The sequence below is a fragment of the Tenrec ecaudatus genome, chromosome 16 (genome assembly GCF_050624435.1).
Source record: "Tenrec ecaudatus isolate mTenEca1 chromosome 16, mTenEca1.hap1, whole genome shotgun sequence".
In the NCBI taxonomy this organism is placed as follows: Eukaryota; Metazoa; Chordata; class Mammalia; order Afrosoricida; family Tenrecidae; genus Tenrec; species Tenrec ecaudatus.
The window spans coordinates 5,842,521-5,964,416 of NC_134545.1; the positions used below are offsets into that span (position 1 = coordinate 5,842,521).

Consider the following 121,896-nt stretch of genomic DNA (forward strand, 5'->3'; position numbering starts at 1 on the left):
CTACCAAATTCACGTCCATTCTCACGGATGGAGCAAGTACAATGTTGGGTCCTAAGGTGCTGTTCAGCTTGGAGGAGGGTGAGCAAGGCGCTAGGTAGTCAGCACCCCGTTTCTCACACACCTTTAAACTGCAGAGGCAGGGAGCAGAGGAAAACAACCGGATGAAAGGGGAATTTGGGATGGCCATGGGGGACATAGGGCACTCTGGTGGCATGGTCAGTTGCACACTGAAATGCTCTCTGCAAGGCCAGCAGTTCACACACACTAGCCACTCCACAGGGGAAGAGGAGGCTTCTGCTCCTGTAAAGATACACAGCTTTGGAAACACAGAGTAGCAGCTCTACTCTGCCCTCCAGGGGCGCCTGGGGCCCCCACTGCCGTGGTGGCAGTGAGTTTGAGTGATGGGTGGCCAGGGTGCCACCAGTGGCCAAAGGCGACATGTGAGGAGTCACCACCCATATCTCTCCGGGGTCCCCAGACAGCACCATTCACACATTTCAACACTCAGCCCTGCGTTCATGGCACGACCCTGAGCCTTGAGCTCCATCCCGGAGCCGATGCTCGGTGACGGGCTCTATCGAGTGACAGAGGAGTCACACAGACAATGTGGGAATGCAGCACAGGACCTGCTGCGACTTCCGGGATGAATTCATTGCCAACCTGCTGCCACCGGTGCTGGCGCTGGAGTTCGTGTTTGGGCTCCTTCCTGGCAAGGGCCTGGCTCTGTGGAGCTCCTGCTTCCATCTCAAGCCCTAGAAGCCCAGCTGAATTTTCCGGTTCAACTGGCCTTGGTTGGCTTTCTACTCCTCGTGCAGCGTCCAGTTGTAACTGTCAGGCATATGAACAAGCGCAGAAGGGTTTTTGGGAAAACCAACCTGCCACTTGTTGCGCTTCACGTTGCCCATGAGCCATCTCGGCTCACAGGAGGCAGGAGATGATGGCGGGCATCTGATTGGAGATCTTGTTGAGAGCGTGGTGGGGATGGACCAGCCGGAAATACCTGTCCACGGCCACCACCGTAGGGAGTTGACGCTGCCTGGGGACTCCACTGGCTCCTCCAGCTCCAGGACTCTAGTGTAGCTCATGTGTCTTGTCAGCAGGAATGTCTCGCAGGGAGTGAGCCCGTAGCTGGCCTCCCATTAGTTATTTCTGTTTGTGCTTCCCAAGTGAGGTCACCAATCTGGGACCTCAATGACAGGCTAGATTCTACCCCTTCGCAAGTTGAAAGATAATGTAGCTGCCACAGCAGACGAGGTGGTTTCTGATTGTTCACAACCTAACCAGTCACCTCTGTTCACTGGTCCATCCACTCAAAACCAGACTCTGCCACTGGGTTGATTCCAATTCACAGAGACCCTGTAGAACTGGGTAGAATGGCCCTTATGGGAATAGAAAGCCCCATCTTTCTCCCAGTGCATCCACTCAGGCCACGTAGTCGTTGCTAAGTTAGCTGCCATCCTGTTGATTCTGACTCATAGTGACCCTTTAGGGGAGAACTGCCCTTGTGGGTCTCCCCGGTGCTGTATCTTTACAAGAGTAGGCAGTCTATCTCATTCTTCGGTTATGGGCCTGGTGGGTCTGAACCTGTGACCTTGCGGAAAGCAGCCTAAAGCTTGCCCCACTGTTATCGGCCACCAGCATCTCTGTTGTGCTGAAGGGATAAGCTTTGAGCTGCGAACCACAACATCAATGGTTCACACCGACCGGTGGCATTCTACTGCAGTAAAGAAGACAGCTTTGGAAGCCCACTTAGGCAGTTCTACCCTGTAGGGGTGTTGGTATTCAGAATGGCCTTGGCAGCAGTGGGTTTGTGTGCCTGGGGAGAGACAGAGCAGGGAGGAAGGCACTTTGGTCGTCTCTTCTCAGCCAACTCACACTCGACGGGGGCCGGCAGATGGTAAACGCTCGCTGGACACAGGCGCTTTAGATTGAGGTGAGAGCTGTGGGTGGGATCCCAGCCAATGCACCACAGGGGTAGCCTCTGAGCCTATCTCACTGTTTCCTGTTAATCACTCATCTATTTCAACACTCCGAGAAGATATAAAGCGGCTTCACAGCCCCACGTTCACCACACAGACTCGCAGCTCCATCCGTGAGCCGTTGCTGGTGACGGGTTCCGTCCAGCTCGGCTGATCCACTCATGGACGGGAACGACCTGAAGAGACACTCATACTTTGTGCACACACAGCACAAGAACTGCTGCGTCTTCCGGGATGAATACATTGCCAACATGCTGACGCCAGTGCTGGGGCTGGAGTTCGTGTTGGGGCTCCTGGGCAATGGCCTGGCTCTCTGGATCTTCTGCTTCCACCTCAAGTCCTGGAAGTCCAGCTGGATTTTCCTGTTCAACTTGGCTTTGGCTGACTTTCTCCTCATCACGTGGCTGCCATTTTTAATGGTCAGGTATATGAACAAGTTGAAATGGACATTTGAGGAGGCCACCTGCCGGCTGATGCTCTTCATGCTGGCCATGAACCGCCAGGGCAGCATCATCTTCCTCACGGTGGTGGCCGTGGACAGGTATTTCCGGGTGGTCCATCCCCACCACACTCTCAACAAGATCTCCAATCGGATGGCCGCCATCATCTCCTGCCTCCTGTGGGGCATCACCATTGTCATGACCTGTCACCTCCTGACCACAGAGTTGTTGAAGATAAATGGTGAAGCCAAGGTATGCAGCAGTTTTATCACTTGTAATACCTTCAGGTGGCACGATGCCATGTTCTTCCTTCAGTTCTTCTTGCCCCTGGGCATCATCCTGTTCTGCACGGGCAGAATCATCTGGAGCCTGCGGCAGAGGGAAATGGACAAGCAGGCCAAGATCAAGAGAGCCATCCGCTTCCTCCTGGTGGTGGCCATCGTCTTCATCATCTGCTTCCTGCCCAGCGTGACCGTGAGGATTGGCATTTTCTGGCGTCTGCACACAGTGGGGATACAGGATTGCAGCCTCTATCAGTCCCTTGATGGGGCGTTTTTCATAACCCTGAACTTCACCTACATGAACAGCATGCTGGACCCCCTGGTGTACTACTTCTCCAGCCCCTCCTTCCCTAGCTTCTTCTCCACCACGCTGAGCCGCTGCTTCTGCAAGAAGTCACCAGATGAGCCAGATCGTTACCAGGAAGACATGAGCACCACCACGAGTGCCCCGCCAACTGTGCACAACTCTACTGAGTTTTGAAGACCCTTTTACGTGACCCCAGTCTCTCCCCAAGGAACCCCACAAGGAGCAAGTTTGCCACTAGGGACCAGGATCCTTGGACACACGGTTTTGTTCTTCTAGAGCCGAATAGCACTTGGGCTCTGCCTGAGGGTCGCTGGGACTTGCACATTAGGAATCAGATGTAGAAAACAGTCTGGGTGAGTGAGCCACTGGGGGTCAGGTTGTCATGTCTTGGATCATCCCTACCACTGGCACCATATCATCAATGATGGCCCTGCTTCCAGCACTTCTGCTGAACATAGAGCCACAGAGAAGCCCTGGCACCTGGTGGTCTCTTTGCTACACCTGCCTGAGCCTAGGAACGGTTCTCAGCTCCTGGGGCCCCAGTGGACCTATTTACGGACTCTGAGCGGGAGGAGAGCGGGTGGTTGGAGGGGAGCTGTGTTTCCCTTAGAGGGGTCCAGACATTATTGAGCAAAACCACAGGTCCACTGGGCTCCCCCAGTTGTTATCCCCCATGTGGTAGCAGGCAGACTAGGAAGACTTGTGAGCTTTGGCTACTATGGGGCCAGTGGTGGCCAGGAAGTGGCGAGCCCCAGACGGAACGCCCCAGCATGATGCAGGGAAAAGACAGTGAGTGGTGTTTGAGCTAGAGCCAGCAACTCGTCCAGCTTCCACTGTGCTCGCTTTTACCAAGAGGGGACGACACTGCTGCCTGCGAGTCCTGGGGGGGTTGGGGAGAGGGTTCTGCTGATGCCTTGCGCCCCAAGCCACCCCCTTGTTTCTGTAACACCACCTCATTAAAGTTGGATTTGAGACACAGTCTAGTGTGCTGTATATCTGGGTTCTAGAAGCAACTTCCTGCTCAAGTAGAGTTGATTATGGTTTTTCAGCTGGGTCACATTATAGAGAGGACTGGACCCAGTAAGGCAGGGAGAGAAAAATGATCTCCAGGTGGGGCCAGCGGGAGCAGTGTTGGGAACAAGGAGGAACGACGAATCTGAATGGTTTTCCTGGATAGGGAGAGTGTGACCACACTTTCCGTTCCTGTGGGGTTTAGGGAGCGTGGTCAGCAAGGAAAGTCACCCCTGCTACCCACAGAGTGGGATCTCCTTGCCGGAGAGGGAAGAGAGAGCTGCTCCCCGCAGTTTCCGTTTGGGGTTCCGGGATGGAAACAGGATGTGGAGTGGCTCCTTGTCTGACACTTGTGGGCCCTTCTTTTTCTTTTGTTGCAGCGGAATAGGGACTAGGAGTAACATCTTAGAGGGCAGCTCGTAAGCTTTAAAGACCCACCCTGCTGGCAGGTGATATGTAGAGAGTATGTTGCCCCCCTACCCCCAAGAAACCACTGTCGAGACAGGATGCTAAAGATGGAAAGAGGAAGGGATGGTTGAGTCCCCCTCCCAGGCACATGGGCGTTCCCCACGAGATAGGATGAGGTCAGCAGTGTCAGGCTGCGATGAGCCGACGGTCTAGGCAGACCAGGTGCTTCTGAGTTCACCAATGAACTCACCTGCGTTCACTGATGGATGCAATCCACCTGGCTTTCCACGGGGTACGTCTGGTGATCGAGACCTTGCGATGTAGTTAGTTACATATGGAGCTGCTAAACACAAGATGGGCCGGGACAGAGATGAGGCTGTCTGCTCCTACAAAGGGTTAAGGTTTTGGAAACCCACAGGGGCAGTTCTCCCACTGTGTTCTGGGGGCACTCAGAGTACAAATCTAGCTAGACCAGTGGATGTACACTGGTACAGATAGTAACTGGAAACACAGGGAATCCAGGACAGATGATCCCTTCAGGACCAGTGGTGAGAGTACCAATACCGGGAGGGTGGAGTAGAAAGAGGGAAACGATTACATATAACCTCCTCCCTGGGGTGTGGATATCAGAAAAGTGGGTGAAGGGAGATGTCGGTCAGTGTAAGATATGACAAAATAATAATTTATACATTATCAAGGGTTCATGAGAGAGTGGGAAGTGGGTGAGGGAGGGGACAAAATGAGGAACTGATGGCAAGGACTTCAGTGGAGAGCAAATGTTTTGAGAATGATGAGGGCAAAGAATGTACAAACCTTGATACAATTGATGTATGTATGGATTGTGGTAGGAGTTGTGTGAGTCCCCAATAAAATTATTTTTTAAAAAGAAAGAAAAAGTCAAGGACTGCTGCACATTTCTATAAGAACGAACATGCACATAAGAATTCTAGAAGGAAAAAAAAGAATTCTAGAAGGAGACTGTGTGAAAGCTAAAAGGCAAGTATTAAACAAATGCTCTTGTTGTCATGTACTCTTAAGTCAGCTTCAACTCCTAGTGAACCTCTTTGCAAAGAAAGAGCAGCCCAGCCCTGTGCCATCTTCAGAAGCAACCTTGTGCTTGTACCCATTATTGTGGTCTCTGGGTCAACCCAACAGATACTCCTTTTCTTCACTGGCTCTTTACTTACAAAAGGAGTCTGTGTAGCAATGTTGGGTAAGGGTTGGATGGTGAACCACAAGGTCAATGGTTCAAACTCACCAGCTTCTCCACAGGAGGAAGTTGAGACTCTCTGCTCCTATGAAGATCCACCGCCTTGGAAACTCAATGGGTATCTCTCTGTGTCAGAATCAACTTGATGGCAGTAGGTTTTCCAGTTTATCAAGCATGATGGCCTCCGGAGACTGGTCCCTTCAGATAACATGACCTAAGTCGGTGAGACAAATAATTGACAAAAATCTCCCTGAAGCTAACACATACACAAGCCTGCAGACTGAAGGGGATCGCTGAGCTCTAGACTGATCTGATGAGACAAGATTCCCAGGTAAACATGTCCTAGTAAAACTCCTGATCCTGACACATAAGGAAAAAAGATCTTACCAGAGCGAAACAGAAAGAACAAGATCGCAACAGAGGTAAACAAAACCAGACTGAATTCAGGCTTTTCCTCTCCGATACTGAACGATGACCGTAGAAGATGGCAGAGAAGTGAGAGAGGAGGACTACAAGCCAAGCCTCCTCCAACTAGTTGTCAAAATGTTTTTGATCTATTGAAACAGAATGAAGCCAGTCAATGATACTTAAGAATACAGAATAGAATGTGTAGTGTCCCATCTAAAGAAAGTACTTGAAAGAAAAAAAAAAAACCCTTAGTTCTCTATGCTGCTTCAACAAATACCTCATAAGTGGGTGGCTTCAATAGAAATGTATTCTCTCAAAAAATAATAATAATACTTTTTAAAAATGTATATTCTCTCACATTTTAGGAGGCTAGAAGTTCACCTTGATGGTGTCGCCTCTAGGGGAAGGTTTTTTTTTTTTTCTCTGCTTGCTCTGGGGAATGTTCTTGTCCCCTTTTCCCTTCTGCTTCCTAGTTCCTTGGTGGTCTTCATGAAGCATGGTGTCTCTCTTCCCATCTCTGTTGGTCTGCTGTTTGCTTAATCTGCTCCATCTCAAAGGAGATAGAGATTTAAGACACACTCTAGACCAGTGGTTCTCAACCTTCCTAACGCCGCGACCCTTTCACACAGTTCCTCATGTTGTGGTGACCCCCAACTATAAAATTATTTGCGTTGCTACTTCATCGCTGTCATTTTGCTACTATTGTGAATCACAATGTAAATATCTGATAGGCAGGATGTACTTTCATTGTTATAAACTGAACATAGTGAAAGCATAGGGATTCATCACAAAAACATTATGTAATACATTGTGAAATATTTATTTCTAATGACAAACCAATGAAATTTTGTCTTGGAGCATGGTGTGATATGGGTAACAGTCTTCACGCCGGGTACCTGTAGGTGGGCGTATCTGTGTGCGGGCGGACTCGCCTGGAGACGCATAGAGGAACGGTGTCTCGGTTCCTAAGACCATCAGAAATATGTGTTTTCCAAAGGTCTTAGAAAAACCCTGTGAAAGGGTCATTCGATCCCCAAAGGGGTTGCAACCCACAGGTTGAGACCTGCTGCCCTAGACAAATATTTCCCCATTGCTACAAGAAGCCCATTCCCAGGTGCCTTTATAAGAGCAGGTATAGTAGGATTTGTAATACATATTTGGAGGGGAAGGGGTACTATTGAATCCAGGAGTCTGACCAGACCACAGAAATATCAGCAAAGAAAACTAAGGGGGAAGGAAAAAAGGGGGGGGGGCGGTAAACAGTGCTAAGAACATATACGTACAACACGTCAAATCTAACTGGAGCAGGATAAACTAGGGTTTGCACAATTGAACTTCTAACCAACAGCGCTTGAAGCCAAAGGGGCATTCTGTAAGGGAAATTCTAAGAGATACCAGATCATCTGAGATAAACCTCAGAGATTGGGTAACAGGGTTGGGTATAGAAATGGTTCACAGGGCTTGTCAGGGGAGATGAGGGTTAAGAAAATAGAAGAGCAAGGTTGTGTAAGAGTTCTAAAGATCTCGCCTCATTGGGGTGAGATCTCATCTCAGTGAGGTGAGGGTAACGAAGGGGAAGACATAAACCAAGGAGTCATCAGGACAGTTGGTTCCCATGTAGGTAGACCATATGCCTCTGCTTCTAAGATCAAGGACTGTACGTCATCATGAATGAAATGGAGGGGACTTCTCACTCAAGCCTGGAAACTCAGCAGTTACAACAGAGAAGATATATTTAACTACATAAACATTACAAAGTTTCGTGTGACCAGGGAAGCTATAAATAAAGCCAATTCAAATGATGGAGCAGGAAAAATGTCTATAACCCAAATAACAGCCACTGACTTGCAGTCACTAGAGCTCTGTGTGCCAGGCACCCTTTTGCTTATTTCACAGGTAGAAGCATGTGTTTCTCTTTAGAAGAAATGCGATGAAGCTAAAGTTATCATTACAGTCCTGGTTATCTAAATGGGTAAAAATCAGTAGACTGAGGCATCGCAAGGGACACCACTGCCAAGATCACATGGCCAGCCAGGGGCAGAGTTAAGATGTTAGATGTTATCCTTGGCCATCTGCCCAAGAGTCAATAAATCGCAACTCAGAAAACCAATGACTAAATGGACACTATATAAAGAGCTCTTATAACTTGACCTGCACAAAGACAAACAACCAACACAGAAATGAACCGAGAATATAAATAAACTATTTATAGGAGAGTAAAACCAAATGGCCAGTGGACCTATTAAAAGGCCCTTGAGGACCCCAGAGGCACTCCACAGTGCAAATGAAAGAAGCCACAAGGCAGTCGCTGTGGACCCGTCAGAGGGACACAAAACCAGGAAGCGCACCCAACGCTGGCAGGAATGTGGGGGAAAGGGCACCCTCGTACATGTGAAGTTTCACAGTCTTTTGAGAAAGCAATCTGGTGACAGCTGTTAAAACGGAAACTGAACATACCCCTTGACCCAGCAATCCCACTCCTGGGAGTCTGTCCTGAAGAAATAAAACCACCCACTACTTAAGGACGAGGATGTTTACTGGAGTCTGCTTTTTCTGTGTGTGTGTGTGTGTGTGTGTGTGTGTGTGTGTGTGTGTGTGTGTGTGTGGTAGAATAAATAAACAATCCAAACTGACCACAGTCGAGGACCTCTCGAAAAAGGGAAAGGGGCACAAAAGAACAAGTGACTCTGTATGCCCCCCTCCCCGCCCCCCCGCCACCCCATGGGCTATTATATTGACATTAGAAAGAATGAGGCCGCCTGACTTGGAGCCCACAAGGCGGTGTTCAGTGTGAAAAGCCCAAAACAAAAGAAATGTGTCTATCCTCCCCATGCTCATAAAGCAACCCCCCTCCTTCTGCACAGGGTGCTGTACGAACCCTGGAAAAAACGAAAGCCTGCACACCAAGTCACGGCCACGTTGCCTTTTGGGGTGGGCTTGGGAGGGGGATGTGGGCTGAGGAAGGAGCTGGAGGAAGGAAGCCAAGTAGAAAAAGAGAAGCGTGTAGCAGGGGTTGGAACTCTGGCCAAACCAGCCTGCCGTCTGATTTTGCAACTCAAGTGTTTGTGGAGCATAGGTACCCGCAGGGCCAGAACTAGGGGGAGGCTGGACTCAGAAGGAAGAAAGGCCTCCTGGCTTATTTCTGGGAATTAGTCCACAAAAGCCCTGTGGGTCACAACAGAGGATGAATATAGCGCTCTAAGAAAATAAGGCCCCTAGGTTGAAAGGCACGTACACTACACGGAGGTGTTCCTTGCAAGTTCACTATGTGTCTGAACTGATGAGGCAGCAACTTCATGATACCTTTAGGCGTCATGACCTGTCCATGGTGACACCCAATCAGAGAACTTCCTCTCTTCCACATTCCCATAATGCCGTGCACTTCCCCCCCTTCACGGCCATCTACCATAATGTGGATTACATATTGATTTGCATAAGTATTTATTGAGCGCCAGTCTCCATCACCAGACTGTAAGCACCATGAGAGTAAGACCGACAGGTCTCTTGGGGATCATCACCGCCCAGCTGTCTTGCACCGTGCCAACACATAGCAGGCAGGCAATACACTTTGCCAGGGTAGATGAGTAACGGGGTCTGTGTGCCGGGGTTCAGGAGCCCCAGGCAAACCAGAACACGTACCAGGGGTACCCACAAACACCGGATTATTTTTTCAAAGCTATGTATTTAAATAAAATAAAACAACGTTAACACCTTCAAAGTACTCTCCATGACACTTAATACATTTGTCAGATCTGCGGTTCCATTCTTGGAAATATTTGTCAAACTCACCTGTTTGGATGGCTGACAGCACCTCCCTCATTTTTTCCTTCACTTCTCCTACATCCTCAAATCGCTGGCCTTGCATATCCCTCTTCATTCTCGGAAACCAAGAGAAGTCGCAGGGAGTGAGGTCACGTGGGTAAGGCACGTGGGGCAAGAGAGGCATGCTGGTTTGTTTTTGCCCCAAACTGGTGCACTGCGTGAGCAGGTGCATTTTTGTGGTGACAAAACCTGTCCCCCGTCTGCCACAAATCAGGCCTTTGTGTTGCACATGGTTCCACAATCTTTTCAGAACCGCGAAATAGAAATCTTGATTAACAGTCTGACCTGACGGAACGAACTTCAAATGCACTATCCCTCTCACATCAAAAAAACAACTGAGCATAAACCAAAGCGGAGAAGACAGGCACACGGCGGCTGTTTTAAACGCCTCTCTTGTGTGTTTAGGGCTCTGTGCGTGCAGCAAAGTGCTTGAAAGGCTGGAGGCCCAAATGCACCCAGAGGCTCCTCGGAAGCCAGGCCCGGCGATAGGCTTGTGAAAGGACACGGCCCGGAAAACCCCATGGCGCAGAATTTTACTGGGACACAAGTGGGGCTGTTGACTCACATGTAATGGGTCGGGCCCCGGGTTCCCCACTGTGTCTGCAGGAATGGGGCGAGGGAAAGCAGACCCTGAACTACCCAGGTTATTCCCAACAATGCCCGCCTCACTCAGCCCTGCTCCCCGACATGCTGCTTTTCATCACACGCAGATGAGCAGAGAGAGCTCCGCCAGTCCCCGTGGGAAAGGCTTCGTGGCAGCTCGAACAGATAACAAGTTCACACCCTCAGATGGAATACCGCTGGCTCTACTACCGAGAGGGGCGGCTGGCAGAGGACTTGTCTGCCGACCACGGTGCTCAGTGTTGCTGTCACTCAAAATTCAGTGCCATCCGTCAACTCTGACCCAGAGGAACCCGACATCAATCTTTATGGGAGCGGATGGTCTCCTTTCTCCCACGGGCGAGCGGTTTGAATCACTGACCTTGTGGTTGGCAGGGCAATGCTGCGCTGCCACCAGGGATCCTCTGCAGCTCCGGGCATGAATACGGATCAGTCCAGACCAACCACTGGGGCCTCATTCTCCTGGTCAGGACCTTGCTGGGGATGTGATCGGACCGTGGCCATCCAGGTAGAAGAGAAAGCTTTCAGACATATCCCTCATTCAAAAAATTGGCCTTTGTGTAGGTGGTTCCTCAGGAAGTTAGACATAGTTACCCTATGAGCAGGCAGGCTGCTCCTGGATATGTGTCCAGGAGTTCTAGATACTTCCAAGGGGGCTCCAGACATTTGTAGAAAAAGGAACAGGAAAGATGATGGGATTTTCCCACAAGCGTTTTAAAGCCCTCTGGTACGCCCACACAAAAACCTGTAAGCAGCATTGTTCATAATCGCCCAAAAGTACAAATGTTCATCGACGGATGAACAGATAATGTGATATAGCCTAAAATGGTTAATTATTCAGCCTTAAAATGAGTGCAGTGCTACTGACAGATGCTACGTGAATGAGCTGCAACCACGTTACACTCAGTGACAGGAGGCAGGCAGGAATGATCACCTATCGTATAACTCCATCATCACGAAACACCCAGGAAAGGCAGGCAGCACTGTACACACAGCAGATTAGTGGTTACCAGGCTGGGGACAGGGGCAATGACTGCTTAATGGTACAGGGTGTCCTTTTGGGGTGATGAAATGTGTTTGGGAACGAGATAGATGTGATGGTCACACGACATTGTGAATAGACCAAAAGTTGCCATTTACCAAAGTTTGAATGGCTGAGGGCAACGAATGTACAGATGTGCTTTACACAATTGATGTATGTATGGATTGTGATAGGAGTTGTATGAGCCCCTAATAATACGATTTTTTTAAAAGGTTTGAATGGTTAATTTTATGCAAATCTTACAATTTTTTTTCTTTCAAAAAGAGGACTTTGGAGGGTGGGGGCCAAGCAAGACAAAAAGGGACTTTTGGAAATCCTCGCACATACATGTAATCTTGGAGACGTCGATCCTTTCATATTGTGAGAAGATAAAGCAGAGGACAAAATTAGCACCTTCAAAGATGCTGGAACAGACGGATGGCGAGAACCCGGCCCTGTCGTTGACTCGTTCTGGAGACTCTCTGGCCTTGTCACTGAACAAGATGACAAATGCTCTTTTGCCCAAAGCCACTTCTAGGTTCCTGTTACTTGCAGCCCAACACACCCTAAGTAATACACAGGTCAAGGTTCTGGGGAAAAACAAACGAACAAGTCAAGGCATGCATTTTATTCGAGAATCTCAAGCCTAACAGCAGCACCTTCCCGGGCTATGAGTCTCTCCACGGAGATAAAAGGTGATCGAGTGGGAGGGAACAGGGGAGAGTGAAAAAATAGCTCACGCTGAATCACTCCCCCAGCACGGAATGCCCAGAGTTAGGCAAGGATCGTGTGTGCCTGTTTGCCACCAGCAAGATGAACTCAGGTCTCACACTCTGTTGTCTCTTGTCAGTCTCAGTGTTCCCAAAAAAAAACCAAGAAAACAAAACAAGATGGACTAGTTTTAAGTCCCGTGGTAGAAAAATTATGGTACTGTTAGCTCTGATCACTCCAGAGAAGATAGCCTTGCTGGCAGCACCACGGGCGCCTGCGTCGTGTCTCTCAGGGGATCTGAAGGCACAGCATGTAATATCGAAACACGACCAAACCTGTGCCTTCTCTGTGTGCAACATCAGCTTTATGTGAAGGCACCCGCCTCCTTCTCAAGGTCAGGCTGACTTCCGCATCAGATTTACGAGAAGGCACAGGCAAATCAATGGTTCCCTCTCCTCCCATTTTCAGGGAATCTGAAAACGCTGGCGCGGCACTCCCTACAGATTCCTGTTCTATTCCATACACAAAACGTATTCCACTAAAGCAGTGGTTCTCACCCTGTGGGTCACGACCCCTTTGGGGGTCAAATGACCCATTTATAGGGCTTGTCCGATTCATAACAGCAGAAAAATGGCAGTGATGAAAATCATGTTATGGTTGGGGGGTCACCACCACATGAGGAACTGTATGAAAGGGAGGCGGCGTGAGGAAGGTGGAGAACCGCTCCATTCAAGGATCGTGTAGCTGGATGGGTTTTTGATGTAGACGTTTCAAGGCTAGAGGAGATCCAGATGGTGGTCTTGATCAAGCACCTGACATCACCCCCAACAAACAGGCCAATCAGGTAACGATGACAACCATGGGTCTCTGGGCATCAAAGACGTGGCTGAAGAATCAGACTGAGTGCCAAGCCAAAGGAGAGACGTACAAAATCAGCAGACATTAAGAAGTCCAGCTCACTGGTGCCCAGCCTGCTGAACGTCTACCAAGTGGTCACAAAGCAAGTGAGACAAAGTCAGCAGCATCCCTAGCCAAAACCCCCACACTGGTGTCGTCAAGAAGCAGACCCTGTACCACTTCCAGAGCCAGGCAGGGATGCTTGCCACTTTGTCAGAGTGGAGTGGGCTCACCTCCTCCATTCCCGCCGCCCTCCCCCCCACCCATGGGTTTCTGTGGTTTGGAGGCGCCCACCACGGCTGCTGCTCTGTTCACTGAACTGAGCGCCCAGGGATCCGTCGTGCCTCCCTCTTTACTCAACAACACGGGCAGGGCTCCTCTCTCCCCACCTGGCCTCTGGGCAGCTCATGAGCCAGGGGTGCCTTGCTCCTAGATCCAGCCACCCATGCTGGGGGCCTGAGGACCGGTGGCACGCATGCACTGTGCCAATCTAGCAGGCAGGGGCATGCCCTCCTGGTGAACACTCATGTATTGGAAGCACACCCATGCCTTACTCCCTTGCCCCGCCCCATCCCCTAACTCCCACTCCAGCAACTGGAAACCTGTGTCTGCTCCAGTCCCTCCCATGCAGCCCTGTCCTTCCAGGACTGTCAGTTTCCAGGGGACGCATAGAGAAGGGGAAGGGATACATGATACGGGGAAGTCAGCAGAGCACGACCAAAGCCAAAGGAACAGAAGTATAGAAGGGCAGGCAAGTAATTACTGACATATAGGTAGTGTATTAACGAGCAATACTTTCTGAGTGGATACATAGGGGTAGGCTAAAGAAGAACTTAAGGGAGCATGCTCCCCTGCATATAGAGGTTTGGTTGTGGGTATGTCTTGCTTCCAGTATAACAGACAGTCAAGCCCACAAGGGGCTCAGGCATGGAAGCTTTTCAGACAGAACCAAACACCTCATGGGTCTCATTTCCTAGGCAGGGAGGTTAAGAACCACAGGCTAGACAGGGCATCAACATCGACTGGCACAACATCATTTATAAAGGCAGTATTCTGCACTCTACTTGGCTGAGAAGTGCCTGGGGTCTTAACAGCTGAGAAAGTGCCATCTAAGAACACAACTATCATTTGTCTCTTCCCACCCAGAGCAAAGAAAGTGTAGAAAACCAAAGGCTCTAGAGAACACTCCGTCCAAGGGACTAAGGGACCATAGGGAGGAACCATGCACAGCCTCTATGGCCCAGAGGCCAGAACTGGGAGGTGTCTGCCCACCACGACTATCTGCTGACTGGGATCACACTAGTGGGAGGAAAAGGCAGAACAAAAAAAAAATGTAAACTCACCCGGCCAAAGAGCAGACTTACTTGGTCTGCCAGAGCCTGGAGGCACCCTAGTTAGAGACTGGCTGCTCCTGGACCCCCTCTGATGAGAACTGAAGCCTGACTTGGAGGCCACGTTTCAGCCAAACAATAGCACCCGAGAGGAATGTAGTCCTTAGAACCATGATAGCCAAGCACAAAGGCAATTTTCCGCCAAAAACAAATCCAAGAAGGAAATAAAGGACAGGAGGGAATCTAGACAACAGGAACCTGGGAGTCCTGAGCAGAAGGGGGCTCTGAAACAACACACCGTGGGAACCGAAACCAGTATCCAGAATACCGTATCTATGTGCTACCAAATGGGAAACCAATTTGCTCCAAAAATGTTCACCTAAAGCACAACAAGAAATTAAATACACAAAAACTTTTTTTTTAAGATGCTTATAATAGTGGCGAGTGTTGTTGGATTTGATCTTGCCCTGGCTGTGTTCCCTGGCATTTAGTTCCAAGTCGTTGTGTGATGTGTAAACTTTGAAAAATCAATGACTTTAGTTGCCTACAGTAAAAAGCTGTTTCACGGCTGATGGGTTAAGGGAAGTAGGGCCCTCAGCCTCTGCTGACTCTGGTGCTCTCCTGGTACAAGGTGGCCGGAGACCAGCCACCATCAAAATGAACGTTGATGCAGCCCTCAGAATTTCTAGTAGGGTTACGGAATTCCAATCCTCTCTGTCTTCACTTATTAATTTTGGCCCACCCCAACCTCACTATCTGGGAATTCATATATTCAATGAGCCTTGTCTAGAAATAAGTGGGTTGTTTATCCAAGAAGTCTTGAATTGCCTGGAATGTGAGCTATTTCCAAAACAATGAGTAAATGTGCAAAAATAAAAGGACACAAAACAGAAAACCCCGCTGACCTTCAGAGGACTGCTGGGACGAGGGTGCGGAGCTGAATCTGAATGACCAGACTGCTGGGGGGCTGCGTGGGGTCTCCTGGGGAGCAGCTCGACTCCCTTGCAAAGAAAGGGAGAAGAAGAATAAATAACTGCATTAAATCCACAACCAATCTTCCCAGGTAGTCTTTCCCATTTTGAAACCCATTAATTCCTTAGCTCTTCTGTAGGCTCACTGGGATATTTAAAATGCTTGTGAGGTTGGCAAACATGGGCCATGTCCCGGGAACTGGACAAGAGGGCAAGGTTCTGGTTTAAAAACCTGGAAAAGGAACATCGGCAGGGCAACACTAAAGACAAAATCATTTGGTAATTACAATCAGGAGGCAAACAAGCATCGATTCAAAACTCATATAAACTCAAGGACCATGACCACCTTTCAGAGAATATGGTTCTGTAAAGCATACATTAAAAGATTATTATTTCTGAGAGCTAAGTACAGAGTTCACTATATTAAGGAGTGAAAGCTTTACTCAAAGGCAAAAGCTAGAATTTGAGGGAGGTTGTTGTGGGTTGTCACAGTGCATTTACGTTGGGCTGCTAGTCACCAGGTCAGCAGTTCAAAACCACCAGCTGCTACAAGGGAAAAAAATGAGGCCATTTGTTCCCATAAGGATCTATAGCCTTAGAAACTTACTGGGGAGTTCCACTGTCCTATAGCGTCGCCATGAGTCAGAATCGGCTCAGTGGCTGGGTGTTTGGTGTTAGGAGTGAGTTGAATAGGGTTCCCTCCCTCCCCCCCCCCAAAAAAAATTCCTGTGCACTTGGAACCTCAGAAAGAGACGTTAAATGGAAATTGGGTCTTTGCAGAAGTAATTAAGAACCCAGAGGAGAACATACTGGCTTCGGGTGGTTCCTAGATCCAATGATAAGCAGTCTTACGAAAGCTGGGAAAAGGCACAGGGAAACAGAAGACAGACCATGGAGAGATGGAGGAAGACATTGTGGTGATGCAATCACCAGCCAAGAAAGACCAGGGGCCATCAGGAGTTGAGAGAGGCACGAGAGGACCCACCCCCAAGGCTTTCCGAGGGACCATGGACCTGCTACTGTGTTGCCTTCAAACCTCCAGAACCCAGAGAATGAATTTCTGTTATTAGCTACTCCGCTTTGTGGTGAGATGTTACTGTAGCACTGGGGAACTGGAACAGAGGAACTTAGAGCAAACCACAGGGAGAGGAACAGAGTTTTCTCTCACCACCTTTTGAAAAGACCTAAGCCAGGTGGCCACACCTGGGGCTGTGATGGCCTCTTGTGGTCCATGGCAGTCACTCTGCCGGCCTCTCTTCCCTTCTCCTCTCTATCACCCTGAGTTTTCCCCTTCCATACAATCCTCACCACCCATGCTTTTTTTTCACCCCCCCTCAACTTATTTTTCCCTCTGAAAGCCCCCAAATTTCCTGATAGAAAAAGCCTACCAGTTATCTGAACAAAGTGTCAATTCCTGTGAAAAGACCACCCATGTAGACTGTGACCAACATTCATTTTACTTTATTTTTTTCCCCAATCGTTTCCTTTTTTCATTGCTGTTTTGACCAATGTGCAAAAGCAATTCAATGAAGAACCGATAGCCTCTAAAGAAGCAGTGCCAAGTCCCTAATAAAATGTAAAAGAAGAAAAGAGAAAAAAATGATTAGGGCAAAGACTGTACAGATATGCTTTATACAATTGATGTATGTATATGTATGAACTGTGAAAAGAATTGTATCAGCCCCAATAAATTGTTAAAAAAAAATTAAATTAAAAAAAAAAAAAGAAGAAGCAGTGCCAATGCAGCGGGACGTTCCCAGGCGAGAGGTTCAACCTCGCCCCAAGAGACAACAAAAATGCTCACAAGGGATCACATAAAATGAAAACATTATACTAGAGGGAAAAAAAAGGAGAAAATCTTTGGAATTTAGGGCTAGGCAATGCGTTCTCAACCCAACACCAACATCCTGGTCCATTAGAGAGAATGACCGATCAATCGTTCATTACAATGAACCACTTTTGCTGTGAAAAGATAAAACGTTATAAAGCGCAAAGATACATGCAGTTATGTATCTAACGAAGGGGGTTTCCTGGGGAAATAAGAACAGGGAAAGAGGTCTGAGTGGCCCGCCCAGGAAAGCTCAATAGTAAAAAAAATAAACAGTGTTGTACAACAGCGTTGTATGAGCTCCCAATAAAATTATTTTTAAGAATAAATAAAGGAAACAATCCAATTGGAAATTTTAATAGTGAAGAATATCAAAATGGCAAATATTTTCTTATACATATATTTACCACAATAAAAAAAGACAACCATTTATTAACCTTTTTGTGTTGGTTTATTTTTTAATGGACAGAGACACAGAGAGACATTTCATTAAACGATGCTCAACACCCCCAGCCCTTGCTGCTAAGTGGCGTTGAGTGGATTCTGACACAGAGTGATCTTTACAATCGAACAAAACATGGCGGGCCTGTTGGTGGTCCTCCCAGTTGTGGTCTGAGCCCGTTGCGGTCGCCCCTGCGCCCATCCCATCTCACGAGGGTCTGCTTCTTCCTGGACTTTCCACTTCCTTCACCAAGCATGATGTGATTTTCCAGGGAACAGTCTGACAACATGTCTGCAGCATGTGGATCACATCTCGCCGCTCTTACTCCTAACGACCGTTCTGAGTACAGGAACATGCGTTTGAAGAAGAGAGAAGGGCATGCACCAGCATAGAGTCATGTTGTTTGGTGACGAAACTTTCCCTAGACAGTCTGGTTCCAGGTGACCAAACATTAACAATTTCAGAGGAAAGAAGCGGAAGAAATTTGGTAACTGCCACTTCCTCTTTGGGGTATGAAATACAGCGTAAGGTCTGAGTAACACCTCCATTTAGGACTTAAAAAAATTAAATCTATATAAAGAACATCCATGAACCTATATAAAAATGAGCAATCATTTTATATTTTAGTATTTCCTCAAAGTCCCTTACATCCTCTCTTTGAGCACAAGGAATACCTTAATGCTTCCAATCTATATTTATATAAATGAGCCATTCTCCTAAGTTGCTCAATGACCTTACATGCTAAATGAACGTAATGGTATAAACAACTAGTAAGATCATTTTCTACATCCTACTTTGGTGTGTGGGGACACCACACCACATCAAAGATACAACCAGTGGTCTCTCCCTGTTTGGAACAAAGAAAACCAGAGATTGAAGACAACAACTAGCTCAAAGGGCTAAAGGAACACGTGACCCACTAGCCTGAGATCAGAAGAAGCCGATGGTCTGGCTACCACGACCATCTGCTTCAACCAGGATCACCATAGAACGTCCTAGATAGGAGGAAAATTTAGAACTTCAAAATGGTAAGAAAAACTAGACTTCCTGGTCTGAGGGAGCCTGGTGGAATCCCTGAGGTCCCTAAGACCGGAAAGTGAACCCACTCTTGGGCAACAGGTTTTAGTCAGCAGGTGGCCTGGTGATGCAGTGGGTTATGCACTGGGCTGCGTAACACCGAGTCAGCGGTTCAAAACCACCAGCTGCTCAGAGGGAGAAAACAATGAGGCTTTAGACTCCCATAAAGATTTAGTCTTGGAAACCCACAGGGCAGTGCTATGTTGTCCAGAACTGATCTGATGGTGATGTAGTTGTTACGTGAGAACTGCTTCCTCAGAACAATCAACCATCTGAGACCAGAAGAGCAGCTCTGGCTCACAGCTAGGTCAGCAGGCAGGAAGGGGCGGGACAGAAGGACTGCCACAAAGAAGGAACCCAGGGAGGGAATGGGAAGCGGGAAGCGTGCCACTGCATGGAGGGTATTGCAACGAGTGTTGCACACACACAAATGCATACACGGCCGACTGTGGAACTAATGTGTTCTGTAAACTTTCAGTCATCTCTCTCTCTCTCTCTCACACACACACACACACACACACACACACACACACACACACACAAATGCATACACGGCCGACTGTGGAACTAATGTGTTCTGTAAACTTTCAGCCATCACTCACACACACACACACACACACACACACACACAAATGCATACATGGCCGACTGTGGAACTAATGTGTTCTGTAAACTTTCAGCCATCTCACACACACACAGAGTTAGGCCAAAGAAAGGGGGTAGGGTGGTGGCAGGGAAGCAGAGGCCCGAAATAGCATGGAATGTGCAAGGAATTGTAACCAGGCCCAAGCCAGGAAGTGGAGAAAGCTGTAAGACACAGCAGCATTATTCATAATAGCCCAAAGGTGGAAACTGTCCAAATGTCCATCAGAATGAGACGGGCAAATAAAATATGGTATATACACACACCATCGAATACTACTCTACAAAGAAAAGAATGACTACTGGGCCATGTTGCAGCTGGCATGAAACTCGAACACATCATGGAGCAGGAAAAAGTTACTCATTGAAGCGCCAAGGTTGCAGGTGGAGTTTAGCATGGGCTCCTTCAAAAGGTCTGTCTTGAAGATGAACTTTTACAAGAGTTAGAGGAACTAAATAGTAACCAATGAATGACAAATTAAAGACATGCAAAATTCCTTACATAAAATTTATTAATATTGGGAGGAGTGAGGAGGGAGAATGAGGAGCTGATGTCAGGGGCTTACGTGGAGAGCAGATGTTTTGAGAATGATGAGGGTAGTGAATGTATAAATGTGCTTTATACAATTGGTATGTATGGATTGTGATGAGAATTGTCTGAGCGCCCAATGATTTTAAAATGTTATTAATATTAAAGTTTATAAAATAAAAACTTTTACAATGTAGAAATTTTTTTTTTAAAAACCCACCAACATTGTATGGGATCATTGTAGGATCCCTCTTACATATTGATAATAAGGAAACGCACAGACCAAAGCTGATTAGAGGCGACCAAGGGTTGGGGGAGAGGGAAGAGGCATTTAGCTGGAAAGGTACTGGGTGTTTGCTGTAGTGGTAGCGGTGGTAGGACACAGCACGACACACTACTCAGAAGAGCCAAAAGGTGGAACTGTCCAGTGTCCATCAACTTACGGGTGGATAATCAAAGCATGGCGTAGACGCACAACAGAATACAATTCCACCAATATGTGCTATTAGAAATGATCAAAATAGCAAACTTTCTTGTGATATGTATTTTTCCATGATAAAGCAAAACATCATGAATTATAGCCTGAAAATAATTTTTTAAAAAGGTTTGAGGGGGTGTTATCTCAAGTCTAGTCTATCGAGGCCACCAGTATCAACACAAAAGAACACACCGGTGACCCTAAGCACAGGAATATGGCTTTCTGGATGGATGTAACTACCGGATTGATTTAGATGGATTCTTAAATTACCTAAAGGAAATTGGCTATGTACCCAACAGGCTTGCATGGATCCCAAATCCCTGGGGCTCCGAAGAGCAGAAACAAGACGGACGATCGTAAACCCCACTAGGCCAGGCTTCGCATCCTCACTATGGAAATTCTGTTCCAAGTTCTCAGAGCAATCAAGATGTGGCTGCCCTCCTCAGAGCAACAGAGGAGATCGTGTGTGTGACTCGGGAGAGTTGAGGATGGCGGCTGTATGTGGTTATTGCTAACTTCCCCTTATCCACCGACATACAACAGGTGTGCCATGTTTTTCATTTCAAGGAAAGAATCTTACCCTAAAATTCCTGGAGTTCCAAAATATGAAGAATCTACTGAAGGCCAGGTATTTTTTTAGGGTGTAGGGGGGAAATGAAGAATGGAATATGCATGGTCTACCTTTGCACAGAATTCACCTTCTCGTGAGGCGGTCTATAAATAAATAGTGCGCAGGAAGTTAAAATATGGCAATGGGACAGGGTGAAATGATGGGGCTGGTGGTGGTTGAGGTGAACTGGCCTCTAGGTGAACTGGTTGGGGAGGGCGAGAAGGGAGGAGTAGCAGCTAGCTTTTGCCCTGGGAAGGTGGGCAGGGGCTAGGTCTTGCAATATGGATAAGCAGGGATCACTGACCTGTAACTGCCACCTGGATGGGATCCTCGTTTGAGAAGTTGACCTTGATCTACAGAGAAGAGGTCCTTGTCACCATTTATCATCTGGGAGATCCCTGTTCCTAAATTCTAGAAGTGGTGTCAGTGGATCTGAGAGAATTTGCTGTGACTTTACACGAGTGAGGACCCAGTGAAACACTGGAAGGACATGATCCAAACTAGTGCTGTAAGACTGTGAAGGAGCTTCAGAAAGTTCGTGGAAAAGTAGGATGATAAGACAATGGAGTTTTTCCATGAACATGCTGAAGCTCCCCTTGTACGATCAGGTATGGGACAAGAGTGAAATGATAAAGCAGCAGTCGGAGCTAATAAAACCACAGTTAAATACCGCATATACTCATGTACAAGCCGTTTTTCAACTTTTTAAATGCAGTTTTTGTGGTAAAATTAGGTCCCTCGGCTGATGTTCGGGTCAGCTTATACTCAAGTGTATAACAAGGCGAGCCCTGGCTAGCTGTGTATCTGAATTTATCTTAAAACAAGTTCAAATACATTTGTCAATCCCCCCTCTCTCTCCCCATGGGCTACTTCTCTGGCCCACAGAAAGCATCCCCTTTACCTAGCAGAAGAGTGAAGCCAAAGGTCAGCCTGGGAAACCACGTCCTCGTACCACAGCTCCTGAGCCAGTTCAGCAGGTTCATCTCCATTTGTGAAGTGCTAGTGCCACCACTTGACTTCACTCACGCTTTGCACTATGCTCAAGAACAGGGTTACAGATTCCTCTTGGGATTTCAGTCCGAGCCGGCTTTTTTCGAGTTCAGTCACTCATATGCCAAAATGTATCCCTAAGCAGTGAGGTACCATTTGCATCTAGCAAATGAGCAGACATGTCTGAGAAAGCTGAGACAGCTGTGCTGGGGAGGCCGCAGTGGAGGAGGCACTCAACATGTTGCTGGCTGGCTTGCACAGTATGGCCGACGACATTAGGTAGCGCTCGCTCTACTCTCTGTAACGGGAAACAGAGGACTACAAGACTGAACTGTATCTGCCCCTATTTCCAACAGACTCACGTTCAATTTTCACACACACACACACACACACACACACACACACACACACACACACAAAGCCAGGAGAATTTTATTAATCCTCAAAAAAAAAAGTTAATATAAAATAGTAGGGAAAAAAAAAAGAACCTGAACTTAAACCACAGCTAGAACAATCCGTAGTGGTGGCATCAGCAGAGATTTAATTTAGTTGATTTTCTGTGATTGTTGGTTATTCACTAGTTTCACGGTGATGGAAGCTGTTTCCAAAGGCTCTGAGAAGCTGCTGGAAGCTTGGTTTTCCCGGCAGCAGCCCGACGCAAACCAAGGATCTAGGGATCCTCGCACCGTCCCGAGATCCGAGCGGGATATACTTTTGAAGGATGTGCCATGTTCCATCCTAAGTGTGACAACAACTGACAAGCAGGGAGTCGTGCACTCAGGGAGAGTCGCATGTTTGTCTCCAGAGGCGTTTCACTTTGAAGCCCTGTGGTCCCCCTCTTCACTGGTCCCCCTGTTGGCGCTTGCTAGGGACCACACTGGGCTTGACTCCATTCAAAGCTTCTTTTATTCTCGTAAGAATTTCACGAACCCTTCTCACCAAGGGCACCCACACGGAATTTCCAGGGAGAGTTTCTTAATGCAATTTTCCCAGATGGAGCAGCGTACTGTATGGGACGAAGGAATTCTGCCTGTGGGTACTTATATACTCTGGATTCCCTAGAGTCGAGTAATCAGCCAGCCAGATCAAACCCTGGACATGTGACGAGTGAGACTGACCCAGCAGTGATGGACCAGTTCTCCGTGAAACATGGTGCTCCTGCAAAGGATGTCTGTCACGCGTGAGAGGAATTCGTGACCGGATACCAGGTTCTGTCATTGATGCTACACTGTTTAATCCCTGTGAGTATTCAATGAATGGAATGAAATCGGATGGAATTTACTGGAATATTCACATCACTCCAGAACCAGAATTTCCTTATGTTAGCTTTGAAACAAATGTAATTCAGACTTCCTTTGATGACTTGATCAGGGGAGTTGTGGAAGTCTTCAAGCCAGGCAAACTTGTGACCACCCTGTTTGCAAATCCGAGTTCTAAATGCCACACATGCTTTCGTCGCCCCAGAAGATGGAAGGTTTTGAATGTGATTGCCAGAGCGCTATGTTCAATGATGAAAACTTTGGTTTGACCAGTTTTGTTAAGAAGGAGCAACAGCAGCAGAGTTGATTAAGAAATACCCCCACTATCATGATCCAAATTCTACATTACAAATCCGGCTAGACCAGAGGATGTACATTGGCACAGATTGCAACTGGAAACACAGGGAATCCAGGACAGATGACTCCTTCAGGACCAGTGGTGAGAGTGGCGATGCCAGGAGGGTGGAGGGAATGTGGGGTGGAAAGGGGGAACTGATTACAGGAATCTACGTATAGCCTCCTCCCTGGGGGAGACAGCAGAGAAGAGGGCGGGGGAGACATCAGACAGTGTAACATGACAAAATAATAATTTATGAATGATGAAGTGTTCATGAGGTAGGGGGGAGTGGGGAGGGAGGGGGAAATGAGCAGCAGATATTAAGGGCTCAAGTAGAAGGCAAATGTTTTGAAAATGATGGCAACAAATGTACATATGTGCTTGGCACAATGGACGGATGTATGGATTGTGATGAGAACTATACGAGCCCCCAATAAAATGATTTTTTAAAAAGATGTATGAAGAATGCAAAAAGAAAACACACATAGAAGTGGTGGCTGCTTTCTGGAGACTGATCCCGTGGGCCGCGCTTTCCATCACCACCCCCTTGTAGTTGCAGAAAGCCCTACATGTCATCACTGTGAATTGCATGCAGTATTAGATCTTGCATGCATGCCCTCCCCTGTGTTTAGGTTTTCTATGCCACACTTGCTGTGAGATTGAAGTGCATGTAGAAAAAAACCTTTACAACACTTATGAACACAATTCAATTTGGTTGATGCACAGTACAATATTTCTCCAGGTATCACCCATAATTCCCCAGACAAGGCTTTCGTCATTAGGTGTTGGCCTCAGCCAAACCATGTGGGACTGTTCTATTCAACTGCTGCCAGAAGGGCACCTCCAGTGACCTCGTTTCTAGGACACACTCTCTGAATGTGACTGAAACCAATTTCTACTTCATACAGATTTTTTGGGGGGCAAAAAATAGGTTGCTGGTCGCAGATGATGGTGTGAGAGTTTCCTTGGCCTCCGGTGACCTTCTTTGCAACAGGAGAGGATGCCTGGGCCTGGGCTCATGACAACGGGTGTGTTTCAGTCCATTGCCGTGGCTGTTGTGTCAGCTCAGCTCACGGAGGGCTTCCCGCATTTTTGCTGACCCTCTATCAAGCGTCTAATGGTCTTTCCTGATAATGGGTCCAGAGGAAACGGGCTATTGACATCACTGATCTGTCTGTCCATTTACTTCCACCACACTGAGCTAACTCCTGAGCTGTCAGAAAATGCTACATGTAGCTGAGCCCATTCTCCCTCATGACTCCTGTTCTCCTGGCTCGTGCCGGCTTATTCTTATTTTTCTATGTGGACTACCTAAGATGCTTGTCTAAGGCCCAAGTTGATGATCGCTCTGAAAGGGATTGCCGTAGGAGGTCCTGAATCGAGTGAGAGAAGAGTGTGGAACTCAAAATTGCAAAGGTAAAAAAACAGACCAAAAAATGACGGGGCTTATTACTAGTCTGATAGAGATGGGTGGAACCCCCGAGGCTGGAGTCAATCTCACCCAGGACTGCACTTTCAGCCAGACGACAGGCAGGCCTGTAAAGTGACCAGCAGCACTAGGGAGGCATTCAGTCTTCAGGGCAGGCAAACATTAGAAACCAGAAGTCAGCACGTGCCCAGGGACCACGCTCCGAAGGCAGGAAGGGATGGAGGGGGGAAGGAGCAAGGGGGAAGAGGTGAGTTATAACGTGTGGATTCCAATCACAGTCACAAATCAGAATGTGCATGAATTAGAGAATGGAAAACCAATTTGCTCTATGAACTTACATCCAAATCGTAAGTTAAAAAAAAAAACCAAAACCCACAAGATCAATAATAACTCAGCAAAGCAGCTGTGGACCCAACAGCACCACCCAATGGCCCTGCAGCCAATGTGCCAGGAGCAGACTCCTCTCCCTCCAGCTTCCTCTCTCCTTTTTGATCCTGAGTCTTTTAAAAAAAAATAATTTTATTGGGGCTTTGTACAACTCTTATCACAAGCCATACATCTATCCATTGTGTCAAGCACATTTGTACACATTTTGCCATCATTGTTTTCAAAGCATTTTCTTTCTACGTGAGCACTTGGTATCAGCTCATTTTTCTCCTCCCTCATGAGCCCTTGATAATTTATAAATTATTTTTTCATGTCTTGCACTGTCTGATGTCTCCCTTTAACCCTTTGTCTGTTGTCCATCCCCCTGGGAGGGTGTTATAGTAGGTCACTATGATCAGTTTCCCCTTTCTCCCCCACCTTCCCTGTCCCCTCTCGTGGTATGGCTACTCTCAATGTTGGTCCCGAGGAGTTTATCCGTCCTGTATTCCCTGTGTTTCCAGCTCTTAGATCCTCAGTCTTTTTCACACCTCCATAAGCCATTCAGGACACTAAATCCTCCCGTGGGGGAAATGTTAAGAGTGCTCCCTATTTTCCTGACTGTGCGCGGAGGAGTTGCTTTGCTTGTGTGGGGAGCAAAGTCCTTTTGCATCTTCTTTCCTTCCTACACAGATGAGCATCTACACAACGTTCACAAGGGGTGGCGGCAACAGCACCAAACTAGCACCACACCGATGGATGAGTTCGGGGCATGAGTTGTTATGGGAAAAAATTATTTAATATAAAGCATCTGCGTTATTGCTCGGGGAGTGAAATAACACATAACAAATGGCCAGAGAGCTGCAGAACACAGAAGGTACACTTCGACGGGCTTAATAAATATGCTCAGTTAATGGCAGATTCCAAACTTCTTCTTGCCCTTGACAAAGGTTTGATGATCTATGATCCACTAAGAAACATCTAAATGGGAAGGAAAAAAACACAGAAGAGGTTTTAGGAGTGTCACTTTTTCTTTTTTTCAAAAGAGAGGAAATGGGCAAACAGGCAACAGAACGTAATACTTGGTGTACCGATAAAAAATCTATATGCATACACATTCGACACTTTAGGCAGATAGAGTGAGACATAAAGATACGTTTTAAGGGCTATAAAAAAATTTGTCTTCTAAGTCAGGGTTATCCCTTACTGAAAAAAGTGATTACTCACAGGCCTGGAGGACAACAGCCTGAGGGCAGCACAGGTAGCGATGGATGAAGTTAGCAGAATGTGAGCTAATTTTGGACAAATATCCTTATGATTCCACTTACGTGAAATCTTGAGAATCAGCCAGTAAATATCGACCCGGGTTTACTGGTGGTTACTAAGAGTGGGCAGGAGAAGGCAAGGGGCATTTACTGCCTAGAAAATTTACAGGCAGTGACGCTGGTTGCTAGAGATGATGAATGTAATGAATGTCAATGATTTGTACTAGGAAATGCTGAAATTACAACTGTTCTGTTACAGATATGTTTATCACACACACACACACACACACACACACACACACACACACACTAATGTAGGGTTATTTTAATTTCCCTAACTTTAACGAAGGAGAAAAAACAGGGATAATACTTAAGTTAATGAAAACTACCAAACCATGACCAGAGTAACAATTTTACCTTGTATTTTATACTAGAAATGGGAGTGTAAGTAATTTATGTGCTCATTCTGTAGAAGAAAAATTTGGGGAAATATCTACACCAATATGTTAATGGTGATTCTACCTCCGGATGGCGAGAGTCCAAGTAATCAGATTCACCCCCCCAACCCCCCAACTCTTCCACATTAGTTTTATCTATAGTAAACATTCAAAGGAATTTCAAAAAGTTCATGGAAGAATGCAGTGGAATCATAGTGTAATTTTTCCACACGCTTTTTAAAGCCTCCTCTTATATATGTCGGGTCATTCGAAAGGAGAATAGAAGCAATTCATACCCAAGCAAGCCATTATTTACTGCTTTTTTAAATTTAGCTTTTCATTGGCTTCAATGTTACACATGGCACCTTAATTTGGAATCCTAATGGTATAAAGCACTGGAGACCACGTGGTCTAGGCAGAAAGGGAAACCCCACATTGGTCATGTGATTGGCGTGGGGTCACACGGTCCACCCAAAGCCACACTGGCTGGTGCTTAAAAGCAGACCTGGTATCTGAACCATGGTCTTGATCTGGTCCAGGGCTCTCTTCCATAATAAGGGAAACATTTAAACATAGGCACCTACACCTTGAAAAACACACTCATCTGGAGCCTGTCGGAACAGGCGGGGCCCATTTCATGACTCTGGAAATACAAAGGGCGCCTGCTCAGAACCTTACAGAACAATCAGCCCGGTGGTACCTGCAGCATTTCACAGGGAGCAGCACAGGCAGGCACAGGTCTCCCACAATGCTTCGAATATTCCGCTATGAAGACGGAAGCTTCATCCGCACTACAAAGTCAAAGAGAAAGGAGGACACGTGGAAATGTGACAATGGCATGCGTTTTGCTTATCAACCTGTACACGGAACCATGTGCAACCTACTCCCCCTCTATCGTTGACACCTGGCTCCTCAATGACTAGCGGTAACAATGCTAGTTCATCGATGAAAGGCAGGAGGGAGACGTCCATGGCAGGGAACTCAGCACGGCAGGGATGGAGCCAGTACCTGCCAGTCCTCACAGGACTTCCCTTCTTCCTAGTTCAGCGTCGGTCATCTCTTCCTTCCTCTACCACTGTCCACACACCCTCAGCCCGGCCCACGAAGCCAACTGCTTCCAAACGTGGCAGAGAGGGGGCACGGGAAAGCCGGCTTAGCAAACACTGCTACGTCACCTGACGCCCTGGCTTCTCTGAGTGGGTGTCAAAGGAATAAAGCTGTCGGTTTGGGGCTCAGAGTATGGCTGGGAGGCGCTTATTTGGGGGTTCCAGCTGGCTTGTTTCGTTGCCTGTTTCTTGGGTCATGTTCCGAGAGCACAAATGTCACAAAACAAAGTAACGCCATAGCTTAGTCTTTGTAGAGACTTGAATTACAACCAAATTGCTTGGCATTTTCCCCAGAGTAAAGATAAATTTTTAGGACATTCTATAGCGGTATGTTTTTAATTATTTTTTTAAAATACATCAACTTACCTCAATTCTTTGGCCAAATAGTTTACTAGCTCAGTGACGTTGTTGGTATTCATTGTGTGCATTTTCAACACCTCAAAGTATTTCGTGTTTGCCAAAACCCCAAACTCTTTCCTATTTATGATGTCGTTCAGAACCAAACTTCGAACCTACGGAACGACACACATCATTACATTAAAATGGGTCGCATGCCGGGTCTCTTCAATATCAGCACACTGCTGACAGTCAGAAGTTACATTTCACCACCTTCTGACCAAGCTGCCTCTGCGAAGAGGGGCACAGAGTGGAAGGGCATTGGCCCAGTTCAGGAGAGAGTAAACAAACAAAAAAGTTGTTAAGCATTTTCAGCCCTTTTATGAAAAACAGAAAAACAGCAACAACCAGCTTATAAGCTGACAAATTTCCCACGAATGTAGCCCATTACTTCTGCCAGAGAAGCACTGGTGCCGCGGCAGTTTAAGCACTGGGCTGCTACTGAAAGGCCCCCTAGCCGCTCCCTGGGAGAGCGCAGTGGTCTGCTCCCATAAGGATCACAGGCTTTGATGGTCGATGGGGCTGTTCTACTCTGCCCTACAGGGTCACTGGTTTTTTCCGTCGTTTGCTCCGAGGATTTCGCTTTCGCTAAGAGCCAATGTGCAGACAGTAGAATGGCATCTTGGTGCTCGGGGGAGGGGCTGCTATTTCTGTTATTCATTTACAATTTTCTTACACTGTGACACTGTGAAAAGCATACTGAGGTTTTGAAAAACGGCTAATTTAGACATGAACACACGGCTAATAATACTAACTTTCAGCCAGGAACGTGAGACCGGCTTACTCTTGATTGGAGGAAAATTCTTACCCTCTCGCATAAAGATTTTCATAGAGAAAAGGAGATGAAATTGCCTCTTACTTGATGTGAGAATCCCGCCAACTGGCCAGTACTCATGTACTCATCCAACTGCTGCAGGGTGATATGCAGATCGCACGAGCCCAGGAAGTTCTAGAGAAAAGGCAGGACCTGCTTAATGGGGAAGCACTATCCCTGCTCATCTTTTCTACATCTGTAAGGTGCTCGCTTTAAAATTTAAAATACTTAATTTATTTAATAGAAGGAAAAAAAAACCCTATCAACAGGTATTACTGAAATCAGAAAAAAAGTATCTTACACTTATTCCAAGAGCAAAAGCCATTTACAGGCAGCACTTGGATGCTCTCAGGGCCAAAATGAATCTGACTCTTAGCAGCCCTGCAGAACACTGTACAATGGGCATGGGCCACAGGGGTTCCAGGGCTGGAAACCATTATGGTAGCAGACGGCTGGACCTTCTCCTGTCCCGGCCTTCTTGTTAGCAGCTGAGCATCGAACTACTGCGCTACCAAGGCTTCTAACTGAGGGCTTGTAAAAGCTCTGTCCTCAAAGGAGCCCTGGTGATGCAGTGGATTAAACACTGGGCTATTATCCAACCTACCAGCCCGCTGGGGGAAGAAAGCTAAGGCTGTCTGCTCTGTAAGGACAGACAATTGCAGAAACCCTGTGAGGCAGTGGCCACCACCCTCCTTAGACGCCCATCTCTCCAAGCCTCCATGCCTTGCGCCAGCCCTTGGTCTGTAGCCTGCGGAACAAAGCTCCTCTCCGTGTCCCCCTCTTGCCATCATTCCCCTCAGTTCCCCCAGGATTTGCTCTTCCTAAGATAGCACCTTGACCAGGTCACTTCACTCTTCCAAGAAAATCCATGGCGGCCCAGCGAGCAAGAAGAAAGTTCTCCCCTCTCTGAAGACATCTCTTGGTGCACTTGAACCTTTCTGCCTCCCTTGCCTCTCACTAAATGCCAACACCCCCTGCCCCGTCCCCCCCCCCCAGGTCCTCCTGTGTGGTGAAAGGAAAAGGCAGCCTCTTGGGCAGGGGACGCGCACATCGCAGGCCGTGCATCTCCTGGGCAGCCCCGGAGGAAGAGTTCGCAACCTACCTTGATTTGCTGGTGTCGCTTCTCCGAGTGGGGCATGAGCATGAGGCAGGCCAACGCGAAGGCTGGGAGCTCCAGCTGCACGTACTGCCGGGCAACGCCGAGCATGTCGAGGTCGCCCGAGACTGGACATCTACGAGAGAGGACCGGAGCTCAGGACAAACCCGCTAGGATCACTGGGTTGCGCTGCCTTTGACAGCAGGCCACAGCCAATCCCTTCCCAGCCTCTCAGGGGAGCAACTTGTTTCTGGCCTTCTTCACAGGCTAAGAGGCTGCCGACCACGGTGATGTCTGCAAGCCTAAGATTTTCAGCCATCAAGTCCGTTCCGACACGACAGAACTAAACACTACTGGTACCAAGCTATCCTCACCATCGTTACACATGGGAGCCCCCTGAGGCAGCCACGGTGCCGATGCATCTCATTGAGGGTCTCCTTCTTTTACACCTTTCGGTGACCTTCTCTACCAAACATGCGACCCTCCTCCAAGGACTGACCCTGATTACAAAGTCGCACCGTGCTCCACCTTGAGGAAAACTCTGGCTGCGCTGCCACTATCGATGGGCTTATTCTCCTGGCATTCTGTGCCATAGCCGAGACTCTGCCAGCACCAAATCCAAACCCACCCCAGGCTCTTAGGCTTTCTTTTCCATTGCCCCCTTTCCCACGCATGGGGGTGCCTGAACGGCGGCGCAGTGAAAGTCTGCGTGTGCCCAAAGATGAGTGCTCGAAAGGCTCCCTCTACTCAGCAACATTGCATGGGGAGGTCATCACAAAACATACCCTACATGTATGCTCAAATCTGGTTCTGATTTAGAGGACATTAAGGAAATACGATCCGTAGTGCTCTACACTTCAAAATAGGCATTGGAAACATCGTGCGTTGCATTATAAAAACCAGTGGATATTTAGCTTCCCAACGAAAGGAACTACCTATAAGAGATGTTCACCGCAAAGAATTTGTATAAGCGCATTTAGATCTAGCCCACAACACAGTGTGCAGTTTTTGCTTTTATGGAAAAACATATATTGTACTTACTCTAAGGCAGCAATGAGACTCTCGCAACAATCGGATAACTGATTCGGACTTAAAGGGCAGGAGGCTGAAGATTTAAAGAAAAACAAGGTGCAATGATATATACACACGTATACACACACAACTACAGAAGGATAGAGTTGGTGTTTCAGAGAGCAAAGGCAGGATACCTGAGAGCAATGGTATCTGGATCACACGCTGCCATGCTTTGCTGAAGTAGGGGACCTGCGGAGAGCAATGCATCCAGGAATTCACATCCGAGAGACAAAGAGTTCTCTTCACTCCCCAGGGACAGGACTATATACTGAAGACGCTATCACGGTGCAAATGTTTATCTCCCTGTCCCAGAGCACCAGGGTGCTGGGATCATTCCCTTTATAATGATGTATCTCAGTCTTATGACGAAATCCTGGCTGATCTCATTGGGGGTCCATTCTGAGAAGCCAGAATCAACACAAGCCTACTATGTGCCAGATACTGTGCTAGGGCGAAAAGATGGAAGAAGAGGACGAGAAAGAGTGTAAAGAGTGTGATTAACACAATCGTTGTAGTAAGTGTGTACAATTTTAAATCGTACCTACTTCAGACTATTAAATTGCAATTTTAAACTTATTCTTAGCCGAACAAATTAAGACAGTGTAAAAGTCTGAAGGCTGCTTTCCACGCCCACCTACCTGCCATAAAGAATGGATGCTGGAGATGACGGTCAACACTTTTCTTAGATAAGGAATCTGTGGGGGGAAACCCAGAGATATAAATCTCAACACTAAACAGCAGATCCAGGAGCTGCCCAGGAAGCTCTCAGCTACGTGCTGACAAATCAACAACTACCAAAAAGGACCAAGGGACCATCCTGTTGCTTTTAAAGGAACGTGCAGTATTTATTCTGAGTGTGCATGTTCTCTGACCGCGGATGGAGTTCTTTTGGGTTCGGCCTGGACCAACAAGAGGGAGTGCATTTTCAGCACACGTCCGTCCTGAAGCAGGCTGTGGTCGAGGGGGCCCCAGTCATCGCACTCACCATGTTGAAGGCCAGGAGCTTCTGCAGGAGCCCGTTCCAGAGCTGCAGGTCGTAGACCCTGTATTCTAAGCAGAGCTCGCTTACCAACCTCACCGCCTACAGCCAGAGAGAGACATCACCCGCATCAGACACCAGTCCCCAGCAAAGGACATGGCAGAAAGCAGGCTGACCACCTGGGTGTCTCTACTGCCTAGTTTAATGAAGGCCTACATCTTTCAAACAGGAGGGAAAAACAGGGGGAGAGGGGAGGGTTTTTCATTCGGTCTTCATGGACTCAAGCAACACCCCAGACTCGCCCCTTTTTCCCAGCAGAATTTAGCTTTGACCCCTCACCTCCTCCCTAGGATGGGCCACATGTCCACAGGCATGAAGGGGGAAGGGGACCACCACCCTCTCTGGTGAAGAACCACCACGACCAGTCTTGGTGGCAGCAAGTCGTGTGTGTGTGTGTGTGTCCGTCCGAGCTGCGCTGTGACCCATGAGGATTCTGGTGGCCAGTGTGTTGAAAGCTCATCGCCAGCCCTTTCTGCCCAGGCGCTTCCGGGTGGACTCAAATCTCCAACCTTTCAATGAGTGGCTAAGCATTGTTTGGACCACCAGGGACCCCTACTCAGGACAGCCAGTGTCTCTGTCTAGCCTGGGGAGGGAGTTGGCAGAGTGCTCTCTCGTTTCTGAGCGTGACTTTGGCCCTTAGGTTTTAGGGGACAGAGGTGTGAGGAGGCATTCAAGGTGCCTCATCCACTCGACAGGACGGGAAAGTAATGTGTTCAGGACCAAGGAGCCTCCCTGGTTGTATCTTCAGAAACCTAGCGTTGTAGCAAGCAGCTGAGTGACACCTGGAGTCGGTCAAGACAGAAGCCACAGTGGGGTTGCGTGGGGTACCTACCATGGGTTCATGGTTGTGGTTTTTCCATAGACCTTTAATCATCCCCTCTTTTGGGCTGTTGCAAAATAATTCATATGTGATGGGGATATTCAGAGTCTCAAATGATGCCAGGAAGGTTATGCACTTCAAATACGACCTGGAAAACAGGCATGTCCAAGAAGCATTCTTGTAGGTCATATTTACATCTACTAGAAAAGGGATCAGTAGAAAGAAGACGTTTTGAAAAGGATGATGGCAACATATGTACACATGTGCTTGATAAAATTGAAGTATGGATTGTTATAAGAGCTATATAAGAGCCCCCTCCCCACAAGATTTATTAAAAAATAATAGCTATCAAAAGGTTAGGCCAATCTGTTTTTCATAATTCACTTTGAATTTCTAAATATGGAATATTGTTAGAAGGAAACATTATTTCTAAGTTTTCCCAAGAAAGGACAGACATGAGACGTTCTCAGCAGCCGACTTTCCCTTTGCCAAAGTGTCAAGGATACTCAAGACCCAAATCTACCACCCTTCAGTCAGTTCTGACTGTGCATAGTACGATTCACACGTAGCAACTGAGGGGCTTCAAGGTTAAGGCTGCCCGCAAAGAGTCTACACTTCCTAGTTCCTAGGGCAGCGTTTTGGCATGCCTTCACCTACTTTCAGATTTAGTGTCCACCAATACCGCATAGCTATTGCGGGCATTTCACGTGGGTCTTCACAAATTTCCCAAATCCTACGTACTTCACGTCTTCCATCGGTTTCTTGAAGAGGGACTCCACCGTCTGCTTGTCGGCCAAGTACAGGAGGCACTGGAGAGCCCGCGTCCGGTGGGCAAACGTTAACTGGCGAGCCCCTAAAGTCTGTGGAGCCAGAGAGGTTGGGAGAATTGGGTGCCTTTCAGACACTGGGTGAATGAATTCCACCTGAACCACCTTTATCCGCATGAAATGTTAATGGAGACTTTCTTTGGAAAGAAAATTGAAGTCATTATTTGACCTAAAAAACCTCATGGTTCCTGTGTCCTTTTTTTTGGCGGGGGGTTGGGGGTTGTATCAAAATTATTTCCATTCTCATTAATAGTAAAATCAGCTATGCCCTCAAATTAATTCCGATTTATAGTAACACTCCATGGGGTCCAAGCAGAACTATGCTCCCGGGGGCTTTCAGGGACTGTTTTTAAGAAGCAGATCAAGCCTTTTTGCCCAAGGTGCCTCTAGGTGGACTCAGCTGAAGCCTTTGGGTTAGCACCTAAGCATGCCAACTGTGTGTACCTTCTAGAGCTGCTTCATAGTGATCCTGTGGCATGCTTGCCTTTTGCATGGTGTTATTATTTACTCTGAGAGTGCAAAAGCAATGGGCAACAGCTGCTGGCACCTCAGCAAGGCCACAGCCACACACTGCTGTATGGTCCCTGGTGCTTTTCACCAGGGTGCACACACAGTACCGGGGACAAAAGACAACCTTCACACTTACGAATGTTCTGGGTGAGAGAAAGAAGCCGGACTTCAGCTCTTGAAATGTATAGAATACTAATACAAACTCGTATTTTCATACACATTTCAATGCACTTCAATATTAAACCACTAAATGAGATGTATTATTAAGTAGCCCTGAGGTGGCAATCGGTAAGTGCTCAGCTGTGAAACAGAAGGTCAGGGGTTCAAATCCAACGACTTCTATTTCCTTAAAGAGTACAGCCTTTGAACCTGAATGGGATAGGTTTCCGCTGTCCTCCAGGGTCTCTGAGTCGAAATCATCTTGATGGCGGTGGGTGATCCCGATTATTATCCTGCCCCTGGTCTCAGCCCCGAGGCTGAGGAGTGACATATGTTTATTAATGTTCTGTGGGCACACAGGACATTAGACTGCAGAGCGGTGACTACCGCGGGAAAGCGTGCTTTGGGGATTTCTAGAGTTGGGAGCGGAACCAGCCGTTTTCCATTCCACTGGAAAGAATGACTGGCAGACACTGGTGGGCGGTGTAGACATTTTCTGGGAAATCAACACAGCGAGTTTATCAAACAGTAGGCAGAATTCACAGCCGATAACATTTGAGCTCTTAGGGGAATGGCGTCTTTGGAAGCCTGGAATGTCCACCGTGAACGGCACAGTGGTCTTCCTTCTTACAAACATGTCTGCCGAGCGGGGGGTGAGAGGAATGACAGTGCTTTTTGGATATTTTATACCGACGTGTGTCAACATTTGGGAGATCTGCCTGCATTATGAACCAGTACTTTCCCAAAGCAGGCAGGGTTAACAGATTCATTCACCTACAAGATAAACCTATAGATTACGGTTTCACAGATTACTAAGGATTCACTTACGTGGTTTTAGATCCATGGAAATGGCTTCCCCTCCTCCCCCTTTTTTAACGTAAAACTTTCATTCGCCAAGTCGTGGTGGAACATCAGAGAATGAACACAATGGTTTGAAAGGGGATTAAAATGTTCCTCCCGTGCCTGGCGCCCTGGTGGCGCCCTGGTTTAAGCGTGGGAGCCTAACCACAATGCTGGCAATTTCAACCATCAGTCAGTCACTCCAGGGAAGAAAGGTGAAGCGGCCACTCCTGCAAAGATTCCGTCTCGGATCCCCAAGGAGCAGTTCTCAGTGCTACAGGTCAGTGTGAGGCAGAATGGACTTCACAGCAGGGGGGATGCTCGTTTGCAAGGAAGTACAGAGTAAATATGAGGACACGGTACAGAGTACAGAGCAGATATGAGGACTTACTTGCTTCTGTGAGAAAGATACAAGAGACATTCGCCCAAATATAAAACAATGTCATTTTCTTATATCTTTTATTTTAGGAAGGTGGTTATTTCTCATTAAAATGTTAACACATAAGCTTTGTAAGAACCCCCCAATAAAATAATAAAGACAAACTATGTCACCACATAATGGGCTTGCTAGTTTTGGTTCCCAGCTGAGCACTTTAACCATTGTACCAACAGGACTCCTGAGGGCTTATGTTATTTTTAAATGGCCTCACAAATCGTTGTTTTTTTCCCCCTGAAATCTTAACACTGTATTCCAATATATAAAAAGCTGGTCAACAGAACCACCGTGAACCCACGGTCCTGGGGGTTTGCAGACCGGCTGGTTTAGTGGCAAGCACGGGGCTAGAGTTAAAAGGTGACACAGTCGATTGTGGGAAAGGGGGAAGCCTGGGCCCTGAGAGGGCTGAGGTGAGTGCACCACTGCGTGGCCACCAGGCCACCTATGGGAAGGGAGTGGAATCCAGGGCGAAGAGCAATGTGAGGGTCAGTGGTGGGGAGCAGGGAGAACCAAACTGCACCCAGTGCCCTAGAACGGAACAGAACCACCTCTCAGTGTTTCCGTGGCTGTAAGTCTTTATGGAAGCAGACTGCCACATCTTTCTTCCCTGCCAGGGCTGCTGGGCTCCAAACAACAACTTTTCGGTTAGTAGCTCAACACTTACCCCATAGTGCCACCAGAGTTTTCTCCTGGGAGGCAGGCGGGAGGGCACTGGTCAGACTAGCGTTCCAGGCAGGGTAAACAGTGCGTGTTGAAAGCCTGTAGAGCTAGTTTTGGTCTAGCCAGTTTACCGGGAGGGGAGAGTGGCGTGCGAACACTGCGCTGGGTCCCGGCTGTCAGGAATGTTGACTGACCTACTACCACGAAGCGCAGGGACCTGGGAATGCGATGCTGAGTGGGAACTGTCAACAGGTGGACCAGGCCCTGTGCGGGGCAGCCCGCCCGCAGCAGGGCAGTCCGGCCTAGGGCAGTGCTCGTTTGAGAAGGGAGGTGTGCTCGGAGGGAGTACGGGGTGGGGGCCGGCATCATGGCCCTCTGTTAGGACGCCGGCATGGAAGACAAGCGGAGCGAAGAACAAAAGCTGCGCGGCCCAGAGGAGCTGGGGCCAAGCGTCTAGAACTCACAGTTGTCGTGGACGTGGCAAACACAAACAGCATTCTTGAGCTGTAATCGAGCGGACGAGACAGGAGAAGGTACAGGATCCTGGAATTGAACAAACATAAAAACGACTTTTACAAACCTAGCACCTCTTCTCTGAAGGGGGATGAGAGGATTCGGAACTGTTCAGTGGTGGAAGTAGGGACTTCTTGCAGCCACTCAACTGCAAAATTGGGGAGGGCAGCACTTTCCACACCCAGAACCCGCGGGTTTCCGAGACCGAGATTCTCGTTAGGTTTTGAAGTTTATTAAAATAAAGTATTAGCAAACGATATGCAAAATCCGTGCTTTAAGAATGAAGGCTTTTCTGCGGGGCCTGTGTCAACCTGAAACTTCTTCTCTCCTTTATAAAAACTCGCTGGGATCACACGCACACTCACACAAAAAGAGCTATGGCTTTGAAATGCACAATATACAAAATGGATTTTTTTTTTCGTTTTGGGAAAACCAATACATTTTTATAAATATCAAAAAGATATCAGAATTTAAGCACGGTGCTAGTATTTCATTTTCTACAACGCAAACAGAGGCAGAGCAAATACAAATAAAGAGACAGCCACTCTTTATGGGAGTTGAAAGTCTTGTCTTTCTTCCTTGGAACTTCTGGAGGATTCGAACTGCTGACCTTGTGGGTCACAGCCCAGTGCCTACCCACCGTGCCACCAGGACTCCTTCCATAAAGGCTACAGATAAAGAAACCCTGCAGGGCAGTCTGATTCTGTCTCACGGGGCTGGTTCGAGTCAAAACAAAGCCTAATAACAACAACAATCTTTCTAAGGTTCCTTCACAGCTAAAACTCCAAAAGTAGCCCAACTCACTGCCATTGAATGGATGTCAACTCATAGCGACCCCCTAAGGCAGGGTGTGAGTTTCCAAGACCATAACTCCTTATGGGAGCACACAGCCTCAGCTTTCACCCTAGGAGTGGCTGGTAGTTCAAACTTATGTACTCGTGGCTAGCAGCCCAACTTACAACCACCATGACACCAGTGTCCAGCTTCACAGCTCAGTAGAATGCACGCGGGTCGCCGTCTCCTTAATCAAAGTCCGATTCCTTAGCTCTCTCTCTGGACTTCGGAAGTGAACGCACACCACTGCTGCAGAACACAGCGAACACTGCACACGGGGGCTCCTGTGTTTCCCTTTGGAGGGCCTCACAGTTACTGGGCACAACTCAACTTCCAGCCTCAGGGCTGACTGTCGGCCCCCAGAGGTGCACATGGGGCAGGCACACAGAGGCCTAGTGGCTGAGCCTTTCTTAAGGTTTTCCTCCCCCACCTCCCACCGCCCTCTTTGAATTGCTTCTAAGAATTTCTATGTGGCTTGTTCAGTTAAACCACAGGCCCCAACCTTACTTGGCGTTCCACCCTTTTCAGTAAAAAACCAAAAATATGACTTAGTGGCCCCTGGCAATGAAAACCTGTTGGACTATAGCCCAGGATGCAGGATAAAGTGTAGGCCTCTGCTGCCCTTGTAGCCCAACCCCATAGTTCCAGCTCCCTCTAGGGGCGGTATCCCAGTTTTGCAAACAGAGTTAGATACCCAAGGAACTCGCTCTTGCTTAGACAAAGGTGCTCTGAGATCTGGGATGGGGGTGGGGATGCTCTAGAGCAGTGGTTCTCAACCTTCCTAATGCCACGACCCTTTAATACAGTTCCACAGGTTGTGGTGACCCCTAACCATAACATTATTTTTGTTGCTACTTCATAACTGTAATTTTGCTGCTGCTATGAATCATCATGTAAATATCTGATATGCAGGATGTATTTTCATTGTTACAAATTGAACACAATTAAAGCATAGTGATTCATCACAAAAACAATATGTAATTCTGTACTGTGAAATATTTATTCCTGTTAAGAGTTTACAAATAAATTACAGGACCTACATAGTATCATAGATAGAAGTAGTATATGTTAATTAAATTGTGAGAAACTGAAATTTATCTACTTTAATTTCCAATAGCTTAAGTATTGTTTTGATCACATGCTAATTTTTTTAATATTTCAAAAGTAGTTTAATTATTGGTATTTTTCAGGAACATGGTACTTTATATTAACAATAAAGCAAGTGTCTTATGCAAAAAAAATTATTTCTAATTACAAATAAATGAAATTTTGTCTTGAAGCATGGTGTAGCACACCAGGTCCTCGTATGTGGGCGTTATCTGTGTGTGGGCAGACCCACCTGTATATGGATAGAGGGGTGGTGTCTCGGTTCCTAAGACCATCGGAAATATGTGTTTTCCAATGGTCTTAGGTGACCCTGTGAAACGGTGGTTCAGGTTGAGAACCGCTGCTCTCGAGGAAAGGAAGGTACGCAGAGCGTCACTCAGTCAACTGCTCTAAGCCAGGGAAAGGGATTTTCCTTGATCCATCCTCTCAAGACTCTTCTCATCACTGGATCTCCAAGGCCAAGAAAGGGGGTGGGGCCTCCCAGGCCACTTGACCAACTTTTGGTCTAGGCTGAAAATCGGTGGAAAGCTCCCGTGCATGCCCCCACTCCCTGTGCCCGTGCCAGGCATCATCAATAAAGCCCTACTACTTTCTCTTCAATTTGGGTCCAGATAAGAGTCTTATCAGTAGAGAAATTCCTAACCAATCGGACTTCGGCACATTAGCTAAAACCAACTTGCTCTTTTTGTTCTCGGTCTTAGGTTTAAAGGACAAACGGAATACTAATGGCCCCAGACATGAACCCTTCCAGGTCACCAGGTGAGGGACCATTTAGGGGCCTGGGGTCAAAGCTGTAGAGTTTTCCTTTGCTTCTAGTGTAGTATCTGCTAAAGGTACCCTTTAGAAGGGGTCGCTTATTGAGGGCTCAGAAATCCTGCATTCTTGGCTGTCTCTTATTTGTCCCATTGATGTTGCTTACACTAACAGCTATAGAATAATGACTGTGACTTCCGTTATAACATGAAAGTCTTCTAAAAACCAACCTCTGACAAACTAAGTATGAAGATTCCTGCTGAGCATCAAGCTAGAGCCAAACACAGGAAAGGGGAGAAAACAAGCAAGCAAACAAAAACGAGTACCTTCGCAGAGCATCGTCTTCTTGGAGTTCAAACAATTCCGAAGACGTCTTTGAAAGAGTGGAAAGGCAGAGTCAAAAACGGAAGAAAGTTTGAGTACACATGCTTATGAAAAGCTACTCGATGAAAAACCCACGTTACAAAACAGGTTTACATAGAAGTGACAACGTAAGTAACTGCTTTATGAAAAGATCCCTTTCTCACTTACTTTTAGCCTAAGATGGATTTATTCACATAACCGAGGGCGCAATTTGTTACTTATGGTGGATGCCGGCCCCAAATGCCTAATTTGAATCCCAGCAGGAGGTGGCCTCAGGCAAACCCAAGAGGTGGGGCAGTGGATTAAAGATCTGCCTGTGCTTTCAAAGCAGGAGATGCCCTGAAAGTCAGGGAAAGCTGACGAGCTGCTTCAGCCGAGAAGATATTAGGAAGACGGCAAACCAGTGCAGTAGTGAACGCTGCACCCTGAGGTGGAAGCGCATTATTGGGATAGGTGGCTAAAGAGCCAAGTCTTGACCGACTATTAAAACTCCTGATTTTGACACAGCATACTGTGGCTAAGTTAGAGGAAGCCCCTTGTTCAACAGCCACCAAACGTGAAAAGACCTTCATGATCATTAGCCGTTAGAGACCTGCAAACCAAATCGCAGTGAGATTCCACCCGAGGCCAGTACAGCTCTACAGGACGTGCATATGCACAGGGAGAGTGACATGGTTTACGCGTGGCCAACGCTATAGATCGGTGACTCTGGGTAAAGGGTATGTGCCTCTTGTAGCTTTTCAGGAAGCTGGCAGGAAGGGAAACAGAGGAGCTCATGAAGACTCATCAGTTAACAGGGGCACACCACACTTTCGAGAGCCGGAGCTGTGAATGCAGAGGGCACGCTTGCCCTGGGACACCCCCAGGCAGGGAGGACTTACTTCGCCAGGCTTCGTTGTTGGGCACAGCCATTTCTCCAGCAGCACGTCCCAGACCTTTTCCAAATTCAGTTCGTTGATTTCAGCTATTTCTTTGGCTGCGGCGTGAATGTCTGAGATATTCAAGGTAAGGAATTCACAAAAGACAAATGTCAGTCTACAAAGACAGTAAGGTCACTGGGACTAGCAGCGAGGCCCTCGGACAAACTGTACAGACTCTGTGCTCACCGGGGAAATGCCGGCCCGCTGAGCTCTGGATCCTCTGGCTTATGCTGGGGTGCTCGTACAGACTGACGATGAGGTGGGCAGGCTTCCCGATGGAGCGCAAGTACTCGGCGCTGTTCAGCTTGTGGGCGATGAGCACGGCTTCGGTGCCCGACCGCCGGTACTGGACGTGAAGCTTCTTCAGCAAAGCCTCCGCTTTGTCCCGCGTGTCGTCCTTTTTCAAAATTCCAAGTCAAAACATGTTAACAACCCGTGATGTCAATTGAAGATTCACCCCCCCCCACTTCCTGCTCCCCGTTGGGTCCTTGCAAAGGGCAATCACCGGGGGCAGGAAGACAAGGTGTGTGCAGCAGGCACAACACGAAGCCCCTCCCTCTTCTGGCCCAGACATACCTGAGATGGGATGTTCTGTAGCCACCTCTCGGCTAAGTAAAGGCAGAATTTCAAACTAGACATTTTGAAGGCCCCTACGGTCAACAGAGAAGATTCGTGAGCAAATCTCAATCCTTTCAACACGATGGCTTTTCGTCAGCTTCGCAGTTGTTTTAGAATCAGAAAAATACACACTTGGGATTGCAACGGAAGCATGAAATAAAACGCGTGTGGGCTGTTGAACGGAAAACTAATTGTTCTGCCACTGTTCAGCCATGCCTCCTTGAAATGGTCACAAAAATGAAAGAACGCGTCGTCCGCGGAGGAAGACACAAAAAGAACGGACGCGTTTCACTCCGTGGTTTTCACAGCTCCCTCCTGCAACACCACGCTTCAGAAAGGCAGGAGTCCCAGTGACCCCACATACAGCACAAGGGAGCACTGCCCACATCTGTCCCACCCCCAGCATTGCTGTCCTCGAGGCCACGGTTGCAGCCACTGTGTCCATCGCTCTTGCTGCAAGTCCTCCACCTTGCCCTCGGACTCACTTTACCAAGCATGATGTCCTCCTCCAAGCCCTGGTCGGTCCTGACAACCTGCCCGAGTCCACGGGTCAAGATCATCCGCCCTCACTTCGGAGGACCGTTCTGGCTGTGTTCTTTCCAAGAGAACACAGGTTGCTCCCCTAGTAGTCCATAGTGTTTAATACCTAATAATACTAAGGCTTATTTCATACTCTTTGCCAACACCCTAATTCACAGACAAGGATTCTTCTTCCACATTCTTTATTCACTGCGCAGCTTTTGCATGCACACCAGGCGATTGAAAAGACACTAGCTTGGGTCAAGTGCACCATAGTCTTCAAGGTGGCATCTTGGCTTTTTAAGAGCAGCAGTTCTCAACCTGTGGGTCATGACCCCGCTTGGGGTCAAACGACCCTTTCCCAAGGGTCATCCGATTCATCACAGTAGCAAAATGACAGTGATGAAGTAGCAACGACAATAATGTTATGGTCGGGGGGGTCACCACAGCAGGAGGAACTGTATGGAAGGGTCATGGCATGAGAGAGGTTGAGAACCGCTGTTTTGGAGAGACCTTTTTCAGCTGATTCATATTGTACGGTCAGACCTTGAACACCGTTGAGCATAAGCCACAGAAACAAAGGCAGTGCAGGTGCTGCCGAGCTGGGTTTAGAGTTCAATAGGAAGATAGGCAGTGGTGCTTCACTGAAAGACAGCGGCCAACCGCACCACCATGAACGTGGTGCTCTCCACTGAGAGCAGAGTGGTGGCTGTCATCTTGGAATGGGACACTGCTGCATGTTTCCCACTTGCATCAAAATCTGATATGCAGGTGATTTGGCTGCTTGCTCCCACCAGCCATGAGCAAACCATTTTAGGCTGACTGAAAGCCCTAGATGATGGGCACTTGGGATGTTTCCACCTTTGGGCTATTGTGAATGCCGAATGTACAAGCATCTGCCGGCTGAGTCCTTTCTCTCAGATCTTCTGGGCATGCAGCTGGGAGGAGAACTGCTGGGTCATATGCTAGCTTGGTGAGGAGCCGCCAAACTGGCAGGACGGCCAGGGCAATGTTTCCTTCTGTTGTGCAAAGGGGCGCCGCCGTAGGTCGTTATCACCGTGAGGGCACCTAACAGCAACAAGCGGTTTGGTGAACAATTTCACAACAGCTACACCATTGTGGCGTGGCTAGCCGTCCACAGTGGACAAGGTTCTGATTTCTCCGTAGCTTCAACAACACTTGTTATTTGGTGTTGTTTATTTTCTTTTAAAAATCACAGCCACCCTAGGGAATATGAACTGGCAATCTTGTGGTTTCAATTTTATGTATTTTACCCCAAACAGGATACTGTTATACTTCTTGTTCTAACTTTTGTTAGAAGCAAAAAAAAAAAAAAAAAATCGAAGCGACAAATGCACAGATTTGGGTGCCTTTTTGATGACATGAGAATATCTAAGGATTCATTATTCATAGTATCATGAATGGGTATTAGGAAACATCTATCCATTTGTACTCTCACCAATAGCCTGCATCTTTGGCACGGATGAAGGGCGCCTGCGATTTCACTTGAGCCTAAGTTACGTCCTACGTGAGCAGAGGGCAGATGCATCGCCGTACTGTTGGACTGCTCCTCCTTAAATAGACAGAAGCCTGCTGGCACTGCTTCTCGGCCTGCTGCCTACGATCAAGTGCAGCAGCCAGCTGGCATCGAGGTGATTCTGACTCGTGGACCCCACTTGTGTCAAGAGGAGAACTGGGCTCCTGGGGGCCCGTGATGGATTCTGGAAGTAGATCACAAGGCCTTTCTGCGGATGACTCTCTGGGCAGCCTTTTGGCAACCAGCTGAGAGCTGACCCGTTTGCATCACCCGGAAGCTCCAGTACACTGGTTCATCATGAAGTATAAACCCAACCACCACCCATTTGGAGCCCACTACAGAAAGGCCCCATACCTTCTGGAATGTCCTGGGCAATACTGATGGCTATGGCGACAGCCCACTCGGGATTAACTATAGACAACAAGTAGGACTCGATGGCTTGTGTGACCTTGGCCACCTCCTTGCTCATCAGAGTTGAGGATTGGGCTTGTGGTAACTTCAGGAGCTTTGGCTTCAGCTTTTTCTCAAAAACGTGTTTGGCGGTCGAGACATACAGCGTGTCCAAAGAGAACTTGAACAAGAAGGAAAAGTACATATATTCACCGTTATAGGCCTTACATAAAAGCAGCAAACAGATTTTCTACACGAGATCAGAAATAATTACGAGATGGAGAGAGGTCGTATCATGCTCTAGCCCTACGTGAGTTACCTTCATCAATTTAGAAATTAGGAGCAAGGTTGGGAAGGACTCCTCACTGAGTTCTGTAGCTGAAAAAGGAAAGGAGAACAAAATTCGCTTATGGACCAAAAAACTGGCTCTTCAAAAAAACACATTAAGAAGTTAATGAGGGCAATGAATGTATGGATTGTGGTAAGAGTTGTATGAGCCCCTAATAAAACGTTAAAAAAAATTTTTTTTTAAAGAAGAGAAGTTAATGAGCCTATCCCCTCGGGACCAATAATGAGAGTAGTGATACTAGGAGGGTCAGGGGAAGGTGGGAGGAGAACAGGGGAACCGATCATAATGATCTACATATAACCCCCTCCCTGGGGGACGAACAATAGAAAAATGGGTGAAGGGAGACATTGGTCAGTGTAGGACATGAAAAAATAACAATAATTTATAAATTAACAGGGTTCGTGAGGCAGGAAGGGTAAAAAAAATGAGGAGTTGATACCAAGGGGGCTCAAATAGAAAGAAAAGGTTTTGAAAATGATGAGGGCAACAAATGTACAAATGTGCTGGACACCTGTATGTATATATATATATATATATATATATATATATATATATACTGTGATAAGAGCTGTATGAGCCCCCAATAAAATGATTTTTTTAAAAAAGAAGTTAATGTATGTACAGAGAATTTTCCAAAAGTTCTGTGCGGTGCCAAAGAATATCAAGTGGAAAGGCAGTCTGTTCTGGGCGGCTGGTGGCAGTGTGATCACATGCTCCAACATGTACTGATACTCGAGGTCCACTGGAGGCGAGATTCTTCGGTAAGATGTCAAATGCTTCAGAAGACTCAATGCCTGCGTTGAAATAACAAGTATTCCCCTGTGAGATTCATACGCATCATGACTTCCAAAAACAGTCTAGTTCTCTACCATCACGGTGGCCTGCCATTCCCGAGACAGTCTGTTTTTGTTTTTTTTTATGAAAAGGGCCAGACCTTTTTAAGTTCCTCTTCGAACGTCCATCTACGGGACTGCCATTTACCCAGTCACGAAAGGAGTCAGAGGAGGAGCAGGCCGCCTGTGGGCCCCATCGTTGGTGGGATGGTTAAAGAGTCTGGTGGATTTCCATGCTTGCTTCTTACTGTTTAAGATCTACCTCAAGAAGACTGGATTTCATTTTAAACATGGAGGCAGATCGAAAATGATCTCTCTAGAGCCCTTCACTCCCTTGTGTTTCTGTTTGGGGCCTTGTCTAGCCTTTTGAGTCAATTGATTTTCTTCTAATAGTTTTTTCCCTTAAATATTTTGTCTTCTTCCTGGTAAAAGTTTATCAGTAGGTTAGGTTAGGCTCACACCTAATAATGACTATACATATTGTTCAGTGATTACCGGTTACATGTCGACATGCTATCAACAGTCTCATTATTTCCATTCTGATTGTTTGCTTTTCATCAATCAAGCTTCCCTACTCATAATCCCTGCCTTTCTCACCTCGGCTTCAGAAATAAACGTTGACCATTTAAGCTCAAATAGGTGATTTAAAAAAATTTATTTGTTTATTTTAAATAAGAGCACAGTACTCACGGGTGATATGCTTTAAGAGCAATTCTGTTCCTTTGCTACAAAGGTAACCTTCTCAAGAGGCTTCCATCAAAGTTGAAAGAAAATCCCTGGGTCCTGGTCTACTAGCTAGTCATGCGGGCCTTTTGCTACAAGGATTGGGGGTTTTGCTCCACAATTATTTCCCATTGTATCTGAGACCACCTACTGGGTCCCTTGTCAGACTAGGCAGCAGTGGCAGCTGGGCGCCAAATACTCTGGCCTCAGGATAAACAAGGCTGTGTTCCATGTACGTGACTCGTCCTGCAGACTAACTTCTCTTTATTTGTAGTTTCCTTTTTTCCCTTTTACTCCTCATGAGTAGAGACCAAGAGTTCTATCGTAGATGGCTGATGAGACACAAATTTTAAGTCTTATTTTAAGACCCCAATTACTGGTCATTAAACAAAGATGTATATAGACCATAAACTTAATGGGCTATGGTGTATCAACTGACTGAGTCATGCCATGCGTCTCTGGTCCTAAGGCTGCAAACTCATGAAGCCAATCCTGTAAAGTGTTTGGCTGTGTAGGGGGCTCTATGATATTAAAAGGGGCTTCAAAACGCTTATGGAAAAATGGAGTTAAAAGATGGAGTTTTTCTATAAAAAATATATATGCTGCACACAGGAATACATGTATACACATATATGCCTAAGGATTCAGCAATGCACGTATGTGTATACATAATGTGGATATTTTTGGCAATGACTGCTATTGTTTCGGCATTCTATGTGCCATAAAGCCTGTCTTTCTTGTGCCTCTTAAGAGTCATCCACAGCCCTGGTCAAATTGTGCACACTTCACCCATTTTGCGTCCATTTTTAAAGTACAACAAGGAAAGGACACACAAGCGACTCTGATTGAGAAGTGACTGCGTGTACTAGGATAAGACTGAGTGAGCCTGGACCAGCCTGTCAGTATAGGAGGGGCTTCAGAAAGTTCATGGGAAACGAGAAGACAAGGGGATTTTCCCAGACTTCATAGTCCTGCCTTAATTCCTCCGCACGAGCCCTTTAGTGATGTCATACAAATTTAGACCACTCCATGCATCCATGATTCCCATAAACGATAGAACGTGTTTTATCTTAAATGTCCATCCTTTTCAAAGAAGAAGGATCGACAATAAGGTGCGGTGTCCTGAAGGGAGCTCACAGGATATTAACCGAAAGGCATGGGATAACTGGGACGCTCATGATCCCAATAGGAGCAGAAAGAGGGCTCATTTACCTGGCTAATATTGATGTTGGTTATCTTCTCATCGGCTCTTTCTATGACTTTCAGGACAACTTCAATCATTTCATAGTCATAGGGATCCAACTGCACAGGAAAAACATATTTCAACACCGGAGAAGGCATTTAGTTCAGTTGGGTTCCTCGGTGCAGATCACACAGGTATGTCCCCCATGCCCTGTGATGGTACGTTCACTTATCTTTCTAAATGGAACGGAAATAGGCTCCCTTCTACGATACGCCCTATCAGGATAAACAGACGTCTGAGCCATTCCTCAGAGGGTATCAAAGGGCCTGCACAGGGAGGGCAGCGTTACTTTCACAGACAGATGCTCTCAAGGTACTGGCTGCCCGCTGTCCAGCAGCTCCTCGCTCACGGCTACCCTACAGGAGAGGGAAGAGCTGTGCCGGCATGCCCCCTGGGTGCCATCTTTATGGGAGCAGATTGCCAGGCCTTTCCTCCTGAGGGGCCACGGGTGGGTGTGAGCTGACCACCTTTAGGTTACCAGCCACGTACATAACCACGGAGCCACGACAAGGCCTTCTCCGGGTGTACACATGGGAATCATAACACGGCCAACACTTAATCACGTTATACCATCCTTATCATGCCATTTCTACCATGAACAATAGGCAAGTTACGAAAGGAGAACGGGACAGCTCAAACCATGGGCTCCTAAGCAAACAATCCCGGGGGTTTCCTCGCCCCTCTAACCGTGTGTTCTACGAGGAGGGGGGCTTCACAAAGCTCTTGGGAAAGCTTCATTTTCTTTTAGCGTCCTTTTCCCATGAGCTTTTACAGCCAAAGCCCTCGTACAACAATCAGTTGGGCGGCGTTTGTATAAGGTCACAAGGAGGAAAGGACACGATGCCTTTGTTTTCTAGGTCTGCCCACGCGTCCCTGCCTTGGCCCGCCGAAGCCACGTACACTTGCATGGATCAACTGGACAAAGCGGGCGGAGAGCCTGTAGGACCTAGGGGTTGGGAGCCCATGGGCGTGAGCTACTGCTGACTGACCAGCAAAAGCTAAAGCCGAGGTGCCTCTTCCAGTTTTACAATCTCATGTGTGATGGTAACCATTTGTGATATGTCAAAACTAGCGATGAGCGTCTCTCATTAAGAAGCTAGGGGAGTAGCTGATCCTCACAGAGGACTGTCACAGGTCGGTAAGCACGAGGAAGAGCTGCATGAACTAACCACGAAAGACATGTAGCCGGCTGGTCGTCTGCCCACCCTCACGATCCTTTATTCTAAAACTGGTGTCTCCCAAGTTCTCATACAGAAAACAACAACAACAACAGACAAGAGTGTCAGAATGTATGTACACAGAGGCTCACTCTAAAATCTAACGAGAAAGTGAAGCACAGGAGACTGGGGGCACGGAGCGAGATAAATGGGGGTCTGCAGAAAGGAGATGGGCGCGGGTGCATTGACGTGTGCCGAGAACCACAGAGCAGGAGCTCCCTGTGTCTGGGATCGACATTCCTCTCTCTGGGGAGTGGGATTACAGGGTGGTGAGTGAGGCAGGGGCATCGATGCACCAAAAATACAGAAAAATTAAAAAATAACGCCTTCAAAAGGAACATTCATAAAAATATCTAGGTCTAATGAGGCTTCCAGTCTGCTAGCACATACCGAGCACGCCTTTCATTCTCACTGCTAGAGAAGAAAGGCAGGAACAAGCAAGCGTGCCGCGAGCGAAACAAAAGCACAGAAACTGACTCGTGGGCTTTCAAGGTGAGGCTTTTGAAAGTTTAACTGTCTAATTTCGACCCCTTTCTCCTCCGAGGAGCCCACAAGGTCCGCAGTTTGAACCCACCATCCATTCCGCAAAAGGATAGGGCTGTCTGTTCCTGGAACGGTGGGAGTCTCGGAAACCCACGCAGCTCCGCTCCGTCCTGCAGCGTCGCGATGAGTCAGAATCGGCTTGATGACAACAGAGTGGTGCTGCTTGCTCCCCCCCCCCCCCCGCCCGCCCCCCGAGTGCTTTTACACAGTTGCAGAGCTTCCAGGTACGGAGACTCCACTGAACTTTGCCAATCACTGTCAGGGAGGCTAGACCCTTCCAGAAAGGACGGCCATGCCCCGGTGCTCTCGGGTCTGGTGGGCAGAGGGGCAGGGGCATTGACCCACCTTGTGCAGGATGCCACTAAGGCTGAGGACCAGATCTTTCGTGCTCGTCAGTAAAGGGACCATCTCGACGGCTTTGGCTAGGATGCTGGCGTGCTGCTGCTCCGTCCGCTCCGCAGGCGCGTCCCCCTGGCCCTGGCTGACGCTAGTTTGGTGCAGCAGCGTCTCGATGAACAGCTGGAGAGCTGCGTCGCAGTCCAACTGGAAGGTACTACAGGAAAGGGCTCATCAGGCATCGCTCCCCACAGGCAAGCATGCCTCCCTGAACGCCTCCCTCCGGAGACCTAGGCACGTCCCCCCAGCCCTGAAGCTCAGTGTCCCCCTGTCCACTTTCGTAGCTTGCCTGTCACATGGGCGACCTATCACCTTCTAAACGAAACGAAGGCTACCTAACACCTTCTGAAACCCTCATTAAGCACACCACGAGGGAGCTTTGAGAAGGTCTTCCCCTCCCTCTCCGTGCCGTCTTTCCCACGAATGCTTCCAAGCCCCCTTTGCCAGGAGGAAGCTGGTGATGAGACAGCAAGGATTTGTGCCCTGTGGTAGAGTGGTGCCACTTTCAGGACTTGCCACAAACGCCGACCACGGCAGTCTGAGGTCCACTGCAGCAGCCGCTTGCGGCTTAAAAACAAGCATGCAGGGCACACTGCCTTACGGCCGACCTCTGATAATCTCAGGGTCAGGAAAGCAAATTGCCAGGGAGGGTCCTGGGAATCTGCATTATGAATCCAGTGGGTCAGGCGGCGCGTATACTCAGGAACACGGTGAATCAGAGAGGCCGTGAGCAGAGCGTTGCGAGAGCTCGGGATGCACTCAGCTTGGGGTGAGTCAAAGGAGAGGCTTCCGAAGCCTAAGGGCCGCACACCATAATTGCCGGTCTGTCGATATGCTTGCTGTGAGGACGACGGGTTTGGGAAGCACCTGTGCCGTGTCAAGAACTACCTGCAGTATTCCAGAAGGAGGCGCGTGTCCATGTCGATGTTTTCCACCAGAGCTTTAATGAGGTCTTTCTTGGTGAGAAAATGTTGCCGGAAAGCTGGTTGAAAAGAAATCTAACAAGAGAAAGAGGAAGAGTGAACACATCATTTAAAAGGCCTACACGTAACCTGCTCAATCCGAATGTCTACAGACAGACACGCCACTGTGACTTGTCTACCTATTGCACAACGCTGGTGGGAGGTACCGGGTCCACTTACACATGGATTTTTTTTCTCTTCTGTTATTTTTTTTAACACACTGTTTGAAGCTAAGCATCTCCCTGTGAGCAATTTGCCTCTCCAGTAAATTTCGTATGTCGGTAAGTGACCTCTCAGGGTTGGTTGGTGTGGCTGTGTAAGCCCTGAAAAACACCACAAAAGCCACAGGCTGTCTCTGGTGATGCCGACCCACAGGCTGTCTCTGGTGATGCCGACCCACAGGCTGTCTCTGGTGATGCCGACCCACAGGCTGTCTCTGGTGATGCCGACCCACAGGCTGTCTCTGGTGATGCCGGCCCACAGGCTCTCTGGTGATGCCGGAAGAGCTCCCGAGAAGCAGAGGGCAGTCCCCGAACTGCCTGGAAAAGATGAACTGCTTGACCTGCAACGAGGGGCCGGGCTCCAGCTCAGGACCATGGTAAGAAAGGAAACCTGTCACCACAGCCCGCCCCCCAGGAGGCGTGAAAACTTGGCACTTTCTGTGAAATACCTAACCATCTCACATTGAGAATGCAGCTTAAAAGGAAGAAAGAAAGAATTTGAAGAAGAAAAATTAAAAAATTTTTAAAGGAAAACACAGCAATGCATGCAACACACAAAGTACGAGCTTATCAAAACTATTATTGGTGAGGTTTGGGCTGGCAGCAGGCTACTAAAAGTTAAGTTTTTAGACAGTCAAAAGTTGTAAGTTCGAAACTGTATGTGTGTGTGTGTGTGTGTGGGTGTGTGTGTGTGTGTGTCAGTGGGGGGGGTGGGTCAGGGGGTCATGCCTGTAACGACTGCATTATTCAACCTGTACTAGCCTTTACATATGCATACACAGAGGCAACATTTTTCTACAATGGACAAAAACAAACTCACGGCCACCGAGGCAATTCTGACTCAGAGTGACCCTATTGGACAGGGTAGAACTGCCCCTGTGAGTTCCCGAGACTGTAACTCTTGGCAGGGCTAGAAAGCCTCATCCTTCTCCCAAGGAGCGGCTGGTGGTGTTGAACTGCTGATTTTGCAGTTAGCAACCCAATATGTAAGTCACTAGACCACAAGGGGTCTTTTTACCCATCTTCAATCTTATCGTCCTATCCAACTTGATTACCATTCTGAGATTTAGGAAATGCTCAGCTCTGGGTCCAAAACTCTCTCTGAGTCACCCTTAGCGCTTGGCTCTGTCTCCTGTGAACCCTGGTGGTGAGAGTGGGTACCCCGTTCTACTCTCACGGAGGAATTGAGACATACGCTTTCTCCACAGTTACATTCCTGAGAAGTCGACCTTTACATTTATCATCTGAGATAACATAACAAAACAGAGGGGTTGTGTGTGTGTGTGTGTGTGTGTGTGTGCTGTGCATTTTTTCCCCCAAGAGCCACTTCCTTTTTCAAAATAGGACGTTTTAAAGCTTAGTATACTTGGCCTAACTGTTTCAATCTTTTTTTTTAAGCGAGGAACAGCTGCAGAAAACAAAAGAACGAGGGTAAAGGCCAGGCCTGCACTAACATCAACGTCAATATCAGTAGTCTCCATCCACTCACACACGTCAGTGTGTCACACTGTGGTAAGCTGGGTGTTGCCACAATGCTAGAAACCTCGCTGCCAGAATTTCAAATACCAGCAGGGGAACCCAGGGTGGGTCAAAAAACCAAAACGAATCAGAAACAACTCATTCAAACAGGCTTAGGCAGAGTGTCTCAATTAAGACTAGGAGAGAGGCCTGGTGACCTATGTCTACAAACTGAGCGATTTGCTGATGATGGCCTTGTGGCTCACAACAGGACACTGTCTGGTACCATGCTGGAAGACGAGGACTCTGAGTTGGAAAGCATTCTGAGGACACAGTGACCAGCCACAGTGGGCTCAAGGGCCCCATCAATCATAAAGATAATATAGAAATGGGCAACCTTTCTTTTTTTAAAATCATTTTATTGGGGGCTCGTAAAACTCTTTATCACAATCCATAGATCCAACCAGGTGTCAAGCACATTTGTACATTTGTTGCCACCATCATTTTCAAAACATTTTCTTTCCACTTGAGCCCTGGGTATCAGCTCCTCATCTTTTCCCCTTCCTCCCTCATGAACCCTTGATAATTTATAGATTATTATTTTTTCATATCTTACACTTACAAATGTCTCCCTTCAACCACTTTTCTGTTGTCCATCCCCCTGGGAGGGGGTTATAGGTAGGTCATTGTGATCGGTTCCCCCTACCTGCCCCCACCTTCTTCTTCCCCTCCTGGTATGGCTACTCTCAATATTGGTCCTGATGGGTTATCTGTCCCGGATTTCCTGTGTTTTCAGCTCTTGTCTGCATTCATGTACATGCTCTGGTCTAGCCAGAATTGTAAGGTAGAATTGGGGTCATGATAGTGGGGGGTTGGAAGCATTAAAGAACTAGAGGAAAGTTGTATGTTTCATCATTGCTATATTGTACCAAATAGCTCGTCTCCTCCCCATATCCCTTCTGTAAGGGGATGTCCAATTGGCTACTGATGGGTTTTGGATCTCTACTCTACACTCCCCCTTATTCACAATATGATTTTTGGCTCTGGGTCTTTGATGTTTGATACCCGATCCTATCCATGCCTTGTGATCACACAGGCTGGTGTGTTTTTTCCATGTGGGCTTCATTGGGCAACACTTCTGTTGAACCTGGGGTTGCTGTGAGCTGGCATTGACTCAGCTGCAACTAACAACTGTGTACGCGCATGTGTGTGTGAGAGAGAGAGAGTCAAGCAGATAAAAATATCAAGTCTTACAATGGATGGATGGATGGATGGATGGATGGGTTGTGATAAGAGTTGTACAAGCCCCCAATAAAATGATTTTTTTAAAATCAAATCTTTGGCTATGTAGTCCACCCTCCAGGGGAACAAATAACCAAAATGTGGGTGAACGGAGACAATGGACAGTGTAAGACATGATGAAACAACAACAATAATATATACTTGATCAAGGATTCACGAGGGTGGGAGGGTGGAGGAGGGAGGGGAAAAAAGAGGAGCTGGTACCAAAGGCTCAAGTAGAAAGAACATGTTTTGGAAATGTTGATGGCAACATATGTACAAGTATACTTAATGCAAGTAAATTATGGATTTTATAAGATTTTCAAGAGCTCCCATAAAATGATTAATTAAAAAAAATAATAATGAAAGTGCTCTAAGTATTTATATCAAACCTCCTTTCACCACTTTAAAAACAAAGGACAAGGGGAATGAGGCAAAGGTCCTTATTTATGAGAAAGCACCAGGTGTCTACTCATACTACAGCCAACGTCAACGAGTAAATCAATGGTTACAGGGAATATGAGATCTTTGTTTTAAACCTTCCAACTATGGGAAAGCTCACAGCAGCACCAAGAATACTCACCCCAAGCTTGCTGAGGCGGGCGCCCCACTGGGCATCGGTACAGAGCTCACGGAACTTCAGTTCCACTTCTCTCTGCTGGTAGAGTCCGGCCAGCTCCGAACCCACCTGAGCGATCGCCTGAAAACAGGAAAACAAATGCAACTGGGAGGAGTGAAAGCCAACAACAAAAACACCACCTTTGTTCGTGCGAGAAGCATGGGGGACTTTGCTGCCTGCACACCCATTCCTTTTTATACAACCCTTCGGGAAGCCAGCTTTTCTCATGACGCCCTAAGGACAACCCGGCTCGCCTTCACTAGAAGCAGCCCAGGTTAAATTATCCCACAGGCCACAAAAACTCTCACAAGAAGCAACATGTTTTTAGGGACCACACTCAAAAGGAGCTTTTCCTACAGAATCCCTTTAACTTGTCCTATAGGAACACAAAACAAAAACCGAGCTCGTGGGCCCAGGATCTCAAACACGAGTACATAAAGCAGGCTTTGTAGCCATGTGCAGATTTTGAAAGCCACACACCTCAGTCCTTCTTTGGTGTGAGCAGAGCTAATGGCAAGCACACAGTCACCAGAATGGAACTAACAAGGACCAAGCGGCAGAACTCATGGGAGTTAGCAAAGCCTTTTCTCCTGATCCTTGAAGACCTAGCTAGTGAAGCCGACTGCATTCCTTGCCCTACATCTTTCCTATTTTGTGCTCAAGAGCCGAAGCATGCTTCTTTCGGTCATACCAAAATTTTGTCGTAATTCTGCCATGCTTTGTCTGTGAGCTTCCAGAGGTGTTCAAACACTTCTTTCTGGGGTAGGAGGGTGCAGTAGCCCAATGCCAAGTCCAGGTCCACCAGGCGACAGTTGAATACCTGCAGGAGCAAAGCAGCAAAGTAAGCTAGTTCTTCACAGTCAAAACAGAGTTAAACACAAAGCACAAACCCCTCAAGTCCATTCCGTCTCACAGTGACCCTCTAGGGCAGAGACTCACAGTGACCCTCTAGGGCAGAGACCTGTTCCATCTTTACAGAAGCAGAACGCCTCATCTTTCACCCACAGAGCAGCTGACTTGTTCAGACCGTTGACCTTGCAGATGGCAGCCCGATGCATAACCAACTCTGCCAACAGGGCTCTTTATAAAACAGAGTCAGGGGTCCACAAGGTATTCAACAGTAAACTCCATTCCAGATCTCTCATGGACCCAAATGTGTTCCTCGGAAATGTATGCTGAAAATCATAAAGTCTTATCCCAGGGCCCGTAATCCCACGTAGGACAGGGCTTTCTTTATGTCAAGGAGACCGGCCCAGTATATACAGTGTGTCGGAAGCCAATCATCGTAGAGACGTAAACAGACCAGAGTAGGCACAGAGAAGAGAGCACCAACAGAGGGGACGACACATACTACATGAAGATCGCCAAGGAAACCGAGGAGCAGGAGCTCAAGGGGCAAGGACCTCCCCGAGTGGACGAGAGAGCGCTCTTTTCGTTAGAGCTGGTGCCCTGAGTTCTGACTTCTAACCCCTGTAGCTGAGAGCAAACAGGTTTCTGTTTATTAAAGCCACCCTGCCGTGTAGCTCCACGAGTGAACAAGTGTCAGCTGAGGTACTGCTTGTACCCCAGGTGTGACTTTTGTCATTTAAAAACCTTTCCATTATGCTCGTGATGCTGTTGAGGATGTAGGCAGAACACCGGCCAACGCACACGCTCCCACAGGCACCAGCAGCAGTGCCGGTCACTTACCTTCTTCAAGGTGTGTGGCCATTCTCATGCTCCTTTTGTGAGTCGTTTCTCCCCAGTGAACACAGACCCCCCCCCGCCCGCCTCGCCCCCAAGCTTCCCACCTAACTTCCAAGTTGCCGTGATCTGTTAACGAGCACACCGCGCACGGCAGACTATCTGCTAGTCACGCTGCTGTTTGGTTGGGAGGTGAGGTCGGGGAGTGTTTGGGGTTCACGATTTGCTGGTGTACCTTGAAGGTTTCTTTTTACCATATGTTGAAGGAAAGATGCTCGAAAAAGTCCCACAGCTCCGAACCCTTACCTTCTTCTCGTCCACATCACTATTTCACCCCCTTCTCTTCACATCTGCTACGCGCCCCTGGTCCTCACGCTCATTGCCTAAGGGCCTGATGTTTTGTATCACTGAGGACTTTTTTAGGCCACCAGAAAACAGCCTCTTCTTTTTCCCACCACCAAATCCACCGGCCAGCCAGGACCTGCACCAGGACATTCAGCCTTCCTTCCTGCCATTACCAACTGTCCACACAAGGCAGCCCCACTCCACCTGCCCACAGAATCCTATCCTCTTTCTTCTTCTCAAGAATTTTGCTCCTGTAAAGCCCCCCATTTCTTCCTCGACAACTTCTCCCCTTCCCTGTGGGTTCAGTAGGGCCACTGGGTGATGCACATGGCTTGTCCTCAACTACAAACAGAATCAATACTTTGAAGTATGGTGCTGATGGAGGATACCGAATAGACCAGGGAATGCCAGAATCCAGAAGGAACAGCTCTGTCTTGGAAGAAGGACAGCCGGAATGCTCCTCAGGATTAAGGCCGGCGAGACCATGTGCACTTTGGACATGTCATCAGGAAGGGTCAGTCCCTGGAGAAAGACCTCATGCTTGGTAAAGCAGAGGGTCAGCAAAAACAGAATAAAGCAAAACAAAAAGTCCAGGCCCTAAAATGCAATGGACACATTGGTTTCAACAAGGGGTTCAACTATAACAGTATTTTGAGCAGTGGTTGTCAACCTTCCCAATGTCACAACTGCAGTTCCTCAGGTGGTGGTGACCCCCCACCCATAAAATTATTTTCATTGCTACTTCATCTCTGTCATTTTGCTACTGTGATGAACCGGGTGACCCCTGAGAAAGGGTCGTTTGACCCCCACAGGGGTTGTGATCCACAGGTTGAGAACCGCTGGTTTTGAGGACGGTCAAGGACAAGGCAGTGGGTCCATTCTGCTCTACAGTCTCTATGAGTCAGCACCCACTCAGTGGCAGTTATCAACACAGCTAGTTGTCTAAACCCCCCGGCAGCACCACAGAAGAAATGCCTGGAAAACTGTTTCCATACAGATTCCGGCCATGTCAACTCTATGGACCTTAATCCAACTTCCTAACACATGTCCAGGCTGCCATGTGTTGGGACTGAACAGCAACAGGCTTGGGTTTGTGGCCTGGTTGGTTTCGTGGGGGTTGATTCACCACTACCGCCGCCTCCCACCTTGACAACCACGTCTCCGCACACCTCCTGCTACTAGCTGCTCTCTGTGCTCCTTCCTTCACAACAACCAACTGCACAAGATCCTTTCCCTCCAGCGTCCCTTGGACGCAGTCCGCAGAGCCCTTCCCTCCCACCACACCCACACTGTGCCTACGAAGCTCATGGACGGATCCTCGGCACACTGGAATCATCAAAGTGTTCTTGATACAGCTGACTGCTTCCTGCGTCCAATGCTCTGCCTTCCACCGCAGGGACACGACTCCCCGGGGTTCTCCTTCCAGCTCACTGGCTCTCGTGCTCACGCTCACGACCTGGCCAGTAAGAACTGTGACCCAAGGGTCGGGGTTCGCAGGCTCTTCCTTCAGTTAGGCCCAACCGTGTACAAAGATTGATCTTTTCATTTGTAACCCACACAAACAGCGACTCCATGGGGGCTCAACTCAGTACCACCCACGGATCCTTTCCACATGGACACCTCGACAGCAGAGACGGTGAGTGAGCCAGCTCACTGTGGATCACTCACTGCCTGAGACCTGGCACCTCCAGACTGGGATTCTGTCTTAATGTTCTCCACCAAGCCCATTTCTCTGCCAGCTGTTCCCCCCCACCCCTAAATAAGAGGGACCATTTGCCACTCAATTATTCAGGCTGAGATCCTAGTGGCTCGTGATATCTATCTATCTATCTATCTATCTATCTATCTATCTATCTATCTATATAGTTTTATTGGCACTGAGCCCATACATCACACCATTCAGTAGTTCAATCATATCAAGACGAGTTATACAATCATTACCACAAACAATTTTAGAACACTGCCTCCCCTCCCCAAACGCATGGTAAACTCACTTTTAAAATGAGTTGTGTAATCACCATCAGTTTTAATGCTCCCTGCCCCCTCATCTTAGATCTTTCCATTTCTTCTTCTTCCATCCCTGCTGTGGGCTGAATTGTGTCATTTCCCCCTCCTCCCCCAAAATATGGGTGGTAAATCTTAGCTCCTGCACCTGTGGTTACAGTACAACTGGGGAGTGGATTTTCTTTATGATGTGAATGAAGACGCATTAGGAGGCCTCGGAGCTGGTTCTGACTCTTGCTAGCCTCACAGGCAGCAGAAGGAAGTCCTGCCTGGCCCTGCACCATGCTCACCTTGCAATCACTCCTAGGTGCTGCCACTGTGTCACCCATCCCTCTGAGGGCCTTCTACTCCTGTTACAGTCTCAGGAGCCCACAGCAGCATCCCACCCTGTCCCAGAGTTGCAGTGAGCCGGCACCCACTCGAAGGCAGTGGGTTTTGTGGTTTGGTCGGGTGCCACAGGGTGCTCCTGTACCAGACAGACAATGAAGGGAACCACTTCTTGGAGCTGATGAACCTAATTTATGAATATCACACCCTTAAAATAAAGCCTGGCATTGTCAGCTCTACCAAGTGACAATGATTCTCATCAACATCATCATCACTGCACACGAGAGAGAAGGGGGACTCCGAGAGGTGAGATCGGCTGCTGGGCGGGGAGTCAGGATTTGAACTGCTGGAAAGCTGGTGCCAAACAGGGCCACAAGAACGGTTCCCACCATACGTTTGCTGGGGAGATTAAATGATCCCCGAGTGTTCAGCAGGTCTGTGCACAAGAGGTGCTCAGTAGATGCTCTCGCTGCCCTCCAGTTCACTCTGACTCACAGAGACCCTACAGGACAGTTTCGAACTGCCCCTGTGGGTTTCCAGGACTGTACCTCTGTCCGTGAGTAAGCAGCCTTTTCTTTCTCCTGCAGAATGGGCGGCGAATTCCAACTGTGTTACCTGGTGGTTAGTGGGTCAGGTGTAGCCCACATTCACTCCTCAATCGATGCTGGTTAATAATGAAAGGCTAAGGCCTTGAGTAAGGAGCCCTGGTGGTGCTGTGGGCTGCTAACTGCAAGGTCTGTAGTTCAAACTCACCAGTCACTCCTCAGGGAAAAGACGAGATTGTCTGCTCCTGTAAAGAGTTATGGCCTCAAAAGCCCTATTAAGCAACACTGATACATTGTACAAGCCACCCAAAAGGATGGTAACCCCCCTAAGGAATGCCCACGAACAACAATGCTCAGCTGCCGTGCGTGCTCAGCAGTCCCTGGGAAAGGGCCTCATGCTTGGTAAAGCAGAGAGCACGAAATGAAAGGAAGGCCCCCAACAAGACAGACTGACAAAGGCTGCAACCGTGGCGCAAACATGAGAACGACTGTGAGGACGGCCCAGGCCTGAGCAGTGGTCCCTTCTGTGGTCACGGGGTCACTGTGAGCTGCGCCGGCTCGACAACACGCTCTTGAAGCGTCTGAACAGACACGAGCGCCGGACTGGATCAGAACGCACAGTGGTCAGGAAGAAGGCAGAGAAAGTTCACCAGGGACAAATACTCACTTTGTTTAAGAGTGTTACAGCATTCCCCCTGATAAATTTAACGGCCCTTTCTTTCAGTTCCAGAACAATGTTCCTTGACTTAACCAACGTGGCTTCTCCAAACAACTTTGGGGAGGAAAAAAAAAACAGAAAGCACATTAAGAAATCTTCAGGTAGGTCCACTCTTGTGTGTCAATCTGCAAGCATCTCATCAATATTAAAGGGACTATTGAGGTTCATGCTATGAAAAAAAAGGGGCTGACATGATGTCTCTCGGGATAGAAGCTGACCGGGAGGGAGCCCAAAGGAGCTGTTATTGATGTCCTGACTGTGATGGTGAGAAGCGGGGTACACAGGGGTACCCATAAAGTGTGGGCACCCTTTATTGGGAAGTTACACCTCAATCAAGCCGCACTAAAAATAAATAGATAAATAGATCAAGGAGTTTTAGAAAGGAAGGCAATCCTCTTGCAGACTAGCTCCCTCGGCAAGTTATCAAAGGTAGTTTGTCTTCTAGAGTTTTGGGTTTGTAATTCAATTGTGCTACTGCTGAGACTACACAGCACAGCATCTCTCGGCCCAATCATTTCTGCACGTACCACTCGAGGGCAATTACGTTCTTTGAGCTGTGCAGACAATCTCACCCTGCTTTTCTTCCTTCTCCCTCATGAACATGAACTCACTGCCCCAAGAAGTCTCTCTCCTGGTTCCAGCTACTGCTGCAGTTCTTCAAAGAGCACCGTGCTCGAGGCAGGCGTTTCTGACTCCACTACTGTCTGGTTTTGTGACGACTCCAAGGGGCCTTACTTGTATTTACGTCGTGAGTAAATAATGCGGTCAACACAGAAAATGATAGTCCTTTGGGCTACAACACCAGCAAACACATCTACTTGACCTCTCTCGGCCTACTAGACACTGCGGTGTACTGGAGGGGCCAGAACTGGGCTGAGACTGCAGCTCCACACTGATGGCCTGAAACCTTCCGTCGGTGACTTGACGCCTCCTCCTTCATACATCACAGCGGGCGGGTGGTTGCACAGATGGGAGAGCGAAAACGTGTGCAAGCACTGTGCACCACATCGGAATCTCCATAGCTGCGCCACACATATTTGGGCAACCCGGCAAGCGGCTGGTTTTCAGCGTTGACGCCCAGCCAGAAAGTCGGACTCTAGCTTCCTGAGGGTGGCAGTTGTTTCATTATTTGTCTCCCCCCGGGAGCCCAAGTATTGGTTCCCGCAACTATACCTTCTCACTCAGGCTGTCGTCCATGAAGTTGGACATCATGTGCTGAAGGCACGTGCCAAACGAACTGGTGACAAATCGGAGCGCCAGCTCCCACTGGCTGGATTCCTGAAGGTTCTGAAGCAGGGCGGAGATGGAGCTGATAACTGGCAACACTAGGCAGTCTCCTGCGAGGGGATAAACGTATCCTGAGTAAAAGTACTTTAATAGTGAGAGTTTTCTGTTTAAACAAAGACAGATGGTACAGATGGGACATGTCCTTAGGGATGGTGTACTTCAGTGCTGGTAATTGTTGAAAAGAGAGCTGGTGGCAGAGGTGATGTGAGGCTTCATTTAAATCACAAAGTAGGTCTGTAGGGGAACAATAGGAGCCCTGGTAGCAAAGAGGGCTGGCTACCTATTGGGCTGCTAACGGCAAGGATGGCAGTTCGAAACCACCAGCCACTTGCTCTGAAGGCAAATGAAGAGGTTTTCTATTCCTGTGACAATTTTGTCTCAGAAACCATGCAGTACTAGAGTAGGTCGCTGTGAGTCAGAATCCATTGGATGGCGCTGAGTGTGGTTCTGTTTTATATGGGGAACAGTAGAGCCAGGGAGGCACCCACTCCTTAGACTGCTCCACCAGGGACTCCAAGGGGCAACAGCATTTACCCGAGGGCAAAACACAGAAGGGTGAGGCGTGGAGGAGGGACAGAGAGAGGAAGCATGGAGAGCAAGAGGGATCGGTGACGGTACATTGTGGGGACAATTAAAGAGATGTCACAAAATGTGTATGAACTGTTGAATGTCAAAGCGAGCGGCCACTCTGTCAACCTTCGCCCAATTCACAAGATAAGGTTGACAAACAGATCACAAAATTAGACCACTAGGTAATGCGATCTTTTCAGTGCTGGTGCCCATTTGAATCGAGTCTATGTCGGCCTGGAATTGGCTCTGAACCCCTGAGTGCAGCCCAGGGCTGCTCCAGACCTGTGATCTTATGGAAGCAGGGGCCTCGGAGTTGGTTTGAACTGCCAAATTCTGGGTAGCACTTGAGAACCTAACCATTTGTACCAACAAGGGACTCCATGGCGTCCAGGGATGAAGGCCATTGCTCCGTTACAACAGCCCCAACTCAGGTACAGGATCGTGGAGGAGTAAGTAACATCCATAGGCCAAATAGTCCAATCTTCTGACCCGCTGGAGCAGTGGTTCTCAACCTGTGGGTCGCGACCCCTTTGGGAGAGGCGAAAGACCTTTTCAGAGGGGCCGCCCGATTCATCACAGTAGCAAAGTGACCATGATGAAGTAGCAACGAAAATAATGTTATGGTTGCAGGGGGGTGTGTCACCACAGCAGGAGGAACTGTACTGAGGATGGCGGCGTCAGGAAGGTGGAGAACCACTTTGGTCTGGAGGAAACGACAAGGCCCGGACGATGACGATAAGGACGCGAAGTCAGGGTTGGTCAGTGGGATTCCAGGGAATTTCTGTATTTACAGAGTCTGAACACGGTGTCCTCCAGGTTTCAAGATGCCTACCTTGATTTGCCGAGCAGTATGGCAAACTGGCGGAATCCAAGGGATGTCGCGCACTGTCTACGAGAGAGAATGACAAACCGTGTGACATTAAGTAAACTGCCTCTCAGCAGGCACCTATGGGCCGAGCTAGATAAACACTGACACAGAGGCTGCCACAGGGGGCTCCCAAGTAGCTTGCATTGTGAGGGTGACGCCGGATAAGGCCATGTTTTGTTTGGTTGCACATTGGGTCACCAAGAGTCGCCATTGACTCCCCAGCAGTTAGCCACATTGAAACATTGTGCTATTATCAAATAATGTTCTCATGCAAACAGCTACTTCAAAAGAAAAAGAGTAAAAATGCTCCTTTCAGCTGCGGGCATTAGTCATTTGCAGCACCCAGGGATCCCCGCAAGAAAAAAATCGATTTACAAAAAAAATCAAAAGCATGGGAGATTTCCAAAAGCCAATGTATCCATGTAGCAGCATCTAGTTAAGGAGACAGAGTCTGTCCAGAGTCCCAGAAGCCCCTGTGGCCCCTTCTGGTCCTTACCTATGACCTATCTCCAAAGGCACCGGACCCAGCCTTTTACCAGTAAGGCATACTCTAGGCTGTTTTGAACTTTATGCAAATGGCATTAGCTAGTGTTCATTCTTTTTTTTTAAATCATTTTATTGGGGGCCTTGTACAATTCTTATCACAATCCATACATACATCCATTGTGTCAAGAACATATGTACATTTGTTGCCATCATTCTCAAAACATTTGCCTTCTACTTGAGCCCTTAATATCGACTGCTCATTTTCCACTTCCCTCCCCACTCCCTCCTACCTCATGAACCCTTCATCATTCATAAATTATTATTTTGTCATATATTACACTGTCCGAAGTCTCCCCCCACGCCTCTTTTCCTGCTGTCCATCCCCCAGGGAGAAGGCTACACATAGATTCTTTTTTTTTTTTTTTTACACATACATTCTTGTAATCGGTTCCCCCTTTCTACTCCTCATTCTCTCCACCATCCAGGCATCGGCACTCTCAGCACTGGTCCTGAAGGAGTCATCTGTCCTGGATTCCCTGTGTTTCCAGTTGCTATCTGTACCTATGTACATCCTCTGGTCTAGCCAGATTTGTAAGGTAGAATTGGGATCATGATAATGGGGGGGAGGAAGCCTTTAAGAACTAGAGGAAATTTATATGTTTCATCGTTGATACCCTGCACCCTGACTGGCTCATCTCCTCCCCACAACCCTTCAGTAAGGGTGTCCGGTTGGCTACCAATGGGCTTTGAGTCTCCACTCTGCACTCACCCACATTTACAATGATATGATTTTTTTTGTTCCTTGATGCTTGATACCTAATCCCTTCAACAGCTCGTGGTCACACAGGTTGGTGTGTTTCTTCCATGTGGGGTTTGTTGCTTCTGAACTATATGGCCACTTGTTTATCTTAGAGCCTTTAAGACCCCAGACGCTTTATCTTTTGATAGCCGGGCACCATCAGCTTTCTTCACATTTGCTATGCACATGTTTGTCTTCATTAAACGTATCAGGGAGGTGGGCACCCATTGATATTTTTAGTTCTTTGATGTCTGATAACTGGTCCCTTATATACCTTGTGGTCACACAGGCTGGTGCGCTTCTTCCATATGGGCTTTGATGCTTCTCAGCTAGATAGCTACTTGTTTATCTTCAAGCCTTTAACACCCCAGACACTATCTCTTTTGATAGCCAGGCACCGTCAGCTTTCTTCACCACATTTGCTTACGCACACATTTTTCTTCAGCAATCGTGTCGGGAAGGTGTGCAACCTGGAATGCCAATTTAATAGAACAAAGTGTTCTTGCATTGTGTGAGTGCTTGAGTGGACGCCCACTGTCCACCTGCTGTCTTACTGCTGGTGCTCATTCTTTTGCATCCGAGTTATTTTGGCCGGCATTAGGCCTGCTAGGCTCATCCATGTATGATTATGTGCAGCTCTAGCTCCCAGGTTCTACATTTCAAACGCCCGTACTACAGACAGACAAAATAGTAACCCAAAGGGCACTGACCAGTCAGGGGCACAAGGGAGGAAATCAGCTCATAAATGACAGGGAGCACCATCTGCTGCTCAAGGACAATGCCATCTTCGCTGAAAAAGTCACTGTAAGACCACTCTTCGTAAGGATCTTTGTGTGTTCCAAACGACGTCTAAAAACCAAAGCAGACAAGAAAAACATTGGTAAAGGCGGCACCAACCGGGGCCCACCTTCACCAAGCTGAACAAGAACCCGATGGATCCATGCTGAATGCAGTACAGAGGCACAGTGGCACAGGGGTTATGCTGGGTTACTAACTGCAAGGTTGGTGTTTGGATCTACCAGTTACTTGCTACAGGGGCGTAAAATGTGGCAGTCAGCTTCGGTGAAGATTACCGTTCCAATCTGTCCTACAGAACTGGAGTTGAGCCTGAAATGCAGGTGTTTGACTCTGGAGCATCACCACCAACCTACTTGCTCCGGGTCAAGGGAAGAAAGGGATGTTTTTATTTAGAAGGCACACCAGTGAGGAGGCCACACGAGTGCAAAACAGACTGTGGCTGTGCTGGATAGCGGGAGAATAGATATCTTTGGCTTTGGAATTTACACTTTGGGGAGACATGTCTAGATGTTTTACATTCACTCGGGTTTCGAGGTAACCTCGTGAAATAACTGTTGACCACGACAAGCCAAGAGAACACTGAAGTTCGTCAAGTCTCGGGCCAGTCTCAGGATGTTTTTGTTGACTGACTAGATAGCAGGGCCTCACTTTTTCTCACCAACAACAGGTAACTAGGAGAAGGCTCTTAGTATTATCTGACCTTGTAAGTGACAACTGCCTCCAACCTGTGTGCTTTTGAGCAACCCAGGGAGTGATAAAAATGCCGTAGAGACCACATTCGGTAAAATGCCTCAGGCTAACTGCATTTTTTATATCAATCACTTTATTGGGGGGGGGTGTTCTTACAAATCTTTTTTTAAAATCTTTTTATTGGGGCTCATAAGGCTCTTATCACAATCTGTACATACATCAATTGAGCAAAGCACCCTTATACATTCGTTGCACTCGTCATTCTCATAATTCACCTTCCACTTGGGTTCCTGGAATCAGCTCGGTTTCCCTTTTTTTCCCCCGTCCCCCTCCCTCCCCGATCCCACCCCTGGTCCCTTGATAGTTTATAAATAATTATTATGTCTTATCTTACACTCCCCGGCATCTCCCCTCACCCGCCTCCCCATTGCCCATCTCCCAGAGAGGAGGTTACACATAGATCTCCGAGATCTGTTCTCCCTTTCTACACCCCATTCCCTCCTGGTGTCGCCACTCCCACCACTGGTGTTGAGGGGTTCGTCTGTCCTAGATTCCCTGTGTTTCCAGATCCCTACTGCACCGCTGTGCATCCTCTGGTGTAACCAGGTCCGCAAGGTAGAATTGGGGTCATGATGATTGGGAGGGGAGGAAGCATTCAGGAACTAGAGGAAGGTTTTTAGTTTCATTGTTGCTACACAGAACCCTCAGTGACTCATCTCCCCACTACCCCTCTGGAAGGGATATCCAGCTGTCTACAGGGCTCTTACAAATCTTATAACAATCCATCATCCAATGGTATAAAGCACACTTGTACACATGTTGCCGTCATCATTCTCAAGACAATTTCTTTCTACTTGAGCCCTTGGTATCAGCCGCTCTTCTTTCCCCACCCTCGTGACTGACTGCATTGTCTAAGGGGATTTTTCTAACTCTGTGAAGTAAAAGAACTTGGGTTGCAAGCTGATGGCAACTGGCTGCAAGATTATCACAGCCCGAGTTACGTGATTACCGTCTGGGAAGCAGACTGGCTGCGTGAGGGCAACCAGAACAGAGATGGGGGGAAGGGTGCGGGGCCGGGCTCCGTCTGTTGTACGCGGGGCTGTGCGGAGTTGGAAGGGACGCTCCCACAACTAACAACCGGGTCACAGGTCAGGGCAGGAAGCCATTGCCGGAGGCTCAAGGTTGCACGAGAGAGTGCCTCTTGGCCATCATCCCTTTTCTAGACTGGAGTCAGAAATGACCCAAGCAGCAGCTTCAGGATCTCCCAAGACTTTGCCAGTAATTTTTAACTGGTGCCTAACGGGGTGGAGGAAAAGAAATCCCAGGGCGGCTTACTTTTGTAAGGATCCCACAGTCATCCATTTGGCACTGCCTGGAAAGTTCTACAGCTGTTAGCGTATATTTACAAAGTTCCAAGGCATCTAGTAAAAAATCTGAAAAAGAAATTAAATGCATTATGCTAACGTCACATAGATGCTGCTCACAAACTGTCCTATTTCACATCCTGAGAAAAGCCAAAAAGTAGACAGAAAGGTTTCTCAACACCTTTGACTGCTGTTCAGTCATTTCCTTCAGCTTAGCTTGAGAGGAAAATCAGATCTGAGGCAGCAAGGGAAGTCACCAGGCGATGAAGAGTGAGGCCCTGGGAAAGGACGTCACGCTGGGTCAAGGAGAGGGCCAGCAAACAGGAGGAAGCCCCGCTACAGAGGCACAGGGCCGGGCGGTGCTTCTTTCTGTTCTTTCTGGGGTCACTATGCGTCAGAGCCAGTTTGAGGGCACTTAAGAACAACGACAGCATGAACGTAAAAGCAGTTACCACCCAGCGGGGACAAGATCATTTCCCCAAAGAGCATCTTTCATAAAGGGGAGAGACAGGTGACCCTCAGTATTTGGAGTGGGAGAATGGTGGCAGGACACCCCCAGGTGCTGAAATCCACGGACGCTCCAGTCTTTGATATGAAAGGGTATAGAATTTACATAACCTGTGTACATCCTTCCTTGTACTTCAATCGCCTCTCGATGACTCAGAATCCCTGATACAAAGGCGACGCCCTCCGAGCCTTTGGCAGACTGCCATGACCACCAAGCTTCTTTTCAGGTGCCATGTTCTCATCCCCCCTCCGCCCCCTAAACACTCCCACTCGTGGAACCTGCAGATTCGGAGGCCTGACTGGATGGCCTGCTCTGCCGTTACCTGTTCAACTGCACAGAGGCTGGGATGAAATGCACAATTTAAAACTCGGCAGGAGAAAGCTGGTCACCTGGGCTGCAGATGGTGGCGGCTTGGCAGGCTAACATGTGGATCTCTGAAGGAAGATTCATTCCCTCGGGGACCACCATTGGGACGTCGTTCGCCAACATGTGACAAAGCTTCTGAACAGTCAAAAAGAGCAACTTCCCAGAGCTGGCGTTACAGTGGTACTTAAAGGCATCTCTGTGGAGGAAGCAGGTATTAGCAGGATAAAGCTAAAATAACTAATTGTCACTGAGTCCGTTCCAAATCATGGCGTCCCTGGAGGGCAGGGTAGAACTGCCCCTGTGGGGTTCTGAGGCTGTAACTCTGGGAGTAAAGAACCGCTGAGCGTTTTCCTGTGGAGTAGCTGGTGGCCTAACTGCCCAGCACATAACCCACCAGGCTACTCGGGCTCTGTGGCAGTTACATCATCTCCTGTCAACTTGCGAAGGGGTAGAGTCTAGCCTGTCAATCAGGCTGCAGCTTGATGACCTCATTTGGAGGCGGGACGCACAGAGACACTCTCTGCTTGTCTTCCTTCTGACAAGCCACATGGAGACCCCTGGAGCTAGAGGAGCCACATGGAGACCCACGCCAGCCCTGAGGTGCTCCCATTGCCACTGCACCCACAAGACTTTCCACCCACTGGCCTGGGATCTTCCTGCATTCTGCAGCATTGCATGTATCGCGTGAGTCTGAAGAAGAATTTATAAACTGGTATTGGACATATGGGTTAATATTGGACTTACGGACTTGATCGGGGATGTTTTCTTTTTTGGTGGGGGGGATGTTTTCTTTTGTTTAAAATGTTTTAGTAGGGGCTCATACAACTCTTATCACAATCCATACATACATCAATTGTGTAAAGCACACCTGTACATTCATTGCCCTCATCATTCTCAAAGCATTTGCTCTCCACTTAAGCCCTTGGCATCAGGTCCTCTTTTTCCCCTCCCTCCCCGTTCCCCCACCCTCATGAGCCCTTGGGATGTTTTCTTAACATACATTTACTCTTTGATATAAATCACTCTGTTATACACACACAATTGTCCCTGGGTTTGTTTCTCTTGTCAACACAGGCTCCTTGTAGTGAGAAGAGGCAAACACAGTTGCCTTTTTGGATCACCATGTATTCTACATCATCACCACCATCCCATGAGATGTCTGGAAGATGCTGCCGCCATGGCATAGAGCACTGGCTTCTTACTGGACACATGGGGTACCATGCAGTGTCAAAGGATGCAGGGGCGAAAATTCAAGGATCACCGCCCTGATTCACTTGTCTGCCTGAAAACATGGCTGCAGCCCTGGCCCTGGTGCCCCTAACTATGATCCTGCTGGGAAATAGGCATTTTCTTTTGTAATCAAGAGCATCCTAGAGACGGGTGGGTCCTAAGCCCAGACCCTTCAGAGGGCGGTCCTACTGAAACAAACAGAACAGCTGACACAGGGAGACAGACACACACAAACACGGAAGTGGACATCCTGTGAGGACCCAGCCATAAGGAAAGGGACACTGAGGGCCCACGAGGACACCAGAACTAGGAAAGAAGCTTGGGGGGAGGAGCTTGGGGGGGAGGAGCTGGCAGGGCTGAGACAGTGATTTACACTTCTAGCCCTAGAAGTGCCTGCTAGCGATGTGTCTGTTAGGACCGTGCCAAGACAACAATTGGCTCTGCCCTATCTGGGACATGCCAGCTCCTTGGCTACTTTCTGGTGCAGATGCTGAAAACAGGCTCTTAGGACAAGATGCCAACAGTCATTTCAGTGACAATGAATGCCTTCGCTGTGCCGCTCAGGGACAACCTGAGACACCAACCTGCATTTCTTTAGCGCGGTCTGGACTTGGCCATTGTTGAGGGCCCTCAGGGTCAGCTCAGCCTCCAGTTCTTGTTCAGACACTTGCAGCGCCAGTGCCTGCCTGGACAGCTTTGAATCTGGCCGCTGGCTCTGTGTCCCCGCTGCGGTGGGCCCAGGGGGCCTCCTGGGCGGCGGCAGCTGTGGCTGTGCCTGCTTTGCTTGGGCGGCTTCCTGAGCTCGGATGTGTTGCTCTTGGAGATCAGCCACCAGGGAACGGCTGCTGTAGTCTTCGAATCGAAGGAAGGCCCCGAAGTTCTCCTGTAGCCAGCAAGACAAGAGTCACAGGTCTCCTCTGTGGAGCCAATGTGTACAGTCACTGACAAGCTCTCCCTATTATAGGCTCCATCCGAGATCATCCCCCCACCCACCCCCGTAAAAGCAAGAGCCTCAGGCCTGCCTGTACAACTTAGGAGAGTCACTGTAACGATAAAGAGCTTGGAAACTTTTTAAAAAGCCACTTTAGCGCACGTTTTCCCACCTTCCTCACTGCTGACATTGGGCCCAGATGGGCCTGTCTTTAGTGAGGGGCGGGCAGGCCTGGGGCTGCACCCGATCGGGCACTTAATGGCATCAAGCCAATTGGCACACTGAGACCACGTTCTTGAGATTACATTTATTTACTTTTACCAGCATGCACATTTTCATACATGCACATTTTCATACATGTGTACTACCTGTTCTCCTTAACATTATGTGATTCCCCTTTGTCCCAGACCCTTCTACAGACTTCATGAATACAAATTTATGAGCTGAATAAGCACAATCGATGGGGGAGCCCTGGTGGAGGCCTCGAGTTGAGGTGCTAACTGAAAGGTCAGCAGTTTGAAGCCATCAGCTGCTCTAAGGAAGAAACATGAAGATTTACACCCTCGGAGATACACAGGGGCATTTTGCCCTGTCCTATGGGGTCACCATGAGTGAGAACCAAAGGTAGCGGGTAGTGGGGAGTCCGTATCTGTAAAATAGTATGAGGTCGAAGCAAGGGTTTCCAGCTAAAAATATGCATACTCTTTTGATGAAGAAGGTCCATCGTGTAGAAACACTACCACACAGAAACAAACATAAGAACTCATGACTGGTATCGACCACCGGAATGCCGGTGGCGAAGAGTCATGCTTGCTCATAGCGCCTTTTCTTTTTTTTTGGAGGTCAAGAATGGATTAATCCATTTTAAGTTATTTCTTTTTTTGGGGGGGGCATTTTAAAAAATCATTTTATTGGGGCTCTTACAATTCTTTTTTTTTTTTACATTTTATTAGAGGCCCATACAACTCTTATCACAATCCATACATATACATACATCAATTGTATAAAGCACATCTGTACATTCTTTGCCCTCATCATTTTCAAAGCATTTGCTCTCCACTTAAGCCCTTTGCATCAGGTCCTCTTTTTTTTCCCCCCTCCCTCCCTGCTCCCCCTCCCTCCTTAGCCCTTGATAATTTATAGATTGTTATTTGGTCACATAGCGCCTTTTCTATTAGAAGCCACAAAAAAGGTGTGCCTCACATGTCAATATTAAGGATAACTCGTTTGTCAGTTTTGTTATATGAATGATTCCCTCTTGAGCCCAAGCCTGGGAAACCTTGGAGTTAAAGTGAATTTCATAAGAGTAGGGGGAAAGGGGGGAGTGGAGGGGGGGAAAGGGGGAACTAATCACAATGATCAACACATAACCACATACACCCCCTCCATGGGGAAGAACAACAGAAACCATGGGGGGAGAAAGTGGTCGGTATGAGATATGAAATAATAATTTATAATCTATCAAGGGGTCACAAGTGGGGGTGAGGGGAAAAGAGGAGCTGATACCAAGGGCTCAATTAGAGAGAAAACGTTTTGGAAATGTTGATGGCAACATATGTACAAGTGCGCTTAATACAATTGAATGATGGATTGTTATAAGATTGGTAAGCGCCCCGCCTAATAAAATGCTTAATCGAAAAAAAGTTAAACCAACAAAAAAAGGAACACTGTAGACAAACAGACCTACAAGGTAAACAAGACCCCCAGGGAGGTATGCCCTCTGTAGAGTCACCAACCACACAAGCCCAAAGGGCGCCATGTGCCCAGCGAAAAGGCTCAGAAGCAGCAGCGGGCAGGGCAGAATGACAAGTAGAAAGAGAAAGCCCAGGGAGGAACTGGGAAGAATGAGTTGCATTGTGGGGGATTGCAACCAATGCCCGGAATCCAATGTGTATGGCTGCGGGGCTGAAAGACCCATTTGCTCCGCAAACTTTGGCCCAAATCAAGATAAAAGGGGTGCGGGTGTGTGTGTGGGGGGGGGAGTGTATTAGAAGGCCTAATGGCACAAGGGTTAAGCATTTGGCCGTTAACGGAAAGACGAGCAGTTCAAATCCAACCAGAGGCTGTGTGTGAGAAAGAACTGGCAAGATTACACAAAGCCCAGCACACCCTCTGGGGTGGCAGCTCTACTCCGTCATCTGGGGTTGCGAGGAGGTAAAACCCACTCCGTGCTCCCCACCGAGACCAACACGACGTTTGTGTGACAGACCAGACTGCCGAGAGCTGCATGTAGCTCAACAGCTTTACCTGCAGGCTAGCCACGCTTTTGAACCGGCTCCAGTCTTCTTCACATTCATCCTTCTTCGGCAGATTGTCTGTAAGTAACATGGTTGGGTGGTTGGTTTGACGTTCGGGCTGACATGCAAATGCCCACCTTAGCAGAGCTCTAACAGGCTGCCTCGTGAACCAGACTCGGTGCTCTGATCTGGAGGGTTCAGCAGCCCCGTTCGGACACTGAAATAAGAGAGTGGAAGCGCAGAAGGTGCCATTGTTCTTTCTGAGCAGAAACGGGAGGGTGTGGGCTCACGGGAACTGGCAATCACCCTGAAACACACGATGGATCCCCTCACCCAGCAGAGGCAGACTGGACTGTTGGGTTTTAGCTCAAGACTCGACGGGTTTTCATTCTTGGTCATAACCAACTGAAAGGTGAGGAAAATGGGCCAGGAGAACCAGGCATCCAGTAAATCTGGTTAAAGCATATGAATCAAGGTCGGGTTCAAAGAGATGCTTCTGTTCTTACAGTCGTGATCACAACAAGACAAAGAGGGCTTCTCCTGCAGGCTCAGTCCTGGGCTCTGCGAAGTCAGAGCCTGGAAAGCAGCGGAGGCCACAGGGAGCTGCCGTGGGGCTTCCTTCCAAAAGCAAGGAACAAAATCGAGGCACGGAGGGGGCAATTACCTTTCCGAATGTCACACAGCATTTTAAGAAGATCTGCCGAGGTCTTTGCTACACACGTTCTCCAGGCCTTGTCCTAAGACGAAAAATCCAAAACGAAATCTACTTCTCTTACTGGCTACTTCACATGGCAGTACACACCAAAACTAGGGAAACAATGCATGCCCAGTGCTGATAATTGAGGACTTGCTGGCTTGTGAGGTACCTGTTGACTATTGAGCGAAACTCTCACCTCTTCGGAACCATCTGGCTCTTCCTGCAATGCCAGACGTGACCATATGACCACGCGCTCTGCAGTTCTGTCAGCTTTCGCAGGAGGCAGCGACCTCAGGACCAGCAGGCAATCTTCACTCTGGATACAGTGATTAAAAAGCAACAACAGTGCTCATGCAAAGGGCCACTGAGGCCTGCCACGTTCCTATTTAAACGTGAACGGCCATCAATGGGAAGACGAGGCGATGGGCCAACGTTTTCACGAGTCTGAAAGCGTGTAAACGTGTCTTAAACCTGAGGTGTGCCTCTGGCTAGGCCAGAGCGACATAAAAGTAAAGGCGCTTGGGGATCACTGCGAAGGGTAGCAGTGAGCTTCTGTCTCCATGGTGATGGACTAATTTGGAATGGATCATTTGTACAAAGCCTAATAACCAGAATTAATGTCACTTAATTAAAGACAGCCACATCTCATTTCATGGTGCTTCATCCATATCGCCAGTCCTACCCGTGAAAGGCTTATGGCAATCCTGCGTCAAACCTATTGGCACTATGTTTCCAACAGCGTGTGTTCACTTGGTGGTCGTCTCTGTGTCACATTTTGGCCATTCTCACCATATTTCACACTTTTTCATATGCACTTAGTAGACTAGAGCCTAGTGTCAAGGTGACTTTCACTGGCACTGGGAAACCAAACAGTTCCTGTGTAGCTCACTTTACTGCAATGTTTGTTTTATTGTGGTCATCTGGATACAGACCCACAGCATCTTCAAGGTTGACCTACCTGCTAAACCTATTGCCTTGGGAAATGTTTTGTTCTGTAAATATCTGCCCTGCTTAATATATGTGTGTGTGTGTGTACTTATATAGACAGATACACACATACACACACACACATACAAGAAGACACTTATAATAAAAATTAAAAACATATCCTTTGCTGGAACCAAAGAGACATACAATACACATGTACCTATGTATACACATACATACAGGAGTACATGACCAAAACATGAAAACACATCAGCTGTGCACAGAGTACTTAAAAAGAATCAACCAGACATGAAAAAAAAACAAACATCAATCTAACCTTCAAGGTTTTCTTCTTGGTACAACTTCACCATGTTTGTATCTACTAGACAACGTGGTATGTTTTGAGCTAAGAATTTTGGAGAAAAAAAACACCACAAGAAAAAAACAATGTAAATCCACATGCCTGTCCTCTGTCAATCAGGTCGATCATTCGTAGAGAGTAAACTTCGTCATCAGGCAACATGTATGCCTGCGCCACCTTCAGAGCATCCTCGAGAGAAGAGGGTACATCCTGCTTGAGGATGTACCTGACCACCCTCTGAAAGAGAAGCGACAAAGACATTTTCTTGAGGGATGAAATCGCACAAGAGGACCCAGGGCTCGCTGGCTCACACGGGCAAAGGCTGCACTAGAGTTAAACTGATGCAATAAGAAGCCAATGTATGAAAAATGGATACTGATTTGTATCTTGAGCTTAATGACAATCCTGAATTCTTCCTCCGTGAGCTCAATTTATTGTTTGTGGTGCTTATTGCTCTGAAATGATAGTTGAATGCCCCATTAACGCACTACCCAACCAAAGAAAAGTTGGGAAGAACTTGGCTTTATTAATTGTTTAGAATGTAAAACCCTCACGACATTTGTCACCATGACACGGGAAGTGGGCAGAATCAGGAAGAGGCCCTTCACGTGTACCACTTACCATGATGTCCTTGTTTAAGATGTTCAGCTCCCTTATTCCATAGCCTCGCAAGAGTTTCTTCATCTCCATTAGTTTGTAGCTTTCTTGTAACAACTTGACTCTGAAAGAAGATTTACTGATAGTCACACGAACTATTCTTTTTATGAAATGCTATGGAACCAAGAGACTGATTTAACACAATAAAGGGTTGCCAACTCAAACACAGGGCTTCGCTCTCGGTCTCTCTCTCTCTCTCACACGCACACAAGCAAACACAAATTGTTTGGGAGATTCCCATCTTACTTGGGATGGTCCATTTGAAGATGCTGCTTCACCAGCTGCTCCACAGCCACACTCCAGGGGAGCACCGCGGCATACATTACCTTAAGGACCGCATCAAAGATGAGCTGCAGAGAGACAAACATCGACCATGAATAAAGGACCCAAATCTCACACCCACAATTAAAGAATGGCACCTTATCTACCACAGAGGTTTTGTTTGGAAATCTTCTACCTGCAAAGGCATACATCTTTCTCTGAATTTTCACTCATAAAAAGCAATGTCATGCGCATGTTACACTGTATGATGCTCGCTGCTATAAGCTCAGAGGTGTAGCTGTGTAACTTTCTTCCCTCTTCTAGAGTCTAAGCATTTAAAAATATTCCTCATGCCTTATTCATATTTCATAATGATGAAATTATGAATAGCAGTGTAGCCGTGTGAAGTCAAAACAATTGTATATTACAATATATTTTTTAAATGTCTCCAAGATTAAACCACCATAAAAAACCTGGAAAGACATGAGCCCAATTGCCCAGGTTAGTTCTGAGGCAGGGATGGGAGAAAGTCCACTTTTCACTTCCACAATTAAAGAAGACCGTGGGGAAAAATGAAAGAAAGAGAGAAGACCACGGGAAGTTTTAAATTTTTTCTTAGCAACTTTTATGAGAAAAATTTAACTGCTGAGGTTGCTTATGTATGACCAAATGCCTCATGGGATTTGGCTCCTTGGTTTGGAAGTTTAGGGGCATAGGGTCATGGGACATCCAGTTAATGGGCCTAATAAAATACAACATTTCTGTCATATCTCCTAATTCCTCGTGCAGTGCCTGGGATCTTAAAAGATTGCAACTGGCTGCCTAGATATCACCACTGCTCCCTCTGCATGAGCAGCCGGGACTGAGAGGAGAGTACAGAGAGTGTTGCAAGGGCCTCCATAAAGCACTGCCCCCTTCGCTATGCGACCAGAAGAAACTAGCTGGTGCCCAACATATGTCACTGAACACTGATAAGAGATTCCATCGGAGTCTTGACAAAAAGAGGACGGGTGCAGAACGGGATCTCAAACCCTAATCGACTCCACGCTTCCAACGTCATGAAGGCTGGATGACCTTCTGCCCTGAGAAAATCTGCAAACCTGGAACCAAACACACCCCCTGGTAAAGAATGGCTGTCTTGGAGACAGGGCTCTTTCACGAACGATCGAACTAACTATATGCGATCAATGTGACAAAGCAACGCCACTGGTTAAAGAAGCAGCTTCACAGACTTAATGTTGATGGGGGAGGAGACCCCGGGAAAAGAAGGTGAGACTGTCTGCCCTATATAATCAATACCATTGGATTAGACGGGTAGAAACTGTTGGATTTGTGGATGTTCTGCTGTCCATACTGCCCATCACCATAAAATAAAACGTCCTTAAAGCACTAAGTCCAAGCGCAAAAAAAAAGGAAACCCACATGGTCACAATCTACTCACATCTGTGTCAGATAAACATCCGATTACTGCCATGGCTTTGGCTTCCCATGCTGTTTCAAAGAGAGAGGTAGACTTTGAGCTACATCTCTCCACTAAATCCTAAAAAAGGGACAAACATATTTTAAATTTTATTGCTGATGTAAACCTAAAATAAACACTCACACACACACAGAGATAGATAGGCAAGTAGGCAGATAAGATAGCCTTAATGAATATGTACAACATAAAAAATTCTAATTGTCTTGAAGATGGAACAATGGTCAAAGAATACAAAACTGCCACAATGTCAGCCTCCAACTTTGTACAGTAAAGAAGAGTGAAGGAGAAATCACTCTTGCTTGGGCCATGTGCGGATCGGATTATGGCATCTTAATTATGTCAACGAAAAGGAGAGATGAGGCTTTCCAACTTTCAAAGGTTAATTGGCTGGCTCGAGGGCCCCAGTCAATTACTAAAATCACCCCACCTTCTCAGCACTCAGCGCTGCAATGGTACAGTGCACGAGCCCCAGGCCCAGACTGTTGTCTAGGGAAAGTTACCTCTATGTACATTAGGAGAAGCTCCTCCTCTTGCAGGTCATGCTCGCGCATGTAAACCCTTATGAACTTCTCTAAGGTGGAAGGAATGAGCTCCGGGGCCAAGACTTTATCAAACATTCGGAACACAATGGTGGTTGTGTTTTCCTGGGTGCCAAAAGAAAGGCTCTGTGAATGCAAGCTGGAGCCAGGACTGAAGAGTCATCAACGTGGCTCCTGGGAATCTAGGCATTTACCTTCTCGAAATCAGACAGGGCCAGTTTGCAGTTGTACTTCCTGTGTAACGTGAGCAGCTCTCGCAAGCTGTTTACCAAGGTTCTTAACTGGCACACTTCCTCTGTGTTTTGATAGTCCTTCTACAACGCAAGAGTTACAGTTATTTAGGACATTAGATCAAATGGTCAGCAACGACTTTAAAACGAAGAAGAGAAGGTAAGAGGGCAGGGAAACTAGATTCATGGAAATGAAACCACCAGAAAGGAAATAATGAGCATGCTCATGCAGCACCCAGAATGTAACCAACGCAGTGAATGACATTGTTGAATGGGAACCTAAACTGCTATGTAAAACATTCATTAAGACACACAATGAAATAGTACTTTGAAAAAGTAGACCTGAAATGTGCCCGACACAATGAATGTATGGTTTGTTGTGAGAGCTGTTAAGAGGGCCCAATAAAATGATAAGAAAAATAAAGCAGACCTGATTAATAGCCTCCAAAAACTCTCTTAACACACTGTCAAACCATATTCTTTTAGAGGCATTCTGAACACTGCTAACACAAAAGGTATCAGTCACTACTTTGATTGCTCAACAGAAAAACACAGTGTGGTCAGATAGAGTGAAGTTGGGAAGATTTATCAGAAATGAACAAATAATTTCCTTTTCATAGATATGAAAAGTACACAAGGAACCTAAAAGCAAAAACTTTCAGAAATGGATTTATTTCCAGAATTTTCCCTCTGTGTCCAAACACAAATGGAACATTTCATTGCTAAGAATGGATTCTCCATATCCTACCAAGGAAATCCAATGCCAGGAGGACACCAATCCCGTCTCTGCTGGCTTGTCTGCTGTAAAAAACACCTCTGCCAGTTGAAGTCCATTTTCCGGCCAGTTTGCCTTCAGAAAACAGGAGATGCCGTTAAGAACAATGCTTTATACTGCTGGGAGTATGGGGACTGCATTTTCAGTGCTCGTTATACTGATAGTACCTTATCAGTTAATTCTAGGTTCCTGGCTGCTTGCTCCAACCATTTTGCAAGAATTTTCTAAAAAAAAGAAAATATTCTGTAATCACTGAAAAAAAGTGGTACCCTCCATAATAATCTTTTTGAAGGGAAATAGGCTCCAAGTAGGTGTCGGAAAGGACAGATGGAAACAATCTACACAAGGAGGAAGTGGGGAGACTGCTGTGGCATGGTGGGGTTTGCAATCAATGTTACAAAGCAAAACGCGTATGAACTGTTGAATGGAAAGCCAATGTGGTCTGTAAGCTGTCACCCAAATTACCAAAAGTAGGCCCTTAAAATAAAATAAATAAATAATTAACTGTTCATGTGACTTAGTTTTCAAAAAGCGAATCTTAAAAAATAACATTGAATCATAACGAGTGGAAATACTCAAGGCCACTCACCTGCCCCTCCGGGACTGTCTTCTGCACAAATGGGATGACATCATTTTTGAGCCACGGACAAAGGTTTTGCAGAGACACTGGAGTAGAAATGGAGTTGAGCAAGTTCTCCAGCATTTTCACAGAAAACCTGCTTTCAAAGTTGGCCTAAATTATACAGGGTGAGAAAAATAAGACTTAACCAACAGAATCAAGCTAGATGATAGCCGCACAAAGGGAAAGATGAACACTAGGACGTAATTTCAGGAAATAGTTCAGGACTTCATAGTGAGAGGTCCAGCTGATTTACTCCGAGACAGGAGGTACAACCTATAATTAGCCACCATTCCCATAAGCTCATGCCAGCGTGCCTTGAAAAATAAACGGCACAGCAGAGGGGCTGGCAGGCAGAAATGCCATCTGAAGGGTATCTAATTGAGATGCTAGTATAAATCCTAACCCGCGTGGCACCCATTAATGGCATCCTACCAAGCTACCACTTTGGGTCTAAAACTACATGCCTAGCTCTGGCATGTTAGGGGATTTAGGTTCGCAATGTTAAAGGGCAATCGTGGACCGCAAGCCGAGATGCAACAGGAAAATCCTCCTGGCCTGTAACATACCGGACACCCTGGCCTGTAACATACCGGACACCCAACCGCATTTCACTTGATACAATGTTGCCTTTTGAGGGAAGCTAAGGAAGAGTTAAAATAAGGCACTTTCTCCGGGAGAGGTTTTATGTCATCAAGCAATCTCAATCAAGCCCATTCTCACTCACATTTGTCACCACCTCTGGCTCCCACCCCTTGAATCTATCATCTATTTCTGGAGCTAAGAAATCGTTACGGGAGGAATAAGCGGAACATATTACCCGATGTCTGAGCCAAAGGTATTGTGCGCAAACCAGGTTCCCTTCTCGCAGTTGGATAAAGATATCCTTAAGGTCATCTTCGTTTTTCAGAAATTCAACCCAAGAACTCCCGCTGTGAGGGTTAAGAGGAAAAGAGCAGGGTTTGTTTTTTTTTTTTTTTTGGTTTTCTTAAAAGTAAGGTTATGCCTTACATGGAATATCAAGGCGCCATTTAAGGTCTTTTTTCCTTAGAAAGTTACAAAGCAAAACAGTTCCATAGAAGAAAGACTAAAACGTACTGTCCCTTGTAACTCATAGAATTTATCTCTGGCCAATAAGGAGCCCTGAGGCCTGGTGGTTAACGCGCGGTAAACGGCAGTTTAACTGCGAGCAAAGAAAGGCACGCAGGTTTACACACCACAAACGGCAACCAGCACAGCGAGCCGCTGCTCACTCAGAGCAAAAGGCAATGCTTTCTGTCATTCAACACCCACCCCGCCGCCACCTCTCTCCCCAACACAAACTCATCGAGAGAAATCCTCCAAACTTTAATTCACCATCTAATTACTGAAAAGGCAAAACACGTCTCTTAAACCTGAATTTTTCTGGTCCAAACGCTCCATAAAAAGTCGTCAGTTTCGCATGAGCCTTGAGGACCTAAGAAAACACAACAGAAGCGTTACCGTCTGAATGCCCCAGGCAGTAAGGGTACATTAAAGACAGAGAAAAACCAGACGTTTTGCAGAAAATGTCATTTTATCTGCTTCTTGACTCATAAGCACAACAGTCTTTATTTGAATCGACACAAAATGTAACATAGAAGCTTGCAAGACTGAACGCATCCCCGTCACATTCAAAGCAATACAACAGAGAAAGGGAGGAAGGCATTTGCACCTTCGATGTCGGCACCCTTCAAAACCAAGATCAACTCCACTGATTTATAAGTGTCCTTCTGGTAAAGCTTAGCAAGACTACACCAAGCAATTACTGTTAGGGTTTTCATATAGAGATGTAAGCAAAATACACACACACACTCACATATTTCTGACACAAGCAAACTCAGCATCAGAGCTCACATTTCTTTGAAGCTAAACAGGTGCCAGGCACCACGCAAAATAGTCTTTTGGGGGGAGTTAATTTTTATTATAAGATGGCAACTTGTTCTTAAAAATGTTATATGGATTTATTATGAATGGGAAAAAAATAACAGGAAGCTGACCAAAAAACAAAGGCCACCGCTGCGGAGTAGCCTCCATGCCCTTCAAGAGAGGACAGAAGTACGCCTGCAGGGCTCCAAGGCTGGGAAGCCTTACTGAACCTCAGGTTTCTCCTCTGGAGCAAGTGATGGATTCAAACCACCAGCTTATCAGTCCACAGCCAAGCGCTTAACCTCTGCACCACCGGGACTCCTTTGGGAAGATACATTTCATCCCCCAAAGCAACCTCTAAATGTACTGTAATTACCTCTTTTAAGCCATCAGAATAGGCAGCGAAGCCATCTTCTTTCTTTAAAAGCTAAGGTAAGCAATAAAAACATAATTATTGTTTTGTAACAGGAGAAAGATGTTCTATTAAAAAGGAAATGCCCTTAAATTTGAAATTAAATTAGCGACGAAAGAAATCATTAACAGTTTTACAACATGCAGTTCATGAAAAGCTTATTACATTTGCCCAAATCTTGGTTCTAAGGACTAGAGTCAGCCAGAGCCCTCAGATAGCACCAAAGGGAACCCGTCCTAAGGGCTGGCGCACCGCGGCCTCCTAGGGGACTGGGGCACACATAATCTGTATATACATATTAAAACACGATCTATGACCAAAAAAATCCTTTTTGCAAATGATTGTTTTCAGAAGGTAAGCTAACACTTGCAAACTCAAAACTCACCCTGGTTTTGGCATAATTTAGCATCTCCTGAGTTGTTTGGTAGGTGATCCACTGGGCCTTCAGGCAGTAATTCACCACAAATTCATCGTCCTATTGGACAGAGGATCGACATGGGGAAGTGCTCCGCGGTTGGCCCCAGCTCTGGAGATCCGACTGCACCCTACCAAACACCTACCTGGATTTTATGGAGGTTTGCCTTGGCTTCCTCTACAAGCGTCTGCCATTCTGTCCACTCACCTGGATCCGCCGAACTCAAGGCTAGTTTCTCCAGAATATCATTGGACTTTACCTTGTAAACCAGCTGTGAATGAAGAACACCAAGTCAAGCAGCATAATACCTGAGGACGACTTCTTAGTTTTATGCTGAAAGCTGCGTGACAGAAACTATTACATCAAGGCAATGCGTTACCCAGTGGTCTAGGAACAAGCTTTTAACACTGTTACACCTGGATGAGCAGAAGACGGTTCAGCCCACTTCTCCCCAAGTCAAGAGTTAAGGCCAGGCCAGGCGCTAGACGGCTCTGAAGCTAGCGCTAACTCTGGGTGGCTAAAGTCAGAGAAACTGCAAGAGAAGTGGCTGACAAGGAGGGGTGGGGCTATGGATCCATGCTGCTCCAGCACCCAGTTAGTGACAAGGGTGGTGCTTGTTTACCTTGTCCCTTTCATAGTGCCCTTTGTAGCCCTGGCCACACAGGGTGCACTGACGGCCTGCCCCTGCTTCTCAACACCATCTCCTTCTGCTTCTTTGCCATAGAACCAACACTGTACTCCTAGCTTCTCCCTGCGAGGGCCTCCTATTCACGGTGTCCCTACGTCTAAAATTCTCTCCATCTCCGCCCACTACCTGCAACTCCTTCAAGGCCTGTCATCAAATTTCCTCCTTCGCAGAGCTTTTCCGTCTCATTCCTACGTATAAACACGACAGACTGTAAACACCGCTAACTGTATGCCTCCATACTGTGGTTCTCGAGTCCACACACTAAGTATGCACACAAGGACAGTATGCATTGCTGTCTTCCTCCTCAGTCTCCCAAACAGAACACAGAGTTTGCCCAGAGGGGGGAGGCCCACAGGGGCGATTACCTCGACATCCAGGCCAAACTGAATGGCGAAGTTCTCAGCTTCAGCAAATCTGTGTTTGTGGAGCAACCGGCTCAGTCTGACAGAAGTGGAAAAGGAATTTCAGTGACATAGCTGTGAATCAGGGAGCTGAGGCCTTCCGCTGAGGGGAGGCTTGGGAGAAACACAGACGTTACCTGTTTTCTGGCAAAGCTTCCGTGAGACATCGAAGTACTAAGACGGAGGCAGAATTTTCAGCTAATCTGAAAAAAAAATGTGTCACTGTCAATGGACTTGTCATTCAATAGCAATCTGTTCATTTTGACATAGTCAGTGCCCAACCCTTTATTTGGTGAAATCAAACTTGACTAGGTCTATCAGGGTAATCAACATTCAGGATCCCAAGGGAGCACCGGCCAGAGTTCAAGAGGGTTGGGAAGGAAGGAAAAATGGAACCAGGAAACGAGGAGGAAGTGGGATATTACATTGGGAAAATTGCAATGCATGAGGTAACAGAAAATGTATATGCATTCTTGAATGTAAAATGAATGATCTGTTCTGTGAGCCACCTAATTAAAAAAAAAGTGTTAATGACCTACCTGGGATCACTTGTGCAAATGCCTTCCAGGAAGTATATAGTATCCTACAACAATGACAAAAGCGTAATTGACATTGAAACATAAAAGCGCTGGAGTTGATCATTGTTAGAGTAACAATGTATCCAGGCAAGAAGTGATGGTCAACGGATCCTAACTACTGGGGGGAAAGCTTGCTGAGGGAAAGAATATTTCCTTAGACTGAAATACTACTGTAGAGATTATAGACTAATTAAAAGTGACAACATGCATTTGTGATGGAGAAATCTGGCTGGCCTGCCTTAACCAAGTGATCTAAAATCCCCAATGGCAGGACAAATGGCCAGCACCTCACAGTACTGCAGTCAGCAAAGCTTATCATGAGTCTAATCAGGATGAAAGCACTGGGCAAGACTGCAGATGGCTCAAACACTTCCAAAGCACCACTGTGTATACAGACCCCCACCCACTAGCCTAACGGCTCTAGGCTAATGCAGACTACAGTGACTCTCGGACCCCTGGTGATCCAATGGGGGGAAAGCTCCCCTGTTAAGTGAAAGGTAGACCCAACCAGTGGGTCTGAGGGGGAGTACAGGACCTAGCGATCTGCCCCTGGAAAAAATGACAACCTAGGAAACACCATCGGGCAGTTTTACTCCGTCTCACAGGGTTGATGGGACACAACAGTGACACAACCAACTAAATGCCGAGTAGCCCTTCAGTGGATCAGGACGCAATTGAATTGGCAGAAATGGGAAAGCTTGACGATGGGTGGTTTACTGATTGATTTGTTAACAGTTTTATTGACACCTCATTCAATGGTTTGAATAAGGATGGTATGTTGCCTAGCTGCTGTCAAAGCATGTCCTGTTCAAGAAAAGAGTCCTGAGGGCACAGCAAGTGAGCCCGGAATGAAAGGCTGGCCGGTTCGAGAGCACACAGTGGCTCTGCCTGTCAAGATGACAGCCTGTGAAACCTACGGGGGGGGGGGGCTGCTCACTCACCTCAACAGCACACCACAACAACATTCTGAAGGGCACCTGCTGCAGTGTTTTGGGGAGACATGTCACGATGTCTGCAAGTAATTTTTTTTTTCCTGAGAGAGTGAGTGAGTGAGTGAGTGAGTGAGAGAGTGAGTGAGAGAATGAGTGAGAATGAGAGTGAGTGAGTGAGTGAGTGAGTGAGTTAGTGAGTGAAAGAGTGAGTGAGTGAGTGAATTGTATGCAAGTAATTCTTTTTTTTTTTTTTGCAAGTAATTCTTAAAGAGACCAGAAATACACGTGTCTGCATGTATAACAAGAGACAAAGCAAATGGAGCAAAACTTTTTCTTTTTTTTTTTTTAAACTAAAGAGCAGAGTTCAAACATAAAATAAAGCAATGGCCTCCCGGTGAGATTTGTATCCACAGTTCCAGTAGAGACACAGGGAGTTGAAGAGGCAGCTGAGTGAGGCTTTCATCTCATTAATCTCCTTTACTTTTCTTTGTCTAATATGAAGACTGACCTTGGGCACATGTGTTTAAGGACCTTCTGGGAATGATCAAAACGGCAATGAACGTGACCTTTGTCCAGGCCGTCTACTAATTTCCACTCGTGCTTCATTAATGCTTCCCCATCACAACGTGCTTTCAAAGAATGCATACACTTACTGCGCTAATTCCGGTCTGGACCAGTGAGGACACACTAGATACTTCCAAAGAGTACAGTACTTCCATGGTAGGTAGTGTGTAAACGGCGAGATTTTTCATCTAGGAGAAACGGGAGAGCAGTTCACTGAACAGCCCTTCACGCTCGGGGGCACAGATTTGCCCCTGGGGCCAAACAAAGCACAAGCACTCGTCTGAGAACAAAAATCTGCTACTGTCTGACCTAAATTGTGAGTACGAGAATACGATCTTACCTTCCAAAATTGGCTGGATGGAAAAAGTATGCCCGAGGCCCATGGTATAATTTCTATTTAAGATGTTAATTCTCCAGCCCCAGAATCACACACACTCTGATTACCACCTTTTGATAGACGTTTTGGATTCTGGAAACGCTCGTCTGAAATGCGGAGCTGAGGATAGCCACCTAAGCGTGCTAGTGGCTTACAGGCGGGTGGGAGCGAGTAACTGGGTGGAGTAATGCTTCAGGGGTGCCGAGTTTCTTTTCACTCCAAACTCGCTGAACTGAGTTGATTCAGCTCACCCTTTAACAGTGATTTTTAAAAACTGGAAATAAATCGTACTGATGTTTCTAGAAGTAGCCCTGGTAGTGCAGCAGCTAAGCACTGGGCTCCTCACTGCAAAGGAGGCAATTTGAACTTACCATCTGCTCCATGTGGCAGCCACACTTCTATAAAGATTTATGACCTTCAAAACTCTGAAGGGCAGCTGAGTCCTGTCCTCTTAGGGGCGCTACGTTATCAGAAGCGACTAGACGGCAGTGGGTTTAGTTTGGGGTTTGCAAGTTTTCACCATACATGGAATGTCATTGGATTATACACTTAAAAATGGTTGAAACAGTAAATATTTGGTTATATATATTCTACTAAAATAAATCTAAAAAAATTAGTGCAGAGCCAAGATTTACAACTTTTTTTAATCTTTAAAGGGATGATTTCTCCTTTGTGAAACACCCACGTAAACGAGGTGTTAAGGTGCTATGAACACCATTTAATCTCCGCCTGAACTACTTAACGCCGCCGTTCTCAAAAACACGACAGAATGCATGCAACGTAAACTCTGCCAATACCTGCTTCGTGCCAGTCGCCGTCAGAGCGATAAGCTTGAGGTTTGCGATTCCTTGCCTGAGACAGAGAAGAAGCTCCAGGTAAATCAACTGTTATGCCACCTGTTAGGGTTCAACTGAGTCACTGTGACTTTCTTGCACGAAAGTTCAATTTGATTTCCACAGAAGACACTGAATTCCATTCCTGCCCACTCACGGCCCAGGCAGCCACCCTCTGTCTCTCACTCGATGGCTGGACTGTTCATCAGACCAAACTCTCCAAGATTCCAAGACATGACTGTCGGGTTAGGATGCCGCACGAGGAGCCGCTGGGACAACCTGATTGCATGAGAACCGGCCACTAGAGGAGTGAGTACGTACCACGTGACCGAGGAAGGCGACTCTGCTTCCGTGGTAAGGAGGAAGTCTTCGACATGGAGAGCGGGCCAGTTCCACACAGGGGTCAGAGAGTGAATGTCCCATAAGCTCAGCACATGCTATAAGAGAGCCGTGTATCTCATTCACAGAGCTTTCTAATGGTTACAAACACATCCTGCAGCGAAACCCACAGCTCACGATGACCATGCACCCACCCTCCCGCCACAGGCCGCCTCTTTGTAAGTGTCACTGTTTCCATTAGGAAACATGATGGTCAACTGAAAACATTCAGGGGGGCATTTCCACCACGTACTTGGGTATCAAGAATGAACAGCAGGTTGTCGATGAGCTGGAGCTTCTTAGCACCTACGAAAGAGGAAGCAAGCATTCAAGTTCAGTGTCCGACAGCACGAGCGAAAGGAGACATTTCCAGAAAGGCAGAGCTACAGCCGTGCAAAAAGGTCCTGCTCTTGTGGAGGGAGTATAGGGTGGAAAGCGGGAACCGATTACAGGGATCTACATATAACCTGCTCCCTGGGGGACGGACAACAGAAAAGTGGGTGAAGGGAGATGTCGGATAGGGCAAGACATGACAAAATAAGAACTTATAAAGTATCAAGGGTTCATGAGGGAGGGGGGAGTGGGAAGGGAGGGGAAAAATAAGGACTTGATGCCAGGGGCTTACGTGAAGAGCAAATGTTTTGAGAACGATGAGGGTAACAAATGTACAAATGTGCTTAACACAATTGATGTATGTATGGATTGTGATAAGAGTTGTATAGGCCCCCACTAAAATGATTTTTTTTAAAAAGGTCCTACTCTGAAGAGAAAAAAACAAGGCCACATTCTCATTTATTTCTACTTCTACTTTTTTAGGAGCCATGGTGGCACAGAGGTTAAGCGGTAAGCTGTGGTCCGCAAAGTCAGCAGCTTGAAACCACCAGCCACTCCAAGAGAGAAAGACTGAGCTCTCTACTCCTGTTAAGAGTTATAGCCTCGGAAACGGCCAAGGAAACAGGGCAGCCCTACCCTGTCCTGGAGGGTCACTACGAGTTGGCATCGACTCCAGGGGAGTGCTTTTGATTGTTTTTTAATATAATGCCCAACCCAACGTTACTGAGTGGATTGTGACACCCAGGATCTCCGTGGGGCAGATCACAACTGCTGCACAGGGCTTCCGAGGCTGCATCCGGACAGCTGCAGCCCCCGATGGAGGGGCTGAGGTCACCAAACCCCAGGTGCCCAAAATTATTTGGACTACTGCTCCCTTTTCAAGCAGAAAAAAAAAACAAAAAACAAAAAGGCATTACTCAGTGCCCCCCGGAAATTAAAATATTTTGTACTATAGCCCACAATCTAAGATAAAGTCTAAGTACCTGCTTTGGTAGCTCCTCTTCGGCTGCCCCAGTCCTCCACCCTACCACCTACAGAGTGGGATCTCTCACTTTGAGTATCATTGGTCTAACCCAGGCCAGGGGACTACATGCCAGGGGGCTACATGCGGCCCGCCGAGGACATTTATCCAGCCCACCAGGTGTGTTTTTGCCCTGTTTGGTTTTTCACTTCAAAATAAGATATGTGCAGTGTGCATAGGGATTTGTTCATAGTTTTTTTTTTAACTATAGTCCAGCCCTCCAACGGGTCTGAGGGACAATGAACTGGCCCCCTGTTTAAAAAGTTTGAGGACCCCTGAGCTAACCTATTGACTCTTCACTTGGCTTCCAGTAAATCAACTTTACTTGCTTTAACCACTGTGCCATCAGGGCTCCTACTAAGATGCCAAATCTCTCCAAATAAAGTGCAGCAATGGTAACATATCAACCCGGATGGCTGATGTGGGTAATTGATTGCTCTCCTAACCTGGCTGTTTAAGAGCCATACAGCGAAACAAGCTCATGGGGAAATTCCATTCTTCCAGGTCCGGTTTCCCGTGAACTTTCTGAAGTCCTCTCTGACTCAGTGGATCGACAGGAGTTAAAACTCACTAGTCATGATCCCAGCAGCCTCAGTAAATGTTCATCATATAAAGTTATGTCTGTTGCATGAAAATGTAATAAAGAAAAACTAATCTATCTGCTTACTTAGGGTGCTCTGGTGGGAGAGGGCTAGTCATTCCTGGGAGAGGTCAGCTGTCGGAACCCACCAGCCGCTCTGTGGGATACAGATGTGACAAGCAACTTCTGTACAAACTTACAGACTTAGAAATCCTACGCTCTCATGGAGGGTTGCTAAGAGTTGGAGCTGACCCCTGGCAATGGCTTCTATGTAACAGGTCATATATCCTCGCTGCCATCGAGTCAATTCTGACTCTAGAGACCCTACAGACCACGGTAGAACTGCCCCTGTGGGTTTCTGAGCCTGTACGGAAGTAGAAAACCTGTCTCTTTCCCTCAGAGTGGCTGTTGGTTTTGAACTGCTCACCTTGTTGTTAGCAGCCAAACCCGTGACCATTATGCCACTAGGGCTCCTGGTCATCTATAAGGAGATCTCAAAAAAAAAAAAAAAAAATTCATGGAAACATGGAATTAAAAGCTAATGGCATTTCCCCTGACCTTTTCGAAGCCCCCTCATAGATGTCCAACAAATCTTACATAAAATGAAGATGACTTTACCTTTAATAATCTCTGAATCAATAAGATTCTCAACCAATTCTTTCTTGGAAGGATCAAGTGCCCATCTTGTGAGCGCACAATTCCCAGTGCCCTGGAAAAGAACACACCATTTGTAAATGTGGGCCTTAGATCTGACCCTTGCCCCCAACAAAAACACCACAGTTGCACACGCTGACGACTTGGAAACGTCACTGTGTATCCGAGTCCAATCAGCAGCTGGAGGGCAGTTCCTCAGATGGTTTTCCACAGAAAACAGACAGAAAGCCCAACTGTTGTTGCTGCTTGTAACACGACGCTCTCGTTTATTTAGCAGTGATTGTGAACACACACGGGAAAACATGCTCCGTTTCGGCCATTCCTGAATGCACACTTTAATGACATTCTTCGCTTACACATTCTTCTCTCCCTCCTTTTCTGAACGGTTTCTCCTCAGGAATTCAAACTCACTGCCTTCTAAGGTTCCCATGTAACCTTCCGAGTTGCTGTCGCCAATGTGATCCCACACAGAGCGGGTCAAAGAGCATCATGATGCTCAAGGCAGACAGCATTAACTCAGGACGCTACACTATTGTTGCACTAAAGAGATTATTACGCCCCCTAAGTGGGCTGTCCCATGAAAAGCAGCCCCGGTGGCATTGTGGGTAAGTGCTGGATTTCTCAACTACAGAGTCAGCAGTTTAAATCTACCAGCCGCTCCACAAGAGAAAGATGAGGCTCTCTACTCCTCTAGAGCCCTGGAACCTCGAAGCAGTTCTTCTTTGCCCTACAGGATCACTATGAACAGAAATCAACTTGACAACAGTGAGGGAGGGGCCCATGACAAACCATGACTCGCAATCTTTACACCTCGGCTGCTAGCCTTTCTCATTTTCTGTCACTGCTATAATTCTCTTTCACACAACTTTGGTCAAATCAACCTTTTACAGAGTACAACTTATACAGCGGGTGGTCTCCCAAGCTTTGGAAACCTCTCTGGCAGCCGACAGCCTCATCTCTCCCACAGAGGATGGTGGGTTGGAACCACCAACCTTGAGGTTAGCAGCCCAACACTTACCTGGCTGTGCCACCGGGGGGGGGGGGGGTGCTCACCAGAAGTGGATAAGGGTTCTCACTGCCTCACTAACATCTTATTTTCTGGTTTGCTCTTCCACGCTAGGCCATCCCAGTGGTGGCACATGGGGTCTAACTGTGACTATGATTTATGTTTCCTCTGGTGGCTAATGACATAACATAGAGACTTAATGGCAGGCATCCTCACACTACTCACCCAAAAGATAGGTGGAGTAGACGCCAAACCTTTTCTGGGACTATGTTTTAAATGCAGTCTTCTTTAAACATGTTCATTAATACAACGGCAAGGATTTCAAAAGCATTTTCTAAGTATTAAGTATAAATTTACGTGAAACCCCAGTGAAATAATACGATGCATTTACTATGTGGAAATGTAAATACCCCTTGACAGATGTTCATTTGGAAAAGAAAAAACAGGCGGCATTTGCTCTAACGCTATTAAATCCCTGCTCTTCTGCACTGAGTATAATACTCGGTATCCCCTGCCCTCCAGATTCAAAGAAATTATGACACAGGCTTCAGAAGTTACATCTATTTGGTCAAAAGCTACTTTTCATTCATATATATCCTGAACATTATAGGGTCCTGATGAAGCTAGATTTAGTGTTCACCAGGGAAGCCAGGGCGGATGATCCTCTCAGGATCAGTGGTGTGAGTAGCGATACTAGGAGGGCATAGGGAGGGTGGGGTGGAAAAGGGGAACCTATTTCCAGGATCTACATGTGACCTCTTCCTGGGGGACAGACGACAGAAAGGGGGGGAAGGGAGACGTGGGACAGAGCAAGATATGACAAAATAATAATTTATAAATTATCAAGGGTTCTTTTCCTTTGATTTGCTGCTATTGTCTGTCAGTGATGTGAGCAGTTATACGCATGGGATAAAATATATGAGACCCTTGAAAATTGAGATGAAATAATCATTTTCTCTCTTCTGCATGGTCTGGGCATTGAAAAAATATTATCAAGGGTTCACGAGGGACGGGGAGTGGAGAGGGAGGGGCAAAAATGAGGACCTGATGTCAGGGGCTTGGGTGGAGAGCAAATGTTTTGAGAATGATGCGAGGAACGAATGTACAAATGTGCTTTACACAATTGATGTTTGTGTGGATTGTGATGAGAGTTGTATGAGCCCCTAATAAAATGATTAAAAAAAAAAAGATTTAGTGTTCAGTTGCTAACCAAGAGGTCGCCAGTTCAAACTCACCAGCAAAAGACCTGGCGATCTGCTCTCATAAGAATTACAGTCTGGGGGGAAGGGGGAGGAACTTATAAAAATGGTCGGTGTATAAACACCTCCGTCCCAGGGGGGTGAACAACAGAAATGTGTGTAAGATATGAAAAAATAATAATCTATAATTTATCAAGGGTTCCCAAGGTGGGAGGGTCGGGGAGGGAGAGAGAAGAGAGGAGCTGATAAGAAGGGCTCAAGTATAAAGAAAAAATTTTGAAAATGACGATGACAACATATGTACAAGTTTGCTTGATATAATCGATTTATGGATTGTTCTATCTGAAAGAGTCTCTAACAAAATGATTTTAAAAAAATACAGCCTAAGGAGATCTGAGACAAGAATGAAAAAAATTCTAAAATTGATTGTGGTGCTGACTGCACAACTCTTTTTTTAATAAGCCATTGAATTGTTCAGTATGTGAATTATGTCGATAAAACTTTTTAAAAAAAAACCCTATGGGCCAGTTCTTCTCTGTCACACAAGCTCACTCTCCATTGATTTCGACTTGAAGGCAGCCAACACCATCATCGTCACATTACAGAGAGTAAATGTTTCCAGGTGCCTTTCCGCTGACAGTGAAGTGTGCTTCTCTATATCCTTGCCCAGTTTTCTATGTCACTAACACACATAGCTGCAAGTAGTTTAATCAATCAAACTAGCCAAGCAAGAATGCAAAACATTTTACAGGCAGGGGTTAAGGAAAAGGCAATGGTTGGCAGGCTTATCCCCTAACCTAGAAGAACTCAACCTGATTTAGTTTTATTATTCAAGGGGTGGGGGAAAATTACAAACTAATCTCTATCTGAAATTTACCAGTTCTTTGAAGACAGGCCACAGAAACAAACCAAAAAGCCACAGTGGAATTAGCAGTACCAGTGACTTTATGATGACATACTATAATTTTAAGCTAGTGAGGAGCATAAACAGCATTTTAAGGCAACTGCAATAAACTCTTACTTTCAAGCTTGAAATTCCTATTGCTGGCAAAGCCACCCACTTCAAGTTGATTCCAACTTACAGTAAACCAACCTAGAGAAGTTTTCTGAGACTGGAAATCTTACGGGAGCAGATAACCTTATCTTTCTCCACGGAGACGGCTAACCCAGTGTTGCCAAGGCTGCCCAGCCACACCACAGCAACTGCTCATTGTGTTGTGGGTTTGTTTCCTTTCTTCCTCCCTTTCCCCCCAAAATAATAGAAACTAAGGTTGACTTATTGAATTAACTAACTTTACATATCTGAGCTTACTTTTAAAATTCCTCTGATTTTGTGACATGTTCCCAAGTAATTTGCAACTTAAGCCAAACTGTACTGCATCACTGAAGAAACACACTGGCTATAAAATGGAAAAACAAATGGGATAGAAAGTTACCCCAATGATCACAGGGACTTCACTTGTTACATCTCCAACCACAAGATTGAGACAACTGAGGGTGTGATAATTTTCCGTGGATATGAAACGGGGCTTGATTTGTCCTTGTAACTGCAAAATTGAAAAAGCAACAGTGTTATAGGATACAAATACTTGAGATGATAAAGATGACTTTATGTTCATCAGTTCCAGATCTAACTTCAAACAGAAATGTCACAAAAGTGTTACATTATAGCAATCCCCCAAATGTGCGCCAACAGTCAGACCATTGACATATGAATGTTTTTTTCAATTTGCATTGAAAGGGAGTTTGAAGATAGCAACATGGTTTTGTTTTCTTACCTTTTTTGCTGTATCGAAGTCTACATTTTCAATCGCTGTATTGAAGAAGAAGAAAAAAAAGCAGGCTAGTTTAGCGTATTCATCAATAAAGCATATACCAGTCAGCTGTTTGGCGGCAAGAAGGTAAGCATACAAGCCATCTAATGAAGAAAGCATTGGGTGGAATTGAACGCGGCAAGTGCTGACTGATCAGCTTGGCTCTGGGCCAAGGATACCGACTGTGACTATTTCTGAAGGTTCCAAGTGCCTCTCAGTCCCGACGCTCAGAACATTCCCTCCCGTTAAGAGGGTCTTCCATCATTGTTCGCCAGCTTCCTCAACTCAGATCCAAAATTACAACACGTACAATCTTCAGCACTCACCCCCCTCATTTTATTTTATTTTATTTATTTATTTTTTACCCCCCTCATTTTAAAGCAGCTCTTTGTTGTCAAGGAAAATAACTTTTTTTTAAACTGGGAATTAATACATACATCACATCATTCCAAAGTTCAATCACATTCCGCAGAATTGCCCATTTGCTACCACAGTCGGTCTTCAAATAGGGTGTTTATTTCTTTTCCACATGGACTCCTTGACATTGTCTCCCTTTTGCCCCGCCACCGACCACCACTGTCACCTCCTCCTCCTCCCCCCTAGTCCCTTATTCGACTTGCAATCTCTATAGGCTTTTCACTCCTGGGTTTCACATACCGACAAACCGAAAAACATGGAATACAACTTCAAGAGGGTTACCCCGCCCCCCGATGACTTAACTCCTCTGAGAAACCCCCCTAACAAGTACAAACAAAAATCGAACCAAATATACAGAAAATGTTGGAAACCAGATCAGGTCCAGCACGCATCATGGGGAGGGATCTGCTGACAAAGGTGCAACTGTTCAAGTCAAATGTATGTCTTTGATCTACTATATTCAATTCTGTGATGCACTGTTTAGTATCCACTTTCCTCCTAGCCCTCAATTGTGGATGGAGGGAGTTCACCCACAGCTTTTCCTATGCAGTTCCACAAATGGATCTCGGGCTTTCCCTGTCATCCACAGCCTTCTGCAAACCAGATTCCCACACGTTAGGCTGATACCAAGCTCTCCTTCAATTTCCGATTATATGCGTCACAATCTTTCAGTGACTGATGATGGTGTACTTCTTCCCTGTGGAACTAGTTAACATCCACTTAGATGGCTGCTTGGAGCCCAGCTTTCAAGACCCCAAACGTTATTTTATCTACCGTATACACTCAAGTATAAGCCGACCCGAATATCAGCCGAGGCTCCTAATTTTACCACAAAAACTGCATTAAAAATGTACTGAAAAACTCAAGCTTATACACGAGCACACACGGAAATAGCCGGGCACCATCTCATTTCTTCACCATGTTTTGCGATCGCACCTGTCTCTTGTTCCTTTCCTGAGGGTGAATATCGAGCAGGGCCATAATGTAAGAACTAATTGTTCTTAAGTTGGAGCTAGGATTTTGTGTGAGTCCCAGACCCATTCCTGGATCTATGTTTCATTGTTGTTGTTCTTTGTAGGTATTATTACTGGATGCTAACACAAACGTCCTGTCACTGCATTGTTCAATCACAGCAAGCAGAATTGTACCATCACCTCTATAAACAGTTTCCAAACACTATGTCTTCCTGGGTGCCTTGACATCATCTCCGTGTTACCACCCCACCCTCCTGCACCACCACCACTCCTAAAATAGCTGTCGCCAAAAAAAATTCAGTACCTGAATTCTGGAAACTGATACAGCTTAGAAGGAGCCCTAGCAGCAAGCAAAAGGCCGGTGGATTGAACCCATCAGACACGCCCTAGATAGGGTCACTCCAAGTCAGAATCCATTCAGTGGCAACACGTTTTATCTTATTTGTCTACTTATCTTTGACATAACTTGAAAGAGCTCCTGAGTGGCACCAATGGTGGCCCATGCTCAGTCACAGGTCCAGTCGACCCCCAGGTGCCTCAGAAGAAAGACCTATGGGTCTCCTTCCTGGAAATCACCAGCCACTGTCCTACTCACACCTGCACGTGGGTGCAGAAATCCGGTGCCCGCACTGCAGGTGGCTGGCTGTTGTTGGTTTTGCATGTCTCTTGATCTGGAACGTAGCGCCATCCATGCCACTTGCCCCACACATGGTGGAGATGACTGCTCAGCAGTAACCCTGAGACGGCCATTGCCATTTTCAGGTTCATTCATTCCGGCAAAAGCCAGTGGTTGCTATGCTGATGTATGTCATTTCCCCCACTGAGCTGAACCCCCTCTCTGAGGGTTAACCCCAATGCCACTGCCGCTGAATTAGTTCCAACACCTGGCAACACCAGGGGGCAAAGTGGAATCGCCTATCAGACTTCCAAAGCTGCCAGTCTTACAAAAGGAGACTGCCTCATCTTGCTCCTGTGGAGCGGCTGGTGGGCTCGGTGAACAGGAGAGCGCTTGCCACTGTGCTACCAGAGGTCCCTTGATGCCAAAAGGCAAGTTCTGTTTCTTCAGATCCTATTAAATCCCCAGCACTGGAGAGCCAGCACCCTCTAAGTAATTAAAAGTACACTCGGATCATAAAATACACTTAAACTAAAAGACTACTCCTAATGAGAGTATCTTAAGATTTACCTGGAAAAACAGTAAGAAACATCGCTGCAAATCAGTAATAAGAAAATGATGCATTGCTTACCTTGCTGGATTTTTGCAAGTTGAAGATTAGTAATATAAAAAAATCCAGTTTTGGTAAGCAACAGCATATAATAGGTACCTGTTAAAAATCAAATCAAAATCAGAGTCTCTAAAAAAGGAACATATATAAAAAATTTAAACACGTTTTCTTGAACTAGCTTCAAATATCTGTTCATTGAAATTCTAATCACCGGATAATTTTACAAATAAAGCTTTTGTACAAAGGAAATAGCAAGTTCTTTGTCAAAAATAATCTCAATTTCTTTGGAATTGATTAAAAAACTTTACCCCCCCCCCCAAAAAAAAAAACAACCACCTTAGATATCCTTAGCAAAGTAACGGAAGAAGGTTCTAATCAATATTTATTAAAATCAAAATATACTACAACTCCTATAAAACTATGTAATGCTTACCTGGCAATTTACATAATTTTCAAAACTGTAGAAATTGGTTTCAAATATTACATTTGAGATTATACACGTTTAATTTCCGGAACCACCCCAAGCCAAATCCAATGCCAGCGAGTCAATTCCAACTCGCTGTGACGCTACAGGTCAGGGTGGAACTGTTCCTTAGCATTTCTAAGCATGTGAGTCTTAATGGGAGCAGCTAGCCTCATCTTTCTCTCTGAGATCAACTGGTGGGTTTGAACTTGCAGCTACTCACTGCCACCAGGGCTTCAACGCACTGCTCCAAAAAACCAAGTTCACTGCCATCGAGTAGACAGATGCTGGTTTTTAGTGACCCTATAGGACAGTGTAGAACTGCCCTTGTGCGCTTCCAAGGCTGTAACTCTTTATGGGAGTAGAAAGCCCCGCCTTTCTCCTGCGGACTGGCTGGGTGGTTTCAAACTGCGGACCTTGCAAGTTAGGGGTCCAATGTGTAACAGGCTCCTGTTAATGCACCAATAGGGCTCCTTAAACTTTTCTGATAAGCATTGAAATGAAAATCTTGTTACACAAAAAAAGAAAATCTAGTTATATGCAAAATATTCCTTGTAAAAACAGAAAATTTCAGTGTCTACGGGTAGCAGATGTAGAAGAGACATGAGGCTTTCTGCAGCTCAGAATACTCACAGCCTCAGAAATACAACTACCCGTTCTACAGGGACACGAGACTTCGAAATCCATAACAGTGAATTTGGTTTGGGGTACACAGGGATTTTTGTACATAGTACCTAACAATAGTGCATAGTTACATAGTATAACAATACATAGTATTACAATACCTAGAAGGAGTATGATAGCAAAATAGCTCTTTTTTCTGGCTCGGAAATAGAAATTACTGTTTGAGTGAAACCAAAAGTCCAAGAAAACTTACCTTCGTTGGAACCATCCTTCTCAATAACCAGATTCCGGTAAGTACACTCACTGTCATCAACAGGCTTCTGAACAAAGGCCTAGTTGCAAATTAATTTCAATGCATAAGAATAAGCTCAGAAAATTACAATCAAGGTTTATAATTCTTTCAGCCCCAGGGTTATTGATTACCATTAGCATAATTCTGTTTCAATATCGAGCATGTGAGTTTGAAAATGGAAAAAATGTTTCATAAGTATTTGCCAAATATTCCCCAAGCTCATTAAAAGTTTTGTCACTTCAGCGTTCATCTAAGGAATGTTTCTGAGGTATCGTGTAAAATTTCCACGCTATCCTTTTAGACAGTAAATGGTATGCTAGACTTTTCACTGTCGGTGAGATTATTTAAAACGTAGGGAACGGAAATGAAAAGAAAACAAAGCCTTACATTCGTGAGCAGCGTTTGCTTTGATGTCACATGAATGAGGTGCAAGTTGCCGTTTCTCTCACCAACCAAGAGGAACTGTCCTTCTGGACAGAGGCCAACCACATCGACCTGGGTATCTGAAAAGTGCACGCCACAGTTACACCTCCTTCAAAACGGTCTATTGTCACGCCCCACAGAATCACGGTTTTTCATGACCTGCGAACCTGTCATGCTGCAGAATGTGTCAGAGCTGGGGTACAGTACACAGGGACGCCTCAAGGAGCGCTCTGCATTGCCAAGGGCTACTCCTGGCCTGATGCAGACATCGCAGAAGAGCCAGCTCCTTACCCTCAAGGGGCCCACCTCACATGGCAGAACAAGACAGAGGCCCAGTCCCACCACGAGTGAGTCCACTGCATGGCCTGTGGGAGGGGCATGCAAGGAAAAAGGAGAGAAGCAGAGCCAGGTACCAGAGACCAAAGGAGCTGCACGGGCTAGGTCTCACTGAGGTGAGAAGAGAGAAAAAACTTGACGGAAGTGAGGGTGTTGGGCAAGTGGAGACCAGAGGAAGGGCCAGCATCCCAATGCAGAGCACACCTGGCAGGTCTGCAGAAGAGTGAGAAGCCACTGGCCAGCAGCTTGAGTCTGACTCATGGTAACCCTGTGTTTTACCATCTGTCCCACCCAAGGACTCTGGCTAGAAGGCCAAGGGTGAAATGAAGGCAGAGCAGGGAAGAGTGGGAGGTAAAAGGGGCAGATGTGAACGGTTCATAAACAAAAAGTGTTTGACAGCAGTGTTCTGACACAAATTTGCACTAGTTAGCATGGCCCATCACTTTACTGGTGAGACAGTGAGTCTGTGGACCACTTATGCTAAATATACTATAAACACACACTGCCTTGGAGTCGATTCCAACTCTTAAGGACCGTCTCTAGGGGTTGAGGCTTTATAAACCTTCACGGTGGTGCAGGTAGCCTCATCTTTCTCTCTTGAGTGACGGGGTGGGTTTGAACTGCAGATCTTGCATTTAGTAGTCCAAAGCTTATCCAGTGGCACCACCAGGGCTCCTTAGATGCATTAATATTCTACAAAACACTGGTTTCTAGCCCCTCCTTTTTAAAAAAACTTTTATTATTTTAAGCTTAATTTATTCCCGAGCCATGAGTTTCTGCTTCTTCAGTTTCTTCTGGGAAATCTCTTTCTTCTGTGCAACCTCCTCTTTGGTTCCGGAACAATGTGTTCCTGCTCAGTCGGGGTCATCTCAGTGTCGCAGGGGAGCTCACGGATGGACTGATCCGACCATGAGCTCTGTTAAGTCCAGTGGCGTGTCTTGGGGGCTCTGTTTGCCTGGATGCGCTCTATGACCAGAGAATCCGCATCTAAACCCTAAAGTAAAAATGCATTGCTTTTTGCATTTTTAAGCATGTGAAGCAAAAATTCGGCACTCTTTTTGGGCCACCGACCCTGGGTCCAACCCCACTGTTTGGCCTTGGCACTGGGCACACCTACTAACGTCACCACTGTAACATTGTGACGCTTCTGCAGAGTGACATCTTTCAAGTATTCGGTGGTTTCCCGGATGTGCATGCCTTTGATGGCCTGGGCAGTTTCACGGGTGCTCTTGAAGTGGACCTGCAGATCCGACCCTCCTGATTTGCAGGATTTTGCACGGTTTTCTGGGTCAAGTAAGCGAACCATTTTGGCAGGTCCCCTCAGAGGAAGAGTGATGGATTCTGGGAGAATTCATGGTCACTCAACTTCTAGCCCTTAATTTTTAACCAAGAGTGTTCTCAAATATCTGCCTTCCTTTCTGGTTATCCCAATGTCTTACACAAAGATTTCCACTGTCTCCTCAAAATTTCTATTCAAGTTCCAAAAAGGGCTGTCATAGTCCCCATAGTCTAATATAGTCCCAGACTTATTTTTTTTAATTCACTGTGAAGTACACGTTTGCATAGACAAAATGTCCTTTACCTTGAAGAATGGATTCCCATGTATTTCAATGGCTGTTTATGATGGAATGCCGTTGGTGTTGGGTAACGTCGAGTTGCTTTCAATTCATAGTGACGCTCTGAGACGGAGCAGGCCTGTCCAGAGCTTTTGGCGCACAGTCATCTTTACAGGAGCAGATGACCATGTCTTTTTCCCAGCAGGTATCGGTGGGTCCGAACCACTGACCTTTCAGCTCCAACCTTGGCACTTAAGCCCCTCATTGTGCCCCCCACAAGCTCCTGTGTTCTTACTGGCACCTGCCCTCACGTTGATTTGGACTCACGGCGACCCCATGTGGGCAGAGCAGAACTGCTGTTCAGGGTTGTCAAAGCCATGACCTCTCAGGAGCGGGCCTCCTGGCCTATTTTCCAAGGTGTCTCTGGGCAGGTTCAAACCACCCATCTCACCATCAGCAAGCTAGTGCTTAACCTAAGGATGGTCTCTACCACTAGGTGGGTCCCAAACTGATTTAGCCTACCAGCCCCTTTCAGAAAAAAAGATTACTCAGTGCCCCACTGGCACTAAAAAACTTTTGTACTATCATCCATAATCCAGGATAAAGCGTAGCTACGTGCTTTTGCAGCCCCCAGGAACATTCTGGCACTGCCCCTCCCACTTCGGGCAACATTGGTATGTTCTAAACTCACTGCCATGCAGTCAATGTAGACTCAGAGTGACACTGCAGGACAAAGTCGAACTGCCCCTGAGGGTCTGAGACTGTTAACTGTTGCTTCTCTCTCTTAGGGTAGCTGGTGGTTTCGAACTTCTGACCTTGCAGATCGCATGCAGCCCAAATGAGTAACCAGTATGCCACCAGGGCTCCCGGTATACTCTAAATGCATTTAAAAATCTGCTGATAGTAATGAAGTGACACATGAGGACCAGGCACTTGAATACATGGGGGCACAGCTGTTTGCTACAGTATTCTGACATGAACTCCAAATAACACAAGTAAGCAAAATGGTTGTTTTATAAGAATGAGCGGGCTTCCACGTGTGTGGAAAAATGGAATGAAAAGTGAAGGCCCCTCAGACATTTCCCCATTACTGAGGGATGGTAACCTTTCACACATATGCCTGGCACACAGAAGGTGCTCAAGATGAACTTCTGGCTATGAGTTCAATCCTGATTCTTAGAAATAATGGATTCAAAAGAGAAAGAATGGATCCAGGAAGACGCAAATGAAGAAGAAATGGAGAGTTCGCGAGCAAGATACATTTGACCTCCTAAGTCCAGGGTTTCATGACATCATACTTACCAAATATAAGCTGTAACTGCAGCGACCTGCAGATGCTGTCCAACAGAATCACTGACTGGTCGGCTACAATGATAAACCCGTCATTTAAGCCGCAAGCTTGTATCTTGGGGTTTAAGGAGGCCTGCGGGAGAGCAATGATTAGCAATGAGAACATCTGTCTACACATCTAATGATACGTATCCATAGGATTGCCACAGTTCCAAACACCAAGTCTAAAACTGCACTCAACTTGAGATGCCTTGGTTCCTTGAAGCCACCTAACTACTCTGCCATGAAGCCATTCTGTGTATGGTATGTCTTGAGACCAGGGCCCTCAGTGAGAAAACGGTATAGGAGCCTAAGAAAGGGCAAACGATTCCTCGCACTGACCTTTGCTTGCTTGCTTCCTCTGGGTTGATCTTACACCTGTTAGAGCCAGGAGTGAACATAAATGAAGCGGGACTGCCTCAAAGGTTCAGTGTCTGCAACGCATCCAGGAGGGGGTAGTGGTGAACTAAACTGGAGGGTACAGGGTATAAACTAAAGAGAGCAGAATTGACTGAACACCAGCCAGGCGAAAGACCAATGGAAAGACTACCCTGGCACAGCCACACTGTCCTGATTATTAAGAAAAGTTGGATCTTCTTGTGAAATGTTCTGCTTCGGAGGGGGAAAAAAAAAAGAGGACCTTTTGCAAAGGGCTTAAGTGGAGAGCAAATGCTTAGAAAATGATTAGTGCAAAGAATGTACGGATGTGCTTTATAAAATTGATGTATGTATATGTATGGATTGTGATGAGTTGTATGAGCCCCTAATAAAATGTTAAAAAAAAAAGAAGTGTTCTGTTTTGTTTTGTTTTTAATATACTAGCAGCAAACTCAATATATATATATATATATATATATATATAATATTATGTAAGTTAAATAGTTGTCAAGTGTTTCATTCTACCTGGATCCACAGTTAACACTCACGGTAGCAGCACTTAGGAAATCAAACAATCTATCACACTGGGCAAGAGCTCTTTAAAGTGTCAAGAAAGCAAAGATGTCAGTTTGAAAACTAAGGTGCACCTGACCCTGAACAAAGAAAAAGGGGGAGCAGAGAAGAATTAATGCCTTTAAGTTATGCTGTTTGCTAAGACTGCCAGAACGAACAGGGTTGTCTTGGAAGAAGTACTGTCTGAATGCTCCTCAGAAGACTGTCTCACCTACTTAAATACACCAGGAAGGACTAGTCCTTGGAGAAGCACATCAAGCTGGGTGGAGGGTCAGCGAAAAAGATGACCCTCAACTGGATGGACTGACACAGTGGCGGCAACAACGGGCTGACACTCCAAACAAATGTGAGGATGGTTACAGGGCCAGGTGTTTCATTAGGTAACTAGGCGCAAGAAACGACTCCACGGCACCAAATGACAGCAACAAGAAGCTAAAGAGAAGACTCCAGGTTCTAGCTTCTGTTGTGACTGATTTCACGCAACATAATCCAGATTCACCCGTGTCATAACATAAATCAGGACGCCATTTCTCTGCATGGCACAGTAATACGCCATTATCTCTAACAGCTTAGTTCCTTAAAGATATAAAATGAAATCATTTTATTGGGGACTCTTACATGTATCATGACAAACCATATATCCGCTGTCTCAGGCACACATGCTCAGTTATTGGCATCCACTATTTGTAAACTTTTTCTTTCTTCTGAAGCCCTTTGATGTCAGCTCCTCTTCTCCCCAACCACTAATACATTATGTGTTGGTATTATTATTTATAACAGCTTATTTTTATACACACTCTGCACCCCTAAATACCTACAGAAAGCTACGAGGAATACTTTAGAAATACTGAATCTACAGGGTGCGATGGAACAACGATACAAAATACAACTTTCCTCTAGTTCCTAAATGCTTTCTCCCCCCCACCATCGTGATCCCAGTTCTATCTTACAAATCTGGCTAGTCTAGAGGGTGTGCACTGGTACAGATAGGAACTGGAAACACAGGGAATCCAGGGTGGATGATCCCTTCAGGACCAGTGGTAAGAGTGGTGATACTGGGAGGATGGAGGAAGGGTGGGGTGGAAAGAGGAACCGATTACAAGGATCTACATGTGACCTCCTCCCTGGGGGACGGACAACAGAAAAGTGGGTGAAGGGAGATGTCGGACAGGGCAAGATATGACAAAATAGTAATTTATAAATTATCAAGGGTTCATGAGGGAGAGGGGAGCAGGGAGGCAGGGGAAAAAATAAGGACCTGATGCCAGGGGCTTAAGTGCAGAACAAATGTTTTGAGAATGATGAGGGCAATGAATGTACAAATGTGCTTTACACAATTGACGTATGTATGGATTGTAATAAGAACTGTATGAACCCCTAATGAAATGATTGGAAAAAAAATACTGAATTTAATAGGATATGGGGCAAACTGGCATGGAAATTTTCAATAATCTGAAACTATCCCAAATATCCAAATCCAGACACCAAATCACTTCTGACTCATAAACATTTGCAATCTACAAAGACTGTAAATCTTTACAGGAGCAACCAAGTCATCTTTCTCCCTAGGAGTGCCTGGTGGGTTTGAATCACTGACCTTGTGGTAAGCAGCCCAACATCTAGTCCACAGCATCACCAAGACTCTAATTTAACATTATATATATGTATATATATATATATATATATACTTTAAATATATATTTATACTTATAAATAGTTAGGGGAGATAAAGCGCTATATTAATTCACAAACTTCATGAGCCTAAGATGCTGATGAAGACTGTATATAATTCTGTGGGTGCTAACAGTTGCCATTGGAGTCATTACCTTCTCGGAGGAGATCTTCACGAGCAGATCTACTTGATACAAAGCTGTCCCGTGCTCTTTTCTCGAATCAACACTTAGGTACCCACTTCCGGTGTCATCACTGGTTAGCAGCTCAATATCATTCCACATGTCTGGAGAGTCAGGAGCAGCTTGCTTTCCCTACGATGACAATGTTAAATCAGAGCAAATTCTCTCACTGTACAGCATCCACTAACCAACCATGAAACAAAAAAATACTAAGAAAAGCGTCAACAAAAACTTGTCTTTGTTTTACTTCTGTGGTCACTAGAAATGTTGGGTCAACAAGATGGACGGAACCAGAGCCATGGTTTTCAGCAGAAAACAACATACTGGCTTCAGGCAAGCAAACCCACCATTCAGAGCTCAACAGTGTATCCCAGGGCTTCTGGTACTTTGGAGGACGTGAAATTTTATCAAGTATTTCTTTGTAACTTTTAATCAGCACCATGAAAAATAATGTAGGCTTCACTGTCAGACGGTCTGGGATATCTCTGGGTTATAAATTATAGATGAATTTATTACAAGGACAATAATGTTTCCACAGGGTTGCTATACAATGTATTAAAATGATAAAGGGAGAAAGAAAAACTCTTTGCTCTGACTGAGCAAATAGAAAGCACATTTGCAATTTAAGGCAAGGCCCTTAAAACGAAGATGAACAACCATTGCTGGATCAAGTTCAGGCTGCCTTGGGTGGCACAAGCAGTAAAGCACTCTCTCTACTAACCTGCAGACTCAGGGTGGGATTTCACCTAGAAGTTCCTGAGCAGAAAGGCCTGATAACCTGCTAACGTACCTCAAAACCAAACTCACTGCCACAGAGTTGATTCAGACTCCTAACAACCCTGTAGGACAGAGTATCCCCATGGGTTTCTGAGGCTGTAGATCTTTACAGGTCTAGAAAGCGATATAATAGTTTCAAACTGCTGGCCTTGTTCACATCCTAACAGAATCCAATATGCCACCAGGGTTCCTTCGTTAGCTTCCCCATTAAACTCCATAATTATGAATACTATCTGATGGAACCCAGCAGGAAAAGAGGGCAGGGACAGCTAGTGTCAGAGCTGGTAAGAAGGTGGAAAGGTGAGAGCGTATCTGACTTGTCTGGGTCTCCGCTTCCCACGTCTATAAAATAAAAAACTACCATTACGACAACCTCCTAAGGCTCAACAAATGTATGTTGTGCCTACTTTATATATACAAGTGCTGTTCTAAGAGCTGAGAATACAGCTGCCGCAAGACAAGAAGTCCTTGCCTTTATGAAATGTACGTTCTTGTGGGAAGATCAGATAAAAAGAAAATAGCTAACACTTGTTGAGCATTTCTTGCAAGCTAGGAAAAGTTGTGAGTGCTTTAGGGGTCCCATCTCCACAAGAACTCACTTTACAGCTGAAGAAAGTGAGTCAAGGACGAAAGAAACGACCAAGGCCACCCAGCTTTTAACAACGGTCACATTTTTTTCCTCATGAAAAGCCAAATCAGTGCACAGATACAATGCTCACACTAGAGGAATGGAAATTGGGGCTCTTAAAGGGGATCTATACTTAGGAAAGGAAGAGGTGACATGGATGACAAAAAGCATGCTGCAGCAGAGATGCAGGTCTGGGCACTGGGTGCACTGACTATGCTAAAGGTTCAGCGTGGAAGAAGATAGGGTTGAAGGGATGGGAGGGGCCAAATGAAAACGACGCTTCAAGATTAGGTTTTATTCTCAGAGCAAGGTAAGGGTGACAGGATTTGATTAACGTTTCCAAACGTGGAGATGAAAGGACATAAGATAATAAACCAGATTACATTTTTCTTCAGTTAAACCTCCACCCATAAACGCTCCCAGCTGGGCACCAGTCTCTCCCGCCAACGTCTGGAGGAAAAATGTCTCCGAACTAAGTAGCGGCTGATAATACTTCGAGCTGAACCCACAACCCCAAACCCCGCTCCCTCCAACAGTACGGCTGCCCCTCCTCACCTGCAATTGAGGAAACTAAAGAGGAGCATTCAAGGGTCACGGAACTTCCCGACTTATGCAACCGCCCCTAACCTAAGGGGCCATCTCATTTGAATTGGCGGGAGACCGGCAAACCCAACCCCTCCTACGGTGGCCGGTGGAAGCCAACAGTGGTCAGAGTAGAAGCAGGCGCTTCAGCCACCCTAAACTCCACCCTTTCCGCGCCTGAGCTTGCGCGTTCTAAGGCTTATACTTAGCCCTACCTCCTGCCCTGGTTTTGCCCGCCCCTTCGAAAGAACAACCAATCACGGGCTCGATCCGCGTTGCTATAGAAACCAGTATCCCCACCCCTGTTCCCCAGCATGCTCTGCGAGGCAGTGGGCCTCTTCGCCTTTGTGCCATCCGGGTCTCTCGCGCTAGCGACTTAGTCACTCGGTGGCGGAGCTCCAGAGCGGCCGGTACTGTTGGAAGCGGCAGGTTGAGTTGCCGCCCTTGCGGCCGGGACTCTAAACTATGGCGGTAGGTGCTGAATCCGATTTTCGGGCCAGGGATCTTTTTCTGCGGCCCTCTCAGCCGTCGGTGAACGGCTCTCGGAGCTGTTGTCCGTGCGTGTTGTGGACAAAATGGCGCCGCGGCCTTCTTCTGTGCCCGCCATCATGGCTGCCTGCTGGCGGGAGGGGGAAGCAAGGCGGTGCCGATGGGGGTAGGGGACCTTTAGGAGTGCCCTTTTTTTTCCAGAACTTTCCTCATCCTGTTCGGCCGACTAACCGGTCTCCCGTATCGCTGGCTCGTGATTTACCTTAAGCCTACTCGGGAGTTTATGATGCTCGGGCTGGAAGAGGCTCGGTACAGGGAGAGAAAAGGAATCGAGAGATTTCTGAGAAAAATGCTGGGTGTGAGAAAGATGGGTTATGAGAGAACTGTCGTGGGGAATTTTGCTTTTTTATTGACCTGGATTAAATGAGGTTATTCTAGTTGCGTAACTACGGTTAGTTTTCCATCTTTGTAAACCTTAGCTTTATTTCTTATTCTTAGCACCTCTTCGGAGAGATGTAATAAGGAAAAGAGGGAAAATTGTACTTCTCAAGAGGTTTTGGAATTCTGAATTCCGACTGATGCGCCGTTTCCGAGGCGGCTCGTGATGTAACCTTAGTTTGAAGTCTTTAAGGGACTATCTAGTTCTACCGCTGATGGGGTTTCTTTAAATTTAACAACATCTTGTTAGTCCAAATCATTGCAATTCTTAAATTACTTCTGAGCAATAAGCCTGTGAGATCCGGGTGGGATGTCGCATTGTTGATTACTTCATGTTTGTTGTATTATAAAAATGTAAGCATTTTGCATTCCTTTGCAGTGACAAGTCATGTTTCTCATTTTGGCAAATAAGTTGGACCATTAAAAGTAATGGAAAAATTAAAGTTTACTCTTCCTAGTAATCGGGATATTTTGACTTGAAAAAGATTAGATTGCATTCTTTTGGGGTGGTTTTAGGGATTCCTCCCCCTCAGTGCTGCTTCAAACAATCGGTAGGCTATTTGGACTTTGTGAGTTAAGTGAATGTAGGATTTTCCTTTTGAGAAGTATTTTAAGCCTCTAAATATATATATTTTAATAGTTTTATTAGCACTTCATCTACATGTCATATAATCCAATAATTCAGTCTTACCAAGAATTGTACAGTCATTACCACAATCCATTTTAGAATATTCTTCTGTGTATTCAATTATTCGTGTAATTACTTAGTGCCCTTTACTGATTAGTATTACTTAACTTGGCCATAAATTTTAAAACACTGAAATCATTGCAAACATTTATTTTTATTTCTGCAGTACTTCCATAGAAAGAGAGGAGACCCCCCCTGAAGAAGTGACTTAGTTTTGAATGCCTACCTTCCTTGCTGGGAAAAAGATGTATATACTATTGTCTTTTTTATATACTATTGTCTTAATAGGCATTTGCAGAGCTTTCAAACAATATCAGCTATAAGAAACAAAAGTGGCTATTCTTTAAGCACAAATAATCATCAATGCTTAATGCCATTTAGTTGATTCCAACTGTCAGTTTCTAAACTGAATGTTAAACATTGTAATATTCCATCGATAGTATTTTTTCCCCTTAGATATCTCTTTACGCTACCAGCCTGTTTGGGTCTTCGTAGATCTTTCTAGTCTGCCTTTCCTACAAGGCTGTAGATAGACAATTGACAGGGAAAAAACATCTGTCTGCCTGAGCTAAGGCAGCTAGAAAGGTGGGTTCAGGTTCTGATGACTGTTCTGTGTAGGAGGTTGCCTGTGTTTGAGGAATGCAGTCTCTGAAGGTTGCTTTGCACTGAGACCGACTGGCCGTGCTGAAAGCTTGTGTGGTCTCTTTAATTTTACCATATTTGTGTACCTCACTGACAAGTCAGGAATAGCCCTTACATATTATAAAACCAAGAATAAAGGTAACATTTAGCATTACCAATGAGAACCGAATCACCCATCATTCCGTGAGATGTGACACGAGAAGCTACAATAGCCACCTAGGCAGACCAGTTAATGTTAGATCTCATCTGTGAAATGTAAACATTTAAACTCAGCTATAAATCAGGGGCTGAAAACCTTACTTTTATTGTTGTTATTAATTTATTTGATGTAGGAGGGGTAACTTGTTCACTCTTTAACCCTAACCCTACTTCCTGTTACAAAAGACTTAAGAGCCAATTATAGTTGGGCCCACACAGTCTTTGTCACATTGTTTGTTTGCTTGTGTTTCAGCAGGCCTTTTTTCAAAAATCATTCTTAGCTACAAGGCCCTACCAGTTGTCAGCCTGCCCTGAGTAATCACTTTCCCTGTTTGGCTGAAGCTGCCCACCCCTCTTTTGTTTTGGGAGGGGTTTTTTTTTACCAACTATTTTACATTGTAGATAGCCTCCTTTATCAAAATCTGGCTCAAAGGAACTTTCTGGTTCTAGTGTACCCAGGGTTGAAGTTCTTGTAAGATACCAACCTAAATCAATATCTCCCTTTAAGGTCCTCCTCTCTGTAAGTTGAACCACATAGTTAAATGGACCCACAGAGATCCATTTTTAATGAAAAAATGCTAAGTTCCTTGAATATGCCATCTTTGTGCAGTGCCCTCCATTACAAGTAAGCTGGGTTGAACTGCTTTCTTTGAACTGGAAAGCAACTGATAATTTAGATGAAGGAACTTACATAGTCTTAAGTTTGGTTTCCAAGCAAAAAAGATTTTCTAATTTTTTAGTAAAATAGATGTTTTGATAGTCCACAGCACATGGGAAAATAAGCTGTATGGGGCCACATTGGAAACACTCCAAATGCAATGAAAAATTTTAATCATTTTCCTTTTAAACTTTCAGGCTAGTGACACAGAACGAGATGGACTAGCCCCAGAAAAGATGTCCCCAGATAGAGACAAGAAAAAAGAGCAGTCAGATGTATCTGTTTCTCCTAGAGCCTCAAAGCATCATTATTCAAGATCACGATCAAGGTCAAGAGAAAGAAAGCGGAAGTCAGGTATGAGTGTTGGCATGAAAATTACTGTCATTTGTTAAAACCCATGTAGAAGTATGTCTAAGACATAACCATATCTTGAAAAAAATTAATGTATCTTCTTCCTGATTGAGAAATAGACAAAGCTTATATGCCCTCTTCTAGGAAATTTAATTTTGAGAGGGGCAACTATCTTAGTATAGAAGTTGTACATAACTTTCTGAAAGTAAAAAATGGTTCAGGTTTGGATCACGATTGTTTTAAATTCACTGCCATTGAGTGGATTGTGTTTCAACTATGACAAGACCCACTCTACTAGGAAGTAGAAAGCCTCGCCTTTTCCCTGCCATGCCACTGGTGGTTTCCAACTATTGGTCTTGTGTTTAGCACCCTGACTCCTAATCCGCTATGCCACCAGAGCATAATTGCTATGTATTAAATTTCACTTTGTCTGCATTGGCAAAATAAGATTTTTTAAGATACATCTAGATCAGTGTTTCCAAAAGTAATGTAACCACCCCCTGAGGGACACTGGAATGATTCAAGGGGAGCTATAAAAGCAGATGCTATACTTTTTTCTGGATTGTGGGCTATATAGTTAATGCCAAAATTTTGAATGGTTAGCAGCAAACCAAGTAAGTTTGTGTCTAGACAGTGCTATTTCTGAAGCAAGTGGCTTAGAATTTTAAAATGCTCCATAGTCACTTTTTTTAAAGATCCAATAGAACTTATGGGTAGTGAATAGAATACGACAACTGGGCTTTTTTTAAAAAAAATAGTGTTGCTATTACACAATAGTGCTTAATACCAAAGTTGTAAAATCTTTACTATAGTCATTTATCCTTTGTATTTATAGCTGATAACTACACAATAAGTCATGAAATTTTGTGTATAGACCACCCTCGGGTTGGGGCAAGTCCAACATAAGGGATATTGATTATCTGTATGTTTTTTTTTCTTTTTTGTGTGTGAGAGTGAGTGAATTAGTGAGTGTGTGTGAGAGAGACTGGGTGAGTGAATTAGTGAGTGAGTCGATTATCTGTATATTTTAAGATTGGTGATTTGTTTCTTTTATGTATACTAAAATTAGCCCTACTGTCCAAAATGGAAGATGACCAAATGGAGTGTGTAGTTAGCCATTGACATGAAACAGGAGTACAAGTGTATGTTGCTTAAGGTCCCCGATATGTTCTATAAAATACAACATCCTTAGTCATCTCAATGCAGAAAGCAGCTGAGAGACGTAAAAGGAATAGGATGTGGGAGTAGAGCGCCCCAAGACTGGGTGTTCCACCTTACCTGTCTGCATCTGCTCCACAGTCTAATTCTGTAAAAATCTGACTTTGGGGGTCTTTAAAACCATTTGGGAGAGAAGGGTAAAGCTGTTTCCCCCTTTAAAACAACAATAAGCATTTACGGGGCCATGGATACCTCTGAATTGGGACGTTGTCCAAATTCAGTTAGTGACATGTGCATATATTTGAGTTAATGCAGTGGGCAGAGGTGTTCATTTATCTTTGCTTATAACAAATTCTTTCATGCGTTTACAGAAAATGAAGGAAGGAAACACAGGAGCCGGAGCAGAAGCAAAGAGGTAATTAATGCTTTGTAGTGAATAGGTACTTTAAAATAATTGTAATGTATCTGGTAGAAATGTTTGTGTGATTATATGGTATTGTGAAGGTAAGTACCGAAGCTTAAAATTGTAAAGGTTAATTGGATTATAAAATAAGCATGATTCATCTTTTTTTTTTTTTTCAAGAAGATAGTTGTTTGTATGAAAAGTACATTCAGAAACTATTAATTTTATTATGCTGTGACAGTGTTCGCAGTAAAAATTTCATTTGAAGAATTTAATTGGTTTTTTAGGCCTGTCACACAGAGCTTCCATTAATGAGGTCCCGAGTCTTCTTGTGCCAGATCATCACTCCATATGTTAAATGACTATCATCTTTAAGTAGCAGTTCCCTGTTTTTTATGGACGACAATGAGAGTCCTCTCTTGTTTAGTGCACTGGTCTGATTTCCCAGGTGGTGGTAGGAGTGGGACGATGAGGGCAGCTCTGAGTAGTGGAGAAAGAGAGGCAGCAGCTGGACTGCAGAGGACCCACCTGAGAAGATGAGAGACAAACCATCAAGGCAGAGCAGACTTAGCTAAAAGGGAGGAAAAGACTCTTCTGGGGGCTGGGCAAGGGACTCCTAATCCAAATGTGGGCAGGGACTTCCTCTTCCCCTAATGGAAGCTCTGTTAAATTTTTAATTTAGGAGAGTTTTTGTGAAAATGACTATTTTGTTTAGCTCACATGATAACATTTCTATAATAAATCATACTCAGCGTGCTAATGCGCGAAGAGACTGAACTGAAGACGCTGCAGACTCAGATAGCAAAATAATAAGCCTACTTCATGATAAGGTAACTATTAGTCATTCAAACTCCTATTTCCCTTAAATGTATCTTAAATCAGTTAAGGGTTTTAATAATGTTTTTGGTGTTTTGCTTTAAAAATTTTTAATAGTAATGTTAAGTTTGGAGAACAAATGTGAATTCTAAAACCTTTGGAAGTTAACCACTTAACACTTTTCCACTTTGCTATTTTACACTGCACAGACAGCACAGTCAACTTGTGTACAATTATTTTATAGAGAACTGGCAATAAAACCTAGCTCTATCCAGGTCTCTCCTTTCTACAGAATAATAAATTAACTTAGAATAAACATTTTGCAATTAATATCATGCATGTTCCAACATGATTGAACAAAACATTTCTATTGTTATTTTTTAAAAAACAATCTTGTGAAAAAAAAGACTCGGGAATCTTGAGGGGGGAAAGTGTCCTAGATTGTGGTGGGATCCTAAGAACACAGGGCCTTAACCCAGCTACCCTGCTTTGTGGTTTCAGATCTTTGTGAAGTTGAATTAGAGGAAGTCTTAGACTTCACACTTCCTAAGGGGTCACATGCAATATGTATCCACTCGGGGCGATTGGTTTTCCATGTAAGCAATAGGATGGAGACTTATCTGTATTTGAGCTGAGTCTCTGCATTTGTTTGGGAAAGCCTTGGTTACTATGAAGGAAGTATGCATTGTATGATGGCAAAGCAAATGTTAAACTTAGTTTGAAAGCAAATTCAGTTACCTTTTTCTACCCTAGGTACCTGAGCCAAAATTAGAACTCCAACCCTGTTGGGATATGGCAAGATGAAAAGTGATTGATGCCTTCACAGTTTAGACGTTGGGAGAAAATCAAGAGCTCTTGTAGAAAGGCTGTGGCAGGGTAGCTGTAACAGGGACACTGCAACTGTATGCGATTACTTTGAACCTACAGATGAGTAATGCGTACTCAGTCGAATCCTGCATCGCTTGATGGGAAGTGCACTTCCTGTGCATTTCTCTGTCCGTGTTACCTACACCCTTTTTAAGCTTAAAATTATACATGCTCTAGGTTTAAAAATTAATGTGTTTCCATGATCTTGTTCACTAAAAGGTTTGTTGGCCAAACATGAAAGTTTGGGTACATGTCTATTTCTTTAACAATATTGTTCTCTCGGTTTTGTTTTGTTGGATTTTCTTCCCCCTATATTACAACAACCATGAAACTTATTTAAATTTTGGCGATAGTAATTGTGGGGGGAAGCTGCTTTGGGGGCTTATAAAGGATTGAAATTAGTACTGCACATCAGCAACATTTGGGTGATGTGAAAAACTAGATGGTTGTTTAGGTGAACGGCACATGCCTAAGGTTACTAATGTTGCATCACAACAGTTTTGCTTACTGATACCCATACTAACTCTCTTTGTTGCACTATTTTCCTGAAAGAACCAACTTCTTCTTAAAACAGGCAAGAAGACATGAATCCAAAGAGAAGTCCTCTAAGAAACACAAGTCTGAGGAGCATAATGACAAAGAACATTCTTCTGATAAAGGAAGGGAGCGGCTGAATTCATCTGAAAATGGTGAGGACAGGCACAAACGCAAAGAAAGAAAGTCTTCACGAGGAAGAAGTCACTCAAGATCTAGGTCCCGTGAGAAGTAAGTTGTCTGGGTGTTGTTACTTAGTGCTTTGAAGAGGTCTAGTACCTAAACTGCTCGTTAACCCACTAGTGCAAAACAGTCATAATTTTAAAAATAGATGGGTTTGTTTTCTTGTCTTTTGCCTTTGCCAATCAATACCCAATAATAGCTGAAGCCCTTTGGTCGTCTTTTTCTGATATGTGCAGAACTGACTGACCTCCGAAGATTAGAGGGTAAGGACTGGCTGTGATTGGCACACTTAATTAGTGTCTATGATTCTTTTACCTCCATGTCTGTCCTGGGTGGGGTGGGGTGGGGGTACGGGAAGAGCTATTATTGTATGCTGCTGATAATGGTTTAAGCCAATATAAAAATACTCTTGTTGAAGTAGTTGGAATATATTACACCAAGAGTGATATAGTTAGATTACCTTAATCTACGTTTTCTGTTGTCTAGATGCACACTTTGACTTAAAACAAGGCTCAAACTTAGAGGGATTGTGGGGATGGAGTTTTATTTTAAGAAACCAGTGTTTAGTATATTGTATAGTTCTATGGGGAATATACATAGAATATATAGTATCAGAATCAAACCTTTTCACTGGTAAAGGAACTTGATTTAATATTATCCTTAAGAGAATAACCAAAAACCACTGTCATCCAGTCAATTCCAACTCAGCAATCATAGAAGACAAAGTAGAACTGCCCTTCAGGTTTCCAAGGCTGTGTCTGTTAACGGTGATACAAAACACACTATCTCATAGAGTTGACTGGTGGTATTGAATGGCTGGTGTTGTGGTTAGCCAGAACACAGCATAGCCACTATGCCACCAGGGCTCCTCATTTAGAAATCAGTGGCCAATTTTAACAATTAAACAGACTTCTAAATTGAGATTAATTACATTGGAGATTTTTTGCATGTTTTACAACTTTGATGGGATGCCAGGATGCATTATCAAACAACAAATCCCTTTTGTTTAAAAAAAAATCTCCCGTTACATTCTCCATAAGAAACTTAGGTGCTTGCAGTAATAAAGCACTTGGCTGCTAACCCAAAAGGTTGGTGGTTTTCAAAGCTTCGATCCGTGGGATAAAAATGAGCCCATGTATTTAATTACCGTTTACAGCCTTGAAAACCTGTGGGGTAGTTCTCTATAGTATAACTATGAGTCCAAATAAACTCGGATGTCCATCACTAACAGCAAAAATCACAAAGGTGAGTAGCTTCTTTGGATTGCAGCATTCACTGTGAATGATGTAGTTATAATGTGTGTCTGAAGAGCTCTGAGTAACTGCAAGCTTACACTTTAATTTCAGGCGTCATCGTAGTAGAAGCAGGGACCGGAAGAAGTCTCGGTCCAGAAGCAGGGACAGGAAGAAGTCACGCTCCAGAAGCAGGGACAAGAAGAAGTCACGCTCCAGAAGCAGGGACCGAAAGCGGCGGGTCAGATCCCGTTCCCGCTCCAGGTCGAGACATCGGCATCGGAGTAGAAGCAGAAGCAGGACAAGAAGCAGAAGTCGGTATGTACTCATCGTCCTGAACAACAGGGGTGCTGTAGCTTTTGCACGCCTTGGTTTTGTGAATGTTCTGTTTGGTGAACACTAAACGCGATTTCTCTATCAGCAATCAGGGTAATGAAATTTGGTGTGGGATTCAGAGTTGTATTTACAGATTAGATTTTAGTAGTTGTTGACTAATAAAAGATAATTAAACACCTATTTAGCATTCCCACATAGTCGTGTGCATTATATTTTCCTGTGAAGTGCAGGTATAGGTTAGTTCCATTAAAATTTTTTCATCTGTTTTGAGAATCTGAATTCATTGCACTAACCTTAAAAACAGAGTAGCTAGTATGACATTCCTACTGTGGATTATACCAAAGCTCTTGGCGTGTATTTACTCATGGACTCCTTATAACAACGATATTGTAATAGATACCATCTTCCAGAGTTCAGACACACACATCTCCATCATGGATACTCATGTCTTAATATAGGATTCACATAGACATGTTAATACTCAGTATCACTGCTGCTTCATTAATTTATTGGACTGAAGTCGAAAGCAACACTTATGAATAATTCATTGAGTTTTTAGTCAGGATTTTGGTTTATAGTAAGCTTATTGACTTGCAATTGAGATGAGTGTATTTAAAGTAAAGAAGGCATTCATTAATTTTCTGATCCTTTTATTTGGGTTAATAATTTGCCTTATTTCTCCTTTTCATTTATAAAATCAGTATAAATAAAACATTAAGAACTTTGACCCCTTAACTCACTTCTGGAAACTATTATACAAATACAGAATGATTTGTGCACAAGGATTATCTGCAACCTAGATTATAATAATGCAAAAAGGAAGCGTTATACGTACTGTAATGGAAATAAGCTTGGCCAAGCAGGACAGATGGTGCCAATGGAAGCATTCTTCCTGGGTCATAATCAGACGTGCAAAATGTTTCTTTTTGTTTTGAAGAGAGAGGAAGAAGCGAATTGAAAAACCAAGACGATTTAGCAGAAGTTTAAGCCGCACTCCTAGTCCCCCGCCCTTTAGAGGCAGAAACACCGCGATGGACGCGCAGGAAGCGTTAGCCAGGAGGTGCGTAGGCTTTTCTCTTACCGCTCGTTCCCCTTTGCAACGCGGGATAAATAAACCTTTGGGCGAATGAATGGTGTGGGTTAGGATTTTTTAAAAAGAAATTTCAGTGAAGCCATAAATGTTACAACACCTTTGGATCCTAAGTGCTCCAGAATGGTCTGTTCTCAAACAGTTGATTGCACAACTGTAACTATTGAAAGATTAAACTATCAAGATTTTTTGTTTTGTTTTCATTCACAGCTAGCTGTTGGTCTGTTTTTAGGGGGTTTTTTTCCTGAAAAGTATGCTCCCAAGTATGTTAATTTTTCATGAAACTTTTGAGTATTAAATTTGATTTAGAAAAATCTCTCTGTTTTGCCTGATGTGAAGGCATTTCCTTTACTTACTCAATTTGGAGGTAGCATATAATTTTATGTCATTTAGAGCCAATGTAAATCAACTTGTAAATTTTACTCCTGATTAACAGGGAGAACCCTGTGATTTTAAACTATTCCTAATGATTCTAAGTTGTGTGTGGGGTCCACGCACAGAAGGGCAAACTAAAATGTGGGGAGGTGGGGTGTAAAATAACACCCAGACGCCTGTTAGTGAGTTTGCATTTTTATTTATTTATTTTTTCATTACAAAAATACAGTTATCACAATGTAACCTGATGTGCTGTTGCCCTGTGACCCAGCCTGGCAGACACTCCAGCTGAACGGCAGCAGCAAAGGTGTGAGCTCACCCCTTCTTACGCTCCATTCACCAGAATGAATGGTGTTCATTCCAAACTATCAGTGGCCATGTGAACACCTAATTGGCTTGTTTGGAACCTATAACATAATCAAGAAGCAGTTGTTTAAACAAAAGGGTAGCCCGCATGGTTTTAAAATCAGGGAAGCCTTATTTAATTCGGTCTCTGCTGAACAAATAATACCAGACTGGGAACTAAGAAGAAGGCCATAAGATCAAACTTGGACCAATTTTTTTAAAAAAAACCCTCAATAACAACCTTGCTCAAAATAAAGAGAACTTGGAGCACTTAGTTGAGATCAAAGACTACAGCCTTCAATATGATTTACACCTCAACGGAAAATATTCTCACAGACCAGTTAGCTACATCTTGACAAGCAGAAGAAAAATCAAAATTGTTAATTTTTTTTCCTTAGATTTACACTCTGCACTCATGTGTTGCACTGGGCATATCTACTGCATGAGATTTATTTCAAATGTTATGTAGCATAGGATAGCCCTTAGAGGGTTAAAGTGTGACTGACCCAACCTATACTTTTCAGTCTCGCATGCATTGAAAAGTTGGACTCAAGAAGAATTGATCTATTTGATTTTGAGTTACGGTGTTGGCTAAGAAAGTACTGTGGACTGCCAAAAGAAAAATTACTGTCTTAGAAGCCAGAATGTAATTGTGTGAACTTTGAACATGTTACCTGTGAGGAGGAACTAAACCCTACAGAATGAGACCCTGCTATTTAGAAAGGGTGAGGGAAGAAGAGGAAGCCCCTCTGAGATGGATTGACAAAGTGCTGTAACAATTACCTCAACCCGGGAACAATTGTGAGAGGGGCACTGCACGGGTCGGTATTTCGTTTTGTGCTCCAGAGAGTTGCTGTGAGTCGGAATGGACTTGATGCCACCTCAACAATGACCATTCTATTGTACACGTTGCTCACTTCTCTCTCTGAAACACAAATCAATAGGGCTAGGAAATAATTACTAAATCTGAACTAATATATAGTTAACTGAGCTCTGGTGAGGATTTTTAAGCCCAAAAGTTTACTCATTTACCAAGTCTCTTGTTTTTCAAATCTTCATAAATTGAAGCTGTTACTAGCATTTTAAAGTTTTAGTTAAGAAGGCTACTTGGTGATCATTCAGATGACAGATTTACATGTGATCCAATTTTACCATACCAGATTGTTTGGCTGTCTTGAAACTTTCAAAATAAGGAATCTGTAGTGGGTAGAATGTTTTTGTTTTTCTTTTCAAATGGGAACAAATTTTAAAATACTGATTTAAAAGTTTTCTATCAGTGAGCCTACATTTTATTGTAGCTTCTAATCAGAAACTTTCCTTCTCAAAGGCCAAAGTTAGATCTATTCTGTATCTTGCATGTGCCCTCCATAAGTAAACAAGTGTTTTCTTAATATACCGATGTCTATAATTCACTATCCCCATATTTTGATATATGTAGCCCATCCTTCTATTTATACCATATTAAAGGAGTGGGTGACACTTTAAGATTGTTTAATCAAGCAGGAGGGGGTTCTCATCTTAAAGATCTAGTTGAGATCTCAATTCTTAGCAAGATTTAGTTTGCCATTTTCTTGTAATCCGCACTGAGGATTTTTTTTGCTCAGTTTGTAGAAACTACAAATTAAAACAATTTTAGCTTTTAATTTTGTTGATTTTTTTTGGAATTGTTCTTGAAATGTTCTTCAAGTGATACCATTATAGTGAGTATTTGTTGACTTTTCATCGATGGATGTCAGTTTTAGCGAGTGGTAAACATATATGTTTTACATAATGGGGTTTTAAATGCACATAATTTGGTTTTCACTGTCACCTTGACATTTATTTAAATTGTTGACAGGTTAGAAAGGGCAAAGAAACTGCAGGAACAGCGCGAAAAAGAAATGGTTGAGAAACAGAAACAACAGGAAATTGCTGCAGGTAACGAGTTTTCTTTTTAAGGTTCTTTGTAGAAATGTTGAAAGATACGAAAAATTAAAAGGAAGTAAGTCGTCAGCAAACATTTTGAGTGTTGCTTTTCAGCTTCACAAAAATCATATTTACATGATCTGCAGGCATGGGTTTTTTTAACGTGAATGCTGGCTGTTATTGCATACTCTTCATTGCAAGCATCTTTTAGTTGGGGTTATGGAAATAGTTTAAAATTGACGAGTTCATATGGAATGATAAACTTATTTTACTCAGGTTTTTTAGATATTGAATACATATTGGATTATTTTGAGGGTGTTTCTTGACATTGACAAACATTAAAAGCTGCCATTGACTATTTAATAGATTTTAGACTTTTTAAAGCTATATTCTGGACTGGATATGTCATCAGAAAGTATGAGTCCATTCCTGACTCTGACACTTTGCATGGTCATTTCCAGGCCTGACACTTTATCTTTGTGGTCCTCGGGTTCATTTTGATTTTTTTCATTTATGAAATCTTTAATGTCTGTTATGAATTTTGAGTGGTGTTTTACGTCTTATTGGGAATGCGTGTAGTATGTATTTAGGTTAAATGTTATTGCTATATAAGCTTAATAGCTATTCCCTTCTATTTTGTGAACACAATTCTGCGCTTTTGTAGCTTTGTCAATTTAGTGTTTAATTTTTGCCAGAAGATTAATTATACCTTGATTGACATACTTCTCTTCAGCAGCTGCAGCTACCGGGGGTTCGGTTCTCAATGTTGCTGCCCTGTTGGCATCGGGCACACAAGTGACTCCTCAGATAGCTATGGCGGCTCAAATGGCAGCCTTGCAAGCAAAAGCTTTGGCAGAGACCGGAATAGCTGTGCCGAGCTATTACAACCCAGCCGCTGTGAACCCAATGAAGTTTGCAGAACAAGAGAAAAAACGGAAAATGCTTTGGCAAGGCAAAAAAGAAGGGGTGAGTTCTTTTCGTCCCTCTTAATACTAAAGTAATTCATGTGTGATCTGAAGTCAAGCTTTCAAAGAACTCATTGTTGCCCTTTTTTCATGGAGTACTTGCTTATATTTCTTTGCTTTATTCAATAATAGAAATCTTTCATTAGAAGCTCTATTGGTAGAATGCCATTAAGTGCTGCTATTTCGGTTACACTATATTGCAGGGAGATTTTGACAACCCAATGAAACGTCAAACTTTTTATACATCCTAAAATTTTCTGCTTTATTACAGGACAAATCCCAGTCGGCTGAAATATGGGAAAAATTGAATTTTGGGAACAAGGACCAAAATGTCAAATTTAGAAAATTAATGGGTATTAAGGTGAGTTTTACTTGGTTAATTTTTTTTTTAAGATTAACGTTCATTCTTAATTGATAAAGATATTTTAGTGTTATGCCAACTCTGTACTTTTCTGGTATCTGGATTAATTGCACAGAAAAGGTTATTTTAAACATGGTGAAGAAGTGTTTCTTAATTAAAATATAAATATGTAAGCACTGTAATTAGATAATTCAGTCACCTGGAAGGGTTCACAAGAAGCTCGGGTCTATTTGTTTCTAAGGTCTGGTTTTAGCTTGGGGGATACTTCTGCCAAATGGTGCACTCCCTGTTATGTTAGCCTCCCAAGACTCTTGTTCCTGATTCAAGTACCTGCCTCTTTCTTACCTACTCTTCCTCCCACTGACCCTTATCAAGTAGCAACACCTGGCTCCTGTTTCTGCCTTCCCTGAGACAGTAATGATGGCACTGTGTTCACATCCTGCTCTGTCTTCGTACTTAGAAGAACACTGTCTCCCACTCCACTTAGTAATGGAACAGATTAAATCTAGACATTCTGATTTTATAACTGTCGAATAGGAAAACATTTTTCTTATATTTTTCAAAATCTGATATTTAGAGTGAAGATGAAGCTGGGTGTAGCTCCGTTGATGAAGAAAGTTATAAGACTTTGAAGCAACAGGAAGAAGTATTTAGGAATCTAGATGCACAGTATGAAATGGCAAGATCACAAACCCACACACAAAGAGGAATGGGCTTGGGTTTCACATCTTCAATGCGAGGAATGGACGCCGTTTGAGAAGATCATCCTTGTACAGTTTGGAACTTTATAGACTTTTTGTTCTGAAGTCAGGTCCTTGTTCACCAAACAGCTAGCATTCTAGCTTGCATGGGTGTTGCATTGACTTTAATTTATTGAAAATCTATGATTTTTTTTTTTGTAAATATCAGATCAGTGATACTGGTGTTAGTGTTGTAATCAGGTTAAACCCACTTCCATTAAACTTGACTATAGAAGAACAATATTTTTGAGTTCATGAATTCTACTTTTCAAATATATAAAAGCTGCCGGTGGGATAAAAGTCTCATCCATGGATTTTCTGTGTCCACTGTCTTGTGTACTTTTGTACTTAACCTTGTACAGTTATTTTCATCTCTTGAAACATTAAAGAAACGTTATGTAGCTGTTCTCTAGATGATCTGGCTATTTGGTACATAGGCCAGCACAAATATGCTGGGTGGAGACAATAAAATTGGTTTTCTCAAAACTGGTGTTAATATAACTTAACTGAAATTCTTGTATTTGTTGTATGGTTTCTATGTTTGGTAAGGTGTCAAGCATTTTGCAATTGGCTGCTAGAAAGTACTAACTAGAATTTCCCCAGCGCCCCCCCCTTTTTTTTAAGAATTAATTATGCTAGACAATGCCATAGTGAGCAGATATGTATCAGTAAGGTGGAAAGAAGCAAAAAAAAGCTATTAAAATACTGTTCTACTGTTCTATTATACGGAACAGAAGTGGTGTACAGTATTTGTTAATTATTCCATGTTACTAAAAAAATACATAAATGCATTAAAGGGATGTACGCACTTTTATTTTAATAAAGTGCCTTAAAACAAGTCATTCGTCCTCCCTTTAATTTTGAAGTAGATTTTAAAATTTTTAATGTGTTTCGGTAATTGTTTAAAGTTCTTTTGCCAGAGCATAGTCATAGAAGAAATATTGTATGTACTGGATACAAAGTTGCTCATGAACTTATATTTCTAGGACGTTTTAGGATCTGGCTGGGCATTGTGGTTTGTACTTATCAAGGGGAGCACTGTCCAACAGAAATACGTAACAAAGCAAACTCAGATGTGTTCATGATTTTATCTAGTTAAACCTATGCAAAATATTTCAGTATGTTTTTTTTGGGGGGGGGGAATATTTATTCTGTGATAGTGATTCATCAAGTAACTCTTCTTGCTATCTTTCCAAATTCTACTGTCCCAGCATAAGCTTAGTTCTCCTCTAAGCAAAACCCCTTGCCCGCCCAATGTACACCAACCCATACTTCACTGCCATTGAATTGATCAGTGATTGAGATCAGCTGCTCACAGCTGTAAGTCCTCAGGGTAACATCGTCTTTATTAATACCTGGTGGGTTAAAAACCCCATTTATTAGCAAATGCATTATCCCACCAGGACTGTAACTAATGTTTTTTTATATCAGATCATACATATTTGTCCTTTTGCAAGTTATTTTGCTCACCATGTCTATTTCCTGTTGTAAAGTTTGCTCAAGGTACCACATTACCAAAATAGAACTCTGTTCATAAACCTGATTCCTAATTATTGGTTCCCTAACTCAAAGTTGGGCATTGATTTAGGTCAACCATTTTCTTAAACTATAGTCCAAAAAAAAAATACAATCCTCTTATTCTCCATGTTCAGTCCATCGATTAGACCTGATAAGTCCATCTATTACAACTGTTATTTCAAATTCATCTTTTAAATAGTAACATCCACAGGAGCCCTGGTGCCATCAGTTAACACCAGTTGGCTGCTAACTGAACCCACTAGCCACTCAGGAAGAAAGGTGGAGCTGTAGGTCTATGAGAATTGATTCAATGGCATTGAATTTGGTTTTGATTTTTTGTGTGGTCCTCAGATGACAAATGTATTGTGGCACAGTGGATGTGCATTGGGTTGCAATCTGCAAGGTCAGCAGTTCAGTACCACCAGCTGCTCCTCAGGAAGGAAAAAAGGCTTCTACGGCAGATTGCAGGGTCAGTTCTGTCAAGAGTTGCTCTGAGTCAGCATGGGCTGTATGGCAGTGA

General features: G+C 45.6%; 3 protein-coding genes, 1 non-coding gene and 1 pseudogene across 6 annotated transcripts; 4 read left to right on the forward strand and 1 right to left on the reverse strand.

Moving 5' to 3' along the window:
• Positions 1–2,140: 2,140 nt before the first annotated feature.
• On the forward strand, positions 2,141–3,181 carry LOC142429592 (hydroxycarboxylic acid receptor 2-like). The gene has a single exon (XM_075534636.1). It carries the CDS (start codon positions 2,141–2,143, stop codon positions 3,179–3,181), a length of 1,041 nt encoding a protein of 346 aa, XP_075390751.1.
• A 19,424-nt stretch (positions 3,182–22,605) lies between these two features.
• LOC142429593 (S-adenosylmethionine decarboxylase proenzyme pseudogene) lies at positions 22,606–23,580 on the forward strand (annotated as a pseudogene).
• A 1,681-nt stretch (positions 23,581–25,261) lies between these two features.
• KNTC1 (kinetochore associated 1) lies at positions 25,262–105,201 on the reverse strand. The gene is made up of 64 exons (XM_075533977.1): positions 105,058–105,201; positions 103,071–103,229; positions 100,267–100,387; positions 97,037–97,152; positions 96,611–96,689; positions 95,292–95,369; positions 92,618–92,652; positions 92,276–92,386; positions 88,599–88,689; positions 86,300–86,352; positions 85,990–86,105; positions 85,633–85,687; positions 84,549–84,647; positions 82,925–82,968; positions 82,523–82,588; positions 82,350–82,425; positions 81,442–81,567; positions 81,267–81,356; positions 80,846–80,896; positions 79,977–80,038; positions 79,403–79,514; positions 78,553–78,696; positions 78,131–78,187; positions 77,937–78,038; positions 77,153–77,272; positions 76,920–77,063; positions 76,381–76,479; positions 74,925–75,028; positions 74,643–74,742; positions 74,124–74,258; positions 72,930–73,049; positions 72,701–72,773; positions 72,047–72,114; positions 69,453–69,751; positions 67,662–67,834; positions 66,736–66,833; positions 64,623–64,761; positions 62,592–62,648; positions 61,076–61,239; positions 59,852–59,956; positions 54,972–55,100; positions 54,245–54,361; positions 50,628–50,737; positions 49,689–49,896; positions 47,553–47,642; positions 45,407–45,578; positions 44,755–44,813; positions 44,400–44,616; positions 41,948–42,021; positions 41,558–41,768; positions 41,333–41,442; positions 40,415–40,461; positions 37,346–37,424; positions 34,191–34,309; positions 33,462–33,597; positions 32,576–32,671; positions 32,229–32,285; positions 31,725–31,779; positions 31,558–31,621; positions 30,523–30,652; positions 29,466–29,555; positions 28,577–28,722; positions 27,805–27,895; positions 25,262–26,383 (listed from the first exon to the last, which is right to left on the reverse strand). The coding sequence occupies exons 2-64, from the start codon at positions 103,197–103,199 to the stop codon at positions 26,363–26,365; spliced, it is 6,639 nt and encodes a 2,212-aa protein (XP_075390092.1). The 5' UTR covers positions 103,200–103,229; positions 105,058–105,201; the 3' UTR covers positions 25,262–26,362.
• LOC142430073 (small nucleolar RNA SNORA20) lies at positions 90,493–90,621 on the forward strand. The gene has a single exon (XR_012780549.1). It is a non-coding gene; the product is annotated as a small nucleolar RNA SNORA20 (small nucleolar RNA).
• Positions 105,202–105,419: 218 nt separating the features above from the next.
• On the forward strand, positions 105,420–120,344 carry RSRC2 (arginine and serine rich coiled-coil 2). 3 transcript variants are annotated; one of them, XM_075533838.1, is made up of 10 exons: positions 105,420–105,555; positions 108,395–108,551; positions 110,078–110,121; positions 112,367–112,557; positions 113,856–114,059; positions 115,015–115,137; positions 117,725–117,804; positions 118,526–118,758; positions 119,029–119,118; positions 119,696–120,344. In XM_075533838.1, the coding sequence occupies exons 1-10, from the start codon at positions 105,550–105,552 to the stop codon at positions 119,873–119,875; spliced, it is 1,308 nt and encodes a 435-aa protein (XP_075389953.1). In that variant the 5' UTR covers positions 105,420–105,549; the 3' UTR covers positions 119,876–120,344. The 3 variants fall into 3 exon arrangements, with proteins under 3 accessions (XP_075389953.1, XP_075389954.1, XP_075389955.1); XM_075533839.1 differs by having other exon boundaries at positions 118,529–118,758; XM_075533840.1 differs by lacking the exons at positions 105,420–105,555; positions 108,395–108,551 and adding an exon at positions 110,862–110,939 and having other exon boundaries at positions 112,345–112,557.
• The last annotated feature ends 1,552 nt before the right edge of the window (positions 120,345–121,896 follow it).

Bases quoted from the DNA above. Each gene is read 5' to 3' on its own strand.
- LOC142429592 (XM_075534636.1), top strand. From the start codon at position 2,141: ATGGACGGGAACGACCTGAAGAGACACTCATACTTTGTGCACACACAG.
- KNTC1 (XM_075533977.1), bottom strand. From the start codon at position 103,199: ATGTGGAATGATATTGAGCTGCTAACCAGTGATGACACCGGAAGTGGG. The intron at 62,649-64,622 runs GTCAGTGCCCTT...TCTCTCTCGTAG, and splicing joins CTCCCTTGTGCCCCTGACTG to ACAGTGCGCGACATCCCTTG. The intron at 41,443-41,557 runs GTGAGCACAGAG...TGAATATCTCAG, and splicing joins AGCGGGCCGGCATTTCCCCG to ACATTCACGCCGCAGCCAAA.
- RSRC2 (XM_075533838.1), top strand. The intron at 108,552-110,077 runs GTATGAGTGTTG...ATGCGTTTACAG, and splicing joins AGAAAGAAAGCGGAAGTCAG to AAAATGAAGGAAGGAAACAC. The intron at 112,558-113,855 runs GTAAGTTGTCTG...CTTTAATTTCAG, and splicing joins AGATCTAGGTCCCGTGAGAA to GCGTCATCGTAGTAGAAGCA.